This window comes from Scomber scombrus, chromosome 13, assembly GCF_963691925.1.
Source record: "Scomber scombrus chromosome 13, fScoSco1.1, whole genome shotgun sequence".
Taxonomy (NCBI): domain Eukaryota; kingdom Metazoa; phylum Chordata; class Actinopteri; order Scombriformes; family Scombridae; genus Scomber; species Scomber scombrus.
Genome location: NC_084982.1, coordinates 15761882 through 15894527, shown reverse-complemented (window position 1 = coordinate 15894527; position 132646 = coordinate 15761882). Strand labels below are relative to the sequence as shown.

General features: G+C 39.2%; 9 protein-coding genes across 14 annotated transcripts; 3 read left to right on the top strand and 6 right to left on the bottom strand.

Annotated features, from left to right (window-relative positions):
• Nucleotides 1-11989: 11989 nt before the first annotated feature.
• Nucleotides 11990-29555, bottom strand: hat1 (histone acetyltransferase 1). Of its 2 annotated transcripts, none has more exons than XM_062432067.1 (11): nt 29482-29555; nt 27657-27728; nt 27465-27540; nt 22310-22430; nt 18459-18635; nt 18200-18321; nt 17519-17623; nt 17047-17153; nt 16498-16649; nt 15437-15553; nt 11990-12675 (listed from the first exon to the last, which is right to left on the bottom strand). In XM_062432067.1, exons 1-11 carry the CDS (start codon nt 29486-29488, stop codon nt 12505-12507), a joined length of 1227 nt encoding a protein of 408 aa, XP_062288051.1. In that variant the 5' UTR covers nt 29489-29555; the 3' UTR covers nt 11990-12504. The 2 variants fall into 2 exon arrangements, with proteins under 2 accessions (XP_062288051.1, XP_062288052.1); XM_062432068.1 differs by having other exon boundaries at nt 12614-12737.
• Nucleotides 29556-34307: 4752 nt separating this feature from the next.
• LOC133993416 (electrogenic aspartate/glutamate antiporter SLC25A12, mitochondrial-like) lies at nt 34308-55316 on the top strand. The gene is made up of 18 exons (XM_062432359.1): nt 34308-34319; nt 34825-34878; nt 37017-37159; nt 39007-39122; nt 41583-41722; nt 43923-44069; nt 44270-44408; nt 45316-45409; nt 45942-46026; nt 47331-47412; nt 48655-48813; nt 49777-49829; nt 50045-50125; nt 52340-52480; nt 53766-53904; nt 54212-54370; nt 54526-54616; nt 54704-55316. The coding sequence occupies exons 1-18, from the start codon at nt 34308-34310 to the stop codon at nt 54909-54911; spliced, it is 2043 nt and encodes a 680-aa protein (XP_062288343.1). The 3' UTR covers nt 54912-55316.
• On the bottom strand, nt 55265-73768 carry dync1i2a (dynein, cytoplasmic 1, intermediate chain 2a). 2 transcript variants are annotated; one of them, XM_062432360.1, is made up of 17 exons: nt 73441-73543; nt 72206-72323; nt 70472-70586; nt 69172-69259; nt 68091-68150; nt 67592-67707; nt 62981-63067; nt 62616-62778; nt 62421-62520; nt 61505-61630; nt 60003-60149; nt 59804-59917; nt 59129-59262; nt 58006-58150; nt 56946-57086; nt 56689-56814; nt 55265-56273 (listed from the first exon to the last, which is right to left on the bottom strand). In XM_062432360.1, the coding sequence occupies exons 2-17, from the start codon at nt 72311-72313 to the stop codon at nt 56160-56162; spliced, it is 1884 nt and encodes a 627-aa protein (XP_062288344.1). In that variant the 5' UTR covers nt 72314-72323; nt 73441-73543; the 3' UTR covers nt 55265-56159. The 2 variants fall into 2 exon arrangements, with proteins under 2 accessions (XP_062288344.1, XP_062288345.1); XM_062432361.1 differs by lacking the exons at nt 68091-68150; nt 73441-73543 and adding an exon at nt 73678-73768.
• Nucleotides 73769-74746: 978 nt separating this feature from the next.
• Nucleotides 74747-78536, bottom strand: LOC133993172 (plasma membrane ascorbate-dependent reductase CYBRD1). The gene is made up of 4 exons (XM_062432042.1): nt 78350-78536; nt 77007-77215; nt 75718-75872; nt 74747-75594 (listed from the first exon to the last, which is right to left on the bottom strand). The coding sequence occupies exons 1-4, from the start codon at nt 78534-78536 to the stop codon at nt 75309-75311; spliced, it is 837 nt and encodes a 278-aa protein (XP_062288026.1). The 3' UTR covers nt 74747-75308.
• Nucleotides 78537-79897: 1361 nt separating this feature from the next.
• Nucleotides 79898-85478, bottom strand: dcaf17 (ddb1 and cul4 associated factor 17). 3 transcript variants are annotated; one of them, XM_062431259.1, is made up of 16 exons: nt 85462-85478; nt 85238-85358; nt 84974-85118; nt 84804-84907; nt 84151-84241; nt 83880-84016; nt 83693-83771; nt 83359-83448; nt 83162-83269; nt 82882-82978; nt 82607-82749; nt 81852-81961; nt 81541-81628; nt 81340-81423; nt 80379-80534; nt 79898-80293 (listed from the first exon to the last, which is right to left on the bottom strand). In XM_062431259.1, the coding sequence occupies exons 3-16, from the start codon at nt 85097-85099 to the stop codon at nt 80186-80188; spliced, it is 1521 nt and encodes a 506-aa protein (XP_062287243.1). In that variant the 5' UTR covers nt 85100-85118; nt 85238-85358; nt 85462-85478; the 3' UTR covers nt 79898-80185. The 3 variants fall into 3 exon arrangements, with proteins under 3 accessions (XP_062287243.1, XP_062287242.1, XP_062287241.1); XM_062431258.1 differs by having other exon boundaries at nt 85238-85468; XM_062431257.1 differs by having other exon boundaries at nt 84974-85468.
• On the top strand, nt 85097-92079 carry mettl8 (methyltransferase 8, methylcytidine). The gene is made up of 10 exons (XM_062431260.1): nt 85097-85195; nt 86759-86915; nt 87198-87289; nt 87395-87708; nt 88553-88602; nt 89397-89457; nt 90535-90674; nt 91029-91135; nt 91281-91346; nt 91702-92079. Exons 2-10 carry the CDS (start codon nt 86764-86766, stop codon nt 91836-91838), a joined length of 1119 nt encoding a protein of 372 aa, XP_062287244.1. The 5' UTR covers nt 85097-85195; nt 86759-86763; the 3' UTR covers nt 91839-92079.
• Nucleotides 92080-92685: 606 nt separating this feature from the next.
• tlk1a (tousled-like kinase 1a) lies at nt 92686-105441 on the top strand. Its single transcript, XM_062431256.1, is given in 24 exon segments — nt 92686-93179; nt 93181-93219; nt 93221-93257; nt 97362-97483; nt 97609-97680; nt 98825-98863; nt 99209-99284; nt 99387-99430; nt 99640-99735; nt 99817-99903; nt 100007-100099; nt 100280-100390; nt 100489-100625; nt 101692-101880; nt 102064-102130; nt 102633-102730; nt 102957-103038; nt 103123-103214; nt 103382-103471; nt 103561-103730; nt 103904-104039; nt 104145-104256; nt 104352-104459; nt 104595-105441. Coding segments are annotated over 24 exon segments (2325 nt in total). The 5' UTR covers nt 92686-93122; the 3' UTR covers nt 104766-105441.
• A 417-nt stretch (nt 105442-105858) lies between these two features.
• On the bottom strand, nt 105859-112420 carry LOC133993051 (Golgi reassembly-stacking protein 2-like). The gene is made up of 10 exons (XM_062431894.1): nt 112319-112420; nt 110277-110357; nt 109965-110168; nt 109778-109864; nt 109566-109696; nt 107408-107540; nt 107157-107289; nt 106942-106998; nt 106724-106840; nt 105859-106526 (listed from the first exon to the last, which is right to left on the bottom strand). The coding sequence occupies exons 1-10, from the start codon at nt 112379-112381 to the stop codon at nt 106300-106302; spliced, it is 1233 nt and encodes a 410-aa protein (XP_062287878.1). The 5' UTR covers nt 112382-112420; the 3' UTR covers nt 105859-106299.
• Nucleotides 112421-122481: 10061 nt separating this feature from the next.
• Nucleotides 122482-132392, bottom strand: LOC133992554 (glutamate decarboxylase 1). Of its 2 annotated transcripts, none has more exons than XM_062431212.1 (16): nt 132317-132392; nt 130550-130612; nt 129355-129510; nt 128416-128658; nt 128152-128242; nt 125433-125545; nt 125168-125283; nt 124952-125031; nt 124812-124866; nt 124295-124411; nt 124123-124187; nt 123713-123791; nt 123455-123604; nt 123260-123367; nt 122838-122927; nt 122482-122655 (listed from the first exon to the last, which is right to left on the bottom strand). In XM_062431212.1, exons 1-16 carry the CDS (start codon nt 132390-132392, stop codon nt 122482-122484), a joined length of 1776 nt encoding a protein of 591 aa, XP_062287196.1. The 2 variants fall into 2 exon arrangements, with proteins under 2 accessions (XP_062287196.1, XP_062287197.1); XM_062431213.1 differs by having other exon boundaries at nt 132323-132392.
• Between the last annotated feature and the right edge of the window lie 254 nt (nt 132393-132646).

Here is a 132646-nt window from a genome sequence, read left to right as displayed (position 1 = left end):
GTGATCTTGTTCTGAACATTTGTTTCTCTGGATATTGTTTAAATGCACCACTAGGGAAAGACTGACAGAAAGGCATGCAGTGAGCAGCAGCAGCGGTAGTGGATGAAGAGTTCTTCAGAGGGCAACCAGCTAAAGCCTGGGAGGAGCTTCACTGTGCTGCAGCTCAGCTTCTCTGGGCCTTGTGAGAAAGTTTTCTCCCTCCATGCAGCCTGGTTAAATTAGCCCCAGAGCCAGAGTGTGGACAGCAGCTGGAGTGCAAGAGTCAGCTCTGGCAGTGGTGATAATCAGCAGGGAGGATGTGGAGAGAGAAACCCTCAGGGAGGAGGGGGTTGGTGGAGTGAGAGGGAGGGGGGTGGCTGTGATCTTACAGGCCCAATCAAGTGGAGCAGAGGCCTCATGCAGTGTAACAGCACACCATTGCGCCGCAGCACTCAACATCCTGGACACAGAGCAGGTCTCCTCCCTAACCGGCTGCTTAACCCTTTCAGAGTGTGTGTGTGCGGCTCCCCTGGCCCTCATTCGCTCATCATCGTGCTAATCAGCCTCAGAGACAGCAGCTGCAGGGAGCCCCACTCCTAACCTGGGCTGGAGAGGCTGTTATCCTCAGTGAGAGGAGTGCAAATACAGAGCTTAGTGTTCTCAACAGGGACCACAGAGCACCCACATGTCTAACACAGGCTACTTCTTCTGTTGTGTCATATTCAGCGTCAGCGGATAATGTGGTTCTTCAGCAGAACAGCAGTGGTGGAGGAAGTCCTTAGATACTTTAATTAAAAGTAGCAATACCACAACTTAAAAATACTTTGTTGTAAATAGAAGTCGCAGGGAAAATATAAAAGTATCATTTTTTAAAAAGCATTTAAAGCATCAAAAGTGAAAGTAATTGTTACACAGAATGTGTAACAATTACTTGTTACACAGAAAGTTACTTTTTTTTATTAGCTGAACTTTTGGCCCATCCACATGGGATTATAAAACACTACTGTACATCAAAAATCTTCAGGTGACCCATATACAAAACAAGACACAAACATGAACAGTAATATTATCTATTTATTATTTTAACTTGTGTGCAAAATTTCATATATAATATTAACTAAAAGTAAAGATTTGTAGTGCACTGTAAATCAAAAAGAAGAAAATAAATACTACAAGCCTAAAGTTTATATTGATAGATGATTTCTCCAGGGTCTCCTTGGCTTTCTTCAGCCAACTTCAATATTTTGTAGCCAGGATGCAATAATGTGCAGATAACATTTTAAGGTCAAATAAGATAATATTTTATTGATCCCTGGCAGGAAATTAAGTGTTAGAGCAGCACAATAATAAACAGATCATATACAAAAAGGATAGAGCAACCAGAAATAAAAATATAAAAATTGAGAAAACTACCCATAAATCCAGATTAAATTAGATTAAATCTGTATACAGACACAAAAAATAAACAATACATAGAGAATAAACTGCATAATACTATACTCATATAAAGTGTGCTTTAATGAGTTATAAGTGCAAAACTAAACCAATATTGTAATTAGTCAGGTCTAAGTACTTTATACACTGTTGGATAGTTTGACCTGCAAATATACATATATGTTTTGTTATTTGATGATCATACAGTTGGTTTTGTATTTAAAACAGTATCTGAAAAGTGCAGTAAGCAGCTGTCAAAAGTAAAAAGCACAATATTTTGCAGTGACATGTGATGCGGTAGAAGCAGAAAGTGGAATAGAATAGAAATAAAAAAGCACCTCCAATTGTTATAAATACACTTACTTTTCATCACATTGTCAGACACTGTGGTCTTGCTGTATTTCCATTTGAGTGGCCACATGTCGACAGTGAGAGTTTAAATAAAGCCCTGATGAATGTTAAGGGGAAAAGAATAATATACTGTGTTCCCTTAAAGTTCCTACAGTGCTCATAGTTGTGGCACATCCTCACTAAATCAGACTGCAGGTCAAACCAGCTCAGAGGTTGCACGCGACCAGCGGTTCATCAGCGGATGCGAGACACATGGACATGATGGAGGGTGTGGAGGAACGTCCGGACAGGTAGGGTCAGATCCAGGTCTGATTACACAGCTGTTGATACTCCACAAGGACCCAGAGACAAACCAGCACCCCTATCCCACTCTTGAATCTATCAATCCACTGTCCTGCCAATAAAACAGGCCATAGCCTCAGATACTGTACACCACAACGCCTTGTGGTCCAGAAAACAACAAAGTTTATTCACAAAACTAACCAAGATGTGAGGCTGACTTTCTGTGGAACAGTTTGTTTTCGTGTCACTGGTCAAAGGCAACAAATATGCTCAGAGTTCACACAAATGAATTACTCAGTCAACATCTCTCTACAGTGTTTGGTCCAAGAAACAGTTCTACCGAAGAATTGAGTGATACTGGCAGAGCCAACGTGATCTCCGAGGCCCAGCTTGACATGACATGAAGCAATGATTTTATGTTGTCTGTCAAACATACAGGGGAAAAAAATCGATGCAACTTGACAGCATTACATAAAGAGCCTTTTGTGTCTTGATATTTCTTTTCTGCCTGTGTACTTTTGTCTGGGGTGCACAGAGTAGTTCTCGAGGCCCAGGGGGAGCAGAGCTGGCGAGAACAATGTGGGAATCCAAGGAGGAAACTGCACATGTTATCTTTTCTCTACAGTCTCTGCTGTGACTCCAAAAAGAGGCTGCATCTTTACAGACCATTTCATACGGCAACATCATCCATCACAGCAGACAGGTTAGACTGCACCGTCTACCCCATTTCTTTTCCATAAAATCTCCCATTTGACCCTTGAATTCTTCTGAGATGAAATGTTCAAAATCAACAGTATCATGGATGTGAAAACCATCAAAATAGAGAAATAATGTGCTTGAATTAACTTATTTTCTCTGTAGGTTCAAATTAATTTAACATGACATTTTCGTTGGCCACTTTTGAATACTCATCTGACTCTATCTTTATCATTTTGACCGCTGCCAGATACATTTTGAAGCTTTTTAATGAGCGTTTTTGCAAATGAACAGTGATACATTGTATAAATTGACATTTAAGTGCACAATTGCATTAAACACTCATTCAAAATATCCAAACTAAATGCATCCATGTGATCTGCACATCATTAACCAGAACATCAGTTCACATTCACAGTTTTGTGGGACTATGGAAAAAAGTTTTTTTGGAAAACTGATTAACCACTTACTGCAGCAGTGTCCATATTATCTGATTAAAACCTGGGCTGAGTGCTGCTGCTTCCTTGCAGAGGGGACAAAGCTACACAAGCCCAGGTGCAGCTATAGGAAGGCTGAGTATGGTGCGTCTGTGTGGGCCTGCGATTCTCCAGGTTTCACCCTGCAGAGCCTCAGCCGCAGCTGAATGCAGCAGCCTCCCACTCTTCCTCTCGTCTAGAAGAGGATCAGCGGCAGCTTAGAGTTGCCCAGGCTGGGAGGTGAACAAGTGGGGCTTTGAGGAGCCCTCTGCCAGTCAGACGGAGAGCTCCAGGCCTCCAGCCCTCAGGGGTTAACCTCTCAGACTGCCAAGCAAAATACTGAAAGAGGCTCGCAATTACAGGGACAGTCAAAGGCCACACGCAATTTCCAGAGCTATTTACACAGTTAGAAGGCCCCCTCCAGGACTGCTGAGAATAGGCAGAATTAAGATGGTAGAGAAAGGTAAGGTGGGCTTTTAAATACCCTTTGCCCTCCCATGGCTGCAATTCATTGACAAAGCAAAAAATGTCTAAATCAAAAGTATAGTCTGCAACATGTGAGTTATGACACATAAATAAAATAAACAGAAATGCACATACACATTCACAAATACATTTCTAAATTTAAGGATCTGACACATTAACAGAAGCACCTGTTACTGTTTAACAGCCCTGAAATAAACACATCTGAACCTTTGATATTTTTATAGTACTCACAGAGGTGTTCGATCAATTCTGTGGGATGATGTAGATAAAACCCTCTATAACAGTATGTTATATTGATATATTCAATTATCTGTAAAAATCAAGTGAGAAATTGTTAATGCATAAAACAACCAGACAGGATTGCCTGTTTTTAGCTAATCCAGCAACGTACTTCATCACATTGATTATCATTAAATATCCTTCTCATTGATTGTCGAATTTTTTTTAAAATGTAAGAAGAAAATGGATATCATGGTAAAACAACATATCTCTGACAGTAGACATTTATATCTTCTCACAGTATTGTCACATCATCATTTCTAAAATCAGTGTCTGTGTTGTTTTTATGATTTGTTGCATTTTTTGGAGGCCTCCTGTACATTCCACATGATATCCAGGAGCATGCTCAGTCCTGGTGTGCAGAAGTGTATGATGAAGTTGTGCAGTGAGTCTGTATAAAAGCCAGTTGTACCTCCTGGCGGGCTGGTGCAGTGGTGCTCTCGGGGGAGTGTGGGGGTGCAAGGGGCCCCAGCAGCCTCTAACCCGCACAGCTGTTCTCCAGGTCTAGAGCCTCTCCAGAGCCCAGCAGTTCCTTCTGCTTTGGGGACCGCCGGCCCGGGGGGCACGGTGCACTAATAATAACAACATCCAACATGCAGGCCTGGGGTCAGACACAAACCGTGACCCTCCCCATCACAGCACCAGAACCTGGACAGGAGCCAGGACACAGAGCCCCTGCTGCAGCCTGGGAGAACCGGGTGAGGAGGGGTGAGATGGAGGGGAGGGTTTGTGGGTGGCTGGAGTTTTTAGGTCTCCTTTCACTTCCTGCTTAGTGCCCCACTGCCAGCATTTTGGGTTTACAGGGTGTATTATTATACAGGAGGGTGGGACAGTTCTTTGATACTGGTAGATTATATTTGGGGGCTTGTAGGTGGCTTGATGGCTTTGATGATTTGAAAACATGGAGGCTATATGATAAATGATGAAGGTCATACCTGAATTTGCTGATGGTAAACTGCTCACTGGGGGAAAATAGCAACAAGACGAAAGCAAATTGCTTTCTAAGCACCTGTGTGTTGTTGTGGTTCAGCCATAAAGGCAGCACTGATCTGCAAGAATGTATCTTAAATGACAGTGTAAAGAGGCAGAGTGGTATCTGTTCATGCATTTAACTGGAGTTTCTGGGCGATCCTGGACTTTATTGGATTTATTTATTTACCTACCAGGGACAGTGCACATTTATCAACTTTTCAGTTTCCACATCAATGTAAATGGGCTAGAGTTAGCTAATGAGCAAATTTTCATCTATAGTCCCTGGACAGGTCATTGCAAGGTAGAAAACTAATGTCATCAATACAATGGTTCAACATGTACTACAATACAATACAATTTATACCATACATAAATACATTATGGAAGTACCTGGGATATATAAAACAACAAGAGTATGTAAAGGTTGTGCTGGAGATGAGGTAGTATAGTTACTCGTGATTGCAAATTTGGTGCAAGCCCATATAAGACCTTAAAAATGGGGCAAGCAACCGCAAAATGTTCAAAACAATCTATATTAATAAATTGTACATTTGAACTGTACATTTGTACATTTTTGGCAATGGTGATATCTGTCAAGTATTTTTAATGTCTGTAAAGGGACTACATTTGGTTTCAGGGGTGTCATGCTTGCTTGTGACCAGCTTATAAGACAGTGTACTCAGTGTGAGAAGATCACGGGATGCATAAAGAGGTTGGCTTCCTCTATTTGTAGGTATGGTTTTATGAAATTAACCAGGTTGAATTTGATAGTACAGGCCACCTTTTGAACATGCTTTTTGAAAGGACAGATTCAAATCTATGATGATTCCAATGTATTTAAAATCTGACACCAACTTGAGCTTTTCTCCTATAACAAAAACATCAGGCTGCAAGTCTCTATTGGTTTCCGTGAGAAAGGTGTAAACATGAATTTCTTAACCAATCAGGAACATGGACCATGGCTGCAGTTAGTGATGCAGCTTGTTTTTATCATGTCCATAAATAACTGTGTCATCAGCGTACACTTGAATATTGCCAGATGAGCATGGTCATTAATACAAAAGCTGAACAAAATAGGACCCAGTATTGATCCTTGAGGAACAGCAATGTTACAAATAAGGTATGTCGATTGAGTATTGCCAATATGTGAACTTTGCTTCCTGTTTTTTTAGGTACGGGTTCATTCATTTAATGGCATCAATGGAAAAATGAAACATGGACAGTTTTGGCGGTAGTATCTCATGGTTCACAGTATCAAAAGCCTTCTTTAAAGTCAGAAAAACTGCACCTATTTTAACCCCTTCATCTAATTTTGACTTTAAACTTTCAAGAAAGTAGCAGTTGGTTGTTTCTGTTGAGTGGTTTGTGTGTAATCTGAATTGCATTGGGTACATAGGGGTATCGATCTTGTACAGCTGAGGAGTTGGCTGCTCTGTTATCCATTCCTTGGCCACCTTGGACACGACAGGTAGAATAGTTATTGGTCTGTAGTTTCCCACAGTTGTTTGTTCACCAGGCTTGAAAAAGAGTGTCACAACAGCTGACTTCCAGGTGCTTGGAAAAATTCTTTGATTATTTAGCATTCATGTTAACAATAAATTAACTTTAGTCAAATATTGTAACTTTCATCAAAGAAAACCGGAAAAAGGGTGCTTTTCCGTGTATGAAAACTGAAATAACAAATTCCTGCTCTGAGTTTGTTATGTTCATGTGTTCAGAACAAACACAGAGCTCCACCCCATTCAGGTCTTACAGGTCGGCCAGCGGTGCACTTGTGGTTTCTCACACACTCCACACGAGGGGGAATACTTGGCCCTAATTAGCACAGAGCATCTGGCAAATGTCAGTGTGTGTCTGTGTGCAGCATTCCTATTTACTTAGTAAGCTTGGGTTCAGCTGGAAAAAACATCGTGAGAGCTTCACAGAGCTTCAGACCGGGGTCCTGGGAGTGTTTTGTTATCGTATTGTGAGTGACATACGTGTAATGCAATAGCACACCTCTCACTGTCCTCTGATCCTGCATACAGTTCAGGTTTACAGAGTATTTCTCATTCTGTTGTAGGTCACATGCATCCCACCAACATGTGCATTACTGTGTAAGTGCAGTAACAATACTCTTCATATGGATTTGTTTAATTCTCCTGGATGGCGCTCGCTACCGATTTTGATTTTGTGGTGTGAGTGGAATTGAGAGCAAAATCCCTCCTCCTTGGAGATCTTGATATCACTGTTGTCTGCATCTATTACTCCGGTGGTTCTGTTTAAAAAGGATAATGTTCCCTGTCTGTTTGCCCTCCAGCCTCTTTATATTTGAATCACTTCTCTGTGATTCTTGTAAAAACTGAGAACATTACACAAGATGAAAATCAGAGTTTAAAATTGGACACAACCAGACTGGACTTAAGTTCATATAAACATAAGCAAAGAAACAACCTGTTTTCACATGTTTAGCTGGTGTTATTCCACACAGCCACCCTTCCTCTTTTCCCTTGAGGTTTTTCATATAAACTGATCCTTTCAGATTTAAACCATAACAGTGCATCAACTGTGCTCTCTTTAAAGTTGAACATATTCCAACATGTAAACACTCAGGTGAAATCCAGGCTGCTGTGGAAACAACAAAGATGTACAGTACTTCTCAGATAAGAGGAGTTCATAGCAGTTCAGCACACTCACTGTGAAGCTGCAGCAGTAGCAGCAGCCGACAAGTACAGTTCAGTCTGGTGGGCCTGATCGCAGCCGCCATCTCCAACCTGACAAGATTACACAGAGGCTTCCTGTCTCCTCAGCCCGATACCATCTCAGACTGACCTCTCACTCCCCTCCCATACGGCTCTGTCCCAGCCTCAGATAGCACCAATTACTGCCTAATGGGACAGTTTTAATTAGAAAACTACATCTAGCAAAGCACATGTTCATCCAACTCCACAGCATGGCTCATTTAAGAGATTAATACTCAGGCAGGCCCTGCAATACAAGAAAAGTCAGTCTTGAGAAATAACAGCTAGTCAAGGAGGCCATTCATGTGCAGATCAAATAAAAAAGAAAATTGTTGATGTTTTCTGTTGATTTTTTACAGAAGTAACTTGACAATTAAATCTTCCATGCTGTGCAGAACATTGACACTTGAATGTTTCCTAGTCCACTTAATAATTACTCACAACTAATTTTTTAAAATTTAAAGCACATATTAGAAATCAATCATCTGCAGCTTTTCATCAAACATTCCAACTCCCTGGTAGATGTTATGTCATATTTTAGTGCTGCAGTGAGTATATGAAAACCAAATCCCACAGCAGGTTCCAGTCATTGATAATTACACGCACCACTAAAAAGCCTTTTTTTTGTATTTGCTCTAGTCAATTAAAAAAAGCACAACAGAAAACATGAGGGGAGGTTAGAAAATATGTACATTTTCCAATAAGCTACATCGAACACAGTGTAATCTTCATCATGTAATGAAGGAAAGGCTTATTTCTACTAGCATGCGTCATTTGTGACAAAAAAATAACAAGTCTTGTCATGCAGCTGTTCACTAACTGTCAATCACCATAACAAAATCCAGTGCTGTATGTAGACGAAATGATCTATTTTCATGTCATCTGAATAGAAATACAGCTTAATACACTCTCGATTTGAGATGCACCTTGATCCCAAATCGTTTAGCCGAGAGATGTAATCACAACCGCAAGCTCTGGTTGTACACAGATGGAAATCAATTACCATGAATATTGTTTTAAAAAAACCCAACACTGACACTCCCAGGACTTATTCATTTCATGCACATCTGTCATTTGCTCTAAATCATAATGAACACTCATCTCTGTTTATTGCAGGAGATTAAATTTCCTGTGTGGAAACAAAACCTTGCTGCTATTTTTATATTTGCTGATACTGAAGGTGAAACAAACACCATATCCCCTGCTAGAGGAACCTCGATACGTTTATGAGGAGAACCAACACACTGGACTCCAGGGATTTCTACTACTAAACTATCAACACCACTACTTTCATCACATCCTTCACTTGAGCAAATTACCATATCAGCAGCATGATCTGAAAGCAGTCCAAGAACCGCAATCTCCTGCTTTCTGACATACAATTAAAAGATGTCAAACTTGGTTTCTTTTACACTGTTTTGGTTCTAGCTGTCAGCGCATCAAACATTATCTTAAATAGGAGTCATTTAGCAAAGAAAAGGGACCGTCCAGGTTCACTGACGGTGGAGAGAGGGGGCTATGTTGCCTCGGGGTATGTGGGTATCCAAGTAGCACAAAAGAAATGGGAACACGATAAGAAAGGCACTGGTGGGGAGTGAGGTTGGGGGCGATGGGGGGCTCAAACTTTCCTGCCCTGCTCTCTCCTGGGAACCTGGCGGCTAAGACGCTGCAGCTCCTCCACACAGGTATCATATTCAGTACAGCTGGGCTCCAGTCCAAAACTCCAACTGTCTGCCTCAGAGGAGAGATGTGGAGGCGCCATAATGTAACAGTAGCAGAAATGCCAACAGGTGAAACCAAATAGTCAAGTCAAGCTTGATACTGTTGTTGTCATTACACAGAATAATGGCATTAAGCCTTTTTGCCTGTCTAATGGAAGTTAAATGCAATTATTGGCATGATTAAACATGCTCAAACGCGACAGAGAAAGAGAGGGAATGCACACATTTAAGGGGACATTATGCTTTTTGTGGCTTTGTTATTTATGTAAGGTTATGTTGGATAGCTCACAGTTCCAAAACTCGAGGTTAATGTGTAAAAAATGCTCCCTGCATGCCAGAACTCAGGGCTTCAACCTACTCTGAACGATTTGTTTGCAATGTTATATTCAATCTTATGGACATGCTGACACCGACTCATCACACATGCATTTAAAAAGCTGTCTGGTTGCTAAGGTTTTTCCATGTGTTGTTTTTGTTGTCCACTTCCGGCTCGAACATGTATGGATATATTAGAGAAGTTGAAATCGTGAGTAAAAAACGAGGAAAAGTAGTGAAATCCTATCACTGTAGTTTGTTTCACAGTTGGTTAATGTGGCCTCTGAAGCTGGCAGAAGTCTCCCGAGGGACGCAAAGAGACGAGAGCTAAAACGGCCTGTTTCAGACAGAGGCTTATCTGAGGGGCTTTGTAAAGGGCCAGTGCGAGTTAAATTAAAGTTTTTTTAACTGTATATCATGCAAAGATATTCCAGTTGAGCACTAGATTCAAAATATAGACTTAGAAATATGCATAATATGTCCTCTTTAATGGATTTTCCTCCCCCTTTTTCTGGTGAAATACGAAAAGTGAGAGAGGGGAGATTGAAACCCATGAGAGTTTCAGACATAAATCAACCACCCACATCTCCACTCTGACACAACATAATAGACAGTCTGTGTCCCCCTTTCAAAAGCGCAGCGACTGAGGGCCCACTGCTGGATCCACTGTAATAGCCTCGACTCCGGAAGAAAGTGCACTGCCTTCTGTAGATTTCAATTCACTGCACCTGAATGGCTGATCGACTGCAGAGAGAATAAGTAGACGTGTTGAATGTTGCACTTCTCAGCCTGGATGTAGCTTTGTTATTTTATACATATAAATGAATGAATAGCTTTTTGTGATATCTGAAACACTAGAGTAACCATTTAAACACAGAATCATACTTCATGATCAGGGCACCTTGATGTAATTGCTTTCTAGTCTGTGGCTGGAATAAAAATAAATAAGCCATAAATCCTTTTCGTCTACTGTTTTCCTAAATAGTTATTTTCAAAAAGTTCATGAAATTTGGCTTCAAGGTGTGGAATGAGCTCACTCTGGCATTAGAAACAATCATTGTAACATATATATATAAAATCACCACTTGTGCTAAATACGCCATACTGAACCAAGGGGCTCAGTTTATAAAGAAAGTCAAGCAGTAACAAGGTGTTTCAGGCACAGTGTAACAATTAGTTTAATCCAAAGGATGTCAAAAATGATTCAATGCAGTGACACTGAAATTAAACAAACTTTTTAGTGTTTTGATGTCCACAGACAGCTGTGATGGGACATGAGGGTGCAGAATAGGCTGGTTGTGAATAATTAAGCTCCTATAAACCAAGCTGTGTGGTCTGAAGGAGCAAAAGAGCTTTCACAGTCTATAGTGAAAACTACACAGAGGCCTGCAGATCATCCAACTTCTCTCTCCTGGTCCACAAAGACTGGAGTAGGTGTATCAACATGCACATAAAAGCCTGACCATGGCTCTATTAAACAGTCATGTACTGTTAGTGGAATTAATGAGCACATAAACTCGTGGTGCCTACTAAACAATAATGCCACTTCCCACCAGCAGGTCAGTCAGCTGAGCGTGTACAGTGCGATGCGAAATGTGCACTCGCAGCAGAGAAAACTGCAGTGAGATGAGGCCCCTTGTGGCCATGAGTGGAGTCAATCAATCTGAATTAGAGATGTGAGAGTCCCAAGGTTTTGTCTTGTTTCAAGTGGAGAGGGGGGGAAAAATTGAAAATTGACCTGGCAGCCTTCATTTAGTGACAATGTGCTAAAGTATCATAAAGTATGATGGGTATTCATCACAGTGATCAGCACAAGCGGGGGCATTACAGTGGCACAAAGGTTTTCAATTGAAAACCATAATACTCATTAGTGTAACACTCAACATCAGCGGCAATCAGAAGTTGCATTAGCCATGAGAGGGTGCCCGAACAAAATTACATCTCTAAATCTGCTTAAATATATATACAACACATACTGGAAAATGCATTAATTAGGGCAGCTGGGATCTATGGTACAGTATTGTGCACTAAGAAATATTTTCTCTTTTATATGACAGGCTGCTTTTAGGTGACATTTTAAGTGGTGAAATAGTTAAGTTTCTACAGCCCTGATTAGATTGATCATTAAAAATCATGTTTTTTGCAATTTCACATCATTAATGAACATACTTTTATGAGTGAGCATATAAGAAGCATTTAAGAATACCGACAAACACTCAAGAAAATTCAAAAGTAGGCTCAAATATTCCCAGGCAGTAATAAAACAATAACTAAAAAATGATGAATTGCTCAGTTTTATTTTCTTTACAATAACAAACGCACAATTTGAGCAATATACAAAAACATTTTTTATTTTCCGTATGAAGTGCTTCAAAACAGACACCGGGAATTGTTTGACAAAAAATCTTGAAAAAATGTCTACAATGAAGAAGAAGCATCTGTAAGATATTGGACCTCCTATCACCTGTAAATTATGACGTATCACTGAATCTCACACACTGTGATTAAACACATGGGACAAACAGGAAGTCTCGCCCTCCAGCTGCGCTACTCTCCTCCTCTACTGTATCAACATCAGCTGGGAAACAGACAGGCCTTTTTCCACTGCAACCTACCACTGCTCTGCTCAACTCAGCTACTATAAACACTCTTCAATTAAAACTGTGATTTTGTTACATCAGGAGTTTCTTCTTGGTTACAGTCTGTAGTTTATGTGGGCTTTGTACAGACCGGGCAGACCACCTGTGTGTTGAGAGGGTGGGCTTCCAGGCTAAGCAGAGTCTTAGAGTCTGATCAGGCCTGAGCTCCAAGCCTCTCAATGATTCTCCTGTAGTCTTCAATCACAACCTGATAACTCTTCTCCAGCTCCTCGTGCTGCATCTGTGTGTCCATCTGACCCATGTGGGACACCAGCTCCTCCGGCCGCAGGCACTTCCTCATCTTCGTCAGCTCCCTCTGATTCTTCTGCACGACAGAAACGGCACAAACGCACATCAGCGAGGTTGTTCGATCAGTTTGGTCACTCCCTCCAAAAGGCACATAAACAGGCATAAATACCAAACATTTGACGAGGAATCTGTGATATTTGTTTTTTTACCACTTTAATAAGGTTAATAAAATGTATTTTAATGACCATTTTGTTTTCAGATTTTTATGTCTTCACCACCTGCATCTGAACTGATAACATTTGATCTAACAGAAACCTCAGTTTCTAATGTATGACATGAACTCTACTATGAATAACACATGTTAATACTGCATTTAAGGCAGCAACTAAATCATTTTCATAACGGATAATTTTTTTGATCATAATCAAAGCACAAGGTGGTGTCTCATACAGTCCAAACCGCCCAAATAATCAATTAACTATGATTTAAGACCAAGAAAAGCACCAAATTATCACATTTACAACCATGAACCATCAAATCTAAGTCATTTTAGAGCAAAAATGCACCCCAAAAAAGATTATTCGATTATGGAGACAGTTGCTGATTAATTGTCTTTCAACTAACTAGTCAATTAATTGACTAACTGACTCATCTTTGCACCTCTAACTGCATTTAAAGTCTGGGCATTTTTCTTGGGACAACTGGTCTTATTATCCTCCAAGAACACACGGCGGCTGGAGCACTTTTGCCCATTTGCGTGCCCCCCCCCCTCCAGTAAGAGAGGTTGCTCATCGTCATTAATTGACGTTGGTGGTTTTACTTGTTTTGTGCTTTTCGTGGACATGGATATGGTATCGGTCATATCATAATGTCTAGTTAAGTAATGTGGTTTTTACCAGATCATTCACTTTTCTGTTTAAAAGATGGAATATATGACAATTATGTGATGGTTAGTGGTTATGTATGTCTGCCAAGAAGTCCTTATTATTAAACCATTCATGATTATATATAATTTATGTTTTATAGACATGTAATGAGCTGTTAACTAGAACAGATTTTGGGTTTTCAGGTTGTGATCCTTCTCTCATGACTTGCAATATTTTTTTTATTTAAAAAAAAAAATAAAAATCTTAAGAGAAACACATGACCTGAAGACATGAGGTGTGAATAACTGTAATACTGCTGCAATAACTATTAAAACACACCTCTAAATGGAATAAAGTTGGTTCTCTGAAGATGGTTGTGGATAGTAGCCCAAAAACACCCCTTTAAATGTGATGAATTGATTTCGGTACGGGTGCTTTTCAGCTCTGCAAGTCAAGTTGTCCATTAAGGGGTTAACAAAGACAAAGCATGTTATGTAAGATGAAGATGGATCCCAGGCTCATTGTAGACTATAAACTACTAATAAATTATCATTAACAGTTATTAAAGCTGTTAGTTACAATTTATAAACCTTTCACAGAGTTTGCCTTTTTTAGACAGTGGAGTCAAGCATTTTAATCAATCTGGTTCCAGTTTCTTGAATGTGCATATTTAATATTATTTATTTCATATTTTTTCTTTGATAGTGACCTGAATATATTTGGGTTGTGGACTATTGGTTGGGACATAAACATATTTTAGACTCCATCATGGCCTTTAGAAAAAGTGATCGACGTTTTTCACCATTTTCTGACTCAAACAGAGAAAAATAATAGTCAGAATAATCGATATTGAAAATAATTGTTAGCTGCAGTCCTATAGTGAAGTCAAAGTGCTGAAAAACTGCACACACATGCATGCAGACATGGTCTCTGGGGAACTAGGGGTAAGAGAACCCCGGGTTGAGCAGAAATGTATAATCCCCCTCGCATTCACAGTGCAGCGGCCTCTAACATTCAACTAACTACATGCTAAATCTCCTCAGGGAAGGAAAAATGGTCTGCATCTGGCCACCAGATCCCTCCTTGCCACTCTCCCAAGGAATTCCTATTCCCCATTTCACCACATAGGTCTTTTCCACGTCAGATTCTGCCTTTTTTGAGACGTGCGGTTCCCCGCTGACAGCAAATTCTCTAATGGTTGGTATGCAAAGAAGCAGTTAGCGGCCCAAATATAAAATGTCACAAGCAAACAGGATGTAGAGCTTTATGCTGGTGCATAGGGATCTATGTAGCGTTTCCCACAGTCATGTCTGGTGAAACAGAATCATAGAGGAGTTACACTAAAACTCTCAGAAACTCAAAAGAAAACTTGGCAAGAAAAATGTGACTCAAATATCTCCCAAAAAACAAAATTGCAGCTTCCCAGATGAAGTCTGAAGAGTGCTGCAACAGTACAGCTACAGAACACTGAATGGTAGCAGCTTCTTGACAAAGTGCTTCACACATACTTTCATGAAAATTATTCCTCCCAAAGAAATGCAAATCCTGACTAATGACGTGCCTGAATAGCAAAAAGCTTAGTAATGTCACAAGCGACTGGCGCGCCCTATTGTGGCTGTAACAATAAGGGAGTGGGGTAATCAATTTTCACAGAGCTGAAGATCAATTTTTCAGCTGTTTTAAAAGGTAACATAATAAACAGAGACAATACAGAGCTGTAAGCCAGTGCATGCTATAATCAGGCCATTTAACTTCCTACACTGAACTGCTGTAATGTTATAATGCTAACAAAGGTGGAAGACTGCTCACTGGATTCTTGTTTGACAGCAATAGAGACAAGTTGACATTCAGATGTGTTCAGAATGCACGAGGAAATCAATTACGCAAAATGCCAATCTACCTGCTCTGTTTGACCGACTCCACACTGAAATGCAGAGTTCACCTTTGAAGCTGTGATGATTAAAACCTCACCCTGTATGGTCCAAACAGCCTCTTCTTCACCTCCAAACGGTACTCTCTGGCTTTTTCTTCATCACTCATGTCTGTTGCTCTCAGACGCAGGATTTCGTATACTCGCCTTGCATGTTTCTGTAGAGGAAGGACCAAAAACAAAACAAAACAAAACAAACAAACAAAAAACATTGATGATTAAAATATTTGTCATTTTGCATATTGTCAAACTTATGAATCACCTGTTTGATTCAACAAGAACCTAAAACAGCTCCCAGCACAATGACTACATGATGTCAGAAGCTCATGGCTTACTGATGAATCAGCCCGCTATTTATCTGTTCTCAACAAAGTTCTCTCAAGAAAAGCCACCTCACAGGTCATTTACACCATGATACTCAGCCATGTGGATCAATAGAGAAGTATTTAAGGTAAAGCTGCAAATTTGGGTCCTATACTGGAAGTTTTGTAGCTGGAACATTTAGATCATTGAAAATAACTTAAGCATGTGCAAGTTGGAATAGCGTATACATCTTCATTTACACATTTTTACATATAAATTACAATTTTCTGTCAACTGAGTTACATAAACTTATTTTGAGTCCCATTAATATCTATATTCATGGGTATAAGTGAGTGAACTCAACAGTGGAGGCATTTACCTGGCACCTACTTCTGAAAAAAATCAAATATTCTTCCAGGTCTGTATTTTGTAACTGCTATCATCAACTAACTTTATGCTCCAGAGGACTGTGAAGCTTCAAGCTATGGTCTTAATGTTGGAACTGTTTACATATGTGCAGCATATGAGCTAAAACAATTACTCGATTATGGTCACTTATTGAGCAAAAATGTCAAACATTCTTTGGCTCCAGTGTGAGGACTTGCTGCTTTTCTGTTTTAAATCATAGTAAATTGAATCCTTTTGGGTTTTAAACTGTAGAGTGAAAAAAACAACATATTTGAGGATGTAACCTCGAGGTGTTCTACAACCATTTGACAGAGCATGCAATTCATCTAAAAAACAATCAACAGATTACTTGATAATGAAAATGATTGTTAGTTTGAGCCTCATGCAGCACCTTGTTAATTTTTAGCTTGTCTTGTGCCTCTGTGATCATGTCAGCTGAAAAGCCGAGGGGTAGTTTGTCTGTGGCAAAGGATTGCAGGCCTTGACAAAGTTTGACCAGCACATAATCTCTCAGCTTCACGTAGTTCTCAGAGGGGTCTTCAGCTGCAAAAAAACATCACAATACAATTAGTTAGCACTGACGGTTTTCAAATGATTCACAATGTTTGAAAATATCTCACACATACCAATCAAATGACAGAAGTTGACAAAGTTCAAATCTTTTTAAGTAGCTTTATAGTTTTTTAGAAAGAATCCTCCTTTTGAAAGGAAAAACTGGGATGCCTCTTTAGTATTCATCCTCTGTCTCCTTGCAAAGCAACGATTCGATCCAACAAGTTTTAACAGAGCCTCAGCAAATCCTGGTCTACATGCCAGCCCTCCAACATTAACTCAAAAACTGCAGTGACAAATCATTTAAATTGTTTGTGGACTAAGCAAGGAACTCTGATTAAATGTTTTTCCATGTCTTCAAAACACTAAATGCCATATTTACACTCACCTGTGATGTCTTGCACTTTGGGCAAAATGCAATAAAATCTGTGCACTGCCTCCAGAAGCTGAGCGCCGTGACCCTCGCCTTGGAACGGGGGCAGGATCAGCATTTGGCTGTTTAATTAAAGAACGGACATACATGCAAACACAGAACCAGTGAGGGAGCAGGTTTGTTTAAAATGAGTCTTGTGACATAACAAATTTATGTGGCATCTGAGTCGAAACAGAAATTCTTTGATTGAAAGCAGGAAAAAATAGACCGTTATACTGATCCATCAATGCAACAAATCAAAAGCTTATCTATAAAGTTGTTTTCAGATACAAATCACCCTGGTTTCGTAATGAACAAAATCTGGTTGAATGGTTGGCTATATAAGCCAGTAATTTGGGTTCTTTGCAAAGAGGATAAAGAAATGTATAATTTTCCACTCCTTTTTCATACAAAAGAATGGGAAGGCACGTGCTGCCCCCGCAATTACCTTACACGTGGTCGGGTTTTGTCTGGGTACACATAGTAATTATAAACTGTCATGTAGCCAACAGTTGCGTAGAGAGTCTCCCCATCTTTATTGTACTTTTCAAATCTGCAGATAAAACACAAAAGGCAAACTGGTCAATTACAGGCACACTCCCAAGCAGTGTCCATTTTAGCTTCTCTGTTCTCGTGCCCACCCTTCACCCCCACCGACGTCAGCATGTTAGAGCGGCCAGGCCCGATTGGTACACCTGCTACAACCTGAATACATTATGCACTTAATTGGAGTACTGCAACTTAGAGGAAGAGAAGGGCTTGGAGGAGGGACTGAGCTCCTCAAAATCACTTCAGTCCATTTTCCCCCATTGTCAGTATTAATAGGTGCCAGGGTAAAGAAAACACTGGCAGAGGCTCTTTTTACTGTTAAGACATTGTTCAGTGTTTCAAAAGACAACAGTATTCAATTCAGCTCTTGCCCCTGAAAAATTTGAAAAGGTCTTTTGGCACAAAGAAAGCTCTTGCCTGATCAACAATTCTCCTACAGAGGGAAATATAATCAAACTGGCCTGGTAATTGGTCACAAGCGCCTCAAAGGGGGGCTTTGTTTTTCAATGACACAATAAAGGCTTTAGGGTAGGGGGTGGGCATGAAGGGGGGGATGATGTCAATTAAGGAGGGCACGCACACAAGAAAGAAGTCCCAACGATCGTCGTCTGTGTCGATGAAACTCGCCGTCTCTATGAACCACATGAGGAAGGTCTGCAGGCGTTCGTGGTACTCTTGGAATCCCGGGCAGGTCACGTCAGCCTGCGGCGGACACGACACGTACAAAACATTTGATGAGGTTGACAGTTAAATCTCATCGCTGCCATGGTGACGTAAGAGTGACAGCAACTGGAAATGATTTAAATAACTGATACTGATACAGTAAGCGATGTGCGTACCTTATGAATCTGGTATGTGAGCTCTCCCGCCTCCTCGCTGTGGACCGTGTACGTGTGAAGCAGGGTGCCGAAGGGCTTGAAATTGGCCTCCTTCTCCAGCAGTGAGATGAAGTCGTCAGTGTTGCAGGTGAACCCAGCAGGGATAATTTCCCGGATCTTTCCTTCAATATCATCAGGCTGGAAAATGCCACATGAATTTAGTAAAGCAGCAAATAAATCAAGATGATAAAAGACGACCTAGAACATGTTTTTTGAGACATGAGGTATTTTCTGATAAACTGAAGCTTTAAAATACACTTTTTTTATGTTGAGCGACACTTTTCTTCTTAGATTTGGTGAGACTGCAAAAGAGAAAAGTACAAAATGATGTGTAAATTAAACGTGCAAGCATACATGTTTTTGTGCCAATAAAAGAAAACCATTAGGCAATTAAAACTGTCAGCTGAGCAGAGACCACAGCAGCAGCCCCCCTCCCTGCTCCGGTGAAAAGACCACTTAAATCAGTACATTTACTACTTATGTTAAACCATGAATATGTGATGAAGTTGCCACAATAACGCATTTCTGCTTCTCACTAGGAAATAAAATCTTATGAATTGATCTCAACTTAACAAACCTTTGGGCATCCATAATAGAGGCCTCTCCTCTAATCCTGCCAAGTGAACCCAATCAAATGAATTTGCCCCTGCATTTTCAAAGAGCCTCCGAGACAAAGGGGCCCTACCCTTGGACTTTTTACTCACTGCAACGTGTGGTTAGTTCAGCTGTAATGTTTGCATTGTATCCATTTCCACAAGGATTGACATGAGAACACTTTACTAAGCAGCCCTTTCACACCATTTACATGTGTGATGGGCATTATTTCGGCACAGAGACCCTTGCTGCTCAGCATTGAAAACTGGGAAATGAAGAAGGTCTGAGCAAAATGCACTACAAAAGGCTAATACAACATGCTGCTAATTCCCCCCCTTTCAGACATCAGCTAATATCTAACTGGAAGTAATGCACCTGCAGCTGAATGCCTCTTAACTATTGTAATTGTCCAGCCACATTTCTAAGGAACAAGGACCATACTTAAAAGGCCATGGACAAACAAGTCTCTTTGTCCAGAGCACTCTCCTACATACTAGACACTAAATTGCACAACCTTAGAGAATAGATGCCTCAGTTTGGCATGAATATAACTTAACAATGTTCCTTTAGAAGATTTTGTTAATGTCTTTGATTTCTAACAATGAGCACAAAGGGAGTACAAACTATCTAATTTGTTGTGTTGGTATTATTTCATCTGCTCTAAAGGCCATACCACACTGAAAATGCAGCCATTTTATAAAATACTGCTTAAAGTTACATTATATTTACACACCTATGTGGGTTTTAAATGTAATAAATAATTACACAGAACAGACATTCAGCTTTTTCTTTTTTGGTGCACAAAAGGTCTGGCAACAAATCAGCGCTGCCTGTGAAAAATGCACCCGTACAGAGTTTTTGGCAGATTTAAAAAGGGGAAAAGGTGATTTTTGATGGGAGTCTTGTATCAACGTGGCAGCTGCATAAACTCCATCTCTGCCTCCCCTCGTCTGTCACTCTTCTCTCGCCAGCTGCACCCGCACCCCGACTGTCCGCGTGCACTCGGAGACAAACACTCTTCAGATGCAGCCTGAACTCTGCTGCTCCGCTCACACTCTCTACCTCTACACCAGCTGCACTCAAACCCTTAACAAGGTGAACACTCAGGGGTCAACGCTGCACGCTGAAGTAGTGGCAGGCTGACACACACACACACACACACACACACACACACACACACACTAAAGCTAGCCGTCACATTTCAGTTTGAATATCAGTTGTTGCTTCAAAACTACGTTCAAAATGTGCCGATGGCTCTCTTTTTCTTTTTTTTTTAATGCTGAACTGGTTGCCATGGTATTTTTGTGTCGCCAGAGGAGAACAAAAAGTGATGTGGTGCTCATCAGCCTCATCAGAGGGAACAATCACTGCTGTATGGAGTTATTTAAAGAAACTGGTGAGTTTAGAGGTTATGCCACTGGTCCCACTGCCACCAGTTGAGGCCACATTGTCCAGTAGGGGAGCCCCCCGCTGCTTCCAGACAAGACAGATGTCCCAGTGTTAAATCATCTGACCTCAATGGGGGCCTCGCTGATTCTTGTATTTGTTCTAAATGTTTGCTGCGTTGACAGCTCGAGAAAAATATTCAAAGCTCCCAGCAGCCTATTGTGAAGTCTCACCATTTCTTTTCCCGTTTTTGCCCAAATACGAGCTGTTGATATGTTAATTATTATTGTCTGACAAAAAAGTTGTACATTTTAAGCACAAAAAGTTAATCATTACATAAAACTGAACTTAATGAAGATCAGTTTACAGATATTCAACTTCCAAGATTGTGATTGTCGATTACTTGAACAATTCACTCCTGTAAATATCTAGATATATATACACACACATACACACACACACGATACCCAACCGGGTGACATTACTCCTCCTGCTGATTCAATCACAGGACCCTCTAAAAATCAATGCCTCATGTTAGACCCCACGCACAAAACCTTTTAAAACCCTTCTCTTCCGACAGGGAGGAGTAGGATTAGTGTACTGGCACAGGGGGGCCAAGGAGGGATGAGATTATTCTAACAAAACAGGAGATCCCTTACTGGAATAATGTCACCACCCACAGAGGCCATTATATGAGTTACTTCAGTTAGTGAAGAAACAACATCAAGGCACCAGAAGCTGCCCACAAAAAAAGGTAACATAGATCCATCTATTCCCCTTAAAGAATAATTGATCGCACAGTCCTTCTCACGTCATTATGGAGACATCCGCTCACTATTTGTCTATCAGTGTCTGAACTAAGCCAAAGATCATGTGTGGGGGAAGAAACTCACATCTGTAACACTACTCTACAATCATGAATGTTTGTGCAGTTCCTCAACAGAGTGATACTTCTTCTCTTCTCCTTCTACAATTAAACTTTAATTTATATATCAATAATTTAAACTAATCAGCTCGGTAGTTTTGAGCCAGGACCTTTGCTCTTTGGCTCAAGTAGATCGTGAAAAGTAAAGAGTTCCACATTTAGTAGTCTAATGCTGACTTTTAATGTTTAATTTAATTTAGGTCAACTGGATCGGACTACGGCTGCAATTTACGATTATTTTCATTATTGATTAATCTGGTGATTATTTTCTCGATTAATTGATGAAACGTTTCATCTATAACATGTCAGAAAATTGTGAAAAATGCTTGATATGAATGTCCAATGTGACGTCTTCGTGTTTTGTAGAACCAGCAGTCCAAAGCTCAAAGATATGCAATTTAAGATCGTGTGTGACGACATAGGAGAGCACTAAAACTATTATTCAATCAGAAAAATTGTTGCCGATTCATTTTCTGTCAACTGACTTTTAGTTGCAGCTCCAGATGTGACTGTCAGTAGATACCCAATATTAAAGGACTCGGATCAGGATTGGGACATAATTTCTTCAAATACAACACTAACTACAAAATCCACCCTCAGCCTAGACTACTCTCCTTTTCAATAACAATAACTTTAAAGCAAAATGGAGCAGCTTTCTGACATTTCAGCAGGAGGTACACTATTATTTTTAAATCACACTTTGATATTTGTGCAAGTTAAAGCATGTTTTATTTATACTGGAAACGTCTGAAGGTGATTTTAAAAAATCAGCCCATTATAATGACAACAATAGAGGAAAAAGGCATCATGATAAAATGAGTAAACGAGAAGACAAACTGACAGTGAACAAACCACAACATTAATAGTCACACTAATGAATAAAATAATAAAGAAATATAAATCTTACCTCCACACAGTCAAATGTTTCACTGACTTTTGAGGAATATTTCACTTTGAAGAGTGTGCTCAGGTTTCCAGCTGTGTAGAAGAGCTGTATCTGCAGACCTTTGTATCCAAAAGCCACCTCACTGCAGGAGAAAGTGGAATCATTAGTCACGCATATTTTACATTTAGAAAAAGTGACTTGCAAATAGAAAACCATAAAATGATGTTAACTGTTTTGTGTAGTTTAAATAAATATCAGGAGGACAATTACAAAGCACCTGATCATTATTCTCATCTAATGAAATGTGTCAAATATACACCTGGAGTTAATGCTACATGTTTACTGCAGGTCTGGCCACTTATTTCACTGTGTTGCATTGTTTCTTCCACCACCAGATCACTAACAGTTTATGCTAAAATAGATTTCATCATTATGCAACTATGTGATTGAGCTTTACTAGCAATTACGCTTGCTGAAATAATTAATGCTCCAATTACTGTGTTCCCTTTGAGCTGATTGCAGCAAGTGCAAAAATAACTAATCCTAGTTTTGACTCATTTGGAAATGCAATTTAGAGCGTAGCGACGTGCTACTGTAAGCTTACACACAGACACAGGTGTCACTGCCGAGACTGTAATCTCACCTTTTTTAATCACATTAGGACAATACTGTGACTCATTGTGACGCTTAAATAGTATGCAACAAAGATGTTATTTTCACCTTTGCATATCTGAGACTACAGACTTCTCTACAGACTTCATGAAACTTTAAGAAATCCTTACATACTGGTAATAACATGAAGTATTGAGTTGGACATGGTGCTGACAAAATAGAAAATCTGTTAAATCATGATGTGATTGAAACATACAGTGCACACTTTCTCATTCAAGGGCATAGGAAGGTGTCCAACATTTTACTGCATGTGAAAACAGAAAGTAGTCTGTAGTGTTGGCAGCTTTGCTCTGAGGATTACAGATATGATGTAGTGTCTTCAGTAAATACTCAATGGAGTCAGCAGGCTGCAGGGCAGAAACTGGTTTGTAGCCAGAAAGTTAATTAATCAAAACCGCGACTTCACCAAACCCGCCCACATTTGGTCTGGTGATGCTAAATAAGCATTTGTGTGAGATGGGCATTATTTCAAGTTAAGTGCACAAAAGATATAAGTACATCTGTTCCTTTACATGCACATAGTTTTTTTTGATTGATATAGAGCAATGCAGTGGACATTAAGATAACTTGCAGGCCAAATGCAAATGTGTTAGCATTTGTTTGCCTTTATTTATTTATTGGAAGTTCAGTGAGACAGGAAACATGGGTAGAGAGAGGTGTAACATGCATCAAACATCCACGGCCAGAATCAAACTGCTGCCATTAAAGTTTGCAGTATGCAAGTTAACCAGTGAGTTATTGGAGTGCAGTGACTGTGCACATCTTCCCAGAGTCTTGTTGGCACAATGAGGTTGCCAAACTTTACAGAGACCTGTATCAAAACCTGTGCTCACCACCACTATCCGGTAACCCCACACTATAACCCGAGACACTGCATAGAAGTGCTTCAGATTAATCAGTAATGCATCTCTTTGTAATGTATTACAGTAATGTGATTACAAGTGGGGATTACAGTTTGAAATTCAATAATAAGATTACAGTCACTAATCCCAATAATGTTCCTTAATTTGGGGGTCACTTTGTTCACCACTTTACCAGAAGTTTATCAGTTTGGTCAGTTTTACAGGACGTGTTAGCTTGCTGCATGGCCTTGAGGTTTAGCTGCTATCAAAAGATGAGAAAACCACCTCCCTGTATCTCAAAAGTCTAATTTGCATCTTGGATTTTCTGAGGACAGGATTTCTCTATGGTAATGGTCGTCTTAGGCTAGCGGCTTGGTAAACCACATTTTCTTGTTTTCCATTTCTACACATGCTAAACACAGAAGATTTGACGAGTGGCTGTGGAGGCTTTGGAGTTGTTTATATCCAACACTGTAAATACGTCAGCTTTATAGGAGTTGTAGGTGTATTTTATGATGCTGACACAGTCAGGCTAGCTGGTTCCAGTCTATGCTGCTAAGCTAAAATCATCCTGACTCCACCTCTGTACTAAATGCACAGACAGACTGTCTCATCTCACTCTTGAAAATAAAACAAGTAAGCTTATTTCCCTGATATGTTGAGCTATTTCTTTAAATGCTATATTTTTTAAACCAGGAATTACATTCCATGATCCTGCTTAAAGGCGACATTCATCATAATATATGGTCTGGTTAAAAGTCCAAAAGTTGTTGTTGACTAAGATTCATAACTATGATAATTTAATGAATTTATTGTCTAGCATTATATCTTTCGATCTTCACAGACATTGGCAGATGATGAATCTTACGTCAGCCAGACTATCGCCACAATGTGGATGCAGCAAGTATGACTTGGGCTTCAGTACCTATAATTGTGCACCTTTCAGGTAAATGCAGGGATTAAAGAAAGAAAAAAAATCTTCTGACTGAAACTTTTTTTCCGGCCAAGTCATAAGCTGTTCACTATCTACTTTTCCATAGAAACCCTTTTGCGATCGCTTCCTATGCTTTAAGGTAAAACAAGGTAAAAGTGTTCTCCTGCTGATCAAGATTATATTTCAGCCACTAACCATTGCTGCTCTTTTCTAAATGAAATGGAAAACGTTTACAGACAATCATAAGGCATACTGCTATCTGTATGGGGTCAGAGGTATATATGTTCAGAAATCGATTGTGTTTTATTTTAGCACCTTATGGGCTTCAGAAAATCTTTATTAACATTATAAAAACTCAAACGGTCCATCAGACCGTTGCGGTGACACGGAGAGGATTTCTTTTCTTTTTTTCATCTTTAATGCTCTCTTGTCTTGATGACAACATCCAGTCTCATTATATAACGGGTCATTTTCTGTTTGCCATGAAAAAGAAAAACAGCTTGTATTAAATGTAGTCTTTTGTATTTTAAAACGAAAATCAAATAACCACTCGTCTTTTTGGGTGAATTAAATAAAATGTCTCTTCTTGCTTTTTTACTCTGGTAGATATTGCACTTGCAGCACACACTGAGGGCTCAGCTGAAACATACAGCTCTTTAATACAAATATCATCATCATCATAGCCATAAAAAAGACTTGAGGCTGAGCTGCAGGGTTGGGTGGATGTGTGTGGGGAAGTTTATTTGTGCTGTTGAATGTAACCACTGTGAAACAATCAGAAAATAACGTATATATTGATCTGATTCACTGGCTTTCTTACCGTCAGCACTCCCTCTCTTCATTCACTCTCTACCTCGCTCGACCACAGCTAACACAACAGCGTCCTGTAGCCTATCTCTGTAGCCGCTTACTGACTCTGTCTCCCTATTCAGTGTCCAGACCTTTTATACAGAACAGTGAGGCGGAATATAGTAGTTGCATTCCTGCCATGAACAGGCCCTCCTGAGAACAGAGGAGAGCAGCACAATGACAGCAAACAGCAGCAGAGGCTAACATTAGCTGCTCGTCTCCTCTGTCTCAGCGGGGGTGGAGCTGAGCCCTCTGTACAGCAAACAGCGGTGGAGAGTTTTGACAACTTCACTCAGTAATTTAGATGCATTGATGGTCTGCTTACTTCCAACACCATTTTTACAATTTATTGATATTTGGAAATTGACTTGCGGGCCACCCATGTCTGCTCTGTGTGTTTGTTGTGATAATAATGTAGGGTATCACATTATAGGGTACATTATTATTATTATAATTGATCTCATATATAGCCTTTTGCCAATCCAACTGACGTAAATCCATTGTGGGGACGGAGAAATTGAATCCCTTGGTAAATGAGGAAGCATGATTATTGAACTAGCTCATTGTTGCAAAATAACAACAGAAAGCAGCTTGTCGGTTCCTGTGTTTTCATGCAGCAGATCAGCAGGAGGTCAAGTTAAGCAAGAACAGAAACCAGCAACTACATTTTTGGGCTTGGTTGACAAGTTAATTTGTGTGACTACTTTATTGGTTCTGTGGTGGACTGCTTTTTGAATATGATAGACGATGAACAAATTATGTGACTATACACGCAAAATCAAAAAAAAAAAGTGTTGTGCAGTAAGCATGTTACATTCATCTGAAGATCTAGATTCTGTTTAGAATCAGTTGAGACATATTTTACTTGACAACTGACATAAAAACATGTATCTCAAATATATAAAGTAACCATTTGTGATCACAGGTCACTGTCCTGCTCACATCTGATTTCATCTTTCTATCTTTCAATACAGTATCTGCACATTTCTACACAGGTTTTCAACTTCAGCAGAAGTGGCTGTGCAGCTTCGAAAACAAATCTGCTGTTCTTTGTTTTCAGTGGTGAAGTTGGCAGCGTTCATGCTGCCTCTAAATATTGTTTTGGATTGAACAGCAGCATTTACATTTGTTTTGGAAATATGGGTTTGTGGCAAACGATGGGTTACTAGAGAATGTTAGTCAAACCAAGTTATGCTTTTTCTGGCTACAATGATAGCACAGCACACCCCAATTGTTAGACAGTAATCACCATTTAATTCCTATCATTTGTTTTTCTAAACAACTTCATATACTTAATGATTATTGTGACTAGGTGAGAGACCGCTTTAGGAGTGAATTACCAGTAATTCTCTGGCATAAAGTGCATCAAATGATGAGACTGGTACAATGTATTTAACTGGACTAAGCTGACTTTATTGTTACGTCTTCATCCTTGATACATTTAAGTTGTAAGTGTTAACAGTCGATGGACAGAAAATTGATCAGCAACTATTAAGATGATAATCGATTTATCATTTTGTATCTTTTTTTAAAAGGAAAAAATGTTCAAGCTGCAGCTACTAAAATGTATTAGTTCTGGTTTCTTTATTCTTTTACAGTGGGACAAAAGAAAAAAATTGTTTGCAGATTCATTGATAATGAAAATAATCATTATTTGCAGTCTTAGTCATTATTGCTCCTGTGTGGCTGCTCAAAGACCATTAGTTAGCCGGGTTCTACCTGGTAGCTCACACATGTCAATATTGACATTGTATGAATGTGAAGTGACGGGATACTGCTGAGGATGTGTGCTATGCAACCTTTTCACTGTGAAAAATGTATAATAGTTTGTGTATCATTATAATAAGAAATTAAAAGTAATAATGAAAAAAAAACTCACTCGTCTCCAAATATCTGGTGGGTGTACTCGGGGTGGAATGTGGTGCCGTCATCCTCGACGTCCTCTGGGAAGCGAACTGAGTGCAGAAGAAGATCCATGTAAGTGAGAAATTTGAAGTTACTTCGACACAACATTGTCACTGTATTAGTACATATCATCATCTTCATTTCTAACACATAAAATAAAACATACTCAGCTTCAAGGATAAAGCTTCATTGGTGTCGCACTTGTATTCAGCCAGTTTCTTCTCCATGGTATTTATCGCTGAAGAAGAAAACCACAAAAACAAACTTTAAACTGTGCTCGGACTCATTTTCTTTACAATGAAAGTAATTATTCATTTGAAAACAGGAAGAGGACATAAAACCACATTTAGATTCTGATATTGACAAAAACACAGTGCTGAGGACAAATGTTTATGCAGTGCAGCCATGAAGGCCTCTGCTATGGGAGAGTTATGACAGCATAGATTCAAGCATTGCTAGATTACAAAATGTTAATAACTCAGAATAAATCACAATCTGTTTATTAGTCATGTGTACAATAGAAGAACATAAATAGGAGATTAAGTAACAACAATAACAATGACATTTTAAAATAAACAAAGTCGTACTAAAACTAAATTAATTTTTTAAAATTTAAAATCTTTTTACTGAATGGAATAATAATAATTTCGAAATGGGATGTAAAACTTGAAATAAAATATTGACTGTACAAAGGAAATATGGTCTGTGCTACGGACAAAGAAACAGTGACAAGTGGACAAAATGAAGTGTGACACATACAATATATAATTTATTTGTGTAACAGCGGGAGTTGAATTCAAAGTATAATGTTAAGTCAAGTTTGATGAAATATTTGAATGTGATCAGCGCTGTGATTAAAAGAGAGATGTGAGATGTTAAGTCCAGTTTGATAACAGAAGAGTTCAGTTCCTTCTCAAAAAGGAGAATATTTTGGTAACTTTGTACTTCTTATTGTTGATTATCATGTAGAGCTGGGTATCAGTACTCAATACCTTTAAAGTATCGACCGAAATTAATCAATACCAAGTAGTCAAACAATACCTGCAATCGATCCTTTTTACACCAGGAGCTAGAAAATAGGATCATTTGTAAGGACTTTCTCACAGCCAATAAATGCAAACATTCTTCGACTTAATGCAACATGATTGGCCCATACACATATACATGTGTGTATACACACATGCATGGATTTATAAGTGTGTGTGATATATGCTGTGACCCACATGCTGGTTTTGAGCATTTTGTATTTAATAAATATTAGTTAGACTTAGTAGTAGTTAGTAAGTAAGACTTTCTGTTCACATTATGGGTATCAAATGAAGTACTAAACTGGTATCAGTATCACTTTAAGGGTACTTGGATTGGTACTGGTATCTTTTCTTTTCTTTTTTTAGACACCCAGCCCTAGTCATACATGTAGTTTTGATGAACTGTCTCTGAACACCCTGAAAACCACTCTCTGTATAAAATGTATCATTATTATTAATAGTTGTTGTATTGGCTGCATCTGTGCACATCATGGAGCAGGTATGAAGTGCTGAGGTCATGAATGGAGTTACTTTTGGAGGTCAGCTGGTGGTACCTCCACAGCCTCATGATGAGCTTTGTTAATGTGTTCCTTTAAAATGAAGTGACGTTATTTCATTTTTACAGGTGGAAACGTTCATCAAACTTTGCTGTGAGATAACGGAGAAACACAGTGTTCAAATGAAAAAAGAGCATCATTAATCACCAGCATTCATCAACATATCCAATCCTGACATGGGTACACAAAGCTGAACACACAGTGCATGTTGTGACAGCCTGATAGCATGCTGCTGCTGTTAGCAGGCCACTGACTCCGTTAGCTTAGCTCGCTGTGATTACAGCTGAGCAACAAAGACACACTGCACTTCCGACGGCTCTAAAGCAGGACTGTGGTGCATTCACCGGTGAGTATGCACTGAGACGAAGACGATAAAACGACCACATGAAAGCGTTCAGCCACTTACCCGCCATTTCTGCACACTGTGCTGTGTGGACCTGTGTTGTCCCAAAAGACCCGCGGAATCATGAGCACTTCCGGGTCCGTCTGTTTCCGTGGAAACAGGATGTAGTTTTTTTTAACAGCATCTGTGACGTAGTTTTAAATACTTAATCATATTTTAATATTATATCTTATTATATTTCGATAGCCTGTTTTATTATGTTTTAATATTATACCATATATTTTATTATTTAGTAAAAAAAATATGCTGATGGATTTTCTCATTAAACCTGAAGCAGTGAATTGACTTGTATGGACAGTAACATGATGTTTTAATAATATATCTTATTGTTAAAATAAACAGTTTTACAAATATAACCTGTTCATTTACAACACATTAATTCTGTATGGTGAATAAAAACTGACTGTTTGAAAATTAGAATTGCTGAAGAAGGTTGAGTTAAACACTAAACATCACTAATTTACACAATGACGTGGGTTATTTTATTTTATTTTATTTTAATGTATTTTTTTATTACTTATTTAATTATTGGTTAACTAATCTATCAATTTTTTTCAGTTAGCTAATCGAGTACTACTACTTTTTTGATTAGATTCTTGGTTAGAGCTCAATTCAAGGTTTGAAAGCACTAACATGTTTAATTTTCAACAATTAAATGTCCTGCTCAGTGCATATGTTGGTTACAATTCTTTCATAACCACATTTAAGGGATCCTCTTCAATTTTTATTTGTTATGTGATAATGCAAAAACAGAATGGACATATCATCAGATTTATATCATTAAGGTGTAGTTATATTTGGCACCTAAAACTGAAGAAGTATTCATTTGAATCACAATTGCCATTTGAGATTCACAATACAATTAATTCACAAATTGTGAATTAATTGTATTGTGTTAAGAGATGCAGTGATTATTGACTAATTGATTAGTCAATTGACATACAATTAATCACAGACTACTTTGATAATCAATCAATGATTTTAGGTCACGTTTTAAGAAAAAATGACACGTTTCTCTATTTCCAGTTTCTTAAATGTGAATATTTTCTGGTTTCTTTAGTCTACTGTTATAATGAACTGAATATCTTTGGGTTGCGGGTTGTTGATCAAGAAATCAAAGACATTTTAGGTTACATTTTTGGCTTTTGGAAACATCGATTTATTCTGGTATTTATAGCCTAAAAAACAAATCAGTACATCAAGAAAATAATCAACAGAAAATAATCATTAGTTGAAGCCCTGATTGTGTTTGTTTGATGCAGCAGAGCTGAGCCAAAGTCAGCAACATCCAGTGACAGTTTGTTTTTGCTGAGTCAAGACAGTGATTTGTTGTGTTTAACTGAGACAGTGAAATGCTTATATTTACATTTCTTTCAGCATATCAATAAAAATCAAGTCCAATGAAAGTATTTGAAGTGGAACCCACATGGCCATTTGGTTATTTTTATATACACTAGGTCTTTGTGGGATAAAAACACATTTTGAATAAAATTCCACCTCATTTGGACAAGTTAGTGACAATAAAAAGGAACTTGCCATACAAAAAAAAGTGGTTAGGTTTAGAGGAGAGTGATATTGCAATGAAATAAACAGAAATTGACTCTCTGGGGGGAAAGTGCAATTCTGAACATCCCTCTGAGCCCGGGTAATGCTGTGCTATCATCCCGGCCTCAGCTATTCTGTCCTCCAGGTGCACCAATGAATGACCGACCCAGTCATGTTTAAGCCACTGTAATTTTACCTCTGCTACACTGTCAGCACTAGATTATCCCTTTCCTGAACAATACCATACCTTTTACAATCCTTAGGTAACAAATTGTGTCTGCATGGAGGCAATACATGCTGCTTGATCTCTGAACTTCAAACTACAGTTGTTGAGACTTTTTTTCTTCCTGGAAATGCAGGAAAAGAGAGCATCACACAACAGAGGGAAGAAATACAGTGCTGTGGTGTTAAACAGTTTTGTTACAGTCCAAACATGTGGTTGAAAATGTCTACAAAATTCAAAAGTGTGAGTCTGAACTGACTTCAGCCGTGGCTTTGTTACACGCAGGTAAGAGGCAGACTTACTCACGTGGTTAGAGCAATTACACTATTAATTGTATGGTTGATGATTTGATTCCCAGCAGCTCCTTGAGCAACACACTGAACCCCAGATTGCTCATCATTTGTGTATGAAAAACGTAAATCACGTAGTACAAAAGAGTCTTCCAAATGAATGTGATGTAATGTAATGTAATGAATATAGAGGCTGAAATAGCACATTTACTGTTGCATCATTTCACAAGTGAAACTACAATTTGTGAGGTGGTGAGATACAGGAGAAGTTGCAGAGTGAATTGTTTTGGCGTTGTTACCACGCAGTGACCAAACAGTGGGGCAATGAAGAGACAGGGGTGTAAGCTAGAAATATGGTTTTATTTACCCAAAAGCAAGCAGGAACTTTTACAAAACCAAGAACATAATAACTAGACCTATAAAAGGGGTTAACAAAAGATACTCAATATAACAACAAAGAAACGTTAACACAACTTACCCGACGTTATGACATGGGGAATATATGTACACTGACTTTGCCAAACCAAATGACACACAAGGGGTAAACAAAATGGACACTGACTACAACTAAATACAAGGCAAAGTAACTAAACCCACTAAAACCAAATCACATTCACTCAGCTGTAGAAATGACACTTGTGAGATGCACTTAATTGGTTTCTACAGTTTGTAAGATTTTTTTCCTTGAGTGCACTACATCTCACAGGAAATATTGTACTTTTTACTCCATCGCATTTACCTGACAGGAAGATTATGATTTTACCTTCAAAAATCAGCCCATGAGACATAATTAAATGCTGGGGGTTCTGGTATGTTTAGTTCAGCTAAAACACAACATTAAAGTGTTGACCCATCAGTGCAATAAAAATTTAACAGGATTATTAATTACATTTAAATATAATTTAACATTGTGGATAATTGAGTGAATTTTATTGCTACATATAAACACACAGCATTTGTTTACTTTTACTGAAATATCCTCACCAGATGTGTTTTCAAACATATATAAATACTGGTCTTTGAATAATAATTTGTGTCCAATATGATTTTTACACAAAAGATCAATTACCTGATTAGAAATTCTTAAAATTACAGCTACTCCTCCTTCACTGAATAATTCATAACCATGAATATGTAGACTTTTAATTGACACTCCTACTTCAATGTAAAGTCCATTCTCAGTGTACTGCAGACTTCAAGCCAGAAACAGACATTTCCATCTCCTTATTGTATCGATCAATGATGACCAATTAATTTTCCTGAATTGTATCACAATATATATTAACATTGTGATATAAAATGATATATACCATGATAGAAAAGTGTTATGATTACACCCAAAGGCTTGAGTGAAACTGCTCACAGCCTCCATGTGTGAATGTGTGAGTGTGAACAAGGTGTTCTTGAGAGAGAGCACATTGTTTTCAGGATAAATAAAGTTGTAGACACCACTATGAACTGCAAACTTCAGGGTTTCACATCACACTTGTTAAAGTTGCATACTGAACCAAGACTGGCTCCAAACCAGTTGTGATGTCACAAATCCTGCTCGTAGGTACATCGTTTAAACTCAGATTTAAGGTGAGCACAGAGAAACTTTCCCCTTTCAGGAGATGAATGTGAAAACATCATTCTTGTATCAAACTCTGCACATACATCATTCTGCACAGTAAAGCTAAAACATCTCACTGAAAACACATCTAGGCTACTTTAAGTAAAATGTTGAATGATTTTCAGTTTTTCAAACATTACCAGCCTGACTTTTCTTTACATCGTACCACCTTCACTCGTGTTTTTAAGTAGCCTAGTTGAATACTTGAGAAAACCAGTTCTTAATATCCAGCTTGTAGGTTTCTCAAATGAGACCATTTCAACATCATGTAGGCCTATTTATTTGCCCAAAAAAATCACTTAATTTAATTTGAGGTCAAAGATATAGGGGTTTGTTGTGGGTAAGGCTGCAACAATTATTATTATTATAGCTTCATTAGACATTTTTCTAGAGGGAAGAAGAAAAGAAAAAAGTTCTGACATACAAATCTTTCAGTTTTTGGGCTTTTTCCTCTAATTTTGATTTTTGCAGAAATATTGGATCACTTGAACTTGTATTGAAATTAAACCATGTGAGAAGTTTAGAGAGAAAAATCACTATTTGGTGGAGTTGGTAACAACTTCTAGACATCTGAAATGTGACCTGACTACACACTGCTGTTTGTAAGACGTAAATAGACAAAAATGTTGGACACATAAAAGTTGGGTACTGGTTTCCTTTTTTACAATGTGTTGTATTTTAAAAGCTTCTTATAGGCTATTACATTGTGTCAAATCTTCATCTGAAAAGTAGACTAACTAAAACTGTTAGCTAAATAAATGTAATTTAGTATATAGCAGGCTACAATATTTCCCTCTGAAAAGTAGTAAGGGAGGAAGTAGCTATAAAGTAGCATCAAATGGAAAAACTCAAGTAGGCCTTCACATAAAAATCTGTCGCTGCACAACTTGAATAAATGAGTTTCTCTCTGCAGGTCTGCACGGTGCAGCACAGTGAACCGCGTCCTCGTTTGACCCGAGCGGACGGGAAACGCTGTAGTGTCTGCTGATCACTTTCTCATCATCTCTCTGAGCGCCTCCTCACTCCACTGTCACGCCGCCCCGCAGACAGAAAAGGACAATATGTGTCTAGATATATTTGAGAGTCCTGTCATGCACGCTGCTGTCATCCCGATGCCCAGCGCCTGCGCTACTTCACTGCAGCTGACGTCACACCCAGCATGGCGGTCAAGGTGACTCCGTCAATATTTCTTATCAGATATTAACTTTTAAAAGCCGGTAACGGGGCCGTGGCTTTACCGCTGTACGGTGCAGGGCAGGGCAGCTCGGTGTTTTGACACATCTGTCTGAAACGCAGCGGAATCGCCCTTTACTTTTTTTCTATCCTGCATCTTTCCACAGGCGCATCTCTGCCGGCCTCGCAGAGAGACGTCTGTCATTTCTTTCCTCTTGTTGCGTTTTTTTCTATCAAAGAGATTTCGCCTTGAAGCGGTTTGCAGTCTGATGGGATCGCAGCAGCTCGGCTGTGTTTCACATGCAGGGTGTTGTTGCTGTTTCTGTCGCTGTGATCGAACCTGCTGAGCCGGCTGCCCCCAAAATATCAAAGCTAAACAGTGACAGGCTGAACTTCAGCTCTATTAATCCTCTGATTGAACATATCTGTAGGCTGCATCTTGACAATATGACTCTCTGCATTCATAACTTTGTTTTTAGCAAACTCCAACTTGTGTTTTGTAGGTGCAAGCGACAAAAAGAGCCGAAACCAATGACTTGAAGGCAATCTTTCTGAAGGTAAGACTGTTATTTATAGAAACCTTCACTTCTGTGCTTTACATACATGGCAACACACAGAAACTGTGTATAACAAGTCCACTAAACGTCTGTGTGTAGTGTTCTGGTGTCCATTGGGGTACATAGTTGAGTAAAGGTCACACAAATGCTTTGACTAATTTTGGATCTGCTTCAACAGAGAATTTCCCCTCGCCTTGACTTCATATATATGTCTGTTTGTCAATGTGTGTGTGTGTGTGTGTGTGTGTGTGTGTGTGTGTGTGTGTGTGTGTGTGTGTGTGTGTGTGTGTTTTGATCTCCAGCATGTCATTGAATTTGTTCTCATGACACCCTGTCCACCACCCTTCAAAGCATTAAATCTCTGGCTATAGTGGTGTATGTTTGTTTACCCACCACACGTCTTGTTTGAGGTATAAACTTGAGTTGCTCTATAGTTCCTCTACATCTCTCTGCCATAAGAGGACTGCGTCATTTTTTATGCATATTCAGGTGGAAGAGTTAGGCTAATTACTGGAAGCTCATTCTGACTGCCTGTATAATTTAATTAAGAACTACTTGAGGCCTACTGTGAGGGTGAATGGATACACAATCATGTGATGGAGAAATGTGGCAATAAATTGCTTGGAATTAATATTTTCACTTAAAACATTAATTCAGCAGAGTGCATTAAATTGTAGCCCTGAAAATACTTGGCATGAATGTCCCCTCCCACACTCTTCCTCTGTTCATCACATGCTCTCCCTATCCCAGCTTGGCTCAGCCCTGCGAGTATGGCCTTTCTGTTGCCAGTTCATGCAGTGCTTGTGCTTCCAGAGCTATCTCTGTTCCAACTTGAAATCCAACCCAGGCTCTAAAAATGACCTTACAGTATGTCTTAAAGCCCGACTGAGATCTCTAGTTAAGCATAGCTCTGCATTTGCTGTGCATGTCATGCTTCATTCAGGTGAAGGGAAACACTGTCTCAACACAACACTTGCACGGTGGTGTTTATTACTTAAGATATTGCAGCTATGTACTATTCATTTTGTCTCTTTAAATTAGGTAAAGGTTGTGCATATATATATATGTAGATATATATCATGTGAGAATGTGAGTATGTTTCCCTGTCAGAGATTTGTCTGTACCATTTACACCAAGGCAGCCCTTTGATATCTTTGATATCTAATTTTAGGCCTTTGCAAATCAATGCACAGGACTGCTTTATGGTAATATTGGACTCACAGGATTTTTGTATCAGTGTGTTTAATTCTTTAATTCACAAAATTAGCCAAAAATATACATTGCTCCTTATTGTATCCATTAGTATTCAATTGAAGTTCCTGAGACTGTATCACAATATGTATAAATATTATATATGCCATGATAGAAGGTTAGTTGACAGTGGTGACCTAAAGGTTAAGAGTTACGGAAGGTCGTCGGCTCTGCCTTCAGACTGGCAGATAAATCTAGATGTGAAAAGTGAAAGAGCAGCACTTACCCAAAGGCTTCAGTGATCCTGCTCATTGAGCAGATCACACTTGTTTTACTGGACAGGCTCCAGCTGTGAGTGTGTAACTGTGAACAGGATGTTCTTGAAAAAGAGAGCACTGCTCTCAGTGATACTACTACTCTGATAAATATAGGTACAATAGTTAGACACTTTTCACCTGAGTAAACCTAAACAGAACTCTTTTAAATTATGGTCATCACACAGTTTAGTTTGCATGTTGAGTATCTGATATTTGGCATTTTTTAAGTGTATTTTAGTATCTCTTTAATTTGATAATGAGACATGTATGGTTATAAGCAGTCCAAGGAGACATGCATCTCTGCTCTACATGAAGTCAAAGAATGCTTTTTAATACTTTTTGTCATGGTGGAAAAGCATTGCATTAATTTAAGATACTGTGAAGGACCAGTGAACAGAGGATAATTTGTGCCGGTATAGAAAACTCTACACAAACACCTTATTATCACAAAGAGAAGAGATGCCAGTTCACAGACCCACAGTAATAACAGACTTGTTGATTTATTGCACATTGTTTATCATTGTAAGCAGTACTCCACATCAAATTCTGCCTTATAGATTCTTAATCTAAAACCAGACATGTAGTGAAACATGTCCTCCGTGTACTCAATACTCGTTGTCTCCTCTGCAGTATGCCAGTGTGGTGCAAGATGGAGAGAATTACATGACCCCCAAAGACTTTGTGCAGAGATACCTGGGTCTGCACAACCAGCCTCAACATAATCCCAAAACTGTTGGGCTGATAGCTGGAGTGGCTGACACCACTAAAGATGGGTGAGTGCCTATAGTCATGTGATGATGTTCCTGTGGATGTCCTCTGTTATATTGAGGCATGTTAATATATGTATAAAGGTTATAGCTCTTTTTCTCTCTATTTCCCCAACTATTGTTTTAATTTTAGGGCACAACACATCCTTATAGCCAGTTTAAGATAATACCTTTTTTTTGGGTTCGAAATCACCTTTTGGTGTTTTTTTCTGTATACTGTTCGTCCTATTTTTTATAACCTTTTTTGGTGAACAATATGACTTTTCCATTGTGTTTACATTTCACCAGTAGTGGCGACATTTCTGTAGTTGGACGCGGCTGCTGCCATATAAATATATTTGGTATGTATTGCTTTTCATAGTTGGTTGTCGTGAAAGCTATACAAGAGCCAGGGGAAATGGGAACGTAGAGATTACATGATGTCAGCACATTACTGTGAATTTAAGTGACCTTTTTTCGGCCATTGAATGAGGATGGCTTTGTGTTAATTGTATGTACTTACATTACTTCATTATACAATCTGTTGATACATTTGTGCGCTAATATCACAAAAGCAAATTCTTGTACATTTATTGCACCAGTAAAATGTGGGCTTGGCTAATATTTGACTTCTTATTCCCCCTCTCAATTCTATCCATTTAAAAGCAGCTAAATTCAGCCTTTATGTGTATTTATGACAAACCTTGTATTCCTGTTTCACCTGGGTCTTAAGGTACTTTCAAGTCAACAAGTCATCTGGATATCACACGATCATAGCAGCAATTAAGGCCACTTTCACGCCCAAATCTACTGTGTATGATGCCCCACATGTTGTTCTCTATTTAAGAATTTTGGATAATAAAATGTACTGATTCATATCACCCCAAAAAACCCCAAAGCAAACCAACAGTCATGTGTAATAGGTGCCAAAAACACTGTTAATGATTAATAGTGTTTGCTGAGTAAATAGCCACCTTTATCAGCCATTCAATATATCTTATCTATTAGTCTTTATACCTTTATATCTAATCAGTCAGTTTTACATTTACAACTGATTTAAAATACAATAAAATAAGCCAGAATATATTTAAGTACCTGATCATAGCTGCACTTATATTCATAATTACAGTGTTGAGCAATAGTTTGGCTGCCAATATGTTTCATGAGCAGCTGAATAACTGTTGGGAAAAAACTTTTTCACAGTTTCACTTCAAGGTCCTTATTTGTTCAAATGTTCTTTTTTTCTGAACGCATTAAGGACTCCTTGTACATGTTAGCTTAAAAGTTCAGCCTCAAAGTTCATTCTAATTTATTGTTAATAATAATAATAATAATAATAATAATAATAATAATAATCATAATAATAATAATCATAATAATAATAATACATGTACTGTATTAAATCTATAAAATTAATAATAATATATTATAAAATATAATAGAATGGACTTTGAAGCTCAACATTTAAGCCAACATGGATGAAAAGAGCTTAAAGTGCTCAAAAATAACAGAAATGTGAACAGCTGCAATTTCCATGACAACTTCATCTTATCTGATGAAGACCATGTGAGGTGATTGGAAGCTCAAGAACTGCTGCTAAATGGACCTTGAGGGTTGATTGTTTTATCAACTGCTCTTTGTAAAGTCAAGACTAAACTTTGAAGCTCAGCTGAAAAATAGGATTTTTTTTTTTTATTACTGCATTTGTTCACTGTCCTTTACATCGGTCAGCACTCTTATCAATATCAGTGGGTGTTTCTCTGTACAGTCCAGCTGGTGGGATAGATTATGATGTAGTTGTAGATTTTTGCAATTTTGTCCAACATACTTATATCCTTTGTTCAGCTAGAACTCTTTCTTTCTTGTCCAAACAGACTGATCTCTTTCCAGGAGTTTCTGGCCTTTGAATCAGTTCTATGTGCACCAGATGCCCTGTTCGTAGTTGCCTTTCAGTTGTTTGACAAGACCGGCACAGGGGACATCTCATTCGGTATGTACATGGTTTATGGTGGATAACTGTGTGGGGGTACACTTCATGTTGGCATCATGTTACATACACTGTAGCTTAAACCAAGGGTGTAGGTTTAGATTTAACTTTGGTAGGGACATTTTTTTGACAAACAGCCAAAATAATTGTGGGTTTACCTGCTCTCTATCACTCTTTTCTCTTTCATAGGCACATGTGCGCTCACACATACACATAAAGCGCCTGACTGCATAATGTTGACTGAATTTGCATTTACTGACTTGCCTGAAACTAGACTTTGATCACAACTTTTCCCCCTGATTTTTACGTTTTATTTAATTGATATACTACTCAACTATAAATCTGAGACCAACATTAATATTTAACAATAACATATCATAGAATCATTCATTCATTTTCCATACTGCTAATCCTCTAGAGGGTTGCGGGAGGGCTGGAGCCAATCCCAGCTGTCATTGGGCGAGAGGCAGGGTACATCCTGGTCATGTCGCCAGTCCATCACAGGAATAACATAGAGTAGACAGACAACCATTCACACACGCATTCACACCTATGGGAAATTTAGAGTGACCAATTAACCATAACTGCATGTTTTTGGTCTGTGGGAAGAAGCCGGAGTACCTAGAGAGAACCCACACAGGCAAGAGGAGAACATGCAAACTCCACACAGAAGGGCCCCAACCCTCTTGCTGTAAGGTGACAGTGCTACCACTGCACCACTGTGCCGCCCCATATCACAGACTGCCACAGTAAATTTATGGAAACTTGTAGGCAATGTGCTGCTGTAAGGTTTTTAATCCTCACCTGAGATTCTCTCCTTCTTTCAGTTTGTGGATTTGGGTGACAAAACTGAAGAGTTTCATGTCAGAGATACAGTGATGCCTGCAACCTTAAATCAGCTCAGAAATGTCTATTTGTATTGTTTTCATTCAGCTACTGAACATATGGCTAGATCTTTCACTGTGATGTTAGAGCTCACCTGAGAGGCTTCGTCTCACCTGAGCGTCTCTGCTGCTCAGGCTGCTTCTGACAGGATTGTCATGATGAAACGATCCCTTGGACATATCAGTTGGACAAGCTGTGGCTAATATAGCTTATAAATAATGGTCATGTATTAATGACGCATATGCAATAATTCACTCATGAAAAAGGGGAGACATGGCATTAAATGCTAAATATTTCTGCCACTAATTTTAAAGATGAATGTTTGGATTGATTACAGAACATTCTTATTAACTAAGCTCAGCTGTTACTGACACTTCGGCTCCTGTTTGAAAAAGAACCAGACGTCTTAATTTTAACCATACTAATAAAGTAAGTTGTTCAATTAAACAGCATATCTGAGCAACAATTACAAATTAGATAATCACTCCTAACATCTGATATTAAATATAATATCAAATGATCTCAGTTTTGTACAGTGAAGTTGTTTTCAATTCTGTGATGTTTGGATATTCCACCTCACCGACACTGCTGCTGCTGCTTGTTGACAATGCATACAGCTTGAAATTGAGGGTTGCAAGATCATCAGGTCGAGTATTTCCCATATCCTACTCTTTTACTCTTTATCATAATAGTGCACTTTTTTTTGCAGAAAACACACAAACCTGGCAACTCTGCAGAGATACTGTTAACGTTATGTGGTGTTAAACCGGTTAGATTATTTGATATCAGTAAAAATATTGACAGGGACAATCCAGCAGCACCTTGATATTGGTAGTGATCATGTCCCTACCATCCATACCTAAATCTACACCCATGGTTTAAACAACACAATATTAGAATAAATATATTTGATTAAAGATGCTGACTTGATGTGGGTAATTTTGTTGTGGTTTTCATGGATGAGTAATGGAAAACTCTGATGATTGTATAGCCCTAAAACTATTACCGTTACTGAGAGGGGGGACTCAGGGTGTGTATAAGTTTGAGTGCAAATTATGGGTCTTGGGTGCTATTCTTCCTCAAGCATGTGTAGTCAATGAATTTACAAGTAGCCATGATTCTCTTTTCTTGGCTTCTGGAGCCTATAGAGTATTATACATGCCAGCAGCTTGTATTCTTAAGGTCTCATCTCAGGGCAGTAAAGCAAGCAAACTGTCCAAGCTTATAACCATCTCCATCTGACAAGAGTAGGAATGAATGTAGCATGTCATAAACCAAGAGATGCAGAGTTTTACAAAGGAGCTGCTGCTATACTCTTTCTGTGCAATGCGTCTCCATAAAGGCGACTGAAATTGAGAGCAGTGGTTACACAAAAAATGTCCTAGATGGACTGAAAACCCTCCAAATGTAAAAAGGAGTGGGACTGTCAAACAGCCTATTCAGCCTTGCAGTCCAAATGGACTCTTTCCCCTACTTTAACAAGGATAGAGTGAGGACGAGATGCAGAGGTTACAATTGCATCTTGCATGTTTTTCCCTCTGTCTCTTCATGTCGCTGACTCACGTCTCACTCTTCCAGAGAATGTACGTGACATCTTCAGCCAGACGACAGTTCATCACCACATACCCTTCAACTGGGACTGTGAGTTCATCAGACTACACTTCGGCTATGAAAGAAACAGGCGCCTCAGCTACACAGAGTTCACCCAGTTTTTGCAGGTATACATTTTATTTTTGAGTTTTATTTTGGATCTGATGAGCTGCATGATAAAAACAATATTCACAATTAAAGGAATAGTTCACCATTTTGGGAAACAGAGATGCCAAGTAAGAAGATCAATATCACTCTCAGGCTCTGCTGCATCAACTATTGAGATCCTAAAGGTTCTGTTCTCTATAACTTTTAACACAGGCTGAACTTTTTTTGGTTGTTGGTTATGTGAATGAAAGTGAGTTTTTCTTAGTCTAAATGGGCAAATAGCGCTGCACTATTGTGCCAAAATCTATAGATCTCTCAGTAAAGATGTGCAACTGTCTGGGATGCTGTCAGTGAATACTGAGAGAGACAAAATCAATATGAGTGAGAAACATTCAGGTATTCATGCAATGTCATGATAAAAAATGTTTTGTGTATCGCATAATGGGACTCACTCATAACACAATAAATAATCAAATAATACTGCTACTCTATTTTAATATGTATGTTGAACTCAACACATGTATGACAATTCACTGTGTTATATTTAGGTAGTTGCACGCATTGACAGCGTGGACTGAGAGGAGGAAGAGGAGATTCAGATGAAAGAGGAAGATGATACAGATTGATGAAGGTGTTGCGTTTAAGAAAAGATGAAAGCTACAGGAAATGTTCACAATTTCTCCCCACATGTGTGCACATCTGTGTAGCATCTTTATGCCAAGCTAAGCCACCCATCTCCTGGCTGTAGGTTCATATTTAACAGAAATATATGAGAGTGGTATCAATCTTCTTTTATGCTCTCCTGGGAAGAAAGCAAAGTGTATTTCCCAAAATGATGAATGATTGTGTTAAAGCTGCATTCTACAGCTTGTATTAAAAACATACCTGGAACTGAAACAAGATCAGACATGAAAACAAATCCCAATCCCTAACCCAAACCCCCAATATCAAGACAGGGTATTATGGAGCCTGTACATCACGATAGCACAGTACAGTTTACATTTTTTTAAATATATTTTAACTCAACTTATCAGCTCCTAATTAAAGGCACAGATAACCACTAACCGAAAGAAAACACTTGTATAAAGGGGCTTCAGAATATATTGACAGGACAAACAGTACATGTATTTTTTCCTCAACACTTAAGAAAGTATATGTGTGTTAGTAAAAGTGAAACCCTTCATAATGATCACCTTCATCCTGTGGTGAAGGTTAAAGCTGAAGTGTAGACCTACTGAGACTTCTGTGCTGTTAAATCAGCAGCAGCAGTACGGTCAGAAAGAGAAACCTGGTTTGGAGTCAAGACCTGTGGTGTTAGACAGAAGCTGGGTGGTCCGAGAGTCAGAGCGGCTGGGCTCCGGCTCCAGTGCAGTGTGGGATCCCTCAGAGCACTTTGTGGTTTATCACACTTGACTGGGGCTTTCCACCGCTACACCAAAGACCCCTGTTTGCGCAGGTTTTCGTCTACATTTATCATTATTATTGTTTGCTTTTCTGTCATGTCCAAGAACATTGAGTATTACTTAAAGAACAAAGTACAAGTCTATTGTTTGTCATTCAAACCGTCTTGGCTCTGCCACCTTGTGGTTGTTGCAGTATTTGGCTAGATTTGAAACTTCAGCGAGTAGTTTAGCAATCCTAAACTTTGTTAAGTGTAATGTTTTGTGAGGCATCATATCATCTTGAGTTTTTAACAATATAATCAGCAAACATTGTGAGAATTAATCTTCACCAACAAATCCGCTGATTAGGTTATCAGAAGCAGAGTGTAAAGAGGAAGTAACAGCTGAGTGTTGCAGTAACGTTGCTCTCTGATCCTCTGGTTATATGCGATGAGCTTTGACAGCAGACATTGACCCGGGGTCAGCCTCCCCCTGCATCCCTTACTGATTGCATGGTTGTCATATTGAATCATTTTCCTGCGGACACACCTGCTGGTCGTCTCACTTAAACCGCTCTGCTCAGCACCGGGATCAGACTTCTCAGGACATGGTTTGCATTAGTCTCCAGAGAGACAGTGGTGATTACAAAATTCAGCGTCTGATACCGTCATATCTGATGACTTTCACATCTGTCCAACACTGATATTATTTTACTTTGTTCCTCCAAATTTCCATTTCATCACTGACTTGATGCTCCTCATCACAGGGACCCACCCTTTGTTACTTTTGTCAGCTAACAATATGATCTCTCACTCTCTATCTCTCTTTGTTGCTGCAGGAGCTGCAGTTGGAGCATGCCCGCCAGGCTTTTGCACAAAAAGACAAAAGTAAGAGTGGCACCATCACTGCCTTGGACTTCAGTGACATCATGGCCACCATCAGGCACCACATGCTGACTCCATTTGTGGAGGAAAACCTGGTTTCAGTGAGTTGTGGAAAACGTTTTACACCAGTTGTTAAAGATTTGAAACAATCCAGTGAGTGTTAGCTTGGACACCCATGTTAGTAGTAGTATTTTTGCACTGCAGAAATTTAGTAGGTTGAAGAAGATTTAAGAAAACATAATATAATCTAGCCATAGTCCTCCTACACAGGTGGAATAACACACTCTGGATCTTTCTCTAGGCTGCAGGAGGCACCACCTCCCACATGGTGAGCTTCTCCTACTTCAATGCCTTCAACGCCCTCCTCAACAACATGGAGCTGGTCCGCAAGGTTTACAGCACCCTCGCTGGCACACACAAAGCGACGCTTGTTACCAAAGGTACTCCTGAGCACGATCCACCTGACATCACTGAAATCAGTCATATGAGATATGTAATGTAGCTGTGCAATCATATTTCAACTTTCTTGACAGAGTGGTGTGAGTGGCCACACAGGGAACATTTACTGTAGCACTAAAATATAAAGTTAAATGAGAATATTTAACCTGGTAATCAGATCATCACCCTACATGTAGATCTGAGTAATTGATCAGTCACATCTGCTCCTAAGTGTGTTTCCCACTGAAATGTAAACTGTAGTTCCTCTACTGCCCCTCCATTATTTTCCTCCTTTATACAATACCTTGGGCGAATAGTATTTGCAAATTATTCTTGCTATTTACATTACCACACGTATCAGATGGGTGAGTTTAAAGTATAAAGCAAACACTCACATGCCAGTCACAGAAAAGTGGTGTCATTGCAGTGCTGGAGATCACAGAAACAGGCTTGCAACTGAAGGTTGCAGTCCTTGGACCTGGCAGGAAGGTCTCTGTGGGGGAAGTGAATAAATAAGTCTTTTCCCTCCTTCCACAGCTACCATTAGGTTTTCCTTTGAGAAAGACCACCTGATGGTAATGGAGCTTCTCAGCAGGAAACCATAAAGAACTGAATATAAAGCACACATAAGAGAGTGACACAGGGTGCTGCTGAGAGGCAGCATGAATGAAAAAGTAACGTAATGATTTTAAATGTATTTCTGTAATCTCCTAAAATATCCTGTTTACCAGCAAGCATCTACTATAAAACTAGAGCAAGAACCATATTTGCAAATACTAATACTGGCCTCCTGTAGAATATACCTGACATGGCTAATCCCTCAGCTATATTATATGGTGATCCCTGTTTAACTTTAATGTATTGAGGCTCCGCATGATTGAGTTTCCTCTTCTTTTTGTTTCATTTCAGAGGAGTTTGTTCACGCTGCTAATAAGTTTGGTCAAATCACTCCAATGGAGATTGACATCCTGTACCAACTTGCTGGTCTCCACTCTCACTCTGGGTAAGCTCTGTTTTAAATCACGCTTCACTGTGTGTTTTGTCCATGCGATCACCCAGGTAGGTTGTGCTGCTGTTCCCCAAATCCACTTAGTGTACTCAAAACATTTGTATAAAACCGTGTCATTTTTGATTCCACCATGAGCGGAATAAATATGTTACAGCTCTGTTTATTGGTCGTAAAGATGAAGTTATTGCTCATTCAGTTTAACAACAGTGGTTCCACTGGCTGATTTACAAGACAAACATAAAACATGGATACAGGCTTTATGATGCGTCAGGCCAGTGGGGAATATTTGAGTCTCTAACATTTTGTAAGAAAACACTTTCATTTACTTGTTCGGCCACAGGCATCCATCCAGCTTTGTTTGTCTGTTGTTTATATGAGCTTAAATTAAAGTTGCAGTAACTTCAAGTTATGTGCCAGTAAAAAGTCTGTGGAAAATCTTACATCACTGGCTGCTGCTCGCAATAGATGCAGGGCTGTGCTTTTTTCCTGGCCTAACTCCCTGCCTCCCCTGCTGCTGTGTGTTAAGGCGACTGAACCACGTAGACATCGAGAGGATAGCCCCGCTGGAAGAAGGAAACATGCCGTACCACCTAGCTGAGGCCCAGAAACAGGTATCCTGATTGACTCCTCTAATACACCTCACATCCTTTCTTCCTTTTATCAAAGCCTCTTCCTCTTCTCACTCTGCTTCCTTCTCAGAAAGGAGCCCCCCAAAAAAGGGAGAATGTTCAGCGACTGAATTAGCAGAGTGCCCATGTTTTTCTCCCCTTGTGAAGTGCATTACTTAAACTCCCAGATAAAAGTACACCAATTATAGTTATAGAAGAGGAATGGATTGTTGCGTTGCACCTCTCCATGAAAGGCTCTCACCATTTTATTCAGTATAGTTGCACATACACATCAGCTGCAATCACACATCTGAGAAGCTAATAAGAGGCTTTTATCAGTGTGGGTCTTGAGGAGTTTGAGAAGCCTTTAGCAAAGTCTGCTAATGGCAGGAGGGGAGTGGGAGTCAAGGTGGATGTGGGAGAACAAAATAGTTCCTGCCTCCACCGGATCACACATCTCTATATCAGGCTGTGGTCAGAACTTTCAGGCCACTCGTGCTCCTGGGACTTCTGCTCAGAGGTCTGGAATTTGATTCCTTTGGGGGGGATGCTGCAATTCTCAGGCCTGCCCTTAGTGGAAGTAGGCTAATTGTTTAAACCCTTTGATCAAGACCTTGATCTTGTTAGCATGCAACCCTCAGTGGATGTATCTGGGAAGAGGAAAAGAGTGATCTGCTCTACTCCTTTCTCGTCTGGTCTGGGAGAAGTTACTCACCGCCTCGAACCTGCACACACACACACACACACACACACACACACACACACACACACACACACACACACACACACACACACACACACACACACACACACACATACTTTAACAGCGTCTCACTCGGACTGTGTAATATTCATGTAGATACTTATCTGTACATGGAAAAGGCTTGTGGGGCTAATCTGTTCCCCTTCACCACAGTGAAAACAAAGGGGCTCCGCTTTCAACATCAAACACCAATGCAGAGATCAAGTAGATAAGAGAGAAATTATACTTTGTTGTACGAATAAAAGTTTTTAGCCTCCCACATGTAGCATCTGTGGAAAACTCGGCTACAGGTTCACATAGTCATTTACTGTAGAGCTGGTCTGCCTGTGACATTTAATACTGCCTGATGATGAATTAGACGTTATACCATGACATGTCCACATACCATCGCCTTATTCCGCTGCTGAGTACTCCACAGCATTTTTCTTTCCACAATGTATCTGGTTCACTATAGTTTAATAGCCAGCCGATTCATGGTTAGCGTTCTGATCCCCTATCTTTCTCCAGATTCATTTGACCACCGGTGTCTTTTTCTCCCATATAGCACCATCACGAAGCGTCTCGGCCCATCTATCTCCAGGCTGCAGAGTCTGGCTATAGGTTTGCTCTGGGCGCAATCGCTGGAGGTGAGTGACATGTCTGCTGCAGAGCCCCCGACCTGCTGAGGGGTAACTTTAGCCGGCCAGACTGGCGTACTGAGGCCCTGGGGCTGGCCATTGTGTTGCATGGAGAGGGGTTGTGATATGAGGCTCCAGCATTGTGCTGCCGTGCCACTGGTGGCTCCAGGCTGTCGTTAGAGCCAGAGCTTTGGAATGACACAAATCTTCCGGAACCGCACTCTCTGGAATCTCCGTCTAATTACGCTGGAAGGAACTGATACAAGGAACCTCCGACATAACGGCCTGACTCTGTCTGTGTGTGTGTGTGTGTGTGTGTGTGTGTGTGTGTGTGTGCTCTCCCCAAGTCTTAACAATTCTCATTCACCTCTGGCTATTTCAGGCAGGGTTAGAAAGATATAAATCGTGAGACTGCCATGTCTTTGTGGCGTTAATGAGCTGTTTCTCACTGTCTGTGCTGACCAAGCTTTTTGCTCGTCTGAGAGCAGAGTCACTGCAGCCGACTTTGATGTCAGACAAGACATGGCAAGCATAGCTGAGAGCAGGATTTGGTGAAACTTTGTGCAGCATCAACCCCCCCTCCCAAAAATATGTCCTACATAACTGTTTTCACATGTTTATCAAACTTTCTATTCTGAGCATAGTAACTTTTTGTTTTTATTTACACAGCTCTGTTTATTTCTCAGGGATCATTACACGGCCCCCTCCAAACATATCTACTGAATTACTATTTATTATATTGCTCAGCTGTAAAAAGGTAATAACGAGGGAATGACTGTGACAAGGTGGCCTATATGCATCAAGATATTAAAGTCCAGTGATAGAAAATCAATCAACTATTTTGATAATCTATTTATAGTGTCAATTATTTTTTATGCATAATTGCCGGTGGCTGATTTGAGTTTATAAAACATAAGAATTTTCTGTTTTTTTGCCATATATGACTTTTGGAATGATGGTTGGATTAAACAAGGGATTAGATCCCACCTTGGGCTCTGGAAAAACATAATGTATCATTGTACCTTGTTTTCTGACATTGTATAGACAAAACAATTAATTAATGACATAGTGATGGGTTTCAGCCCCAATCTATTTTAAAGTTTCAAATGTGTGTCTGTGAAAACTATACAAACTAATATATTTGTATTTATTGCATGTAATAATTTGGTCAGATGCTCAAAATTCTGGAAAATGTTTTAGAAATACAGCACAAAGATTTCAATCAGTGACTAATGTGTTTTTGTTTTGTAGCCACTGGCGCCACGGCTGTGTACCCCATTGACCTGGTGAAGACACGCATGCAGAACCAGCGCTCCACAGGCTCCTTTGTAGGAGAGCTGATGTACAAGAACAGCTTCGACTGCGCAAAGAAAGTGCTCCGTTACGAGGGCTTCTTCGGATTTTACAGAGGTAATCCATCGCAGATTTTATAGGATGTGAAGAAAAAGGTCTTAAATCAGTGTGCGGGCAAACATGTGCAAAACAAATTGTCTGATGGGAACGCATCAGGATGTGTCAGTGTGCTAATGTCAGCAGCATGGTTTGCTAATTGATACCAGAAACCTTTGCCCTCCTTGTTCAACAGTGAATAAAGCAACACCCAGGGGTCGCATTTTCATTATCTCAATACCAGGGAGAGCTCCCAGAGGAGACTGACCAGCAGAATTCATGTAGTAGCAGTGTCTGATCTAGCTCTACCCGGGTGGTGATAATAGTGCTGAAGGGCTGATATACAACACTTCAACCCTCAGGCTGTTCATATGAAGGAAGTCAAGACTGCCATCTACTGCTACCTCCACCACTGCAGCTCTTTGTTGCTCTGATCTGCCTCACTGTGCCCCCCCCTCCTCCTCTCTTGCACATGATAAGAGGGTGATTGACTCAGAGACAGACACGCTCGGCTGTTTTCTGGCCGCATACCAGCAGCAGTCACTCAGCAGCTCCTTCAGAAGTTTATCTGGCTTGATGAAGGACAGACGGTGAAACAGTATGGCGGTTATCGCCACCGTAGCACCCAGCCTCCCCCCTCCCGATCTTGTCCGTGACCACACAGCTCTCTCTCTGTTCCCCACCAACAGTGGGATCAGGCCTCTACAGTGCTGATCCCATATGCACCAGCAGTGTCATATTTTAGACTTTTGTTCATTTTGAATGGGACCCTTTGTGTTTTTGGTGTATCAGATGTATCAGCCACATCTGTAAATATTTATGGGTTTGTTTTACGTGCACAAGAACCCTGCAGCTTACATTGTTCTAGCTGTCAGTGGATGTATTCATTCAACAAAGATAAAAAAATGTGCATTCATTTCAAGCCAGACTTTATCTCTCTCTCTGTCAGGTATTCTAATGGTATCTATGAATAATATTTTGCAGGTCTCCTCCCGCAGCTCATCGGCGTTGCCCCGGAGAAAGCTATCAAACTCACGGCAAGTCATTCCACTGTGTGGCTTAGAGTGTTCAAAAAGTTGCTTTGAGTGATTCACTGCGAATGAAAACCATGCATAGTGCGCAGAGGCAACGCACCCTTCACAATCAAGATGTGACTGCAACCACAAGTTAACATTAATGCCCTGCTATCAAGATTGGGATTGTGTCTCATCTGCCTTTTTTTCTTGATGTCTTCTTCCCTTTTTTTTTCCAGATGAATGATTTTGTCAGAGACAAGTTCACCCGCGATGATGATACCATCCCACTGTTTGCAGAGATTCTTGCTGGTGGATGTGTAAGCATTACCTTAGTGATCATAATGCAGTAGATGTAGATGAGCTGAAAAAACAAAGGAAGGAACAGCTAGAGGATATGCATGATAGAAAGTAATTAATGTGGGGAAAGACTTTAAACTATTTTGTACATTTGGTTATTTTCCAATTTAAATACTCATGAGATCCAGTTTGGCTTCTCATGAGGTGGTTAATTAAATTGCTTGCTTGGTCACTAATAAGATGGATGAATGTTGCTAATTAGTAAATACAACAGAAATCAAATTACATGAAAGCATTTTAAAATTGTAAAGTATGCTCCTGCCGTCACACACTGTTGTTTGAATGTTTGATTATTTTTATATAAAAATACTCATCTACCTTAAGGTTTAGACTGCTATTTCAGAACAGGCAAAAAACAAAGACTATGTACAGTATATAAACTATGTAATATAATAAATTAAGAAGTGTTCCTAATATTTTGTCCAGCCCATTAACATATATGGAGGTGGCAAAAGATAATAACACATTTCAATTTAATTCACTCTAGTTCACCACTACCAATTACTACAGCCTTAATAATGCCCATAAAGTAGAATTATCACCTTTTTGACACTTGGATTTCATCGCACACTGAAAATTGCTTCGTAAAAGTATAATTCATGGCAGAGCTCTTGTCTTGGATTGCAATAAAGTACATGGTGAGTGTATGGTGCGGAGGAACCTAACTAATTTACTTGATCTATAATTTGGTGAAATTCTAAAATTGATATTCTGATTAATTGGGGTAATTTAGTTCCATTCGAGTTCCATCCGGTTCAGTTTATCAGCATATGCTTCTCATTTTAAATTTCCTTCAGTAAATCTTGAGTTATTTAGTGTTTGTGGGAGATCATAATTTCTCAACTTCTTCTGTCATCTCGCCAATCACCATTTTACATGGGTTGCCTGAATATAAAACCTTTGTCCGTAAATCCTCTAAAATGAGCAACGTGAGAAATGGGCTTTGTGTTTTTTTGTGTTTTTTAAAAATCTGGGTTCATTTTCTGCAACTTTTAATTCCTTCACTCTGCCTCTCCACTGGTTTGGTTGTGGTGAAGTGAAACAGGCAGGCCATGCAGCAGAGCCCGCAGGTTGCTCGCAGAAGAGCGGGGTCACGACCCCTGTCAGAATGTAATTGGAGGAGGAGGCCCTGGAGGGTCCTGGATGAAGCTGGGTCTAGCTCATTGTGATTGAGTTTGACAGTGTGGTACATACCTGCAGGCTCGGTCAGCTGCAGGCCCACGGACACAGTACAGGTCCCTCCAAGAGGATGTTTCCAACTGTTAACTGTTGGATGTGTAAAGGACGCATCCCATCTATGGCCTTCCTTCAGTGAGAATTATTCATTGAGTGAGTGCTTTATATGAAGTGGACCACATCCTCATGTTGTTTTATGAAAGCCTGTTTAATTATCGCCCCCATCAGAGAGAACTGAAGAAGATAAAAGAGACGGGACGAGTGCATCCATCTTCAGAGAGGCGGATATTTCCCCCATCTCTTTGAAATTGACTAAATGTTCCTGAGCTTTTTTTAGACCTTTGCTCGGATGTTTACAGATAAGACCCCTGCCCTGAATGTCACCAGCAGCCATCCTGGGGCCTGATTAGATTTGGGGAGGGTGATAAATGTGCCTGAGTCAGAGGGTGCTGTGCCTCGGGGGCATTGCTTGCCTGGACCCTGAGCCATCCGGGTGATTCAGAGCTCTCCCCTGGGAATGAGGGTGAATTGGGGAAGTGTGCGGGGCGAGGGCCAGGCTGGGCCGCTCACCCTGCCACAGGAGGTGCCTCAGGGGAAGTGAGGGGGCAGAGGGCTGGTGCCAGGGTCATCGTCTCCCAGCCATGAGCCAGGGCTTCTCCTCACCCTACGCCTGTTCTGACCTGACCCCAGTTGTTCCTCTATCAATGCCTGCTTTTTCCTCCGCCTGCCAAGGCCATTCTCTGACAATGTGAGATCAGATCAGGGATAAAGAGTATCTTTTGTGCTGAAGTTTACTGAGATAATTTGAAAAGTGCTGCAAGGGAGAAATGCTTACACATAATTAACTTAAACCAAAGTCTCCGCCTAAGATGTGTGACCTCACTTAATTAAAAAAAAATGCACTTAGACACCCAGCTCTATGCCTCTGACTGCAAACAGCTACATGTATACTGCTAATCAGCTGTTGTTTTAGTTTTTTGTCGTCTTGAATCCTACAGGCTGGAGGTTCCCAGGTGATTTTCACCAATCCTCTGGAGATCGTTAAGATCCGTCTGCAGGTGGCCGGAGAGATCACCACAGGCCCCAGGGTCAGTGCCCTGAATGTTGTGAGAGACCTGGGCTTCTTTGGCCTCTACAAGGTAGGTCATCACCTCTGTAGCACCATGACGTCTGCAGCATCCACCTTTTGATAACCGTCACACAAGGGCAGGGAAAAACGCTCTAATGTTGCTGAGATACAATTCTAACAACATGAGGAGTTTATTTATTGTTCACTTTGGTGTATATCGCGGAACAGTGGAAGAAGTTTGGTGGGAAAAGTTTTCAGATCAATCAAATAATCCACCAATTCTTTTCTCAATTAATTGTGTGCTCTTAAATGGTTTCTTAAAACCTAAGGTGACTTTTGTCCAACCAGCAGTCCAAAACTCAAAGGTTGAGTTTACTATCACAGAAGAGAAAGAGCAGCTGTAAATACTCACAATTAAGAAGCTGGAACAAGATAATTTTAGCACATTTGCTTGAAAAATTACTGAAACAATTACAAATAGTTACAGATTATTTTTCTTTACAACAGACTCATTGATTAATTGACAACTCATTTGAGGCTCTACTTTTAAGTAATCACAAAAAGACCACAATGTAACAGTCTCCATTTATAAGTGTAAATTATATATAAATGTATTAGCATGATGTACTCAAGTGTTAAAAGTCTAAGTGGCCTATGCAGAATGGCCCCAAAAGTGTTACATTTTTGGTGTATTAATAATGATGGTTCACTTGTAAAAGCATTTAAAAAAGTATGGTACTTGAGTAAATGTACTTTCTTTAAACACTTTAATGATGCACGGAAGAAATAATACTGTATTTCTACAAACATTTGGATGTACGCAGGCATAACTCGGATCAGAATCTGAAATCTGAAGATCACACAGCACTTTTGCTGACTGTTTGCAATTTTCCAAAACAGTGTTGAACATGCGAAAGGAACTGTGGCCAACAACCAACAGCAAATTAGTGAGGGATTATGCTTTGCTACTGCTGCTTTCCAGATCCTTGTGGGTTTACTTACAGCTCCAGTCATGGCTTCATAGTCCATATTTTAATGAGTAGCAGATAGTGTGTGGCTTATTAAAAAAAAGGAAGAAAAAAAAAAAGACTTCCTCTTTGCAGAAGCAGCCAGCACACCAGAGTCCATGGCGTTGCTCTGTATGTGTGTGTGATGAATTTCTCTCTAGAGGCCCTGCGCTGCAGCTCTGCCTGGGGCTCTTTGGCTCCATCATCAACACTAAAACCTCCCATTGGTTAAACAAGACAGCTCCCAGGCCACTAAATCGTCAAGATAAACCCCCTCAACCACTGCCTTTAGCGGCCCAGTCGTGATGTCCACATGTCTAAAATGATCTTTTCATGTTCTTCTGGTAGGGAGCAAAAGCGTGCTTCTTGCGTGACATCCCCTTCTCCGCCATCTACTTCCCCGTTTATGCCCACACCAAGGCGAAGATGACAGATGATGAAGGAAGGCTGGGGGCACTGCAGCTGCTCACTGCTGGAGCGATTGCAGGTAACAAACATCTGGAAAAGCTGGGGGTCTCTAGACGTTCAAAAAGCAACATGTGTTTTTCTTGCAGGATGCGTCCCGATTTTCTACTCCAAGAAATGTATTTTGGTTTCCTCCCACGTTCATGATCTCTCCACCCAATGAATCTCACAATAGCCCGGGCTGTATATGCAGTTCTTTTGTCATATTGTGCTATAAGGCGATACCCATTTCAAGCCCTGCATGAAGCTGCAGCAGGGATGTCAGAATGTAACAACATCTGTGCATAGTGAAAGCGCTTCATTATATCTGTTGTGAAACATATCGTAAGGTGTACCGGCGGCATCATTGGTGACCCCTGCTGATGTCATCAAGACCAGGCTCCAGGTGGCGGCCCGAGCAGGCCAAACGACATACAGTGGAGTCGTCGACTGTTTCCGGAAGATCCTTAAGGAGGAAGGTTTTAAGGCATTTTGGAAGGGCGCAGGAGGTAAATGCACACACACACACACACACACACGCTCACTCTCCCATAAGTGGTTTCATGACTGGGAAATGAGGCTCACTGTGGTGGCTGTAATTGCCTGGAAGCCACTGGAGAAATATTAAATCCCATGTTGTAATTTTCAAACTATCTTCCATTAGCTCGCGTCTTCAGATCGTCGCCACAGTTTGGTGTAACCCTGGTAACCTATGAACTGCTGCAGAGATGGTTCTATGTTGACTTTGGAGGACAGTAAGTACTTTAACCCTGTTTGCACAAGTCTGTGCTGCTTATTAATTTCATGAAGTGCGTCTCACCCTAATCTGACTTTCTCCTCAGTCGTCCTGTTGGCTCCGAGCCCACTCACAAACCCGTGATCAAGGACCTTCCCTCTGTGACTGCAGACCATGTGGGCGGCTACCGTTTGGCTGCTGCAACCTTTGCTGGCGTGGAAAGCAAGTTTGGTCTGCACCTCCCTAAGTTCAAGCCACTTGGAGAGGTGAAAATCAAACCAGCGGAATCAACAAAAGAGCCACAAACCTCATAAACCATCACTTATTATGACTGTGAGGGCTGCATGCTCCTCCGGTCATTATCTTTCCTCCAAATGGCTTTATTGAACCACGTTTCAATTACATGCATTTGAGTGGTTGTCTTATTTTGAATGCTGCATGAGTATAGTTTTTTTTTGCGTTTCCTTTGCATAGCTTGCACATCTTAATTGTACATATTGTACTTCTCTATAGAGGGACATTATGGCATTACAAAGGATTGTCACTGCGTTTTTACGGTGAGCGATAGCTTTGGTTTGCATGTGTCAGTTATATTTCAGAGACACGAGGATGTACAGATGTTTTCAAAGTGTTTATTTTGAAATCATGAGACCAGGGTCTTGGGAAATAATTTAAATGTATTTATTGTATTTTATTGAAATAAATCATTTCAAACTGTTTGTTTCTAACGTGTGAAAAGTACATTCTCAAATTTGACACCAAGCTTTGAGATTCTTGAGGAAACAAACATTCCCTATTCAGATCTTATAAACATACATTTACAGATCTGGAAATCACTGAGTAGTTACAGCATAAAACGATCATCTTCTTAGGCATGGAGGATGTTCTTACTATTTCAAATCTAACCAGCTGCACTGATTGAGTGGAAACTAGTCATTATAGAACAATATAGAAGTACAAAGACATCTGGATTTAGGACATTTCAGTATCTTACAAACAAAGGGAGATTTAGGTCATCAAGTCTGAGGGAACAGAGATTGGCAACATGGGCTACAGTTATGAGATGTTTACATTCCTGGTTATGTAAAGATGTGATTGCTTTACTACAACTTGTGTGGAAGTGGAGCGCAGCTGTGAATGTCGTTCATTGATTGAAGATGAATACGTGGAGTTGAATGTTTATTTGGCTTGAAGAACTTCACTGAAAAATTAAGGCTCATGTTAACATGCCCAAAATAAAGACAGATAGGATTTTACAATCGAGTTTAAAATGAAAGTTTAAGGCAACTGGTTAGAGAAAGGACGACCGTTTTGCGTTTGTGAATATGGCTTCATGTTAGTGTCTGAAGTTGATAGCCCTGTCGCTTTGTGTTTTTCCAAGGAAGACTGTTGACGATCCAGCTAACTGAGAAGGCAAATATGAAGGTGTGAGAAATCAAGTGTTTGCAGAGAAAGATGTCCATACTGCTTTCTGATCAAACATCTTTTCCTTCCATCAGAACAGGGCTGATATTAACAAGCACACCACTGGTCCCTAAAGCATCACATCTGAAGCGACTAGATCAGGCAGCCAGGCGCTGAGCTGCCAGCTCCTCTGCATCATCCCTGTTCTCGTTGATCTCTGCCAGCGTGCGAACAAAACGGGTCCACTCGTCGTTTCGTGGAACCGCAATTTGCTGGGGGGAGGGGGTTGGGGGGAAGGGTGAAACACAGGCATGACTTGAATTTCAAACAGCCTTCAGCAAAGGTAGCGATCACAGGTATTTTCACAGCAACCATAAATCACCTGCTCTACTTTATAAGCTTATGGTTAATGCCTAAATAACCATCCATCCATAAGGGAACACTGGAGGATTTTCACACAGTTAACTTCAGCAGAGGCTCATTAAAAAGGTGATTAAAAGGTGAACTGCCCACAGTATTTTGTGCAATTAATCGCTGATTGCTGAAGTAGAAATTTCAGCAGGTAAGGGGCTGACTCATATCTCCAATAACACAAATAAGTGCTTAAAATTCAAAGAAACATTAGAATTTAAAACTTAAACTACGATCAGAAATGTAGTGGTAAAAAGTGGAGTCCTGCTTGCTCACCTCTCCGACTTCATACACAAGAACTCGTCCATCAGAGTCTCCCACAGCAATTTCTCTGCCAGACTGAGCCCATCTGACCCTGTTGAGGGCTGGGTTACCATCCACTGTGATACTGGCGGTAGGGACCTGAAACCATAACGCAGTAAAATACCAATCAAAGGAGTGGAAATTTCAATGTGGCTCTCTTACAGGATACAACTATTGATCACAGAAAGCAGCTTCTTTAAATAGGTGTGCAGTCAGTGGGAACGTAGTACCTCAGTGTCATTGTTGAGGTTCCAGAGGTCGAGATGGCCCACACCGTCCACACAAGCAAACAGAGCAGGGTGAGTCGGAGACCACATGACATCATACACGTAATCCGAGTTATCCTCAAATGAGTAGAGTGGCTTGTTGTTCTGCAGAAGTGTAAAGAAAAGCAGCATTTATATGACTTGATTTAATATGAGTATTTGCTGTAAGAGTATCTATCTCTCACTTTCTCTATACAAAGATACAGCATCGTCATGTTTTTTTAGATTTGATCCAACATAGTTAAAGGATACAAAATCTGATGATGTTTTTATCTGTCTCTTTTCTCCTTTTGAAAACACATTTTTAGCCACACTAATCAATGGTGAGACTTTAGAGGTACTGGACAGTTGACTGGTCTACAGTAAAGGTATCCTGACAACTACTGGCTCGACTGACACAACATTTGTTTTCTTTTTGTTACTATACTTCCACAGCAGCTTAACAGGGAAACACTGTCTGATGAAACACAAAGAGGGAATTTGATGCTAAAAAAGATTGTAAATGTGGCAGATATCCACTAAACCTTTATCAGCTGACAATCAAATAGCAGCAAGGAGTGTGGCTTATACTGTATTAGTGGTAACAATACTTGCTGAAGATTCTTGTGTTTGATCTGTTCATTGGCTGATCCAATTCCCCTCCATGCCAATTCCCCTAAGTATCCCCTCATTTCTCTCTAAGGTGCGTAAAAAAGATGGATCACCTGTCAGTGGTCTTTAAATTGTTCTGTGACTAATTGGTCTGCCGTTTTTTTATTTGAACAGATAATGTGATGTTCTGTCTAAACAATGAGGGTGCACAATTACCACAGCTATGCTATACTTTTTTCCCCCACCACCTTCTGGCTAGTTTTTACCTTTATGTCACCACAAGGGCAAAAACAAACCAGAGTGGATACGTTTAGCACACAGAAATAAAACTTCTTCCTCCACACAGGCAGTCCATTTTGATGAAATAAAATCATACTGAAGTTCTCTTGAACCTTTTCTCAACTCTTAAATGTGTCTTACAACTCCCTCATACCTTGGTGCTCCACAGCTTGACAGTCCAGTCGAAAGAGGAGGTAACGAAAAGGTGGGAGAAGTCCAGCGGCCCTGCAGCTGTGTGACAGTTGATCCCTGTGATGGGCCCGTGGTGGCCCTCAAACATCTCACTAATGCCCGCTTTGCTGTGAAGCACATAGATGAAATGGGTGAAGAGGTTGAGTGATGATGATGTTTGAACATACATTTATGTACACTACATGAAGGGAACAATTAGTTATGGACTGAGTGGAATCCCAAAGGGTTAACTTTAGTATTACTGTTTCTGAATCATTTAGCTGTTACATTAAGCATGAAAGAAAGCATCGAGCACAGATGGACGTATTAACATTAATCATTTACTTATATCATGTGATTACCAGCAGGGTGGCAAAAGTGCTTGCAACCCCTCAACCACATGTTGCAGAGCTGTTACCCAACTGAGGCTCTAATAATTAACGCAGAGAGGTAAATACTCAGCATGAGTGATGCTTATGCATTATTAACTGCGATGAGAGTATCATACCATTGTAAATGAGGTGGAAAATTATTCCCTCAATTACAGAGGTGATTCTGCTGTGCAAAACCTAGCAGCTACCCCCTCTCTGCGGTCTCTGGGCATACTGCAGGACATTAAGTCACAGGCGAACATGCTACTCACTGGAAGCTCTGATTTAAGCCACATTTCTATGCTGCCCTGACGGAGGACCATCCACCATGAGTGGAGCCCTGGTCTGTTAAATGAGAACATTGTGGGATGAACTGCAGTTTAAATCCTCACTAGGACAACTGACTCTAAACAAACTCTCTCACCCAAAGAAACATAGTCAAAAGAGAAAAAAAAAGGACTGGGAAAAAATGATTTGTTTCCCCTGCATGTGTGCCCTGTTTATGTTGAACGACCTTTACAAACACAACTGACAAGCGGAAAAGAAAAACAGGATGACTGGGCAGGAGTGAAACCACAAACGGCAGGAGATCAAGTGTTGGATTTGTGTTGCACTGGGAAGTGAGTGGGCTATATTTATTTGACACACAGTTCTAGGTGGGCCTAACAAGCCGCTTCAGTTTCCTGGCGGGGTCCCGGATGGACACTGGGGATGGTGGTTTAGTTATGTACGCACCTTCCATGACGACACGACATGTAGACAGAGCCGTCCTCGCTGCCCACCACAAAATTGTTGACATCTCCGAGAGGGAAGGACATGGAGGTGACAGCTACAGCTTTGGACTGCTTGAACACCAGCTCCATGCTGTCCTGTGGAGGGAGGGAACATGGAACAACATCCATAACAAGCTCCCTGCTCAGCCTTTATGTTAACACACTGCCAAACACAACCCATAAAAATCACCTGACAGTTTATTAATGAACAATCTAAATCCAACTAGCACTTTATAAAAAACTGAAGTTTGACATGGAGGTCTTGGCAGCACAGATGAAATGACATAGCTGGCAAAGTTAATTTCCTTGAAAGTGAAAAATGAGTTGTAGAAAAAATACGGGTAAAGCTGGGGGAAATACCAAACTGGAACGCTAAAAGGAAGGAGTTTGGCCAAAATGTTTGACATTTAGCACAAAAGGAGAGACAGGAAGTAAATGGAATGTGAACACTGAAGAGACAGAAATAATACAAAATGTAAAAGTTAATTTCAACTCTTTAAAGGAGGTGTATTTTTGACATGAAATTAACATTTTATGGTGAAGCCTTTATTCCTAAATCATTCATGTAATTTAGAAATATTCCACTGAACACCTATAGGGGGGAAAAAATCCCAAACACATTCACTGTATATGTTACCTGTGGCTGAGAGAGCATGTCCAGGCTCCAGGAGCACATCTTGCCGTCAGTAGAGATGCTGATCAGGTTGTTGGCATTCTGGGTGCCGACCACATTCACACAGTACACTGGGTGCTGCAAACACAACAAGGGTTGTTTTTTTCATCTCCTGCTGAAATAAAATATATTGCAAGCTCACTGTGTCAGGTGTTAACTGTACCGTATGTGCTGCTGCAGACAGTGGAGTCCTCTGCACTGGGGTCCTCTTGTTGCTCCTGTTGTCCCACAGCACAATCTGCCCCGAGTACGTGCCCCCCACCACAACATTCGGGTGGAACTTGGCAAACGCAGCAGACATAACAGCAGACTGTCGAGAGAGAAAGGAAAAAGTGGAGAAATGGATGAAAACGTGCCGAGACAGCCCGGCGACAGGTCAACTGTCATGTAACGGCATGTCACATAAAATCAAAAAAAGGCTGATCATGAATGAGCCTCCTCAAGATCAAGACTCATTGCCAGTTTTTAGTTTCAGGTCTTTTGAAACTACAGAAAAATATATCACTTGTGTATCTTCTCTGAAATTGGTTTTCCCATTTAGAACAATAAACTTTACACAGATCAGAACAAACAATGAATAAAATAAGCAGGATTTATTTTTTATTTTTATTTTTTTTAATGAATATAAATATAAACTTATAGTCAACTTGGGTTGATCTTCCACAGAGGTAACTGTCCTCCAGGTAAAATTGTTTTAAATCCGTGTCTGGCTAAATGGTTGCAAAGTTTTATATCAGCGACACTAGAAATCTTCAAAGCTGCCAATAATCAGTACACAGAAAACATTAACTTGCAGCTTTTTTTCCTGCTTCATCTCAAAGTTATACAACCCTTGTGCGTGTTTCCTCAGTCCTAAAACACAACCCAAACATCTTTTTTCACTCAAGCCTCAGTATCAACAAAACAAACCTTGAGGCTGGACAATAGGATTATTATTTATTTTTAGATTATGACTTTACTCATGAAATGTATTATTTTTATTTTTAGGAGGTCCACACGCACTTACTGCTTCACCAATCACAATCATACCACCATGTTTTTTCTTAACTGTCTTTTCTTTGACAAAAATTGCAACGCATGGATGACAGAAATCTAATTTTGTGCCGACTTTGAGGCACAGAGAAAATTGTGTTCACACTTCTGTTCAGTTTTATTCATCTGAGCAATACGCCTGCATCGACATCCGCTCTGGTGGCAACAACATGTGGTTCTACTCAACTTGTCTTGCTCTAGGAGCCTCGAGGCAGGCAGTATAATAAAGCTGGGCAGAGCAGAGGAGCTATGTTGCTCTCCCTGCTTGCTTGTCAGAACACAGGGCCCTTGTTTAGATGCATATGATAACCATCCCTACCCCACACATTTAATCCTGCTGCAGTGCTCGGATTCCATTCAACTCCTGCACCACAGGTCTTCTCCGGCGCCTCACAAACATGTGTTTGTGGATAGATGTGGTGGAGGTGGATGCCAGCACGGTGAACTCACAGTATGGATACAGGCAGGAGGGTGAGGGGTGTGTGGGTAGAGGGAGGAGGAGGAGGAGAGAGAATGAACAAACAGGGGTTGGTTGGCAGGGTTCCACGCTTGTCTTGGAGGAACCCACCCATTAGGATGAGGTGAGGGAGAGTGACAATGAAGGAGGGGAAGATTAAAAAGTGGTTTGGGTACCTGACAGTGGAAGACGTACTCCGGTGTCGTCTTCTTGTACTTCATGTTCCACACTAAGGCCACGCCATCTGGCTCATGAGGAGCGTCCTCGTTGTTGTTGTATGAGGCAACCAGGAGCTCAGGATACTGGTGACAGAAAAATCAGCCCAAATGAATGTCGGGGGGGAGGCAGACGTGCCCCCCAGGCTTGGCTCCACATAAGCATACCAGGCCTCCCTTCTGTGGTGCTGCTGAGTGGTTTAAAGAATGAGTTACCCTTGTTTGTGCGTTTTAGATGCCCTACTGCCTAAAAACTTTGGTAAATTAACATTTTTATTTCCTCTTATAATTTTAACCCAAACTAAAACCTTAAAGTGATTACAGGAACACAGTAGTAGACTGAAACAGAGCCTCTTTTAATACTGAAACCCTCGATGAGTGTATAAAACAGAGGCAGAGGCTACAGAAACACTATCCAGATGTAAACAAACCATTAAGCTCTCCTGTTTCTAATACTTGATCTGTAATTTACAGTTTGTGAATACACAATCTCAGATCACAAGGGTATAGATTTCGCTGTGAGCAAGTAAATCCTGTGAACAAAGAGCTGGTGTTCAATCACTGTCAAAAGTCATTGCAGAATCATGCATGAAATGACCTTTGACACCAGAGGAAACAAATCATTACGGCCTCTGAGTAAGTGACAATTTGTGTGGGACATAACTTACTTTTCCTGCGGGACTTGTGGCTAAAAGTAAATGCTGTCAAACTCAAGCTATGTAATCATAAAGCATTATAGCTGTGCAAAGCTAAGTTGTTTCAACAGTCAATTAGCGATGCTTTTGCACACATCTGTTTTATCATTGACATTTTGATAATTGCAAAGCATGTCTGTGAAATTTGTTGGTTCAATATCGAAGCAGAAAACAACAATGACCTGGGGGGACCAGTCCAGGCAGGTGACGACACGATGTTTGGACCAGCGCTCGTCCATGAACTGCCTGTTGAGAGAGAGCTTTGCCCCGGCCTGGATTTCTCTGGGGAAAAACAAAAGCACCGCAAATCAATAAAAGCATTTCTTCAACAGACCAATTACGAGCTTTAAAAAAAACACTTGTTGTCTACTTATTACCCCTCCTTCTCCTCCAGGTCACGACCACTGTAGTCAAAGAAGACGTCCACATGCTCAGATAGAGCCCGCTCAATAATGCGAGTGCTGTGGTCGAAGAAATTCACAAACTCTTCTGAGTGCAGGATCTGGAGTTTTTCTTCCTCTGTCAGCTCGTGTGGGGGTGCTGTACAGACAAACACACACACACACCCTGAGATGTAGCAAGGATCCCCACTGCGCATTGCTTTTATGATATAGAAAAAGAAACCTCTTTGTATTCTTCAAAAAACTATTATAATATGTAATTGTAAAACCTCTAGAAGAACTGAAGTGGCTCAATTTCTGCAGAGTATGTCAATTATGCATCATCGCTAGTAGTGGAGTACCTTCCTCTTCCTCTGCCTGGTCCAGTTTCTCAGTCTGAGTCTCAATAACAGGTTGAGGCGGAGAAATTTCTTCTTCCTCTTCTTCTTCTGTTGATCAAAAAGTGAACTTTGTTAAATACAATGAATAATGTTACACAAACCACACCTATGTATTACCATTCTATACATTAAAAGTAGTAAATCTTTATTTAAATTATGTGGTCAAATTCAAAGTAAAAACTTTCAGAGAACAAATGATCATGCCTATATACAGAGGTTTCATACATTTTGGCACAACATCTTCCACCTTAATTATTTTCTTCTTTCAATAAAAGCTCCACCCAGTGATTATGGAGGACAGCAAGAGACTGATTTTTTATCTCTGCCTTGCATTTGTTTGGTTTGTCAGCACAATGTTGTCTTTCAAAAAGAACCTGCTCCTCTATAGCTGGGAAGTTTGTCATTTGTGTTGAAGGGACACAGCACAGCGGGTGTCTTGTTGTCATAGGGACCCCCTTCTTTCCCAACTGTTAATGAGACTGCAGCCATTCAAAAGGGAGTCTAACTGTCAGTGTAGCTGTTTCCTCTCTGTCCCAGTAGCAGGTTGCCCCCATCTAGGCCACGGGGCAGCAGGGCAGAGGAGTGTGGAGCAGCTGCCTGGACCCATCCCATTGGTCCGGCCAGATGACGGCATGGTGCAAAAGCAGATGGTGATGCTGGGATTGTCTTGTGCTCTTCAGAGGTGGCATGGGGATGGCACAGAGGTTTTCCGCCTGGCTGCTTCGAGACAAGCTTCTCCCTGAACGGCAAGCCTGTGCAATTACCGTCTTAGCAGGAGGTCCTGCAACTCCTATTCAACCTCAGAGAATGTACAACAAAATACAGGCCAGACCAGCTGGCAAACTGCACACCGGTTCTACCTCAAAGAAGATGAATGCGCTTTTTCAAAACACATCTCTCAGAGATGGTATATAGCCTATGCTTTCAATGTAAAAAATAATAGCGAAACAAGGACAAAACAGATTCATGAGGAGAGGAGAAATACTTGCCTGGTTCATGCAGGCGTTTATCTTGGTATGAGCCTTATAGTTAATCTAAAATGACAGCGCTGCATGCCAGAATTTCCTTCCTACTGAGATAATCTAAATGATAATGTCATCTGTCACTTTGTCCATAAAGTGATTTATCCCCCTTTTCTCAGATGGAGGTTTGGGGAAGAAGGGTATTGGGTGCACTGATGAGTTTACAGAACTGGGTTGATGACACAAGCCATTTCAATGTACGGCCATACTCTGCAACCAACAGGAGAAGGTTAAAATCTTTCCTTTCAAGGGCCTCAATCAGGCTTAAAGGAAAACAGTAATCACTGTCTTTCAGCTAGTCCCGGCCGTGCTCATCAGCCCTTTCCCTGGTGAGGCAGCCAGAGCAATCAACCTGCCAGGCATTAGGAGCGGATAGACAATCTGAAAATAAAGGGTATAATGCACCTGCCAGCCAAAATGGCCATTTGGAGAAAAGCTAGTGATCCTGGTGACCCCGCTGGGGATGTGTAGGGGGGAAGTAGTGCATGGGTGCATAGGGGGGGTGGATAGTGGAGGAAGGAGGGGTGGGGTGGGGGGTTTGCATTCAACAGAATTCACCCGGATCATCGATGTCCTATCCACTAACACCTCCTCTCAAAGCAGGCCCAATTATGGCTTTTGTACCACTTAAGAAATAAAAGCTTTTTTGGGGGAGAGCCGGACAGGTGGGGGAAGTGGGGACTAATCACAGGTCTTATTCAATAGACAATATATTAATGCAAACACGGCATGAGGCCAGTGATGTGCAAGTGTAAAACTAAATGACCTTTGCTCTTTGCTGCAGATGTCTTTCCCTTTCTATACAGCCAAAAAACACCAGGGTCAGACTTCAGCACGTGCAAACCACTTTGCACAAACAACAGCCTTCATGTCTCCTGTATGAAGGCCAAAAATGAAACGGCAGGAGACAAAACTCTACCAATACATAAACCCACACACATGCAGTATAATTTCGTGTTTCCTGAAATAAAGTACTTCTAGCAGCAGTTTCTAAAATACATTTTTAAAAGTGTGATTAATTTTATCCAAGTGCAATGTCAACATTTGTGCTTGTATAATACTGCTTTATATTTGTGCGAAGTACAGCAATTTTAGAACTGCTGCGAGGTAAATAAAAACACATCAGAACTGAGGCCCGGTCAAGGCAAGAGCAAATAAAATTACACTATATCTCCCACTCCAACAGTGGTTACAGTTGTCTCTTGTGACACTGAAGTCTAAAGATCACACGGGCCAACAGACAGCAGAAATCCAAAACCTAATATTTGAAAAAATATCTGTCACATATAACATGAAAACTCATAATCTGTTAAACAAGACTTAGAACAAAGACCACATTATAAACGCTAGTGGAACAAATAAGAATGTTCCAAAATTTCTGTTCAAAAATGATTAACTACTGTATGGTGGAGGGACACAGTAGATATTTAACAGTACTAATCATCAAGTGCATAAAAGCTGACCACAATTACAAGTGGCACTTCAAACAAGAAGGCCATTAAGGGCTTTTGTGATTAAAAGTTTTGACCTGCCTCTGAATTCAGAGTGATTAAAACAATCACATTCAATTAAATATTAGATTTACTAAACTGCTCTACATACTCATATTCCTGACAAGCCTTTTTAAAAACTGCACCAGACCAACCACTCCACATCCCCCAAACCCCCCCCCACCCCCAACCTCCAACAATATCTTACTCCATAATTACAGCCTCTTGTTGAGGAGTGCATGCTGATGCTGCATATTACCTACTAGTGGGAGCACTGTAGCGGCGGAACAGAAATTCAACAATCTGTGCACTTTATTTCAGTGAATTTCTTCAACCTACAGATGGAACAGCACTGATTGAAAAAATCAAACACATTTTTTTTTTATATTCTCAAACTTGGCATATAAATATAAAATTTGTAAGCAGATGATGAGATTTCAGGGCACACCAGACTAACACTAACTGTGTAGCTCATCTTATGTTGTGAAATGATGTGATACTGTCCTCACTGCCAACAAACATAAAATCACATAAGATAAAGATTCTCATTGACTGTTGAGGGGGTTTTCTTTGGGTCAATAGAGCAGGTGATGCTATTTAAAAAAAAAAAAAAAAAAAAAAAAAATTTCTCTGAGATGTCTCACAGAGACTGTGGGAACCCTCGTTTTGTGGCAGCCGGGGCACGGCAGCCGCTCCCTCTGATGCCGCCGCCCGCTGACCTTGAGAGTGCTGCGCCGTTGCCTCCTTTTGACAACATGATAAATCGCTCAATCAGAGAACAGGCCTGACGCCACCCCGCACATCAAAAATGCGCCGAGGGGAGCGAGCAGGAAAGGGGATGCCGTCTCATCGAGTGCCAGAAGTGATGGTGTGAAAATGCACAATGTCACTGAGTGTGTTTTGTTATGTGCCTGTTCGGTGAAGGGAGAAGACAGGGAAGCGAGGGAGTTGATGAAATGATTACATAGTGGCAGAGAGGGGAAGGGGGCCTCGTGTTGAACAGCTGGCAGAAACCATCGTTGTTTAACAGTTTTACAATACCCAGTAGTGTCCAGAATAAAGAGGGACAAGGAACAGAGGGATGCTCTTCATCCTTCACTAGTTCTGCTCAGACTGTTTCCACAAAATCACACAATTTTTTTTTATCTTACTCTGCATGCCACCTCAGAATTTTCTACACATCACCTGATCGGACAACAATCAACAGTCTGTGTACTGTCCCAACCAGGCGTTCAGGCATACTTAAAAAGATGTGTTAGCTGATGCAAATAAATTGAGCAAACTGCTAAAAGGACTTGTTCCAGTAGTTGAAGTATTTTAGGATCTGTGGCTAGTTCTGATATCGCTTCAGGAAAGAAAAGGGATCCTAATCAGGATTTCAGTCAAGCACATTATCTACCATCTGTCATTACATAAATCAATGACGAACAAGCAGGACACTTACAAATATTGCATATTTTATGGAACATGTGTTCAACATGTGGATGCTAGCCCAAATATTCTCTTTGGCCGACCGCATGAAAGCTTCAGAGCAGCAATTACATACATATCGACATGCTTCAGAGGCAGTAAGCAGTCATATGTGCAGCGCTTCATATCTTCCCTCCCAATCTCATTTCTCCTTCCTGTCACTGGTTTTCTCATCCTGCTCGTTAATTATACCAAAGCATCGTTGGTTGTAGAGCTGCATGTGGGGCTCAGAAGAGCAGCTCATGTCTGAATCTAATCTGTGCCCTGACTTCTTACGTTTCCTGGGCCTCATTTTTCCTTTACTTTCATCTCAGCACTTGGTAAAATCAAATCGCTTCCACTTGTTGTTCACTTCCGGTACCCACTTGTACACTCAAACAGAGCACAATATTCCTGTTATGGCTATTTGCCAGGAAGTGGTGCACTCTTCTTGCAGCAAAATAAATTATCATTAGCAAAGAAGCTATACCTTTTAATGGACGATTACATTATTTGTAAAACTCTCTGCATCCACATATTCAAGCCCACGGTTAAGTATGTGTTGTCTGCATTTTTAAAAGTGAACTTGTACAACATTATGTGAGTATCACCTTCTTTTTGCTGGGTCATGACAGGTGTCTGGGTCTCTTTTGTGTAGGACACAGTTTCACGTGGAGGGATGTCCACCACTGTGACTTTGGCCATTCCCAGTTTTGGAGTTCCCCTCCTAAAAAACAAAACAACTCAAACTTTGCAAAGTCTAAGATCGCTGTAGTAAAATTATGATTTCCACAAGACAAAATATACAACAATACTCCTACTACTGTAACCATTCTCACATCATTTTGTAACAAAATTTCACCTCCTAACAAAAATAATCTTGTGTTGATCAAAGTAAGTAAATGAATGTTTCATGAGATGACAAAGACTTCAGATTAGTTTATCAACCAGTGCAAACTAAAAGATATTCTCTGACCACTCTTGCATGCACAACTTGACTGTCTTACTGGACTGCATTAACTGAGAAATGACTTTCAGAGACAATTAATCATGCCATAGATTGAGAGAAAAGAAAATGACCAGGAAAGGAGAGAAGAGAGTGTCCAGTACCCCAGCTCAGAATCAGAGTGAAGTTGAAGGGTGGACGGGTCAGAGTCCCAGTGCAGAGTCCTGGTTAGTGTCACAGCAACAACGCAGCATTAGTGAGAGAGACGGGCAAGCACAAATGAGGAGAAGAGACAAAGTTAGCATTATGGCACACAACATGCTGATTGGATACTTGGTCGGTTAAATCATCATGTTAACAAACAGCTAAAACTGGATTTTTAAAATATTTTTTTGTTCAGACCAAGCTTGAGTATGTCTGCACAAACCCAGAGATGTAAGATTTATCTGCTTAAAATGCATGGACACACGAATCCTCTGAGTGGGATGACACAGGGTGTAATGTGCAGCCTGCGGGGCTGATACAGCCTGAACTGTGTCACACCAAAGGCTCAGAGTGTTGTGTAGACGGAGAGGGAGAGAGAGCGAGAACCCTCAGGGAGAAAACATGACCTCCATGTGTGTAGGAAATGGCCATGCTGGTGAGGGAAATGAGTCAACACGTAGGGGGAACAGCTCCCTGGGCCTGATGGGACACTGGGGGAGCTTGAATTTCAGCCCAGGGAAGGGGCTCTAATTAGGGGTTAAGAAGTCCCCCAGGCATCACAGAAGCCTGCTGTTTTATTGTTAATTTAGGATCGTCCTAATTCAACGGCACACAAATTAAATAAACATGCACTCCGTTGGCACAAACACGTCATCATTCACTGTAATGGTATGAGACTTTGCAAAGGTTTTAGCTCAGTTGCTCTTAATATAATCATCAAGAATTTTTAGTGCTACAAAGCTCACGAAGCAAAAGCAATTACAAGGACACTGGAAACATTTTCTTGCTGGCATAAGCACAATTGTTACAGCAAAGAGCACAAAACTTTAAAAAAAAAACGTATATAGATATGAATAAAGCATGTTTTTTGGCTTAGGAGAAGAAATGCTTATTTCTTACATAAAAGACCATGGAAAAAGAACTGGAAGCAGGGAAAAATCTGAGATTCAAACAGTTGCTTAAGTGTGTGTGTGTGTGTGTGTGTGTGTGTGTGTGTGTGTGTGTGTGTGTGTGTGTGTGTGTGTGTGTGTGTGTGTGTACCTGGGTCCCACAGCTCCATCAGAGTCCTGGCTCCCTGCCTCACTTGGCGTGCCCGTCGATTTGGCAGTGGGAGACATCGGAGGAGGGACTACATAGTGAGACAGAAAATAATCATCTGTTACAATATAAAGATGTGAAGCAGTTCACAACAATGAGTACAAATGCAGCGGCCGCTTTCTCAATTCATATGTTGTCAGATCTCGGTACGCAGTTTTCTTCACACCTAAAATATCAGAGCGCATGTTGTGATGTGTTTAAAGTTGGAAACCGGTAGCAAAGTGAGCTGAACATACAAATCAGTCAGTAAATAAAGAGAGGCAAGTTCAGCTCGCCTAAACTGACTGTGTCTTTTTTATTTTGTGGTGTTTTAATTAAATGAATGTTGGAAAAAAAAAGTGACACTGAGCAGAACAGAAAGAAAATGTTATAAACACACAAAAACAGGATCCCCCCCATTTCAAGGTAGTTTGAGACTTTGAGCGAGTCTTTTATGGATCTCTTCTGCCACCTGCTGTTAGAAAAGTGACAGTGCTCAGAAAAACCAGCTCCAGGTGGAAATCAACACAAGTGTGACAGATAGTAGTGTTATTTTTCTAAATATTTGTTTCTTTTATCAGTTCTTCCACTAGTACAGTGAAGGAGTTTATTGTGAAATCTATGTTATCTATAAATTGAAGCTTTTGTTACTATTTACTATTTACTTGGAGAAGTTTTTGACAAACAAATCTCTGTTGCTTAGGGAACAAACAATTGTGTAACATGTCCGAGTATCCATGTGCACATCCACAGTGCTTCAGTGGAATAGATGGTGGCTACAAAAATCTATGAAATTGCAATACAGGATAATACCCACAGGACGGAAAAGGGGGATATACTGTATGTAGCTAAATGAACAGTGAAATGATAATTATTTACATCATATGCCCACAAGAAGAGCAGTCGGTATATCCTGTTAAACCATGAGAGGAGGTGTTGAGGGAGTTACCTGCTGAAAAAGCTTCTTATTGTGATCAACCACTCAAGGCAGTTTTTCAACTTTTTCAAAGCATACTGAAGTATAATATTATGGTATATTATGATACTAGAGGACTATGTGTTTGTTATGTCAGCATAATGGATTTTAATTTATAACAATAGAATCATTAGAATGAGAGGGACTATGAGATTCTAGGGTCTATGAGAGGAAATATGAAAAACAGGCTTCTTGAAGACGTGTTTTTTTCTAAGGTTATAGAATTTAAAAGAAGAAATCACAGCTGTTAAATACATACAATCCAACAACAGATCATATAAAACATACCAACAGGAACTTCTGGGGTTATGCCCATACTCTGTAGCAAGGCCTCAGCTTCACGTCTCTTTTTCTCCAGGTCAGAGTCATCCTGGTGAAGTGCCGCATCTTTCAAAGTGTCCGCCTGTTAGGTCATTAAAACGGAATATGTCATATATCAATGCAGTTTCTAAATATCCACATTACATTGATCTTCAACAATACAGTGTACAGGACTTAAACTTCCTGTAGGGGCAGGATACATGTCTACATCATTACTTACCAATGATGACAAGAACCTGTGAAGAACCTGTGTGTCTACACACAAAGTCACAGTAGTTTGAGATGTCAAGATGAGGCAGAGCTTATTTTCCTTTTATATTCAGAGCTTATTTTCTTATCTTGAGAAGAAACTGTATGCCGTCTATTGTTGTGGTTCGTTATGAAAAACAATATATAGACACTTAAAATGGACTGTGACAGATGATACACACAGACTCATTTTAGTTGTATTGTTTTGTTGTTTTGCTTTGATTGTGTGAGATAATGGCCAAGTTGAGCCTTTTCATTACACTCTAGTTACTGTCAATCAACTGAAAAAAACTATGCTGGAAAAAGATTTCCCTTTGCTAAATTGACATCTTAGATCATCGATGTAAAATATATTTTCCACTCTAAACACACACATACATATGCGTAAACTGTTCAAATCTGAAGTACTTGATGACAGAATTATGATATAGTGTCAAATAACAAGAAAACCCACCAATTTTAACAAATTTAACATCTCAATCTGTACATAATCTGGATCATAAAGAGAGATCTTTCAATTTCATATACATCACATAGCTAATTATGTAATAAAATATCAGCTTTAGTATTTGACTTGACACATATATTATGGGCCTGTCCAAAACTGCAGGGACACATGGGAGGATGTTAAAAAGGAAACAGAATTTGGCCTTTTGGCTAAGATCAAGTGTAAAAAGGAAACAGAACTGATTTTGGATACTTTGACCCAAAGGTATTTATCTTAAGCATTGCCTCAGGAAATCAAATGGTGAAAAAGAAAATGTATTTATTAAGGATCTGGATATTAGCTATCAAAAATAAAGAGCTAGAGTATAGAAAATTGCTATTTTCCCATATCTTTCTTCTTTCTTTTTACTGTTATAATGTTAATTAATTTTTTTCTTGAGTTATACCATGCTTGTTGTTTTTATTTTACAGCTATTGTCCATGATGTTTATGTAATAATATATAAGAGAATGTGCAAATAGTTATGTACAAAATAATGGAATATTAGAATTGTATGTATTGCAACTCATTCACAAGAGTTTAATAAATACGAACAAGTTACAAATTACTTACTATGTAAAAACAATGCTGCTGTATTAAAGATCAGTTTGTGCTCAGGTGGCTGCTGATACGTGTTCAGAGGAACACCGGTTTCATAAGAACCTTAAATATCTGAAAAGTCCTCAGAACATGTTGTGCATGTGCATCAAAATAACCAGGTTTTCTTTAAACTGTTCTCAACTAAATCTGACTCAGATGCAAATAGTGGCAGTCGATGATCTCTTGGTGATTTCTGGAGAAGATTTAAGTGTACGGAGACAATTTGCATTTGAATTGAAAATGAGTTTCCTATGTTCACACTGAGCCATTAATAATTTTGAAGGTTTTTTTTAACCATATTAATTCATTCATTTTTGCATTCAATATCAGTAAATATGCAAAACATTTACAAAATATTAAATGTACCTCTTTCTTCTTGCGCTCCTCCTCCTTCCTTTTCTTCTCCTCTCTGATTTGTGCCAAGCGTTGCTTCTTCCTTTCAAGCTCTGCTTTCAGCTCGCTTTTGTCAGACATGATGCCACAGCTGTATACAAAAACAAACATGTTTTTAGTTTTTCCTTCATGTTCCATCAAGAGGTGCATTAAAAAAAATTAAATTTAAAAAAAATAAGTCTCTAGTTTCCAAGACAATATCTACATGTTTCCTGTCAGACTATACTGTGTACTGATGAATAAAGGGAATAGTGCTTTGAAACAATCTTTAAAAGAAACCCAAGCATCTCCTGACAGCTGATGCTCTCATATTCAGTACCACGTTGCACTGCACTGGAGAGCAATGACCATCGTGTGTGACAGTGTTTTCTGTCATCCCTGCAGCTGCATGAGTTATGGTATCTTAAAGCCCCCCTCCACTCAAAAGTGTGTTTTTGGGTTCTTGTTTGAGCTTCACTGTACAGAATGATGTATGTGCAGAGTTTGAGACTAGAAGTCTGTTTTGACATTCACTTCTGAAAGTGGAAATTTATGACATTACAAATAGTTTTGAAGCCAATTCTGGTCCAATATTAAACTAACGCAAGTGAGATGTGGAGACTTGAAGTATCCAGTGCAAAAACACTGACAACACTTTACAGTGCAGTAGGAGACATCTCACGTCCAGCAATTCACCTTTTAAAATGAAATATATTTACATATTTGTAGGTTGTTTTTAATGAGAGCGAAGGATTACATTATTTTTTTTTAAAGATTTTAACTAGATAATTTAACTTATTTAATGGGCATTTTTAATCAGACACATTGTTATTCAAAATAAAGCATTTTACATACATCTTAAAACATATCTGTAAATATCTAGAGAGTCATTACAGTCATCTAACATGTCATTGTCAGCTAGCAAATAAAGAGCCCCACCCTGCTGCTCCTACCCGGTTAGCTTAGCACAGGGTTATAAATCCTTAAGATATACGTCTCCACTGTATAGGGACTTGTTGTACACCCGCTCATGCTATAAGCCTGCTTCATATTTCATATTTCATCCCACTTATTACACCGCAGTGTCACAGTAAACCCTGCAACATCAGCTCGGCCCTGGCTCCCTTATTATGACTGGCTAAATTAAATAGCTAACAGTTAGCTTAGCCATCCCTGTCATACAAAAAGTCCTTACAAACACCACACGAAACGTTAATTAATCATGTTACCTGCAGTACAATATGTTCACATTATTGAGTTTGTGATCCGCACAATTCAACTATTATTTGAATTTAGTGCTGTAAGTTAACATAAGCTGTGTTAGCGTTATTAGTTAGCTCAACAATAGCCTTTAGCCGGACCCTGTCATGCGCTTTCATCTCCACTGAAACAGCGACAAATATTAGAAAATGTCACAAGTGTGTGTTACTACGACTAATACGGTAAACGGTGAGTAGTTAACAGACCTTAAAGCAGGTTTTGGACCTGATAGGAAATGCCCGTAATGCAACACACAGCCAAAACAAACCCTCCAAACCAACTACAGGAGCTGCGAGGGGTCAAAACAGCTCTGTGGCCTTGACGTGTCTGTGCTACTGTCATCTGAGGCCAAGCATAACATTTGTGAGTTGGCAAAATCTTATTAGGTAAGCAGTGTAGTCTTTGGATATAGTGCTCAAATTAAGTGGTTCATTTAAAAAAAAAAGAAGGCATTAGGCATTAAAACTGGACTGTAACAGAGTCCTAATAATTAAAAGACAGGTAAGATAGATAGACAGATAGACAGATAGATAGATAGATAGATAGATAGATAGATAGATAGATAGATAGATAGATAGATAGATAGATAGATAGATAGATAGATAGATAGATAGATAGATAGATAGACAGATAAGTTTCGATGTCTATCAGGTGCCCATATACACAGTGAAGCAGTTTTTTTCTTGCTGTAATTATTCCTCCTGTTCATACTGGCTGTTAAAAAACCCCCTTCAAATGTGCTTTCAATGTGAGTGATGGGGGTCAAACTCAACAGTGTGTCCACACAGTCATTTAGTGTAAAAATGCATTTTAAAGTTTATCTGAAGCTTATATGAGACTTCAGCAGTCGGATTTAGTCATATCAAGTGGATATCTGCCACATTTACAGTCTTTTTAGCATCGAATTCCCTTTTTGTGTTTCCTCTGATGGTGTTTCCCTGTTGAGCTGAGGTGAAAGTATAGTAACACAAAGAGGGGCATTAATACTAAAAAGACTAACATTGACAGATATCTACTTGATTTGACTAATATGAGATATACTTTTTAATCATTTTGTTTCACAGAGGCAGGCTTGTGGATTTTGGCCCCCATCACTTACATTGTGAGTGCATTTTGAAAAGATCTTCTAATGATGAGAACAGCAAAAAAAAAACTTTTTCAATGTTCACTCAGGCACCTGACTGTTGTTCTAAGACAGACTAGAAAATAGTGAACCTGTCCTTAAATGTAGTAATCGTTTCCCAAAACTTACAACACTGCAAAATGCTTCCTCAAAATATTCTTTATTACATCTTAAAACAGTACACCACTTTTCGCCCAAATTGGCTCCACATCGGGTACACAGGCATCTTAATGTGGTAACTACAACCATTACAAATTAGTGCAAATAACATTGACCATGTCCTATTGTATTGTTTTCCTTTTCTGCAGTCAATAATTATTATACTACAGTACTACATTTTTCTATATATTCAAAGTATTTATTGTAAAATGTAACAAAAAAAACTGGATATCAGCATACATACACATTTTACACATATAATCTACATATAATCTTTAGAAAAAGTCAGGATTATTTGCACAGTGTATGTCAATAAAATTAATACCCATATCATCATCATCACAATCCTGTTAGAGAATCCCACCACTATTTACACTTGCTTACAACAATAAATGTTGCAGGAAACAAAAAACAAGCTCAAAATGCAAATATTTAGAAAAACATCACGTTGCAAAAAAGGTATGTATGGAAAGATCAGCACGATTAGATTTCCTTTTTTAAACTTTCTCTGACCACACTGGTCAGATAAAGTTTGGTGATGCATTCATCACTTAGTTATTTTGTAATCAGTTCCTGATCATCTAACTTGTTAACCCTCTTCCTGACTTCCCCACAGGCTTCAGAATCAGCTGCAGACAGTTGAGACAAGGCTGGTTCGACACTGGTGTTGTCCTCAGCTCCCCCATTGGTATGCCGAGTATGCAAGATTTGGTCACTGGGACGTTTCCAAGATGTTCGAGTGGCAATCCAGAGGATTAGAGCTCCGAAAATCACCAAGAGGAGTCCCAAAACATTTACAAAAATTGCCTCAGGTGGAGACTCCTTATACATTGGGTTTTTCCTAGTGAATAAGTACAAAAAACAAAGTTATACTCACTGTCACATATTAGATTAATGTTTTATATGCAGTCTGTAGATTTCTATAAACTGTTCTAAGTCTGCATTTCTTTTTAAAAATACTTACAGGCTAAAGATGAGTTTCTCAGTGATGCCCATGAGTGCCACGGATATAACACTACCAAAGAGTAAAAGACCACTGTAGACATGGAGGGGCATGAATGCTGCTCTCCAGGATGCAGGTGTAATTGGTATCAAGTACATGCCGACTCCTAAGACAAGCTGGTCATTGAAGGAGAGAAAATAACATTCACTTGTCAGATAAAGTACCCATCAAGTATTGTTCGTTATGGTTAAATGTTTTAGAAAAGACCAGTGTTTGCTAGAGCACCAGAATGTAGCTCCATAAAAGACACAACGTGGGAAAAATAGTGGATTGAACACACTGTAACAATAAAGCAAATGGTGTGCAATGTTAAAACACTGTATAAGACCTTAAATCAGTGGTGGAAAGAAACTAAGTACATTTACTAAAGTACTGTACTTAATTTTGAGGTACTTGTACTTTATTTGAGTATTTCCATTTTTTTTCTCCATTCACTTTATATTTCCACCACTCTACATTTTAGAGGGAAATATTGTACTTTCTACCCCACTAAATAATTTGACCTTATTTACTTTTCAGATGAAGATTTGATACAATGGATAATATAAGTTTTTAAAATACAACGCATTGTGAAAGATGAAACCAGTGTTTTCCAACCTTTTTGGCTTTTGACGTCTTATAAAAAACAGTGTGTAGTCTGGGAAAGTTTTCTCAGATGTCTATGAGTTGTTAACAGCTCCACCAAATAGTGATTCTTCCATCTAAATTTATCACGTTTTCATTTTAATAAATGTTTAAATGATCCAATACTTCACCAAAAATCAAAGATCAGAGAAAAAGCCCAAAATCTGAAAACAGATGTGTGTCAAAACTTCGTTTTTTCTACTTTCCTCTCCTATTAATCATCTCATAGCCCTTCAGATTGATCTGGTGACCTTTTGGAGGGGCCCGAGCCCTAGGTTGGGAACAACTGGACTATACTAACTAACTGTATAAAGAAGTTGAAACTGGCTCCTCCTCCAGCAGCTACAACAGTAACATGCTGCTTACACACTGATGTTTCACTATTAATAATCTAATGATATTATATATAATAACATATCAGTCAAAGGGACCAAATCACCACTTTTACTGAAAAACTTATTTGTAATGGAGTATTTTTACACTGCTATATTAGTTATTTTACTAAAGTAAGGATCTGAATACTTCTTCAGCCACCGCCTCAAACTGACAGTTTATTCCAGTAACAACATCAGTACATCATTGCAAATGATTCTTTGTTTATTATTTAAAAAATAGAGTTAATTTACCTGTAGACCGTACAGTATTACAGCCATCAGGCCCAGCCAGCTGTGCAGGGAGTACATGTTAGGGATGTTGGCACCATTGTGGAAGTCAAAAACCGCCACCAAAGATACAACAGCAAAAATAAATGCCAGTAAGTTCAGGCCTGCATGGATCAACTTCATCATTAGTTTGCTGCACTGCCAGGTCCAGGGGAGTCTGTAGACAATGATGGCTGAGAAAGAAAGAAAGAAAGAAAGAAAGAAAGAAAGAAAGAAAGAAAGAAAGAAAGAAAGAAAGAAAGAAAGAAAGAGAGAGAAAGACAGAGAAAGAGAGAGAGAGAGAGAGAGAGAGAGAGAGAGAGAGAGAGAGAGAGAGAGAGAGAGAGAGAGAGAGAGATTCACTGTTATTCAACCATTTACTGACGTAAACATGACACGCAGTCTTAAAACTTGGAAAACAAACTAATTAAATGTGTTTTTCTTCCTGTTGTTCCAGTTGGATGTTTGAGCTTCACTGTGCAGAATGATGTATGTGCAGATTTTGACAAGAGAAAAACAGCTTTGAAATTCAGCTTCTGAATGTAGACAGGTTATCTGTGCTCATCAAAAAACAGCGTTTAATGGGCGGACCTATTAGCATAATGTGTGACATCACAACTATGTCGGAGCCAATCATGGTCCAGTATGTAACTTACGCAAGTATGCTGTGGAAAAGCCTCTAGCGCATATACACAGAGAAAAATATTTGAGAAATATCTGCATATTCATAGTTTCTGAAAATTTTAGTGAAGGTGAAGTTAATTTTTAAGGATTTTGACTTAAGATAACTGAACTTTTTTAGAGAGTCTTTTATATACATCTTAAATCATGTCTGGAGAGAATATCTTATCTTGATAGGCTATGATAGGTGTGGTGGATGACAAATCTAACTTGTCATTATAAAAAACATACTTTTAAAGTTGCCAAATCATGTAAGATCTACATATCATGAGTTAAATTACTGAAAGAAAATAGCCTGAGAAAGTAACCTATGAATGAGCAAGCCATAACAGACCAACTCATAACCACTCACATTTCATCAAGGTTAAGCAATGAAGAAGTATGCAAACACAGCAGAACACCTGGCTATTTGTGGTCACAAATCTACAATACCCAAGCTGCAATTTGGCATTTTAAGCAGGCTGTTTCGGTCACTGTGCTTCTTACTCACACTTCTCAGCAGAAGCCTCACCTCCCACCTTAGATCCTTGGAAGCCTTGCGTGACTTGGCCATGAGCAAGAATTTCCTTAAGCTGTTTACATTTCTTCCAAACAAGTTCCCAAACACACTCCCACCATATTTCATTAAAAAAGCAGACTGCTCTCACCTATTCCTTGCAGGAAAATAAACCCGGTGACAACCAACACCGGGTGCCAGTTGAACTCGGCGGCTCCTCCATCCCAGGCTAAACCTTCTTTATAGTTGAGGACCCATCTGAGCACAAATATTATGGCGACAAACCCGAAGGCCGCGGCGGCAGACAGAGCTACCAGGAACTGCTTGAAATCCTCCATCGTCAACAGTGCCCGCAGCTTGACTGAACCAGCTGTTTCACACAACTACATCAACTTCAAGTGGCGGCTGTGGAGGACGGACCACGGTCACATGACCCTGTGCCTTGCTAATGCTTGGAGGAAAAGTCGTTTTGTAACTTTCATAGTGAAAAGGTTTTTTTAAGAGAGTATTTTCTCGGGATTTGCTGTGTCATCCTGACGTGTATCAAATATCTCTACAGCTGAGTGTTGTTTTTCTCTCTGTAAAGTCTTTCACAGTTTGAGCTACAGGTGTACAGGATGGGTAGCTCAGGTATTTTTAATACCTATTTAATATGAAAGTCCACTTGAAAACCACTAAAAAGACCCAACATGGGGGATAAACATTAAAACAGGAGACGCCAAAATTCACACAAATTCAGAGTGCCAAAATTCACACAAATACCATGAAAACTTGGTGTCACTCAGGTATTTAAGTTAAAGTTTGAAGGGGCTAAAATCTTAGCATTACACTGGTAGTTCAACAGCCAAAAAACATTGCTATTTAAGGGCCTGTTTCTTCTACTTTGCACCATGCAAGCTACAACTTTCACCAAAGGATCATATGCTCTCCTGTTACTAAACACTTTTCACTTATCAAAACAGATGCATGATCTACTTGCACGAAGACACAAGAATCCCAGTTTTTCAGGAACCTGCAGGTAATAAGAGATGAAACATGATGCTGCCATAATTTGTAACCTGCATGTAAGCACTGTTGTTGAAGCAGAGGGAAATTACTTTTAAGAAACTGGCTCCTGCTTCATCCCAACTGTGTGGGTGTGATAAGATGCTGATTGATAACATTTGTTTTCATGAAGTTTAACATACTGCAGCTTGGAACAAAAGTATAGCCATGTTATATACTACAGGGATGAATATTATTACTATAGGGCTGGGCAATATATTGATATTATGTTGGATACTGTGGAATGAGACTGGATATCGTCCAATGTGTTGAATATCATAATAATGTGATATGCCTAGTGTTGTCTTTCCCAGGTTTTAAAGGCTGAATTGCAGTTAAATGTGAATTTCTGAACTTACTGTTCTATTAGATGCCTTTACCCATTTAATCATTTTATCCACATTACCCAAGATTACTTATCAAAAAATCTCATTGTGCAAATATTTTGTGAAAGCTCCAATGGTCATCTCTACAATGTTCTCACAATTTTGATATCAAGGTATTTGGTCAAAAACATTGTGATATTTGAGGTTGTCCACATTGCCCAGCCCTAATAACTAGTACTTATCTTAATATCTGGATGGCCATAATGGAAAGACAGAAAGAGGCAGACATAAAACATAACTGGGAAAAATGTAACTCTTTAATTTTACAGACACAGTCTAAAAATCCTGTAAGTTCACAGGTGGCAGACAGAACATGGTCAACAGTTTGCAATACAGTGCAGAGATTTTATATAATTTTAAATAAGAGCTTAGTTCTGTAGAAACTTGATTATTTAATTTAATTTAATTTATGCAAAAAAGAAACAATTATCCAGAAGTGAAAAACAGCATTATACGTTTTAACAGAACAGCTATATCAAAAATAAACTTTGAGACAATGTTTACAACATTTTAAAAAGTTAAATGCTCTACAACAGCTTTGATTCACTTTTGCACCACTATTTTGTGGCAGCCTTCAGTTTGTAAACATGGCAGCAGAAGTTGGTGTTCTTTTGTTCAATGTGAACAATTGTGTCTTTGTCAAAGAAAAGCTCATGTCGATAAGTCTGAAACAAAAGATGAGAACAAACATGAATCCATAAACACATACACTTCAGTCTTATGTCGGTCCTGTCATGTCACGTTACTCACCTCATCCCACGGTTCAACCAGATCAACTGTCCTCAGTAACTGCCCACTCTGGTTGTCATGGAGTTGAATGTGAGCTCTTCCTTCTCCCTCTTCACCGTTAGTTACCACCACTGCCAAAAGGTCCAGCTCATCCTCATATTCCACCGTACGGAAAGTCTGCAAAATTACATGGTTATTTCTGTGAATCTTTGTCACCAATAAGGCCTGTATTCTGAGCATTATCAGCGTTCTTATTAAAGTGAAGCTCCACTTTAATAAAAACTTTAATAAGCAGCTAAGTAGTGGTTGAAACTTGCAGCACAAATGTTCAAGTATGGTAGGGGTGTTGTTAGTACTTTCACATCGGTGTTGGTAATGTTAAAAGGTACAACAGATTGCACTTCTGACATCAGCCAACACTGATGTGGCCAGAGGAAGAGGCAGCTATCAGAATAAGATTGACTGAAGGAAATAAATGTTGAAAATAATGTCATATTTCCAAAGGATGAGCATTCCTTCAGTGATCATATAAGTTTGAAACCTAATAATAATGGCTGACATTCCCAGGAATAAATAACTTTAACTAAGAGGTTAAGCTAAATAACTTTATTTGTAAAGCACCTTTCATACTGGAAATGCAGCTCAAAGTGCTTTACTTGATTTTGAGTAACACTACTACTAGAATATTATTTTGTATATGACTCATCTCAGGTAGGGTATGATGTTGAGAGTAGGATGTAGGTTGAACTTGATAGGCAAGTCTTTAAATCATTGATTATGTGTCTGACCTTTAATAATGAGCTTTATAATGTTTTGTGTCAGGCTTACAAATAAAATGTAGATTCCAAGCACACTATGTACTTTAATTTGCTAGACCTCTTCTGTGTTCTTACACATTAAATACATATATTTTAGAGTAACACAGTACAATTTTCTTTGCAGAGATACTTGAACAATGATTACAGCATAATGGTTTTGGTACCTCTTGATCTGGGTCATCATCCAGTTGCTGAAATCTTCTCTTCACTGCACGGCCTGATGAGGTGACAGTGACTTGTGAGGTAGGCTGCAGCAGAAAGAAAAACAGAAATGGGAAATTTTCTGAGACTGTGGAAATGCAGGCACAGTACTGTGGGTTATCCTGGTCAGTCTATTAAGAAAATAAGCATTGTATTACACTTACATTGTTGTTTCGATGGGTTGTCATGGAGAAATCTTCAGCTACCTTTGATGGCAAACAGCTGTTCTGTTCACCGAGGATTTTTAAGACACTTGGAGAAAAAAACACACAAATATTTCTTTTATAAAATAATGCAAAGGGAAAAAAAAATATATACACTGAACATGACCATGTGGATTTTAGGGACAAAGGTTAAGGCAAAAACCTTTAGGAATGTCTTAGGATTCCTAATGTCTCCTCACCAGGAAAATGTTTACTTCCAATGCCTTCCTCAGTGTTCATTTTATCATGTAGAAGCTGAATGTAATACTCACTTTATGGTGGTCGGTCCAACGTGAATGATTCTTCCTGAGTCGTCAGGGTGGAAGAAAATCTCATCACTCTCTAGAGAGCAGCAGTTCATATTCTGTATTCCATTTGATGCCTAATTTAGTAAAAAAAAACAACAACAACTGTATTTATTGTATGGAAAACTGTAAACAGTACCATGAGCACACAACTCTTTCTACAGTCAACTGGTGTCAGCTTCATCTTCAAGGTGTGAAGTTTAAAAAAAATCTTTTTTTAAATATAAGCTTATGCAGTATTTTTTACCGATGTCACAGATACACCACACTGATCAAAGCAAACAGAACTCTGGTTTCTTGTGTTTTTGGAACTGCGGCTGCTTATGCTCTTAGTTACTGATGATTTATCTCATGTCAGAAATAAATGTAAGCAGTGTTGTAAAAAAAAAAAAAAAATAATAAAAACATGGAATAATCTCTAAAAAATACACAGACCTTGTGTTGTAGGGGGACTATTTTGTGTTGCTTTAAATGGGGTTAACATGTTTGGTTCTGTCCTGTCCAGCAGCTGAAGACAAAGGCTGTCAAAAACATCTGTGGCCCTTCTTACCAAGACTCTTTCAAAAGGCTCTTTCAGACCAATTTGCCAGCAGTTAAGCCTACCATACAGCAGATTGGGGCCTAATGTATCTCAAGACAGTCTATGTTTTATACTCAAATTCCCACTGTTATTTCAATTAAATTTCATAATTTATGGTTAAAAAAAAGTTCTTAAAATATACCATAGTGCTGTCCTTAAGTGAAGAGATGTGGTGAGTCCCTTTGTGACATTTTTGTGGTGGCGTGTGGATGTAGTGCCATGGGTAGCCCCCAATCTGGACTCCATTATTAGAGCAGGACACCTCGAAGAGCACTGGAGGGCAATCTGCGTCATAAGATTAAGAAAAAACATCATGTTTACTTTGCAGGGAAAAACATTCATGCACGCCATGGCCTAGGTCTAATTAAGTCTTTCACAAAAAGATACTGCCATTCTAGACTTCAAAAAGTGACGTACCTGTGATCTGGATATTTACTGGGATACCAAATGGAACATCTCCCACTGTTTTGCCTCCACAACTCTGCTTACCAAGTGTTATCTTCTCTGCCATGTACTGAAAACAAAGAAAGGACTCTTTGAAAATATTCATGAGATAAACAGATATTAGTAACCAAAAGTATCATAAAACACTAGATGAGTAAATATTCACAAATGTACTTCTAATGTAATTTTAAAAAATGTATTAACAAAATAGTCAGATTGCTATATATTGTCTAGGATACAAAAAAATGCCCACCATTTGCAGAATATGCTCAAAGCTGAAGAGCTTCACTGACTTGGTGCTGTAGGACACAGCAAGGACCCCTTGAGACAGAACAACATCAGTAACACTATTTCCAAATACCTGAAAGATTAAGAGGAAAAATTTCATAGTAACATATCACTCCAACATGAAAAATAAAAAAAATGTTACAAACTACAAAAAATCTGTACCTTTTTGTTGATCTCCATAACGCCCACAATTTGCAAGGGGAAAACATGAAAGATGGCAAGGTGCATCACTGTATTCTGAGTGACACCCGCCTGGAAAAAAAAGAGAAAAAAAGATGTAAAATTCTGTCTTCTCTTCACCATATTAAAGATCCATTGCTTAAGACTAGTCATACAATGATTACTCAATTACTCAATCAGTACACAAAATATTCACATAAAGAATCTAACAAAAAAATAGGATAACAATTTTGATAATAATTAAATTTTAAACTTATACACTGCCTTGTAATACTTCAATAAAGGCACAAAACCCATTCAAATAGATTAATCTCACCTGCCGGGCTAATGGTGTTTCTTTGTTTTGAACAGATTTAACATAAAAAATCTCTTGGGAAACATCCCAGCCAAGATACCTAAAAAGAATCATAACACACAGTGAGGTTAAAAGGTTTGTAAAATAACTACAACTGAAAATAAATGTATTAATTTCCACTCAAAGAACTTGGAGCCTTAAAAAATACCTGAATTTATGTTTTGAAGAGAGGAAAACTCTCTCCAGCTCTTCTCCTGTTTTGGCTGACAGGCGATAAAGCCAGTTATTGGCTGTCAAAACCAACAGGCTGGGTTTATGATCAGAAGGAGAGGCTAATGTTTTGTCCTGTCAATAATTAAAGATTAAACAGATTTATCAATAATCTGAAACTCATTTGTCAAAATCAGTTCATTTCATGTTCAGTTCAAAAACATATATTCATTTAAATCAAAAAAAGGTGTTTGTTTAGTTTCACTTACGAGTGGGCTCTGACACAGCAAGGCATCTTCAAATTTCTCCAGTTTAGATCGTTTAGGCAGTTTGTATAGAAGTTGAGGCTCTGAATGAAAACTGAAACATGAACATAGTGTTTATCAGAGTGTAAAACTTTTATTCTGTCACCAGTCCTAATAAACATAGTATTATAGAAATCAGCAGCATACAAAATAAACAACCTAGTATTTAGGTGCAGCCATTTAAAGTCGCAACTGTCTCCAAAACTAGAAATCTTCTGTAACTCATCTGCTTCCATTTGCATTAAGAAAGACAAAATGAATATGGTAAAATGACTGATACCTGGGTTAGGGTTAGTGCAAATAACAGTATATGGAAATAGGGCCACAAAACATCTTCAGTGCCTCCAGTTTATCTGATTGACATGTCCATTGCACAGTTAACTTCATGATGATATGTTTCTGTTTGCAATATGCTTTAATCTCACTGCTAATTTTAATGTGGCATTCATTTTTTAAGTTTTATTTTAATATGTAAAGCAGAAGCATCTCACAAAGGTTCTTAAGGCAACTTAGTCAGGGCCAGCCCTGGCTTCAATGTACTATTGTGTACTGTATGTGTACTAAAGACTGAAAATTACTGCTGTGTTGTATTACTGAAGTTCAATATTCATACTCACCAGCTGTAACAGCTCTGGTAATTTTCAAAGTAGATTTTACCATCCTCATACATTATTGTGGATTTTGAGGTCTTGCTCCACACTTTAATATAATTCCTTTTGTCCTGCAATATAAAAAACGATTATAGTTAAACTTGTTATCTTAAGTAAATATTTCATGTTTCCATTACCTGGAGGATGATGTCTCTAAGGACCTTCATATTGTGCCTGATGAGAGACCCAGCATTGATACCTCTGCTCCTCCAGCTCAACACCTCAGCGGCGTTAAAGCTCCTTTTTCTCCGATACGGCGCCATCAATAGGCGGCACTTATCTCTACAAGAAGAATGGTAGCATGTCAAGAGCCACCAACTCCCTGAGGTGAACCCAACACAACACCACAGATACTACAGGTAAGATTTGCTTTTCCAGTCCGATAAATTTACAACCTTTACCTGTGCTGTATGTTCAGCTCCAGCTAAAAGTTCACAGCTATCCAAAGTGTTGCTGAGCAGGTGAGCCTTGATATATTGTCCTCATTCAATCAAAAGTCGTAGCTAGTCCACTTTGTAAGGGCTGTTGATATGAGGAGTGGTCCAGACATAGGGGAAATAAGTGTAGTCAGCAGTTTAAAGATCTGTTGTACAATTATGTCGCATTTTACCAGTGTGGCTACTACCTTTAGCTGCCCTCTCCTGCGCCATTTTTGTAGTTTTCTAAGGTCTTCTTCGCGTCCCTCTTTTTTCTTCTTCGTCATGTTTCCTTTTTTTGGTGGTTAGCAAACAGTAAGATGGTGCAAGAGCGCCACCAGCTGGCGGGGAAAGCCTCCAGTTGAAGTAGAGAGGTCAGTTCAAGAGACAAACGAGATAGGCTACAAACCAACAGCCAAGTAGGAACAGAAAACCAGACTGGAGTTATCATTGTTTTTTTGTTTTTGACTTTACTGATAAAAGATGTTGTCACACAACCAGGAAGCAGGTAAACTACCAAGATAGTCACACACACACACACACACACACACACACACACACACACACACACACACACACACACACACACACACACACACACACACACACACACACACACACACACACACACACACACACACACACACACACATTTATTACATATAGTATAGGTATAAGGTATAGGCACAAGCACACCACACTTTACATGCATACACAAGTGTTTTATGCTCTTCTTGTTGTTTATCATCATTGTTGTTTATCATCATTGTGTATCATCTAGGATGTGGTCCTCTGGCTGACCCAGTGTCTCCACCATAGTTTTCATCTGGAGAAATAATATATAAAATCACATCAGCCAACAAGATACACCATATTTCGGTGTTTGGACACAGAGCTGCACAAATAAGGTGCTTTAGATTACGTACCAGGTAATAGTGGCAGCGCTGAGGGAACAGCAAACTGGCAAGGTACATGGTGGCCAGAACTACACACAGACCACATACTGTATCTGCAGCCTCTGTGATGGGAAGCCCTAGAATCACTTCAGGAGACCTGAGGGAGGAAGAGGAGAAGCACATTTCAGATTTTACAAACAATTCCTGCAAAGTTCTACATTTTGTGGTGTTCTAACACATTGAGAAAATCATAAAATAATGCAAAATATGTAAAGTAACATGAGTGTGGTAGTTCAGTCACATTAAATATATCAATTACAGTAAAATTCAACATGGATCTGTAAACCTGTATGCAATAGGCTGCGTGGTGATGCCACATTTGTCTTCAGCAGCTTTGATGGCTGAACGGAAGTCAATGAGTTTCACAGGATACAAGAGTAACACATTTTTTAAAAACATGAGTAACAGACATTCTGTAAATGCACTGTCAAAGTACTATGGATGGTGTATTTGATAAATGCTAAAAGAAAATCAAGATATTTTGAGTGAGAGAAAAAGTAAGTTTGGAAGTGTATTTGAAATTAATTTAATTCTGCATGCATTTTTACAGAATAAATGCATAAACTTCGGAGCCTCTCTGTAGCCAAACTGGCTGACGTTTTCAGCAGATTGTCAATAAAACTAAAGAGCACTGGAGGAAGACCTGCAGCTCCGCTGGGTTCAAGGATTCTGACCAATCATGACGACATCTTTAAGCACAACATGTGGTTAGTGTTGTAGTCGACTCATAGTAGCTCAACACCTTTCTAAGACACTTTCCAGTTCTGAAATTTAGGCTGAAAGTGAATACCTTTTGGTTAACTTAAAAACTCATCTGGGAAATATATGTTTTAGTTTAGTATTTTATTTTATTCTTTATTTAATACATGAAACTTTTTTGTATTGTATTCAAACGTACTGGGTGTGGGAGGAAATGAGAACATTCAACACTTTTGTGAGTCATAGTTGACCCGATGTAACAGTTGCTTTTGTAATGATTAATGTTTTAGGGATCATGTCCAGTGGACAGAGGAGGACAAGGAAAATGCATGGCAGAAAGCACAAGAAAATTCCAGTGTACACATTCCTTTAAAGGAACAAGGTAAGAATGTGTTCCCTCAAAACTATTTTTACAAGATAGATTTGATTGGAGTTACAGGGCAAATAAAGCTTTTTATGAAAATATTCTTAAATCTCTGCCACACAGGTAAATTTGACACAGAAGCTTGCCAATATTGGAACACGTTTTATGAGACGCACCAGGATAAATTCTTCAAAGATCGCAAGTGGCTGTTTTTAGAGTTCCCAGAACTGCTTCCTTCAGATGCAAAAAGACAAGCCACAAACAGGTGTCAGGATGATGAGCGGGCAGAATATCCACTGAGTGGGTCTGACAGGGAGGCCAGACACCAGCAACACAGCTGCCACACACACCATAACAGGAAAACAGATACCACCGATTGTCAAGAGTCCTGTCAGATGTCTTTCCCAGGACAGCATGCATCTTTCAGGATATTGGAGGTTTTCTAAAATTAAAATTAATCTTGATTTTATGGCTATGGCTGTGATATGTTATGGAGCCCCTAAGAGGACATGGGGCAAAAGTCTGGTACTGTATATATATATATATGTATACAGTACCAGTCAAAAGTTTGGACACACTTTTGTCTGGTACTATATATATATGTTTTTTCTTTTTCTTTTTTTGAGTGAGCACCAGATGTGTGGCATGCAGAGGTCAGAGGATACCAGCCAGTGCATTTCTGCTTTTGCTGTGATAAAATGGCAGAACAGGAGTTAGCTGACTTCATTTTAAAGACATTACCGCTGTGCTTGCAAGTCGTCAACATTATATTATATTGTCTCCGAACGACCTTTCTAATTTATATATGGCATCTGGACAAAAACTTAGCCTAACTTACCAGGTAGCAACAGCTAGCAAAATTAGGCTGATGAATTAAGTGATTGCTAACATTATGTAAAGTTAACATCATACCTTCAGGGCATGCCATGAATTAACAGTGAGTTTACCTTATCATCTCTTAGTTGGTTGATGATACATTCGGGTATATTTTTATAGTTTTCAGGAAAGTGAATTAATCCACCCCTGCTGTCATTCTTCTGTGGGGCCTTTTGACAGCTCTGTGTGTGGACACATGTCCCGACCTGACCACAAACTTTCTCCTGAGCATGCGAACGAGAGCGCACGAGAACAGACCCCCCCCCCCAATATCCCCTTAGGGGCTCAGTAATGGGTCTATCATTACACAATTATGATGTAGTAAAAGTATTAGGCTGTAAGTCACAATATAACTACATATACAAATTTGCTTGTTGCTCAATTTGTCATTATTTCTCTTCACAGGTTGGATGTGGGGTTGGTAACAGTGTATTTCCCATTGTTGACTCCATCAAGTGAGTATAAATCTTGAGATATGTATGTATCTTGTATTTTAGCTAACCATTTTAACATCATAAATGTGCATCATGTGTAAATCATTATTTCATATAAACCCAGTATTAACCAAGAGAACAAAACATTTTATTTATTTAGTTTAAAAATGCATATTGTGCACACATCATCCAACTGCACATCTCTAGCTAATTGTTGGCGTTGTAATGACAGGAGTATTATAAATATGCAAATATTCCTTGTAATATTAAAATATACACCAACAGAACAATACTACAAGGCTACTTTTATATAGCTCAGTCGGTTGTTGTTACTTATGACTGAATACATTTTTTCATCAGTATGGAAAACCTCAGAAACATGAAAGAAAGATATGTTGTTACATTGATGGTTAAAAACTTACATTGTTGGAGAAACTTTAATCCCTTTCTGTTCTTTCCATTTTACCTGTATCTGAATTTGAAATACAAGCTGCAACAAATTTAATTTTAATAAAATATAACTCTTTTCTTTTTTTATCTCTCTAACAATGGGAATTAATTTGTAAATGTCATGTCTGTAATGTCTGATGCTGATCAGTGTAAATAACATACCTTTTAAAGAGCGCTAGTTGGTAATAGTTGATTTTTAAGTGGCTCAGATTAGAGTTTCAGTGCCATAGAGCTGTCTGTTTTTACCTGTATATGTGATGATGATGATGATGATGATGATGATGATGATGATGATGATGATGATGATGATGATGATGATGATGATGATTGATAAAGGTTGATGAGTTGGCTGCTCTCTTTCACAGAGAAACCAGTGCATTTTTATACTGTTGTGACTTCTCCCCTCGTGCTATTCAGCTGGTAAAGGTAGGTATTTCTAGTACTGTTTGGTATGAGTTTGAACTGTATATAGTGTATCAGGGTTAATATTATTATTTTTGTATCTCAGGCTTGAGAAATAGCTCATCTTATTGAATGATCACTCATCTTCACCTGTCTGAATATGTTTGCAGTTGTATCCTGAATAATGAGATCTATTTCTTTAAACCTTCTGCTGATGAAAGCACAAAGCTGACAGAAATCTAATGAGTCATATATCATTAGGGTGAGAGCATAATGTGAAAATGTCAAAACAAAAGAGAAGATTGCTTTGGATGTGTCTTATTATAACTAAAGGATTCAAGTCAAAACTGTTCACAGGCACAAGAAGTCAAAACATGCATAGAAACTACATTAAATAGAAGACCAGAGAAGGACTCTGTCTCAGCACAATAAAGAAATACATTTTTAATTATGCACAGGCAATGACATTATAGCAGATTGTGCCATTTAACACAGCCTTCTTATTTATAGAGTCAAATATTGTTTTACATGTAATCTTGACCCAAGATTAACTTGGACACTATACAGTATTTATTTACTTTATCAAGCTGCAATTAACATTTGATTCATTGAAGAGGGAGAGGGGAAATTAAAATATCTTGAAAGTAATTGTCTCAGACAGAGCACTTGAACGTTGAAATGAAAAAGTAAATCAAGATGCATGACACATGGAGCAAAAATAATCATATGGCTTGTGATATTTGATGAAAATGTTTTTGTTCCATACATTTGTCTTGTACAACTCCGGATTACATTATACCAGATAACTTTTGAGAAATGATCTTCTGCTATATAATAATGATTGGATTAATAATAATACTGTACATTTACATTTTAATCTGACTTAAAGTAAGTGCAGAATTAATTCACAAGCCACCACTTACAGGAGAGCAAAGGTCAAAGCCACAGTGCCCATGCAATAGTTGACACACACATCCTACATGATATGGAGAAGTGATGGAAAGGCGGAAAAGATAAAGGCCTGTGAAATTTGGATATAATATTAAGTTGTAAAGACACAATAAAACATTTTGGACATCACCTACTTTACTTTCCTCACAGGATCATCCAGACTACGATGGCTCTGTATGCCATGCCTTTGTCCATGACATTTGCAAAGAGATGGCCTCCTTTCCCTTTCCTCCTCAGAGCCTGGATGTTATTATGGCAGTCTTTGTACTGTCCTCCATTCATCCGGAGCGGTAGGTGAAGGTTACCGGACAAAGATAGGAGAACCTGATGTCATTTATCATCTGCCAGCTGCCCCCTCCCCCTCCCCCTCCCCTAACCAGTTTAACCTTCCCAACTCACCTGCACTTTCCCCAGGCTTTGTTGGAATGTCATTACAAACCCAAATCTCAATTTAAACTCAGACTCTGTTTTATCATTAAATGCAATATGCTACAATTTTTGTTCTACATTAAACAAGAATTTAAGAAGACCTATACAGGAACATATTCCCACACAACCCTCTGTGTATCTTGTCCTTGGTTCTTCAGTAGTTGCAGTCCTGTTATATAAGATTATTTTCCCATTCATTTACATTTTATCCGCAGAATGCAAGGAGTCGTAAACCAGCTATCTACATACCTGAAACATGGAGGGATATTCCTTTTCCGTGATTATGGGAGATATGACTTCTCACAACTCCGGTTTAAAAAGGGTGAGCTTCCAGATATGATTCTATCTGCCTTACCTAATTTCTTGTATATTCTGTGTACCATGTAGTGTGTGTGCTCATGTGGTTTTTGACAAACATCTTCATTCTTTAATGTTTTTAATGTAATTGTTTAATCTTTTACAATCAGGTCGATGTTTATCAGAGAATTTCTACACACGTGGAGATGGAACCTGTGTTTATTTTTTCACAAAAGGTATTTCTGCATTATGACATCTGCATTCCACATTAGGAGATTCTTGCTGTTTTTGACCTCTGCAGGGCCACCTTGTTTCCTGACTTTTGGGCAAACAGACATTGCAGAATTTTACTCTTGATAATTTGCAGATAGCTCTGTAACAGCATTTAGACTTTAATGTTGGCACGTAAAATCCACAATGTAAAATAATAGAACTGAACAGTGACGTATAAAGAACAACTTTATTTTTAAACAAATTTTAAAGTTTTTAAGTTTTTTTGTGTCAAGTGTAGAGGGGACTTGGACTCACTCAGAGCATTTTTATACATGTATTATTGTATTAATGTTTGTTTTGGGGTTTTTATTTTTACAGAAGAGGTTCATGATTTATTTTCCAACGCTGGACTTGAAGAAATTCAAAATCTGGAGGACAGACGACTACAAGTTAACAGAGGAAAGAGAGTTACAATGCACCGGGTATGGATGCAGAGCAAGTACAGGAAACCTTAACACACCACCACAGGATCATTTGGTTAGCTATGTATTTTTATAAAAAATCATATTATGCTTTTCTTTTTTTTTTTTAAGTTATTTTATTTTCTGCTTCTATCAATTCATTCAATCCTTATAACAGTTTTGTCTGTGTATCTGTACACCAACGATACCACATGCAATAAACTTTTTGTATAAAACATGTTTTCAAACAGAACTCCATTGTCATGCTTTTCTTTTGATATTTCACTGACTTAGAATTGGAATGAAATTGTCTTCTTATTTTTATTTTTTTTAATCTTGCTACATATTATGGAAGCCCATACTTAGTTATACTTGTGAAACACTAAGTCAAACTTTGAACCTATAAGTCAAAATTATGAGAAAGTAAGTCATCTAATTATTTTGATTTATTAGTTCAAACTTTTACTTACTATTTCAAAAGAGTGTCTTACTATCTCATATTTCTGACTTAGATGAGACTTTGACATGGTTTTAAAATAATTGTTAAAGCAAAAATTATTTGTGAGTATTTTTCTCTTCATCATGCCTAAAACTTCAGATAATCTGTGTCTGATCTTTTTGATTTAGCAAATCACTTTTTGGAGTTAGTATGTCAAAGTTTGATTTCATAACTCAAAGTTATTACCATCACAATCACATCATGGCTAAACTTGATGTATTTTTCTTTCTTTTGGCAGAAATTGACTTGCATACTTACGGACATTGTCCCACTGATTATTTGCATTACTTTCAAGAAAGAGTCTTGAACATTATCAATCAAACTTTATATAGTACCTTTCATACCAATCAAAGTGTTGTCATTAACAACTGAACTAATTTTTCATTGTCTTTAATTTAAAAAATAGATAAAATGTTACTATAACAATATTTTCAAGTGATTTGTAGGCTTTCCTTTTACAACTTGCTGACACAGAGTTGAAGTGTGTTGTGTTGAGAGCCTGTAAGATTATCATAATGTTACATGTATGTTAGTCTACGTGTGTGTCTGTAATCTCTGACGCGGAGCAGAATGTGATGTTTCCCCCTCGCGATAAGAATTTTTGCACACGCTGTGACGTTTCATAGTCAAGGCAACCACTTGAAGACGGAGAGGCGGCTCTGAAGCCAGGACCCACTGCTGAGGTGTGCTGAGGTTTGTGTCCCACAAACATGTTATAATTAGACATTTTCACTCTGTGGCAATCGACTGTGCCCATGTTAATACAACTAGTGGGTCGCCAGTCGGTTAATTTCATCGTCAGCGTGAAAGAGTAACCGTATGCGCAGCAGTACCTATACATGAAAAGTAGCTTGATGAGTGTCCAAAGTAGTGGAAGTTTGGAGGGGACGCCATCTTTGGTCCAAGCTCTCCACGTCCCCAACACGGACTGTGTTTTCAGCAACATACCACGGCAGTGTTGAAGGCCCAGGAAGGTATCGTGAAACGATTTAAGAAGCATATATCTTTTCTACTTGTTCAGTTACGTCGTTTTGGGGAGAGAACGAAAGAGAACGGTGTTAAAATGAACCGGGCGAGCCCTGCTTGCTAGTTAACGTTGCAGTCAGCTCCAAAGTCCATTCAGCCTGTTTGGCTAGCTAGTAGCACTGAAGACACAGGACTGTCTTTCTATGCCCAGGCCAGTGCAGTAACCTAAAGACAATATAACGGCTACGTGCATAATGGCGATAAACCTTTAGGAGAGCAGAAATGTTACTGTGGTAGTCGGTGCATCCTTTTACAAGCATGCAGCTGTAACAGGAGATAACACCAGTCAAGTTAATGATAGATATGTGAAATGGAGCAGTAATTGCAACGAGAGAAATGCAACTATTTCTGGGGATGGTTAACGCTAATTATATATGACTGGCTTGGTGGCGAGCAATGCATTATTGAGCATCGTTTGTGTGTAGACTGTAGTGTTTCCCCCTTAACCAGCCGATGTTCACAATATCTGTGCATGTGTAACTCACGTTAATCATCCCGTTAACCGAGATGAAGGGTCTTACATTGGCTTTAAACACAACATCATGTATTTAACGTTAAATTATTTAGACTGTCTTCAGGTAGCCCTTTTGCTATAGCTGCTACTGCATTTGCTGGCAGGCAGCCTTAAGTGACCTTTTAGCACAGTCAACCTAGATTAAAGACCTAAGTGTAAGTGTAGATGCAAAATGGGTGTTAAGTGTGTGTTCTTCAGGCTGTGCAGCACTCTAATCTACACTATCAAAAGCACTGATGCTTGCTTACTTATTGTGTATATTTGGTGACCTTATGTGGTTATTACTGTTGTTAAACTCTTGCACCCTCAGGAGTTTCCTGAGGATATTGAAACAATGGAGACTTTAAACTGAGACTGGGTCACTGGTAGCTCCTCGATATGTTGGTATTAACAGTGTTTACATGCATTGATTGACATTAATCAGTAGTGGTTGCTTACAATATTGGGACTGCTTTTTTTTTTTTTTTTTGAAGTCACGTTTGTATCTGGTTGGGAGTAGTCCATTTTAGCTTATGTGGGAGATTTTTTAAGACTTTCCAAATGTCTGCCATAAACAGGTGGTCACCCTGCTGAGCAGCATGGAGTTAAAATGACATCGACAGCAAGAGTTGTAGGGGTTCAACCGCTTGATCCTGCAGGGGCCTGAATATAGATAATGGTTATGCTAGGAGGCCTTCATGTTTGAGACAAAGGGGGAATCCTTTAAACCACACACATGATTTGTATTTATGATATGAAACTGCCATGAGGCTTGTGGTGAAATTTGAGATATGGCAATGGCTCCATCACAGGAAGAGCAAAATGATTGCGTTAAACAGCAGCAGTAGAAAGGGTTTTAAAACTACAGCCTCTTGGGAAGATGATGTTTTGTTTTTAATAGGCACAATCATAGAATTTCAACAGGGTGGGTTGAACCCTGAACACACCAGTCATTTATTCACTACATTAGTTATACTTGTCAGACCAACTGTAGCAAGGTGAGAGGTGAAAATGATCATTTATATGAATAGTTTGGAAGAGAGAAGTTTTATATTGGTGATTAACCCCCTAAACAGACAGGAGTGGTTAATTATTCTTTTTATTTACATTAATGTTACTAGTTATCTCATTTGTACCTAAGTGAACATTTCCACAAATAATTTAAAAAATATTTTGTATATTTTGTTGTATCTCTACCAGGAAACGTTGCCCCTATGAAGGTATAAAAATGTATACATGTATGTATCTCCTGGTGCACGTTGGCCGTTTAAGGGTCAAGTAAGTAGTGATGTAAAAATATAGCTCTCAAAATTGTTGAAGATATTACAAGCAGCAAACACAGGTAATATCGTTATACAGCTGTCCATTTACTTGTATAAGTTAAATGGCTTTAATTATATAGACTGACTATTTGATTAGATAGTCACTGGTGCATCGTGGGATTTGTTACAAGCCCCCTTTTTTGTCTCTTACATGTTTTAAGAAGAGGAAATTGACGTGTTGACTCATTTCTACCAAGATTTAAAGACTTTTTTTTTTTTTACTCGTGTCTCTAAGCATGTGAGGGTAATTATTGTTCATGAGATCTTTAAGTGTTATCAGGGGAAAGCATGGCGGTAAAGGTTAATGTACATTATCAAACTCACTGCTCATATTGTAAGTGACAGAAATGTGATCCAGTAAACTTCAACACTGTTGTCTTAAGTCTGCTGATAACTAATGCAGACAAGTTCTTCCACTGCTGCGGCCAACATTTACTTTGCTTGTGTGTTTTTAGACTTGTCACTTGATTGCATTTCGTTGCACAAAGTTCATCTGATGTACACAGTCTCATCTGTAATGACTGAAGTTTTTCTTTATTTCAATCGAGGATCTAATGATAGAGGCTGATGTGTGCTGTGCAGAGTGCTTAGAGACAAATTATTGATATTGGGCTGTATTAATAACATTGCCTTGACTTGACAGCATGGCTGCAATTTACTATTTTCATTATTAATTAATCTGTTGATTATTTTCTTGTTTCATTGATCAGTCATTTCAACTAAAGCCAAATCAATATATTATTCAGATGATATTATCACAGATTTATCGGTATTAGTGTATATGTTTTCTGATATGTGCGTATATACATTTCAAGTTATATAGGCAGCATTTTGTGTATATTTGACCCTTTTTGAATTCAGGTTTAACATATACGTTACAGCATACATTTGCTTTTTGTTCTATATTAATAATATATTTATATTTTTGGGCTTTTAATTGATCCCCTTCCTTGTGTTGATCTGAGGAAGCGTGTGTGATATATTGCAACGGGTACAGTCACAAGTTGGTAGTGTTTAATGGGTTTTTTTTGTGTCTCTTCCCAGTTACAACACATTTCTCAAGTTGCTTCATGTTGCACACAGAAATGGGCACATGTCACTGCTACGGACCTCATTCTGCCCAGTTTTAAGATGGCAGATGATTTCTGTTACATATAAAGTTTAGTGTGTGTGGTTTCATTCAACATTTGCATATAACAACAAGGACATTGGCACAAGTATCATTTGTCTTTATACACATTGGATATATTTATTCTCCAGAAGCTTTTAAATAATGAACATATTTCTCACCAATAGTTTGGACAACCACACTGTAATATTTACAGCAGATTTATTTTTTATGTGGCGTTTCTGTGTCGGTTCTCTGCAGCATGGCTGATGCACCAATGTCCCTCCGGCCTCACGATCTTCTGAAGTCACGTTTATCTCGGGAGAGTTAGATGTTATCGTAGTCATCTCCAGTCAGCAGGGTGTATTTTGCCTTTTTGCATTTCCTCTTCACACGCCTGATGCGTATATTTACACACACACACACACACACACACACACACATACATTTAGAGACAGTCTCACACCATATGCTGATGTGAGAGTTGATAGGTGTGTGGATTTAAATGGCTGTTACTCCAGATTTGGTGTGTTTTTATCATCTGAGTCAGGATTATTGTGATTTTACACAATGTATGAGGAAATGTTGAACGGATACACTGCCAAGGCTGCATACTAGCCCTTTGTAGATTCAAAATGGTTGTCTCATTAAAGCGCAGGTTTAGTAAGCAGACCCCTCTTGAGTCTGCGGCAGCACTGAAGGCCAGGGAGCTCACGTAACAGTCCTACAGGAACACAGTATTCATCCTTGCCTAGCAGTAAAAACATTGCTCTTGGACTCTCATGATAATAGCGTTTGGCACAGAAATCCCTGGTTACTTTTTAACTTCTCTTCCGTGTTGAGTGGTAACAAATCATTTTGGTAACTTTAGCAGTGTTAAGCTGCTACTGTTACATTTGATAGTGGTAACAGAAGCAAACAAAAACCATAGATACATAAAATGAAAAGAAATTTTACTCGGGGAATAAGCATAAATTTAGTCTCGGCCTAAAAAAACAAATATATCAGACCTCTGCTGTCTTCCTCGTTGCTACTGTATCATCTGCACGTGAATGGGTATTCAAAGGCTTCAATTAAGCTGATCCTTGAATAACAGAGTAATACTGTGCGTTGTTTCTAATCTCTCCAGGCACCATGGAGGAGCTGCACAGCCTGGACCCCCGGAGACAGGAGCTGCTGGAGGCACGCTTTATGGGCGGGGTCAGCGGCAGCACTGGGGGCAGCACAGGCAGCACAAGTGGGGGAACCAAAGTGAGCGTTTTGGTTGTTTTTTTTTAGCTGTGTGATATCAATGTTTGTATAGAATGATCTGTTGAAATTTTAAGTTTAGTCTCCATGCTGAGTTTTATGTGAATATACTTGCTTTCTTTTTCCAGGGTTTGACCAATAATGAATGTTCAAATCACAGTTTTGGAAGCCTCGGATCCTCAAGTGACAAGGAGTCAGAGGTACAAATTCACATCTTGGCTCCTATTTGAAAAGCCCATTGGCACTGACTATACTCACACAGACTAAAATAATCAGACTTCTAGCCATTTTAAAGAGAGGGTGTCTCAATTGAGCTGCTTACATAGTTTTTCTGTTTGGATTCTTGGAGCAGAGCCAAATTAATGAGTGACAACGCACTGCTAGATTACAGTTTTCCTCCCCTGGAAAGTAGGCCACCAGGTTAAGAGGCTTGGCTACCATATGTGTTGTTAAATACCTTAAAATGTCTAATATTGATACATACTGGGTTTGAGGTATAAGCATAGTGGTTCTGCTCTTCAGTAACATGAATAAAACTTGAACTATGTAATATAAGCTTGCTTCCATAATATCTTGATATAAGCTGTTTTTATGGTGGCTTTTTGTTTATTTGTTTTGTTTTTGGTCCATTAATGAAATGGTTCATGTTTGAAAATTGCAGTCAGTGTTAAATGGTCATTTTTGCCTGTCAGTTCTGAGGGCATCCATTTTAATATAAATAAAAAAGAAAATTTAACAGCATCATCCAGAAAATGTATGTGACAAATCTGTGATAGATTGCCAAAATCAGCCACGCGATTTGTTTATTTGTCACTGAGACCCTCAATGTCCTCATTAAGAGGTGTGCAAGACCAGCAAAGGCTTTTTCGCTCATTTCACGGAGACCACTGCATTTGCACCGTGTAGGATACCAACCACCTTCAAACTGAACTTCTGCATTCAGATTTCATGCTCTTTTTCTTTTACGCTGTGGCTTTACAGTTAAGTCTCTTGTTTTGTTTTTCAGTCATGCTTTTGCTCTTCTGAATGTCCTCTAAGGCTGGAGTAACATTTTTTCCCCCGTTTTATAGAATTTCTAATTTGAGTATTTTATTCTGTTGAATTTACATTTACACATTATTATATGTTGTCATACTCAAACCATCGTCTGTTTATAAATACCTGGACTGTGCAAACGATTTGGTGGTGTTTTGATTTTTTTATGGTAATCCTTCAGGAGTTCCCAGACCTTTTTGATCAAGAGTCGAGTTGTAATGAAGTACTCATGTAGTAAAAGGTTTTTAACAATTATGTAAACAGAGACTTTGTCTCATGACTAAAACTCTCTTCTTACTCACTTACTAGGGGTCAGATGTGAAAAGAGGCAGTTCTCCTGCTTATTCGGTGGGTATATGATGAAACCTAAAGATGTTATTGTTGGCACTTGCTTTGATTATATAAAAATAACTACAATAGACAATTAAGATGCTATTTCTAAAAGAAGATAACTGACATGAAAATGCAATTAGAGCAGCAAGGCAAGTCAAAATAAATACTGTAATTATTACAACTAAAATCAATTATTAATATTATTTGATCTCATACAGATCAGGGGTATTTATCATTATTATCCATAATGTCTTAATGTACTCTGGAGACAACTCCAGATAGATTAAGTCAATTGAAGTCAAAACAGTTTTGTTCTTCAGTGATTGTTTTATAAAATGGTGAATACATTTTCTCTTTCAGACCCCAGAGAAAAAACAGTCTGAAACAAGCAGAAGCAGAAAAAGGAAACCTGACATGCAATCAGAGAGCAGCCAAGGTGAGTCTCTTTTTGGTAAGAGACGAATTATCACCAGCCGAGTTATTTCAGTATTTCTTTAAAATGTTTATTGAACACTCTTCTCCTTCTTTACCTTCACAGGAAAATCAATTGTGCGAGGACCCAAAATAAGCGATTATTTTGATGTAAGTTTTTCATTTGGCGTCAGATGTTTCATTTATTGAAAGGAAGTGCAGAGTGAATCATGTGTGCTATATTTGTTCAACAGCAAGACACATAATACATTTCCTGTCTCTAAAATAGCAGCATTGGGAAATAAAAGGAACCATTCGTGGGTCAGGTGCCATCAAGAGTTAGGCAAAGATGTCACTTCTACTCTCTTTTCCTTTTTTAGTTTCAGGGAGGAAACGGGTCCAGTCCTGTGAGAGGTCTCCCACCAGTGATTCGTTCGCCCCAGAACTCGCATTCCCATTCCGCTCAGGGCATTGCTGTGAGTTGTGCTCAAAATCTCTGTTGCTGCTCCATTTGGCATTGCCTTATCTTAACAGAAGTGACGTCTCCTCTGTTGCAGGTTAGACAAAATAGCTCATCTCCTACTTGTCTGTCTTTTGGGGACCACATGACTCATCCAAAGCAACTAGCAGTCAAATTTGTTCAGGTGAGGACAATGACAGCGGATACTCTGGCCAGTATTGGCTCTTTAATATTTTTCAGATTGCTGTGCAATTTACACTTTCTTTTGTTGCTTTTCCACTCTCCAGACTGACCTTACTGTGTTAAAATTGGCTGCCCTCGAAAGTACAAAGAATCTAGACCTTGAGAAGAAGGAGGGGAGAATAGATGATTTGCTGAGGGTAAGGAGAAAGTCGAACCATATTTACTACCTCACAGAAAGGTCTGACTAGGCTGTGTGTGGCTGTGTTGCAAATCAAAAAGAAATGTCATACACAGCAATAAAACTTTTAAGTAGTTGGTGGTTTTGGGTTATAAAAAAATGTCTTTAAATGTTGATTTTACTTTTTTCTTCTTCATAGGCAAACTGTGATCTCAGGAGACAGATAGATGAACAACAAAAATTACTTGAAAAGTACAAGGAACGCTTGAATAAATGCATCACAATGAGCAAGAAGTTGCTCATAGAAAAGGTAAACTTATTGTTTTTCTAATTTGTAAAACACTGAATATTTACATTATGTGTCTGTGCAAACATTATTACTAACCTGTGTTTTGTGTTATTCCTCAGAGCACCCAGGAGAAGCAGGCTTGTCGTGAGAAGAGCATGCAGGATAGACTACGTTTAGGTCATTTCACTACAGTGAGACATGGAGCCTCATTCACAGAACAGTGGACAGACGGCTATGCCTTCCAAAACCTTGTCAAGTGAGAAGCTTTTACAGTAATGATATGGACCATGTCTCGTTAACTATTTTGTTTTATTTTATTCATACCTTCTTTTTTTCATTTTTTAACCTTTTTATTCATCAAAAAAATGTGTAGTATGCAAATGTGTAGGGCAACTATTGCACACTGATAATGAGTACATTTTTTCTTTTTATTTCTTTTCTTTTTTTGTCTTAATATTTACATGGCAGGCTACAAAATATCAGTTTAGTTTATTATTATATTTAACGGGGCCATGCACAACCATTGGGCCAGAGTTAGCTAGTCACGTTTTGCTGATGTGCTGGTCTCCCTTGCATTGTTCTTGTAGAATGATGCACATTGTTAAAGTGTTGGCGGCACAAGATCATCAATTAATTTTTACATCAGACGCATATCTGCAAAACAATAAAAATGTCGAAGGGCAATAAATTATACTTTTGAATGATGGTACAATGGTGGTAGCTCCTTGGTATTTACATACAATGAAACACATCCTGTGTAAACAAGACTATAGTCCCGATAAGTATGATGAATAGCAGCCCATCTCCCCACTTTACCTTTTGATTGTGTCAGCTTTGGTGCTGAATGAGTTCAGCTGGATCAGACAGACACTGGCACCACTTCCTCAATCATAAAGTGTGATCACCATGGGTAACATTACTCAGGGGCCAAGCAAGAGTTGCGAGTTAGGATTACTTCTTCTTTTTTTTACTGTAAAAATGTGTTGCTTTCACATGACAAAGTTAAATTATAGCAAAGGCACTTTGCTTAACTCGTACAGATAAAACATGAGACTTCATGTGTAGGCTGTTACAGGAATCCGTGTTGGGCGGCTGCTCTGTACATGAGCTGGAGTGTAATTGGATGCAGTAACCCCACCCACGCCAGTACTCTATGCACTGGCCAAAAGTGGTACCTCAGATTCAGTTTGACAAAACAAAAATGGTTTCTTTTTCTTTCTTTGTTATGGTGTTTTGATAAGATGTTCAAGTTGAATATTTTGAGTCTCGATTACAAATGGAAGAAGGGCAATGGTATCGATTTCTCTTTTTTCCCTCGGCAGACAGCAGGAATGGATAAACCAACAGAGAGAGGACATTGAGAGGCAGCGAAAACTGCTAGCCAAGAGGAAACCTCCATCCTCCAGCAACTCCCAAACACCAACCACAAACTCAGAGCCAAAGCAACGCAAAACCAAGGCAGTGAATGGAGCAGAAAGTGATCCCTTTCTAAAACCCAGCCTACCTCAGCTGTAAGTCCAGGCCTTGAGTACATAAAAAGATATCAGAACAATCGTTCCTCAGAAATACAGAGAACTATTTGTAAAGCAAGTTTAACAGCCTGCAGCAGTGTGGTTTGGTAGACTGAATGAGTAACTACAGTAAATGTACAAAAGCAAATGCTTCTCTCTCTTCTCTTGTCTCATCCTGGAAAGGCTGACACTAGCAGAGTACCATGAACAGGAAGAGATCTTCAAACTGCGACTTGGGCATCTCAAGAAGGTTTGTCAAATGCTGATCCTGATGCTTTTGTTATAACTGTTGTTATTCTTCCAGTACGGGGGTTTGTTTGTCTGCATGTACGGTACAGACTTAAGATCTAGTGTATTAACGAATGTCATCCAGTGCCCACAATATAATAAGGATAAACATTTTAGAAGATGTAATCTAATTAGAGTTAATGAATTATGAAATGTAGCAAATCTTTGTCTTTTACAGGAGGATAATCAAAAATATTCAGCCCAATTTTCTTTGTTTCCCGAGCCGAACCACTATTCTTTTTGTTGGAATGAGCCTGTAGTTTGTGGACGTACTCATTGTTTTGCCAATGAATAAACATCACAGGCATCTCCTGACAGACTCTGTACCAAATCAGCAGTTAATATTTAATACAGGTACACAGCTGACTAGCAGCTGTGTACCAGTGGGTTCTGATGAGATCCTCTCCTTGTAGACGGTGCATTGAAGTTCCTTCTGTGCGTTTGTGTGCTTGAATCATTTATAGGAAGAAGCTGAGATCCAGGCGGAGCTGGAGCGTCTAGAGAGAGTGCGCAACCTTCACATTCGGGAGCTGAAGAGAATAAATAACGAAGACAGCTCACAGTGAGTCTGAATCAATTTCTTTGGCAGTTACTGCATTGACATTGGAACTTCATGTACACATGAAGCCGGTATTCTCAGCCACGGTTAAGTAGCACTTAGCCTGTCAACTAGAAGCTTTCTTGTCTTTTTCCACATCTGTCTTGTATTGGATAGAAAGCTGGGTGAAGAATTTGTCATGGTCATTTGCATATGTGTAATTTTCAATGTTTTCTTTTCCCATCTAAAGATTTAAAGATCACCCAACGCTGAATGAACGATACCTGCTCTTACACCTTCTAGGGAGAGGGGGCTTTAGTGAAGTTTACAAAGTAAGTCATGAACTCGAAATAAAATGATAGTTAACAAGTATTTCCATCAAAGGTTAAGCCTATTTTTCTGTGCGTGATCTACAGGCCTTTGACTTGATTGAGCAACGATATGCTGCTGTAAAAATCCATCAACTAAACAAGAACTGGAGAGAAGAGAAAAAGGAGAACTATCACAAGTACGTTGACCCACGCTGAAATTCGAATTAGCATTTTAATCTGACATACTTAGACAAGCTGCCCTGATTAGCTTCCAGTGTAGTGTTTATTTCCTCCATAAAGCACCAGTATGTAGCAGATCCTGCTTTGGTTACTAATAGAAGTATAATTACCTTCCACTCCACAGGCATGCATGTCGAGAGTACAGAATACACAAGGAGCTGGACCATCCCAGAATCGTGAAACTTTACGACTACTTCTCGCTGGACACAGACACGTTAGTCACTGCACGCACTCTTGTTGATGCATTTACAGCTATTTTTATTTGTTTGCTATTGGTGGTAATTCTTTTTATCAATTCGACAGGTTTTGCACCGTTATGGAGTACTGCGACGGCAACGACTTGGATTTTTACTTGAAGCAGCATAAGCTAATGTCTGAGAAGGAGGCACGGTCCATAGTCATGCAGATTGTGAATGCACTAAAATACCTGAATGAAATCAAACCCCCTATCATCCATTATGACCTTAAGCCAGGTAAACACCCTTCTCAATATCTGATAACTCATCACATCAAGAAAATGTCAGTTATTTTAAATTGAATCAGATTATATCGATGATAATCGGTTACCTTGTGAGCTAAAGAAGTGGTCTCAAGTGATCTTATGCTATTTTTTTCCACTGCTGACTTATTGTACTTTGATTTCAAGGCAACATCTTGCTGGTGGACGGCACAGCCTGTGGGGAAATCAAAATCACAGATTTTGGTTTGTCCAAAATCATGGATGATGACAACTATGGCGTAGATGGGATGGACCTCACATCACAGGGTGCAGGGACCTACTGGTGAGAAGAAATGCCCCCCCCCCAATCATCACACACACAAGGGTTTGCAAATGTATATAAGGCAGCTGGTACAGACACTAAACTTCTTCTAAAAAATCTGGCCAGGTATTTGCCTCCTGAATGTTTTGTGGTTGGGAAAGAGCCGCCAAAGATCTCCAATAAGGTGGACGTGTGGTCTGTGGGTATCATCTTTTTCCAGTGTCTCTATGGAAGGAAGGTAAGGACATGCAGATTCAGATTTCCCCCTTTTTTTAAAAAAATGTCTTTTGTCATTTTTGCCTGATCATAAAGCACTGTTCTCCCTCTTTGCAGCCTTTTGGCCACAATCAGTCTCAACAGGACATCCTGCAGGAGAACACCATACTCAAAGCTACAGACATTCAGTTCCCAGTAAAGCCTGTTTCCAGCAACGAAGCCAAGGTTGGTTGAGCTTGTGTTCAAAAGGGATGCAGCCATTTCAAAATAAGTCTTGTATTATCAAGTAAAAACATTTTTAAACACATGAACACTGCCAACTGACCTGCACATTTTGGATTGTTCCCTCTCCCTCTTCAGGCCTTCATAAGGCGCTGCCTGGCATACAGGAAGGAGGACCGGATCGATGTTCACCAGCTGAAAAGTGACCCCTACTTGCTCCCTCACATGCGGAGGTCAAGCTCCTCTGGAAATCTGCAGATGAATGCCGCTGGCTCAGGACCAGCCTCCTCCAGTATCATCTCATACTGACGGCCTTGTACTGTGATAGAAATGTAAACTGATCAAGTGGCTGCCATGTCTGCAGAGCTCCTCGAAAGGCTCGGACAAGTAGGAGAGGGAACAGCCAGCAACAGGAGGAGCAGGACACTGGTGGGGAGATCTCACCTGGCCTCCTGACCTGTGCCAGGCTTCTACTTGTTTACCAGGGCTTCGTAAAAATGGAGGGACAGTGAAGTGATATTTTTAAAGGACGAGTAAATCGACCTCTTAGAGGGTTTGACAAAAGCACTGAAACTGACAACGTATCTTGAAGAAAATGTGACTGGACACTCTGTTCAGATGTTGCAGTGGGATAAAGCCTTAAAGGGCCGAAGGGAGACTTGGCAGAGGCTGTTTAGATTAAATAATGTGGTCCTGCCAGGGTGCAAATGATCGAGCTGCTAGAAATTAATTTACTGTGAGGGAGAGGACAGTCATCGTTAAGTAGAACTACAAAGATCTCACTATTGATTTTCACAAATGTTAGGCTTTAATTTGAGTTACTTAGCCATGAGAATGTAATGTGTAGCATACAAGTGGCATCTAGTGACATGTAGGGTGGGGCAGCATACTTACATTTAATGCACAAAGTAACCAAATGTAGAAAAATAACAATGTATAAAATCCTATGCAGGAATATTAATTAACAAATAAATTGGAAACTGTATATGCTGTACAGGGTGAATTTTCAAATTTTGAACTGCCGCAGTAACATGTACAAAGAGTTAAAATTTGCCCTTGTGAAAGTGGTTTCCTGGAGCAGTTTCATTTTGATTCTTTGTTGCTCTTACTTTTTCAAGGGCTGTATGTTACACTTCGGGTACAAATTGTACAGTTCTGCTAAGAGTGAATAATAATAAATGCCACGAAATTTTTTTTCTCCCAGTGAATGATAGTTAAAGATATCATCTCTTTCATTGCAATGTTAACATCCATGTTTGTCACCTAGTTATACACAAACAGTATTAGCCTCTGTTTTGTGAGATTACACTGACACCCTGTGGCTTTGCTGGGTACTACACTGTAACATGGTTGACTGAGGATGCTCAAAACATGAAACGAACCACTAAATACAGAGCTGAGGTAGGAAAAAATACATCAGTTTAATCAAGATATCTCATACATACAAACTTTGTACAAAACCAAAACCATTTAATTAATGGCTACAGAGCTGCAGCAAGCAAACCTTTTTTAAAGGAAAATTCCCAGCAGTATAAGTTACTGCCCAGTCTTTTCCCTGAAGACATTCAGTAGTTATGAGAGGGATGCAAAGATACAGACTTCACATTTATAAGTCACCTTACTGGTTTTTCTTAGTAAACTTTTAAAAGCCCACATAGTTTAAGTTAATATACAGTATATACCCATTACTATGGCTGTTATGAGCTATTTAACATTGTTCTGCACCAGTTTGTAATTGAGTAATTCTGGGTTCCAGTATGTCAATGTTTCAACTGAGTGTCACTCATCGACTGGCTATATTGTGTTCAGTCTCGAGAGCAAACGGACAACTGTAAATGTTTTGCTAGGATGAGTCTGCTGACATTGTGATGTTTATTGATTCAGAGGTGGTGACTGGTAATGACACAATAGTTTTAGTCAGTGAACTGTTCATTTGGATACTGGAGTAGGGAGACATGGTGGTCTGTGTAACCACAGGAGCTGCATTAGCAGTAACGGACGGAAGAACAAACCCAGATGGAGGCAGAGTAACACCAGGGGCCACACCGGGCATCTGAAGAGGTGGAAAACCTGTGGGGTACAACACAATCTGTTTCCGACTGCTGCATAGAAAGCTCTGACGGCATTACCCAGGAGAGGTGGATTCGAACAGACAAACAATTTTACATAATAGCAAAATGTACATTTATTTCTACAAAACTGTTAGATTATATTATTTATAACTCAAACACAATCAAGAGAAGCAAAGCTTTTAAACAACAAAATACCTGATTGTTGTAATCCACCAACTCCAGGTGGCAATACGAGGCCCACATCTGGCAAGGTCATATTTAGGTTTGGTAGATTAGGAAAGGGTGGGAGACCTCCAGGTAAAGGAATTAAGCCTGTGCAAGAAATGCAATAAAAGTTAGACAATGTTACATCATGCAAGATTGGCCTCGGCACAAGACTTGTAAAGCTACAGGCCCAAAAATATTGTACCAACCTGGTGTGACACTATGTGAGGAGGTGATGTGGTTGGACAGTGGGACAGAAGGAGCTCCTGAAACAGGTTTTTACAGAATGTTATCATGACCCTTTCTTTTTCTTTGAAAATACAATTTTGATGTCTTAACTGAAAATTTCCACCAAGAAAATACATTTGTTCCTGGCTCAACCTCAAACAGGATATTTTTTGACAGAGATAGTAGTGTAGTGTACCTGTATGCACACTGTTAAGGACAGTGGGCGGGTTCGAGCTGACTGACAAGCCAATGAAAGTTTGTTCTAATCCAGTCGATGCAGAAGAAGACACAGTGACTGGAACAGTTGGAACAACGGCAGAAAGATGGACCTGGTAACCAAAATGACTTCATATCAGTAAATGTGCACAAGCACTGGGACTCGTATGACATCCAAATAATGTTCTGTCTACTAGATGCTGTTAATTATGTGTTCAATTATTTCATTACCTCTGTGAAGCCATCTTTAGGTGGAGGAGCTGGTTCACTGTGAGTCTGTGCAGGGAAACTGATCTTCTTGCCCTCTACAAATGGCATCGTAGGTATCCTGTGCAGGTAGCCATAGCCAATCCCACAACCTAGACTGAAGAGACAAGAACAACGGTGAGGGGAAACCCACTGTCCTCCACATGTCCAAACTGCCTCTAAGTGACAAGGCATCACTTTAAAAAAATCCAGCTCTGGGAAATCATCTGACATAATAGCATTGATAGTATGCTACAATTTAAACATCTGCCCAGTCTGTGATTTTACATAAAATGAAACAAAAGCATTAATGAGTTCAGCTTTCCATTCAACGTTTATATAGGGAATCAAACATTGTATGGAGTAAAATGGAACAAACATGCCTGTTTTTTCATTTCTGTTTCTGTTTGGAGTCAAATAGGATTACATTTAGACAAAAGATTAATTTTCACTGAATGCTAACTGATATATTAATGTAAATGTTACATTTTTAATTATTTGTCTTTAAAATGAACAAAAAGTCAACTTTCAAAAAAATTTGGCTCTCAGGTCAGTCTGTAAATGCTTCACTCATAGAGACCTAGGACAATCTCCCAGGTTTGATTGTCAAAACTGAGTGGAAACAATTATACAGTTTTAAAAACCTGCGCTACAGAACCAATCCAAAGTCTTCAGGGCCCTCAATATTGGGGCGGTGATATAGTTCACTATGGAGGAGAATGAGAGCATAATTTCCAGTTGGGCTGTCTTTGACAAAATGTATGGGCCATAGGTTTGTTAGCAGCTGTTCTCACCACTGTTCAAGTTACCACTGTGCATTAAGATATCCCCAGAATTTGGTAGGCTTAGATCTCTGTGGCGCAGTCGGAGGGCGCGCAGGTAGACGTCTTCATTCGCAGGCTTTTATTTGACGTTGCATGATGTGGTTAAATATCACTGCCTGTGTCCACTATGTGGCGCTAGAGAACACCCACCAATTATATATCATGTTGTAGTATGTGATGTGGAGAACACATCCTGTAAATTTCATATAAATCGGATAATGTTTGTCATATGAGGCTGACTTCCTGTGTCCAGTAGGTGGCGCTGTGTATATGACACAGTATTGATGCATAGACGTGTTCAGGGCGGGACCCTCTACATGCGTGGTCAATTTGGTGTAGATCGGACGATGTCTGTAGGAGTTATAAGGATTTCCTGCTTTTTGGCAAAGGATGGAATGGCGAAGGAAATTGTCGGCACCGCCACGCCCAAACCGAATCCCTAATCAGTTTTCGAACTTTTCATCTCCAAGGTCTCAAGATGATTCTGAGTGAATTTGAAGTCGGTCGGATGAAATCCCTAGGACAAGTTCGTTCGCCAAAATCGCACATATTTTTCCAAATGGCCGACTTCCTGTTGGAGTGACGTCATGGGTCCAAGAGACTTTTTAGTGCGTCTTTACACGATACATGTGTTTACCGAATTTTGTTTGTCTACGTCAATCTGAGTCGAGGGGCTCGTTTTTTTAAAATGTTCTAGGGGGCGCTATTGATCCATTTTGTGTCGCCCATTTCAGCGATCCTTAAGATATCAAATTTTTCGCCGGATCGGACATGATGGCAAGTTTTGGGGCATGTTTAGGCTGTCAAAAAGGCGTTTGTTTTATAGGAACTATAATAATAATCAGGACAGATACAATAGGGCCTCGCACTGGTCAGTGCTCGGGCCCTAATGAAAACACATCTATAAACTAACCCATATAACTGTAATAACTGGTGATGAAAAGCATCCTGATGAACTCCTGACAACTGTATCATCATCATTATTATTATTATTATTATTGGCATTAGCATTTTTATTAAAAAATAATCTGTTTTTGATAATTTTTTTATCATTTAGAGTTGATGCTTAGCAGCGGTGAGTTAATCATGCAGAAAAGGTTCAATAACTGATTTGCACCCACATGGTTTTATGGTGCTGTATGAGCCAGTAAAATGGTGAACTATGTGCTTTTAAAAGGTCTCATAAATGCAGTTATTTTCCTAAATGGCACAAACGAATATCCTACCAATATTCTCATAGAAACATGAACATTTTAAAGGCTGGTGTTGTTTAGTTTTCAACTGCCTACAGAAGAAAAGTTCCTTGATGACTGTCATACCTGCCCTCTCCACCCCAGTCGCAGTTTGGTGTGATGAGCACCTCACGGCAGTTGTCTGTGTCCGTGTTGTAAACATACAGCTTCAGCTCCTTCCCTTCATAGGTTTCGACGAGGGAGAACAGATCATCACTCTGTTCAAAGAGGAGAGACACACGTCAGATCAGCCCGTTGCCACCTCTAAGTCAACATTACTACTAATACAAAGCAGGTACCTCACTCATGGTGGTGTCAGCTCCTATAATGTAGTCAGCATGCGCTCTTAGACCAGCCAGGGCTGCAGGAGAGTTTGGCTCTACTTCCTGGACTCAAAAAAAAACAACATCATATTAGGTCAAAGCAAACTACATTTGTTTTTGAATGTTTTTAAAAAATATTTCAGTATCTGCTTAACACACTCACCAGGACATGCCAAACATTTTCATTTGCTCCTTCAAAGCTGCAGAAGCGAATGCTTACTCCCAGCAGCCCCTGGCCGCCCCACATGGTGCTAGGTGTAACAGTCATCTCCCTCACAGCCAGTGTCTTGCTGCTGTATAACAGCAACTTGATGGGCTTCTCCACATTCATCTTCAGCAATTCTTTCAGGGTGTCATTGTCTTTGTTCTGTCCGAGATCAACACATTTACATCTTCTGTCATAAAACTTATGGCTGTATAGAGACTTGATAACGCAGGTCCAACAATTTCATTATAGCCATAAGAGTAAACTTACCAGTCTAGTGTCACAAATGGAAATGATGAAATCAAAGAAAGGCTCCAGTCCCGCCTGATAACCTGGAGAATTCTCCTGAACCTGCAAAATACAAACAGGAAAATAAAGCCTCACAAACAGGTGAAATAGTTCATTTGAGAAGTACCTTGAAGACGAGACATTTCTGGTGGTGAATAATCATCTCCCCTTTTTACATTAAAAAGAATTTAAATCCTGGGACAGACGAGTCACAGACTGTAATCCACTGAAAGTTACTCAAATGAAGCAATCTGAAAAGGATTCAAAGAAGGTTGAATCGAGGACAATTGGACTTTAAGACATTGCATGTCTCATGCAAGGGACTTCTTAATTTCTAACTGACTGGTCAGGAATCCCAAGTATTTAATCTCTGTGGTTATTAAGATCACTGATAATACTTTGTTAGTGCTCCTGGCTGTTGTGACGACAGTGGTAGCCTCCTTCATTCCTCTGTCAAGCGATCTGTCCGCCCTTTCCAAACTACGCACATCGTTTTCCTGGAGAGAGTCCTGTATATTTCAGGTGTAGGTACACTTCTGAGTCTTGACCTGACGAGTTGGTCATTGTCATATTAACAAATATCAAATCTTCACAATGCCATTATTAGAAATCAGTATGCTTACAATTTAATACATTCACAGACAGACGAGGATTACATCTCACAAATGTGGAACTGTATCATGTTGATTTCAAAATCTTAAAAACAGCCGAAAACACACAGTAGGAAAAGCAAAGGTGTTACTAATAACATTAAAAATTTGACAGTGAGCCAGCATGCATACTACAAATGTGTGTTCATAGATTAATTAATAGTAGTTGTTGCAGTCCGTAGTATAAATTAAATGAAGAGAGGGAAATGGAGTAAATAAGATGACTGTAAATAGCATATCCTCTTCCTTTTAAAACCCACAATAGGTTTTGGGAATGTAAGCACACGCCTTGGACAAGGCTGCCACACCGGTTATTCTGGCAGCTTCCAGGTTAGCTCACAGAAATGTTAAACAAAAGCTCTGACAGGTGTGACGTGTTCTCGAGTGCACATGCATGAAGAATATTAATTATTAATACTTATCACTGACAAGTCATGAATTTCTCATACAGTTTGAACAGGCATGACAAATTAGATAAAATAGTAATACATTAATATGTGAAATTCTTTACAACCAGAAAGATAAAATCTATTGGGCGTCGATCACTGAAAACATGAATTGGAGAAAACCCTGGCTAACTTAAATACATATTCAAATTTTACATCCTGTTAATTCCTTATTGCAAAATACATGGCAATTACAAGTTCTTTGTACTTTTAGTAGTCACCATGGGTGAAAGTCATCCTTTTCTTTTCCTTCACTGTGATGTGATTCACATCTTTCAGCAAGACTTTGCTCTCCATATTTTCTGCTTCAGTGATGGGCCTTTTACTCTATATACTTGTATTTTTGCCAACACAAGAACAGTTCCTTTCAGTACATTGTCAATTTTAATATTTTTAATGCTAAATTTTATATCTACAAACCCAAATTTTCTAAATCCACACCTAGTTTTCTGCCTTTCATTGAAGAGATGAAGTCTCACTACACACTCAGAACTTATGTAAACATGTCATCTTTATTTATTATTATTATTTTTCAGTTATTTATTTGTCTTGTTTCGTTCAGTTGGGGTCTGTGGGATTTATGTGCCTTTTGTGCTGTTTAGACAAGAAATAATGACTAAGCCATGCATATACTACGTACATACAGGTCAATATGTCAGATTTAAACAGCTGCATAACATCACACTCATTCAGGTAGCTTCACAGATAGCAGCTGACGGCTAACTAACCTGAGATAGTCAATTCATTCAGAGGCTGTTTGGGTGGCAATACACATTTATGAAGCCTTATCTAATAAGCACTGAATGGCTACATAAATACCAGTGTTTAGCTGTATAACAAGAGACACTGTTAGCCTATGCAGCTAACAGGAGGTGTCTTTCTCTTTTACACACACACACACAAACATCGACATGAAAGCTGCTCTTACTCTGAGTACGTGATAGCCTTCAGTCCCTCCACCTGGTATCTCGATGCTCTGAGACCCTCCCATGTTTCCCCTGGATGTGTGAGGGTGGGCTGTAGCTGTGCTGGTTAGCAGCCGGGTCTCCACCTGCTCATGTCCGCACTGTGCGGTGTTTTTTCCCCCTGCGGTTCCTGCTTCTCAGCACTTCCTGTGGTTGTTACAGACCCGCTGCCTGACAGATGTGTGCTCACAGCATAATCCTCCACTGCAGTGCACCCCAGCTTCATATCACACAGAGAGTCATCCAGGTATATTGATTAGACCAGAGGGGGAGGGTGTGAGGGAAATTATTGTAGGCCTATGATGAATATGGGAAAAAAAAATGCTTGTGTGAACTTCTGAAAGGTTCAGTCATAGAAACAATGTTTGTGTGTCTGTTCATGCAGAAGCATATCCTGTCAGGTCTGTTGGGGTGTAACCACGCATAGATTAGTCACGACTCCTCCCACAGGTTAAAAAGAAAGAGATAAAGGAGTGTTCAACCCACTCTTTCAGGGTTCACTCCACTGCAGCATCTTGTTTTTTGTATAAAGCATTAAAGAAAGTGTGACAATATTATTTCTTTTCTCATTTAAGTCAACTGCAAGAGGAAGATTACCACAAGGACAGAGCTGTTTTTAAGACTTTTGCATAGACTGGATTACAAAATGCTGCAGAGCCCCTAAAGTCCCAGGGTTCAGCAATGCATGCAATTTGTTTTGGTAGTTTCATTAACTGCATATTTGTTAGAGGATTATGAAAAAATAAACCACAATTTCACCTAAGATGAATACTACAGTATCACTTCATAAATCTGGAGGGGATCAATACTACAAAATCCCCTCCAGATGTTTTAAAATGTATGTAAAGTACCCTGCTTTAAATGATATTAGTGTTTGCTATGGCTTTTTTTTAAACAAATACTTTTAAACTATCTTGTCAAAAACATTAGAATGGCTTATCCTCCATCTATTTCATTACAAACTCCAAAATTAATGAACATGCAAATATTTTTCATCTCAAAAGTTTCATTGCTAGACACAAGATTTCTCCAGTTTCACTGTAAAGTATGTTTTCAGTGTTTGTGCACTGGTGGTTTCAGGTTTCCTCATCAAACTTGTGTAAGTTGAATATTGGATCAGAATTGTTGTTGTCTCTAGTTGTGATGTCACAAATGCTGTTCAGAGGGTTGTCTTTAAAAAATGGATTTTCAATGAGCACAGAGAAACTTTCCACTTTCAGAAGATAATTGTGAAAACAGTCTTCCAGTTTTAAACTTTTGAGTGAAGGGGGACGTTTTAAGATGTATATATAAAAAAAAATATGCTTTGAATAATAATTTATGTCTGATATAATTTTTCCACAAACAAGTTCAATAAGCCCTTTCAAAATTCTTCAAATCCAGAGTCAGTAAATATGCTTATATTATTCATTTCAAAAGTTTAACTTCTGCAAGATGTCCCCTACTTCAAGTTTCCACATCACACTTCTGTAAATTATATATTATTTCACAATTAACTTCCGAACATCTTAAACTCAGATTTAAGGTGAATGTGAAAACAGCCCTTCCACTGTCAAACTCTGCACATCTATCATTCTTAAAGTTGTGACACTAAGTCAAAATGTAGTGTTGTTGGAGCTAAATTATTTTAGTTTATTTTGTCTTCACATGATCCATATTCCTAAATTAATCGATTAGTTGATTTGTAAATCATATTGCCACAGACCAACGGACTCACAGAAAACATAATGGCAGGGAGTTTTAATCCAGCACAGGAGTACTTGTTAGTCTTTGGATCTCTCTGGGTGTGTACAGTGAAGTTTAAATACATCATCTGCTGTGGAGGGAACAAGTCAAGTGTCAATCGAGACAGGTCTTGAGTCCATGAGAGCAGGTAGTGTCTTCATAAGTAAACGAAGTGAAAGACAAGTGTTTGAAGTCTCTGAATGCTGACTGTTAAAATTGCAATTCAAAATACACACTTTCACTTCACATACATTTCAGTGAGAAATATTCTACTTTTTACTACTTAATCTGATAACACCTAATTTTCAGATGAATATGATGATGTTACTATTGAAATTAGTCAACAGTTCAGTTTGACCAAGCACCATCTGCACCAGTTAAGATAAATGAATCACTTTGAACTCAAAATGCTGCAAACTTTAGTACATTTTGCATGGACACTTACATACTTTTTCTTGCATAAAATCTGGAAGGCATTTGAGTATTTCTTATCCCTTCTTGCAAACACAAAATCACACACAGAAAATAACGCTCAAGGACACAGTGTTACTGTGTGTCTGAAATACATCAGCCTCCTTCTTGCAGTTTTATTTCTCAGTATGTTGTCACTCAGCTGTTTCGATTACATTCTGTGTGGAAGGAGTGTTTATTAGATAATGTGTAGAATAAAAACAACATACCTTGTATTCATTTAAAGTGAGCAATGAGCCTTTTAATCTGTAATCATCTGTCACTATTTATTACCATTAACACAGCCGAGCAATGGCAGTGAAAACATCAGCTTTGTTTTTTTTTGTTATTCAGACCCAGTTGCTTTTGATTTGGTCGTATGATAATATCATAGCAGAGACGAGTGAATACAATTGTCTCTGTATCAAACGGTGATAATAAGGGATATCATTGTATCAATGATATAAAGAACAGGGGCCCAAAGAGTAGATTAATGTATATGTAATTGAATATCTCTGTAGTGCAGCAGGTCTTATCAAATAATTTGAAATAAACTTGCTCAGGATTGTGATTCTCCTCATCAATCATCAGTTATCCCGTGAGTGTCCGCTGGAGCTCAGCTTGATTTTGTCTCTGTGCTGTGTTGGATGAAGCTTAAACTGTTCTCTCTCTCAGAAGAGGAGATTCAGCATTGGTGCAATATACTCCAACTAGACGGGTTTTATTCTTGACATTGTGGATTGAAACAATTCACATAATTGCAAAATAATTATGTCACAGTTATTATATCACAGTTTGTTTCCAGCTTCAAATGTGTAGACAAAAAAAAGAAGAAAGGAACATTTTCAGTTAAAAACATTTCTGATCATCACCAAATTGATATAAAAAATTATATATTTTCAGAAAGGATACAAAATAGTAAGAATATTTGTTACCTGGGATGAAGCAGGTAAAGCTAAGTGCAGACACACAAGGCAAGGAAACAGGGACATAACAGCAACAAGGTGTTTATTTGTAAGGCCAGAAAAAGGGAATGCAGGCCTGGGAAGCTTGGGCTGGTAACTGGATCAAAAGAAACAAAACACCAGCACTCACAGATTTGTCTTATTTATTGTGGACAAAAAACAAATGTGTTTCAGCTGTAAGCCATCATATGCATCATAAATAAAATGAAAGGAAAGACAATTTAACACCAATCAGCAGAGAGAATACATGATTTTATAATAGGAACCATCTTTCAACTGGGTTGACTGGGACTAGGGCTTGGACAGGTAGCTTGGAACCTGGGGCTGGGATTTGGGCTGAAAGCTGGGAAAAACAGCAGTCCAGGGAAGAAAGCAGGGCTGACAAGACAAGATGAGGAGCTGGAGTCTGGGCTGGAAAGAGAAGACAGGGTTAAGCCAGAGAAAAAACAGGCAACAACAGAAAAACTCGTAATGCATGAAAAATGGCTCAAAGCACGGACTGACTGGTGCAGCTCATGAAGCTGCAATCTGGCAGAGCTGAGTCTATGTAGAGGCGTCATTACAGAGAGGAGATGCAGCTGATGTGGCTCTGCTCTGACTCCAGCACACCTGTCTCCTCTCACACAATCACCTAAACACACGGAGAGAGAGACGAGAGAGAGAGAGAGAGAGAGAGAGAGAGAGAGAGAGAGAGAGAGAGAGAGAGAGAGAGAGAGAGAGAGAGAGAGAGAGAGAGAGAGAGAGAGAGAGAGAGAGAGAGAGAGAGAGAGAGAGAGAGAGAGAGAGCGTAGTAGATGATGAATATGAGATGAGGAAATTCAAGTGTGATTTCATAAGACAGTGGTACTCAAAGTGGGGTCCTGGGATCCCCAGGGGTCCTTGAGGGGGTTCCAGGGGTTCCACAGCAAAAAGGGCAATCATTTATTTTCACTATAATTCCATCAATAAGTGACAGTGTTTATCACTATTTTAGTAATGGGTTTCATACGCATTCTTTACTAAAATGTCTAAAAGCAAAAATCTAATGAGCTGGGGGTTTGTGGTCCAATTTGTGTCAAAATGTTTGTGAACCAATATCAGAGCATGTCATCAGATCATCATCATTTAACATTTAACATTTAAGTTAAATTTCTGTTCTTCATTCCTGAAAGACTCAGAAACTTTACTTCTTGAACAAAAGGCCAGTAAACCACTGCACAGCACTTAAGTCAAATTTTGGCCGGAAATATTATATATTTAAAAAATCCTCTGTGTATGTTTTCAACATGGTATTTAGGTTTTTGTTTTTTTTAGAAATATACAGGCAAGCAGTGATTGACATAATGTTTTGATATATTTAGGATAATTTGGATCTTTGTAATTAAGTCATACTAATTCTATATACAATAAATGAGAGAGTCTCTACTGCTTGAGTTAACATTACACTACACTTATTTAAGACTTAAATCAATCACTGTTCCTTAGTGATACAGATCATCACATCCATTATTTACCACCAGTGAGAATCGTACATCACATGGTGACACTTGCTCTTCAAGGAGCAGATAAATAAACTCTGTATTTCAGCAAAAGCTTGCTGACGCCTTAAAACTCTGCGATCACTGCTCTGAATAGCTCTCTCTCAGATTTATACTTCTTCAGCCTTCCAAGGAATTTACAACTAAAGCTGCAAGAAAAAAGCACTATACTTTGCTCAGGCGTTCATTGCACAGACACCTTGGCAAGGAAAGAAGGGGGCAAGGAAGACATTAACAAAGAAGTGGCCAGAAATTAAAATGTCCATAACGTGATAAACATCTAGCTCCATGTGCTTACTGTGGCTGCCCCCTCACACACACTGAATTTCTACACAGTAAGCAATGCCACAGCTACAAATATCATGAGCTGTTCCTGTCAGGGTTAGTTGCTTAATGTGGTACGTCTCTGAGAGGTCATCTTTTGTGGGATGAAAGGGTTGTCTAATAAATACATGCTCTGTGCTGACATAATGCACTCTGTTGTACTGGGAGGTAGAGATAAAATGCAACGTGAATTAGAAGACAGCACAGCAAGAGCCAAACACCAGTACAAGTAGTTATCACGTCATTATGGCTGTTGTTTATCATTTTTAATTCACCAACATCAGCCACATGTTTCTTGTCCTGCCCCACACCATTCCCATTCAGGACAAAAAAAATGACTCAGTGTTTATCATCTGCATACTCATGCAGACAACAGCACAGCACTAGACTACTGTCATGTGCAGTGAGGCTGTTTAGTTCATTTAGCATGCGTTCATTTAGCATGCGTGATAACAATCGCCATAGAGAGACTTGGTTAGCTGCGGTGTAATTGCTCCTGGGCTCATGCTTATTCCTTTAGAAAATGTCCAACAGAGACATTTACTAGCAGCCTTTCAACTTTAACAAGCGCCACATTAGGCTTAAACTCCCCAGCCATGGAGACAGGCAAGTTACAGTCTCTTGACTATTAATCTCCTGCTTAAAATGTACTTTCTGCCAAAATTAATCAAGTCGTGGACACAGTCAATAGGAGGAGGCTATTTAGATAAGTGTAACCCATTATAATTACTTTAGGAGTCAGAGGCCTTAAGGTCTTACAATTGATTTGGATATCAGTGCTTTTTAATGTCAAGCACGCTTGCTGTTTGGCTTGAAGTTGAGAACAAAATGCATTGATTGCAGTAAAAAAAACAAAAAACCTTTTATAGCACAAGAACATGTAATTATTAGCCTTTAAATTAAAGTATAAGAACAAAAATGCAGCATGTACCCATGTTAAATTGTGGATTGTAAGAGTTAAAAGGTTACACAGAGCAATTGTTTCAGGCTTAATATTGGACGTGACTGCGTATGTGTATGAATGGTGTATGGAGAAGAGGGGGAAGGGCTGGCTGGCAAGGAGCCCGCAGTCAATATCATCATCATCATTTCATTAGACTTGCCTTACACAATGGGAATGTCAGTATCTATCAGGAAGCTAATGTGGCAGTGATTCCCAGGGGCGGGAGATATATTTGGCACATCAGGAAACCACTGACAAGAATTATAGATATATAAGAGGGAAGAGTAACACAGCTGAGAAGGGATAGATGGGTGAGCGACCTATTGTTTCACAAAATTCACAGACAGAAAAAAAAAGTGGGAATAAAATGAGCACAAGAGGAAAAGGCATTGCAATGAGACCAATAAATCTGATAATCTTTCATTTGCAGTAATTGTAATGAGTGTTGAATCCTTTGTGCCTGTGTGCCAGGTGTGAAATGGAGGGTGAACAGACTAGTGCAATGGCAGACATTAAGCGTTTCACAGTCTGGTGTCCAGAGCCAGCCTGCCCTCTCCACAGAGACAGAAGCCACTGGAAAAACAGAACCGCTCCTTGTTATTTTACTGGCCCGATCTCATCTTGATCAAAGTTTAATTATACTTGTAATGAGATTTAATACAGACAAGCTGGCGTATTGTTGATTGAAGTGATGAACCACTTGAAATACTACTAAATATTGGTTTTATAGTCAGGCACCAAGATTATGCTATAACCCTTTCCATACATTATATAGATTTAGCACACTGAATAGACTGATATTTGAATAAACTCACTGGTCTGGTGATTATGTTACTTATTTTGGGTGGTCATTCGTGTCTTTACTAGCCTGCTTTCATTTGCATGTAATCATTCCTAGATTCTCCAACACATGCTTCCAAATTAGCCATGTCATTACATATTGGCACATTTAACCTTCAACAATACTGCTGTCCTTATAAGAACAAACAAAAAGCCATTCAGCCTTTAGATGTGGCAAAAAGTCAAGGGTTACAATTTCTATTACCCCATTATGAGCGGTTATCCCTTTAATCCACTGTTCCCTGTAACTTTACAAAGCAGCCAGTGACACCGGGCATGTAATGATCGCTGCACTCAACCATGAAACAAAGAGGCAGCGTCTGGTGGAGGATGGGAGAGAAGCTACTGAAACAGCTCCTCTGCTGTGTTGAAATAAAATGCTGCCAGGCAGAGTCTTGAAATAAGCTCCATGGAAAAAAAAGATTTAAAAAAGTTAAGCATTTTACGATAAATATCTAAGAGTGGAGTAATTGGCAGGGGGGGTGGAGGCTCATGAAATCTCAGCTGTGAGATAATCAGGGCAAGTCCCTCCAGGGTGATTAATCTGATCAATGGTTGGTGACAGCTAGGTGGATTGCAAAAATAAAAGAGGAAAAAGTCTCTTACTGCAGGATTTTATACACACAATCTTGGGCCAAGATTGACATTTTTACCACATTGTGAATTTTGTCTAAAGGTTGGATGCATTTAACAACACAGAGACTCTGTCAGCAGCTCACCACCCTCAAACACTCAACCTCTCTCGGTTTCGTAATACTAAAAACCATCTAAGCCTTAATTTCCTACTCTAAAAATACTTAAAATTGTTTTATTGGCTTGATACTTCATGCTTTTTACTGATTTTATGTGAATTGTTCATAAACATAATGTAGAACTTGTGACATGTTTCAGAAGCCTGATTCATAAAAAATGACACTTCACATCTGGGCCACAGACACCACAGCTGTTAAATATGAACTTTGAAAGATGTGCTCAATGTAATCATTCCTCCTGCTTTTAATGGCCATTAAAATATCTCTCCTAACATACTTGCAATATAAGTTTCTTCCAAAGTTACAGACTTTTCAATACAATATTCCCTCTTTGTGTTTCCCTGTTGAACTGAGGTGGAAGAATCATGACAAAAAAAGGAATTTGGTAGTAAAAAGACATTGACTTAATTTGACTAGTAGGGACGGCATTGGTTTAAACTTCATATGAGCTTCAGATAAACTTTGAAATACATTTTTTGCACAGAAAGCACTTTAGGATCTTGATGTCTAGAATAAACCAGAGACAAGATTCCAGCAGGCAAAACCTGTTTCAGTTTTCATATGGGCAGCTGAATAATGTTTTAAGATAGTGTTGAAAAACTGTATCCTTTAATACAATGGATTTTCATATTTTTTAAGTATATTATAGGTGTTGAGAGTACTTTTGTACATCTGCTACCTCTCCCAAATAATGCCAGTCCTTTTGCATTTCTGTTATTGTGAGTGTAACATAACAACTCTGTGTATAACATGTAAGATTCCCGTATATGGTGAAACAACAGCGGAGCTATTTGGTGTAATTAAGTACTATTGGGTTTGAACAAGATCAGAAGAGAAAAAAAAAGAAAAAAGGATTTTGAATGTAATATTACTCTTAAACATACAACAGTGGAGTCTGATGAAGTAAAGCATATGTCAACAAAGTCTTCTCCAAGATGATTTTACATCAGTGTTGGTCGCAATGCATATTTATTTGTAAAATTCAAAGGTCCTTTTGACAAACTGCAAAAACTTGTTCCCACAGATGTTCTACAGCTCATGTCTTTATTTGTGCTGTGGATACAACAGTAATACTCTGCAAATGATGAATTAAAGTGCCTACATGAAACGTGACAAGGGACATTTCATCCCACTAATTCAGGAATGTACAATTGTTCAGTAAACCTTATCACAGTAGCAAACAGTTTGCATTTAATAGTTTAAGCAAAACTCTTAATGATAAATAATCCCAGTTTCTAACATTGATTTTTTTTTTTTTTTACATAAGTATGCCTTTAGTGAGCATGTTAAGACAAACAAAAAATTGCATATTATAGTTTTACTCCACTTAACACATAATAATACAGACAATCATATGTCCCTAGAGTAAAAGCCGCCCCATGATCATGGTTTAGCATTGTGCTTTTTATCGTTAACAAAGCGCCTCTCGACAACATTCAATCAGTGGATCACATGACGTTGCACAGATACACAACATAGATTGCACTAAGGTTAAGGGGTGGTTAAGTTAAATATTCTTATATATAAATATCTGAATCCATCCATAAGGGAGAATAAGGGCCATGTACATGTTCATAAATGTAACTCAACCCTTCTTTGGTTCACAAATACACTAAAAGACTTCAATGTTATTCAAAACATTGTGATATGATACAGCAGAGAGTCCAAATATGAAGGAGGATACATTACAAATGGATCAGAATAGCAGATCACCTATTGACAATTATAATCTCTTAATAGAAATAAAGTGGTTCATCTATTACAGACTGTATGGTATGATTGCTTTACATATAGGGTTTTCTCACTGTAAAACTAGGACACATTTGGCACAAAGGCAATGTAACAATACTATACACAATCTACACAAAAATCTCTAAAAACACAGCAATCAAGTACAGTACTTGTTACAATGACTGTGTTATATATTCCCACCTATGCAATATCAAAGGGAAATAACAGCTAGGGTACAATGTGGCGGTGCATCTGGCATAATAATTACGTAGACAACATGGAGCACCAACAGTCAGTACATTATATATATTACATTAATACCGTTTATGTCAATGTTACAAGGTTCCTTACGTTGTGCTGTGTTGTGAAAAAATATTTTGATCTCATTCTGTTTTTCATACTGATCTGCATATAGTACAACAGTATAATGACATTTTAATAGCTGCTATAGAAAGAATCATGAAGTGCTCAGATATTCTTGCAATTTCATATTTACATGAAAAACAACCAGTGTTAAACTCATCGCACTGACAAGAGTCTGTTTACCATAATATAAGTTTGTTTCCACTTAACATGTTTTAGCAAGAATACCAGTCTGCTTATATAATTCTCTCAAGTTTTGACTGAAGTCCATTTTACTCAGATAACATGGTGTGCAAACATTTTAAACATATGACGGCGCTGCTAAAGACAGAAGAGACAGAGAAGCACACACCACCGATTATTTGTTGTGCATTGCCAGAGAAGATCTGTAAGCAAAAATCTCTTTATGAGACAAAAAGGGACATGAAGCCAAGCTCGAGGCTTTCCAGATTTGGAAAAGACAAATATTTGAAAAGAAAAAGAAAAAAAAAAGTTTTCACAATGCAGGTGTGGCTCTTACAAGTCATTCCCCAGTCGCTCGATCTCCTCGATCAGGAAGTCGATGTCTGACCTGGTAGCAGCAGGGTTGGAGATGACCATGCGGAAGAAGTTGACCTTGTCTCCTTGTGGCTGGTAACCCACCATTGTAGTCCCAGACTCCATCATCAAGGCCTTGATCTTTGGGGCAACCTGTTGTGGAAAACACACATTATCATTATCGTCATTATGATGCAAAGTCTGTGCTACTTCCACACCTTTATGCCAGCAAGACCTTCCTGTATAACTCCCTAAATCTAGGCAGATATAATGAGAATAAATTGAAACAGACAGGGGAACTAGAAACTTTAAAAAGCAGATTGATGAGTCAGTACCTTGTGCAACCTCTCCCGCCTCTCCTCACCATCAGGCAAGCTGCGCAGGCTCGCAGGAAGGTACCAGAAACACACATTGGTGTGCTGCGGCTAATAAGAGAAAATGGGAACAACATTTGAAAGGAGCACTAATAAAAACTGCCTTCTGTAATTTCAGCATTTCTTGTCAGCATGTCAAGAGAGTAACATGATCCAACCATTCCTAAAACCAAGTTAAGATGTTAAATATGTTGTCGTCATTAATCACTCAAGAAAAACAGCCAAGCAGAAAAGCTCAGATAAGATGTTTTCCCATGTTGCAGCGGCTGATCATCTGGAGTATTCACTGAATTTAGATTTTTAAGGAACTGATAACTCATTGCAGTGAATATTAGGGTGTTCATGTGAAAGATATTTCCTCTCTGTGGGAATAATGATCTCACCTCTCCGTTAAACACCATCTCAAAGCCCTCTCTGTCCTTTATTTTATTGTAGAGGTACGATGAAAGATCCAGGCACTTGTCGATATGCTGTTCAAATCCTACTGTTCCCTTTGAGGCAGATTAAAAAAATAGTATGTTACCGTACCATCACAGATTAGCTATAGTTGACAGGTGCAATGAGTAAGAAGTGCACACCTTTGCCTTCCACATGAGCCAGAACTTGAAGATATCAACGTGTCGCCCACACTGAATGGCCTTATCTCCGGTGTCGTATGTGATGTCGTACTGCTTGTCTGGCTGGAAGAGGTAACCAGCGCACATGGAGTTGCAGCCTTGTAATAATCCCTGCAATGAGAGAAGTGGGAAGATTACCAAAAACGGTTCCTTCTGTTTGTGTGCATGCATGTGCAGGAGGTGCATTGTGTGCAGCAGGAAAGTGAAAAACACTCTCACCCTCTCTCTGACCAGAATGGCAGAGCACTGCAGCGGCACTCCCATCATCTTATGGGGGTTCCAGGTGACTGAGTTGGCCCTGCACATATATTGAAACAGTAAACAGCTCTGTGAATGTGTGTGTGTGTGTGTGTGTGTGTGTGTGTGTGTGTGCGTGTGTGTGTGTGTGTGTGTGTGTGTGTGTGTGTGTGTGTGTGTGTGTGTGTGTGTGTGTGTGTGTGTGTGTGTGTGTTTTCTCAGACTTAAAAAATCTCCAGAGCCTCAGTAGAAATATTACTTTATTTTCACAGGATAAATAGCACTTTTGTGATGAGTTGAACTCGAAGTGTAACACCTTGGGTGTGCACCTCTTTAAAAAACTGTCAATACTACAATCATGCGTTTCTTTCTTTCTCTCTCTTTTTGTTTACCTCTCAACTCCATTCAGCTTATGCCTGTGTTTCCTTGACATCAGCAAACCTCCGCCCCATGCACCCTGCAAAGGATACAACAGATCCATTTCAGTGAGGACACCACTGTTGATCAGAAAAGCCGTTCTGATCAAACTGAACTGTGTACTGAAGATGATCAATAATGTCTTACATCCACATGAAGCCATATGTTGTACTTTTCACAGATGTCTGCAATTTCATTGATGGGATCAAAGGCTCCGTAGACGGTGGTACCAGCGGTGGCATTCACGAACATGGGGACATGCCCCTGCATACAACAAGTATTAAGAAAAAAAGACATTGGCTACAATTATGGGCTGAATCCAACTTATGTTACTTTTCTCCCTTTCATTGTTGACATCAAAGAGATGGGCTATATCTCAAATAATGCACTCCTCCTGTCTGCAGCTATTGTCGGGGAAAAATTGCTCACCCATTTCTTCTAGTCTGCACATCACTTTTCCTTTGAAGAATTACTTTCAGGAGAGGTACTTTAGACTAGAACAGCATCACATGTGTGCAGACAGAAGCATTAACCTTATTGAAATAACCTTGCTGCTCTGGCACACATAAGTGTTTCCGTAGCTACAGGTAAAATCCACAGCACGCATATTTCTCATTGCACGACAGAAGCTAAAATTACAGAGGATGATGTTTGATTCATTCACCTTTTTCTTGGCTTCTATTACTTTGGCTTCCAAATCAGCAGGAATGACTCTCCCTCTGGAAAACAAAATCACATAGTAAGTCACAGAGTCATTTGATTTCCTGCAAGACTGTCTGCATGCAGGCAGAGAATAAAGCAAACCTCTCATCTGTGTTCAACAGGATCAGGTTCTCTGTTCCAAAGCCCAGAGCTGCACTGGCTTTCTTGATGGAATAGTGGCTCTGCAAGAACATATGTTGACTATCAGTACAATTCAGCATGTGTCCTAATTGCCACACTAAGTGATGAAAACACTCAAAATTGCAGTGTTGCAGAAGGTTACAATAATCAGCAACAGAGAGGCCATGTCAGACTAACATGCTCTGAGGTGAAGAGGACCAGTCTGGGTGCAGCTGCCATGCCTTTGGTCTTGACTTCAGGGAAGAACTTGTATCTGGCAATCATCACACTGTACATGTTGGAGATTGCTCCTCCTGCGGAAACCAGATGAGCTCAGTCAGCAGTGAAGACCGTAGCTAAGAAACAGCACGTGTATCTGATGACATAATAACCTGGCTCAGATCTTATTCAACCACCTTCTCAGGAGCTCCCACTCCTGTTCGGTCACCGGTCGAGCTCTTACCTGGAGAAAATATGCCATCACCCTCTCCATCGGGCCAGCCAATGATCTCTCTCATCTTTGTCAGTGTCAACTTTTCCATGAGTACAAAGACGGGGGCGATCTCGTAGGTGAACCTGGAACAAACCAAAAACAGATGTTTTCTGGATTATTTTCTCTCTGCAGTTTCATTCAAGTTAAATTCCCTTTCAGCTAAAGACTGCAGCAGACACTGATGGGATCAATATGAAATACACTGATATTTAACAACATGCATTTGTACAGTGCAATTGTGCAACATGGTGCTGCTTTCTCAATAAGAGTGGGACAGATACAGCCTTCTGTGCACGGTCACACCTCAACAACAACAACATCTTGCTGTTTTAAAACTCTTTCTGCTTGAATGAAATGACTGGAAATACCATGCAATACCATAACTCATTATTAATATAACATCAGGAGCCCATTTTTGTATCCATGAGAGAAAATTAGCCAAATGAGAATGTTTAAAATATGAACAATGTACCTTTCATGTAAACATCGCAGAAATAAGAATGATCGGCTATTACTAAACTCGTTTCAGATGCTTTGATTTCTCTGATTCCAGGCATGTTTTTATGTTGTATCTTCTTTAGACTATATACTTTTTTTCTGTATCACCAAAGCAAATTAAAAACCTTCTCTACTTCAGAGAGAAATGCAGTGGATTTGAGATTACAGCACAGGCAAGCTCATCCATCTCCTCCTGACCAATATTCTTCTAATTACATAAGTATCTGTCTATTCATGCAAAGAAAGTCAATGAATCAGTGGAACATTAGAGAATGTCGCATTGTGCCCCACAGCATCTTCAGTATATACAGAAATATGAAGAGGGGGAAAAAATAAACAAGTCAGATGCCACTTCGCAGATGCCGCACATTAATTTTCACCGCATTCATTCATGCAGATGACACTCACTCGTCCTGATTATGTAAGACCTGGATGTGATTGTCAGTCTATTAGTGTCAGTCAATATCTGCCAGGGGTAATTAGGGTTGATGGGGTAATTAATAAAGGTAAATTACAAGTATGTATGAAACCTCCACCCTCTGGTTTCCACAGTGTTGTCGCCAACAACACACAAGCTAACCACATTACTTCTTATGATAGGCTGTAGACTAATGGCTGAATTAGCAAGATGCAACAAGAAAGACATGGGGACTTTCAATAAAGGGTTTAAGATTTGTAGTACTACACTCCTAATTTAATCTTCACAAGGTCATACAGTGTTGTGCAGGAGGAAATTCATCAGAGAAAAGCAGAGAAAAAATGGAACCACTAAAAATTTTAGTTCCACTTTCTATCAAGGCACCATTTATATTCTGTAACATTAGAAATTGTAAATGCTGTATTAACTTTTTTTTTTTTTTATACTATTTAACCACAACAGATATGGGTTGCAAGGTTGTAAATAAACAGCATTGCTGGTATTTATCCTTTCTATTTGGTAATAACACAAGTATAAATGTTGGTTATCCATTAGTAAATGCTTAATAACTTGTTAATAAATTAAATTCCGGTCCACATGGTCATACAGTCCAATCAGTCAAAAGAATTTTTACACAAACTTGGAAAGCAAAAATATTACTTATTAATGTATTATAACTGGTCTATAAGGCATTAGTAAATGGTTTACTGACTAATCAATAAAGCCATTAGTTACAACTCATTACATCTTAAAGGGGCCTGAATTAGAAAGTAAAACTATTCTAAACATTCTTCTATCCATCTGCATGTACTTATAAGTTTAACAGAAATGTTATAATATGTATTATCATCTACACAAAGTTATTTAATCGTCTACATGTTATATTTAATCTCCCAAACTGAACAGGTTGTAATTATCAAAAAGTTACCTGAAGCTACATGAAACCCAATTACTGTTCAGCATTTCACCTTTATTGAATAGTTTAGATGAGGAAACATGATGGACAGAAGTATGCATGACATGCATCCATCATCATACTGTAAGAAACCAGTTTATTAAATACACTCATACAATGAAATGTGATCAAATACAAGAACTGTGCAATATATGTTTTGTTCAACCCCATTGAGATATACTGGGGGACAAAATAAAGAAAATTCAGCCTTGAAAAGTAGTTGAATCGACATCTCTGACACAGTGTTAAAAAACTAATTTACTGCAGTTGCTGTGGTGCTTGATCGTAATAGATTGTGGAGATGTACAGTAAGTCAGTTAAAGTCGTTGCTGAGTCCCACTGATGGTATTGTGTACAGATGGTGTGAGGGCAGAGGCTCTTTTCTTCCTTCTGGCATTGTTATGTCACAGGAATGAGCATTACATGAAACAAAGACACCATGTAAACTGTGAATGTGAATCAATATGCAATTTAGTTTGCCTGCAGGGCTGAATTATGTGACCACAGCCTGAGTGCAGGCCAACATTGACAATACTGCGGGGGAGTGTACCGTACAAATGACTTGTTTTCTGCTTCTTTTTTTTTCTTGGTTGATTGACAGTCTATGAGAAGATGCAGGGTGTTCTTCAGCCAAAGGAACACCAACGACAGTAATTACTGTACATCACCACAAGTACTCCTCTAAATCTCCTCAGAAACAATAAGTACAAATACTTTAAAAGAGTAGAAAGAAAGTATGTATGCTTTTATCTCAATTATTATCTGAAAAGATAATTTATGTAATTAACAAATCAGTGACCCGGTATCACAGCACTCACATGTTAGTGTTGGCTGTAGATGTGAGCCACTCTCCTGCCAACCCAATAATATCTAATCCAGTGGACAGCTGGTTGAAGAACCTGGGGTGACCTGCCATTGATAAAGAGACAACAGTGCAACATAATCCCCAGACAACAATTTATCATTTGAGAATCCGAGAAACAAAGGGGGGCTTATCTGTAATCATTACACTGGCGTGTAAGCTAATGAGAGTTATTGATTGCAGTGAGTTCTGCTGCTCCTTCGGCCCTCTTTGTTCTCACCTGTCCTCACTCCATATTTCAGGGTGTCCCTGCAGTCCACCAGGATCTGCTCCAGAGACTCTGGCTGGTCAGAGAGCTCCAGGTTGAAACCCTCCATGCCCTCCAGCAGTTGGTGGGGGTGGTGGAAGTCCAGGACCTTGGTGGACCGGTCATAGGTCTTCCGGATGTAGTTGGTGAGGATTTCCACAACCTCCAGCAGGAACTGCATAGTCTGCTCCTCTCCATTTTTGGCAGGCAACAGATCTACAAAATGAAATCCATTCATTAAGTCACTTTGTGTGTGTGTGTGTGTGTGTGTGTGTGTGTGTGTGTGTGTGTGTGTGTGTGTGTGTGTGTGTGTGTTATCTATCTATCTATACTTTTGGGGAAAAAATTCAGACTCAGGACCAGTTAATTGGTGGCAGCATGTCCATTTGGTGAAGAAAAATTGTGTCACCAATTGGGAAAAAAGCTGATTTTTTGGTCATTGCTTCAGGTTAGGCACGTAGTGGTTATGGTTAGGGTTAGAGTCAGTCCATGTAATGTCCCTAAAATTGTTTACATGGTTGAAAACTCTCGCTCCCATACAGAGAAATTGTACAGCTCATTTTCACTATTTTTTTGTTGAGTTTCTTGGATTTCTCAGCAGGTTTATAATTACTTTTACTCTAATTTTGTGCAAATCCTCCAGTAGCATTGAGTTCTCATGCCCATCAAATACAATAAAGATAGTATGACCAGAACATGTTCAATTATCACAATTGCATTCCCTGGTAAATGCAAGCTTATTCAACCACACAATACTTGTTTTTATGTGTATAGGATTTCTTGCATGTTTGTTACAGATTGAAATTTGCACAAATTCCTCAAAGCTTTGTATTTTATGTTAAATGCATCATGTTGAAATGAAAACAATCAATAGGCTATGTAACTCATCTGCTTCATTCATGTCTGGCTCACCTCTGGCGAACAGATTGGAGAAGTCGGTTTCTGTGTGTCTGAAATGTGCATCTCTGCCACTGTTGTCGCAGGATAGCAGGTTCTTGGCTGTGCGCTCCTTGAGGGAACTCACAATCCTGCTCCTCTCCTCCAGACTGTTGTTCTTCTGCAAAAACCCTAAACGATTACAAGAAGAAGAAGCGTCCGCGGCGTGATTACACTCCCTATACATGTTGAGATATGCAGCTATTTTACTCTGCCAGGCCTACTTATTATTATTCTCCTCTCTCTCTCTTTCTCTCTCTCTCTCTGTACTTTCAGAGTTGTTTCCCCTTTTTTAATGGTCCCATCCTGCATGGGGAATCCTATTTATGGGCGGAGGGCTGTGTGGGAGGTTGATCCCGGGTGACATCAGCACCAAACTCCAGCCAAGCAAAACAAATCGCTGTCATGTAGCGGCTGTAAATTCTTATGAAAGCTCCTCCGAAAGAGTGCACTTCAGTGGGCAAGCAGCCGATAACATTACAGCCCCAAAGGCGCATTTGAGAGGGCCGCGGTGATAAATGTGAATTTATCAGTGAAGCCTGCTGAGGAGAATATTGTTCACAGGTAAATCTCACTGAAAGATCATCCGAGTGCTGTGCAACAAGCTGCTTTTAAGACCTCAAACGTTTCTTTTTATTCCAAAAGAATACATTTTTATCTTTTCATTTTCTTTGATTGCGATTTGCAGCTTAATAGCTCTGCGTAATTTCATGGCCTTAATGAAACCAGCGAAACATGTCGGTCAAAAATACCAGAAAATTGTACTGTTCGCTGGAGCGTGACATCCACTATTATGGTAGATGTCAGTCCGTCCTTGGAGCATGAGACTAAAATAGACTCTTTACTAAGGATCGCGAAATCCATCCTGCATAATTTCCTCTTTAATTTAATCAGCTGCAACTCAAATTGGTAGTTTTGGCAGTGTTGGTGCCACTTGCATTTTTCCCTCCCATTTTGGTTAAATAACCAAGATCAGGTGTAAAAGTGATTTAATTTAGTAAATAATACCGGTTAATCAAAATGGTTAATCCTTTGTTTGGATTTTAAAATCTCACTGATCCCGTGTTATTTCCTACTGAGCCGCGGGTAAAATGATGTAAGGCCATGTTCGACACAGCATCTTTCCCTGACAACTCCTCTTTTTCATAATTGTATTAAAAGCAGAACTTACCACATATCTTCATTCCCAATTTTCTTGTACACCCATGAGCAACTCCACACCATGCATCATAGCCTGAAATTATATATATATATATATAAAACAAAAACAATTAGAGGGCCTTGCAGACGCCTTTAAAAAAATCCAATTTCAGTGCATTTGTGTGCGTTTTTATCTTGAACAATTGAATGTGAAAATAAATGGAGACACGTATGAGGTCGAGAGATGTGCTGAAACTAAAATAGCCAGCATTGGGGATGTCTTGGGATTATTTGAACATTTAGCAGCACTCCCCGGGCTCCGGATCTGGATTAGTCTATTTCCACTGTATGTCACCGTTTGTGACCTATAGGCAAGGACTTAAAATTAATTAGCCGCCTTGGATCCACGCCAGCCTAAAGATCTAATTGAGTGAAAAGATGCTGGTTAAAATGCGAGCATCACTAGACATGAGCCGGCTGGCCAATGACAGATAGAGAATTACTGCGTTATCAAGGGCTTCCAGCCAGAGAGGGGATGGGGCACCTTGGATGGGAAATGTAAACGAAATCCTCAAAAGCAGCAATTTAGGGGAGGGAATGAAATAGGAGGAGGAGGAGGAGGAGGAGGATGTGAAGGGAGGGGAGCAGTCCCAAATCCACATCCAACCCTTGCTTTGGATCATTAGATAAATCATTGCCCTGCTCAGCTCAGTGGAGGCACTTTAACTCCTCACAATGATTTTTTTCCTGGTCAGAGGAAATGAAATGGACAACAAAGAGGGGGGAAAAACAGAAAAGAAAAGAAAAAGGGGAAGATGAGCTGACAAACAGGATTCAGATCTGCCTTTGCAGAGGTGCAGATATAAGACATTTCTGCATCGGCCCATTGTGATATAATCACTGTTTTAAAAATAAATTAAACCCCCCCCCCCAAAAAAAAACCCCCAGTAATTCACAGCACAGAGCCTCTTCAATAGTAAAGAAAATATATAGAAATATAAGTGCATGTTATTTGCAAAACATGATCACATCTACACATGTAATATTTTTCTTTGAGACCTTTCATTCAAAATCAGGCTGATTTTACCTACCAACAATGAAAGGACTGTGGTAGCTTTATGTGCCTCTTATTAAGGGCTATGCTGAAGTGTGCCATTAGGAGCAATTTAATATGGCTGAATTAACAGCAGCCACTTCAGGGGCAATTTTCATTTGTCCATGCAGCCACTTTATTCTACCACAGCACATTTAGCCAAAAAGGAAATAAAATAAAAATAAAAAACAATTCTAATAATAATAAATGACTTAACATACCACCACCACCACCAATAATAATAATAAAAAAAATAAAAAAAAAAAAAAAAAAATAATAATAATAATAATAATAATAATAATAATAATAATAATAATAATAATAATAATAATTTAGGTAATAAATATGCATGTTTTGCCTTTTTGCAAACACTGCCCGGTGCTGCAGCCTCGGGCAGGTCTGGCAGGCTGATTGGTTTCAGTGTGATGTTAGAGGACATCATTTTCTGACAGCAGAATTCGGCTGTCACGCAGATGCCGGGAGGTCCGTGTGGTGAATGAAATGCAGCGGTGATTTGTGGCGAAGGAAGCCTTTCTCAAATGGCAGCGGATTTTTTTTTGTGTGTGTGTCCCCCTACCCTCCACCCCTCCACCCTCCCCTTCTCCCTTCCCCTCCTCCTCCCCTACTTCGATGGAAATGATTAATGGCGTTGCCCACAAAGTAAATAGCACACGTGAAATAGCATTTTATCTGTGATGGACCTACTTGAGCCCGGTGGTCGTAAATTTGTCGAGTTGGGATCCGGTTCTCCGCCAGAGGAGGAGGGTGCAGACGCCGCCATCACTCCAGAGACCCTGAGCCAAAGTCCTCACCTCAAAAAAGCCTGGTCACTTTTTTCCTCTCTCTCTCTCTCTCTCTCTCTCTCGCTCTCTCTCTCTCCCACTCTCTCTCTCTTTATTCCCCCCAACAAAATCTCTCTTTCTCCTATATCCAAGATGACAAGTGCGGCTCACTGGCAGAAAAAAAGAGACAGAATCCACAGGAATGTACAGCATGTGTTTTGAAATATGAGCCTCTTGCTCTTTAACACTGAAA

Bases quoted from the DNA above. Each gene is read 5' to 3' on its own strand.
- hat1 (XM_062432067.1), bottom strand. The intron at 22,431-27,464 runs GTGAGTTTTTTT...TTTCTCCTGCAG, and splicing joins CACCAGATATTTGGAGACGA to TGAGGTGGCTTTTGGATACA. The intron at 18,322-18,458 runs GTACGCACATCG...TGTCCGCCGCAG, and splicing joins TCACATACCAGATTCATAAG to GCTGACGTGACCTGCCCGGG.
- mettl8 (XM_062431260.1), top strand. From the start codon at position 86,764: ATGCATAAACTTCGGAGCCTCTCTGTAGCCAAACTGGCTGACGTTTTC. The intron at 87,290-87,394 runs GTAAGAATGTGT...TCTGCCACACAG, and splicing joins CATTCCTTTAAAGGAACAAG to GTAAATTTGACACAGAAGCT. The intron at 91,136-91,280 runs GTGAGCTTCCAG...TTTTACAATCAG, and splicing joins ACAACTCCGGTTTAAAAAGG to GTCGATGTTTATCAGAGAAT.
- LOC133993051 (XM_062431894.1), bottom strand. From the start codon at position 112,381: ATGGGAGGGTCTCAGAGCATCGAGATACCAGGTGGAGGGACTGAAGGC. The intron at 109,865-109,964 runs GTGAGTGTGTTA...TTTTGAGTCCAG, and splicing joins AAAATGTTTGGCATGTCCTG to GAAGTAGAGCCAAACTCTCC. The intron at 109,697-109,777 runs GTACCTGCTTTG...CTCTTTGAACAG, and splicing joins CTGACACCACCATGAGTGAG to AGTGATGATCTGTTCTCCCT.
- dync1i2a (XM_062432360.1), bottom strand. From the start codon at position 72,313: ATGTCTGACAAAAGCGAGCTGAAAGCAGAGCTTGAAAGGAAGAAGCAA. The intron at 59,263-59,803 runs GTAACATATACA...CTCCCTCCACAG, and splicing joins ACATGCTCTCTCAGCCACAG to GACAGCATGGAGCTGGTGTT. The intron at 56,274-56,688 runs GTGAGCAAGCAG...CCCTCCCCCCAG, and splicing joins TTGTGTATGAAGTCGGAGAG to CAAATTGCGGTTCCACGAAA.
- dcaf17 (XM_062431259.1), bottom strand. From the start codon at position 85,099: ATGGCGCCGTATCGGAGAAAAAGGAGCTTTAACGCCGCTGAGGTGTTG. The intron at 83,449-83,692 runs GTGAGATTAATC...TTTTTTTTCCAG, and splicing joins AAACACCATTAGCCCGGCAG to GCGGGTGTCACTCAGAATAC. The intron at 81,424-81,540 runs GTAAGTGTAATA...TTTCTGCTGCAG, and splicing joins CAACCCATCGAAACAACAAT to CCTACCTCACAAGTCACTGT.
- LOC133992554 (XM_062431212.1), bottom strand. From the start codon at position 132,392: ATGGCGGCGTCTGCACCCTCCTCCTCTGGCGGAGAACCGGATCCCAAC. The intron at 128,659-129,354 runs GTGAGCCAGACA...TTCATTTTGTAG, and splicing joins CTCCAATCTGTTCGCCAGAG to ATCTGTTGCCTGCCAAAAAT. The intron at 122,928-123,259 runs GTGAGATCATTA...TTCTCTTATTAG, and splicing joins AGATGGTGTTTAACGGAGAG to CCGCAGCACACCAATGTGTG.
- LOC133993172 (XM_062432042.1), bottom strand. From the start codon at position 78,536: ATGGAGGATTTCAAGCAGTTCCTGGTAGCTCTGTCTGCCGCCGCGGCC. The intron at 77,216-78,349 runs GTGAGAGCAGTC...TTTCTTTCTCAG, and splicing joins TATTTTCCTGCAAGGAATAG to CCATCATTGTCTACAGACTC. The intron at 75,873-77,006 runs GTAAATTAACTC...TTCAATGACCAG, and splicing joins TAATACTGTACGGTCTACAG to CTTGTCTTAGGAGTCGGCAT.
- LOC133993416 (XM_062432359.1), top strand. The intron at 46,027-47,330 runs GTATCCTGATTG...TCTCCCATATAG, and splicing joins TAGCTGAGGCCCAGAAACAG to CACCATCACGAAGCGTCTCG. The intron at 52,481-53,765 runs GTAGGTCATCAC...TTCTTCTGGTAG, and splicing joins GCTTCTTTGGCCTCTACAAG to GGAGCAAAAGCGTGCTTCTT.